The sequence below is a fragment of the Ochotona princeps genome, chromosome X, assembly GCF_030435755.1.
Source record: "Ochotona princeps isolate mOchPri1 chromosome X, mOchPri1.hap1, whole genome shotgun sequence".
Taxonomy (NCBI): domain Eukaryota; kingdom Metazoa; phylum Chordata; class Mammalia; order Lagomorpha; family Ochotonidae; genus Ochotona; species Ochotona princeps.
The window spans coordinates 42,414,321-42,558,499 of NC_080865.1; the positions used below are offsets into that span (position 1 = coordinate 42,414,321).

Sequence of the window (144,179 nt, forward strand, 5' to 3'; positions counted from 1 at the left end):
CCCTAGAATGCGTGAGGAAGATGTGAAGTATGGTCTATCAGGATCATAACTGGTAACTCATGGACAACAGACTCGAATCAGCATTAGACAATAGAAAAACCACAAAGGGGGAATCAAGAGCGATCCTGACAACCTCTTAACAGAAGGTCATACGCATGGAGCGGTGGGGGGGACCCAGAGTGGAGTGGGTGGACAGGAGGAGGCTTGTATCCCAACCCTGAAGACTCCCAGATCCTCACAAAGGACTATCAGTATGAGCACCAAGGACTACATCCCAACTGCCAAGGAGACCACGGGGAATTAGAGTGCCTTCGGAGGCCAAGAACTCTGAGGTCATCCACTCCCATCTGGATCTACCACATGGGATGGAAGAAGTCCAAATCCTTCCTTGTAGGATCCAAGGTCATTGGAACTACAGCGAGGAGCCCTGAGCGGTCTGCCGAAACAGAAGACCAGTACACTTCCTTCGGGACTAGGGAGGGGAGCTTTCTCTGGTCCTAGCTTGGTTTCAACTTTGGGTCTCCACCCTCTCTGGCAATGACCATCAGGATCGCTCCAGAAACCCCTCAAAACAAACAAACAAACAAACAAACAAACAAACAAACAAACAAAAAATCTAGAATAGATAGAGAGCAACAAGGAAAGCTTAGAACCAGACAGCAAACGGTCAGCGTGGATTCACTTATACCTTACTAGGTGGGACACAAAGATTAGTTATTCCTCACTAGGGTACTGAAGATTTCTCTGCACATCCCTCCTAAAACTGTTCTGCACTTCAACTGTTGACATATGTTTTGTTAGAGTTATAAGCCAGTCTAGACTACTCGAAAAACAGCCAGGTTCAGGAAAATCATGCTTCAACGCTATAAAATGCTAAATACTATGATGAAAATAGACACAAGACAGCTGAATAATAATCTATAACCTTTTTAAGGTATATAGAACCCAGTTGTATGTAAACTAAAGTTGAAATGTCAATGAAGAAGTCACAGGATGTAGTTAAGAACTTGCATTTTTTTTTTTTTGTTTTAACATATTGGTTACTCAATACTATGTCAATTAATTCCATAACATTATAAGTTGTTGCTGATGTTATATTGTGCCTTTTAATTGATCGGGATGATACTCTGCCGGCTCTACCTTCAGACCAGAGATGGTCTCCCCAAGAAGCCGTTGAACTTATCTGGACAATAAGATACTGGACTCTATGCTTGGTATATGCTTGCAATGGGGGAATCTCAACTGAACTTGAACTGTGGTAATGCAACAAAGTGGAGGAAGCCATCATGGGGGGGGTTGGGGAGGGGTTTGGGGAATCCCAGTACCTATAAAACTGTGTTACATAATGCAATGTAATTAATAAAAAAGATTTAATTTTATTGCAAAGTCAAATATACAGAGAGGAGGAGAGACAGAGAGGAAGATCTTCTGCCTGATGATTCACTCCTCAAGTGGCCACAACGGCTGGAGCTCAGCTGATCCAAAGCCAGGAGCCAGGAACCTCTTCCAGGTCTCCCACGCAGGTGCAGGGTCCCAAGGCTTTAGGCCGTCCTCGACTGCTTTCCCAGGCCACAAGCAGGGAGCTGGATGGGAAGTGGAGCCACTGGGACATAAACTGGCACCCATATGAGATCTCGGCGCATTCAAGGCTAGGACTTTAGCCGCTAGGCCACCATGCTGGGCCCTAACAAGGGGTTCTGATTACTTCAGAAATGAATCTCCATTGAATCCCACCTGCTGTCTGTGGCCTGCCACTGAGTTGGCTTTATAGGAAGCAGTTCCATGGCAAGGTGCCAGTGTCTTTGCACTGTTCAAATTATATTCGGAAGTGAAATAAATTAATTACAGACTTTGGCGGTGACTTAGTCCTGATTATAAATCTGTAGACATTACTAATATTTGAAACTAGGCTTACACCTAACATATTTCAAAGGTTTTTTTTTTTTTTTGCAATGTTAGACATGCCACTCTTTCGTAGCTTCAACAAAAAGCTTTCTCCCAACAGAAAAAAAATTCACATGATCTAATGAGTCATTTTCTTTTAAAATTTATTATTTTTATTGGAAAAGCAGATCAGATTCACCGAAAGAAGGAGAGATAGAAAGATCCATCCACTGGTTCACTCCCTAAATGACCACAATGGCTGGAGCTGAGACAATCTGAAGCTAGGAGCTTCTTTTGGGTCTTCCACATGGGTGCAGGGTCCTAAGGCTTTGGGCCATCTTCGACTGTTTTTCCAGGCTACAACCAAGCAGGTAGATTGGAAGTGGAGTAGTTAGGACATGAACCGATGCCCATATGGCATGCTGGCGCTTGCAAGGTGCAGATTTAGTCATTGAACCATTGCACCAGACCTTAATAGGCCATTTGGTGTCTCAAAGTTTTGTTCCTTTTTAGCGTAATGTTGTGGATGTGTGTTATGTTTGCTCTAAGAGGCTTGTATGAATGAAATAGTAGTTAATGTTAACTGTGGTAAAGCAATACAAAAAACAATATACATTGTATCTCTATATGTAAGTAAGTTTACAACAGGGAAGTGAGACTGCCTTCTATAGCTTTGCCATGGATTGTCACCCAAGGAACATGTTCATGTGCTAAAAATTTGGTCCTCAATGTAGCAATGTGACTTATGAGGTGGAAGGTGATTAGGTTGTTTGGAGCACTGTCTTCTAAAGGGATTAATGTAGTTCCTCAGGGACCTCAGTTCTTATGAACCCAAGGTGTTACAAAGCAAGGTCACCACAGGCACTGGCCTTCCTTCACACATGACCACTTCCTTTATTGTTTTACCATGTTATGATACTGCCAAGGGAATCCTAACCAAAGGGGCAACCAATGGGGCCACCTATCTTAAACTTTCAGCTTCCAAATCTGTGAGCTAAACAAATGGTTTTTCCTTATCAAATATTAGCCACAAGCATTTTTGTCACAGTAACACAATACAGTTTATGCAGGGACTCAGATAGATCACCTCTGAGGCAGGAACCATATTGTTGCATTTTATTCCATACGTTTGCTAGTAGAATTTATTTACCCTAACTGAATATCTGAATGGGCTATGTGGAGGTAAGGAATAGGACCTTTACCTATTCAGCATCCATGGGTAGCCTGAATAAAAGGAACTACAGGGCCTGGCGCCATGGCCTAGCAGCTAAAGTCCTCCCCTTGAACATGTTGGGATCTCATATGGGCGCCAGTTCTTTTTTTTTTTTTTTTGAAAAGATTTCTTTATTTTATTACAAAGTCAGATTTACAGAGAAGAGGAGAGACAGAGAGGAAGATCTTCCATCCGATGATTCACTCCCCAAGTGAGCACAACGGCCGGTGCTGTGCCGATCTGAAGCCGGGAACCAGGAACTTCTTCCAGGGCTCCCATGCAGGTGCAGGGTCCCAAAGCTTTGGGCCATCCTCGTCTGCTTTCCCAGGCCACAAGCAAAGGAGCTGGATGGGAAGTGGAGCTGCCAGGATTAGAACCGGCGCCCATATGGGATCCTGGCACGTTCAAGGCGAGGACTTTAGCTGCTAGGCCATTCCGCCGGGCCCTGGGTGCCAGTTCGAATCCTGGCATCTCCACTGCCCATCCGGCTCCCTGCTTGTGGCCTGGGAAGACAGTCGAGGACGGCCCAAAGCCTTGGGACCCTGCACCCATGTGGGAGACCTGGAGGAAGTTTCTGGCTCCTGGCTTCGGATTGGTGCAGCACCTCCCATTGTGGTCACTTGGGGAGTGAATCATCGGGCAGAAGACCCTCCTCTCTGTCTCTCCTCCTCTCTGTATATCTGACTTTGTAATAAAAATAAATAAATCTTTTTTAAAAAAGGAACTATAGAAGAATCAAATTTTGTCTAAGATTTACATGCGTGTCTGCTTTTAGACTGCAAGCAACTTGATAGCAAGTGGTGATATAATAATAATAATTGTTGTTATTATTACATATAATTTTAATAATACTATATTTATCATCTGTTGGTTGAAGATAATTTCTCAGTACTTGTTGATGGAATTGAATAGAATTAAAACTAAGTAGATCAGGAATGGTATGAAGGATTTCAAACCAAGCAGGGAAGAACAAGCAGTGTGGATTCCCACAGAGAGTCTGGGAACAGCATCCCTGAATGTATCCAAGACAGATGGGTTAGACTTCATGAGATTGGCAACGCCCCATTAGACAAAGACAACAAAACATTACAGAAATTTTGGAAACAAGTTATCTCCAATAATATCTCACCATGAACAGCGCCTGTTCCTTTTCTTTGTTCGCTTAGAAAGGTTGTCCAGCTGTCTATTACATTTCACTCATTCAATAAAGGTTTTTACTGAGCACATGCACCTTGCATGTTCCCACATGGTTATATTGGTTGCAATCATAATTTGCATACCACTTTGTAGCTTGCCTTTCCGCTTTCTACAGTGTAAGCCAGCATTTCCCTTAATGCTTTGCTGGGCACAAGCTGTAACGTTTACTGCAAAGTTTCGTGATCAAGAAGGTTTGGAAATGTCAATTTAGTACCTTGATTTCTTTTAAGATGTTTCGTTTGTCATGATACAATTCCGTAGCCTCATGGATATCCCCTTCTACCCTGCCCATTCACTGTCCCCCCACTCTTTCTCCATATATTATTACAATGGTACAGTTCTTCAGCAAGTCATAAGTCCATCATTCTGCTATTGAAGTGTATCATGACATTGTAGGCATTGATGTTAGAAAAGTCCAGTATCCTATTGTCAGGATAAGTTTAACAGTTTCATTTGGAGTGCATCTTTTATTCAGGAGTAGAGATGCATACTGCATTGTAGCTTTACTTTACAGTATACTTGCCTCGATTTTACAGTTCCTCTAAATAAATATCTGCATATACATTTATGTTTACCTGTATGTATCTATTGATCTTGGTTGCTTTATATCAGAGAGACATATGATATTTGTCCTTTTGGGATTGGTTTATTTCACCAAGCATAATGGTCTCTAGTTGGGACCATTTTGTTGCAAATGGTGTCATTTCATTCTTTTTAATGGCTGAGTAGTATTCCATAGAGTATATGTACCACATTTTCTTTAGTCATTCTTCTTTTAATGGGCATCTTGGTTGATTCCATGTTTTTGCTCTCATAGATTGTGCTACGATAAACATAGGATTACAGTTCACTTTTTCACATGCAGGTTTCATTTCCTTTGGATATATTCCCTGGAGTGGGATAGCTGGATCATCTGCTAGATTAATTTTCAATTGTCTTAGCACTCTCAATACAGAGTTCCATAGTGGAGCCTTTCACAACTCAGCTTCCTTTCTTGGCCAGTCTTTCTTTCTTTCTTTTTTTTTTAAAGATTTATTTATTTGTATTAGAAAGTCAGATATACAGAGAGGGGAGAGACAGAGATCAAGACCTTCTGTCTGTTGATTCACTCCCCAAGTGGCTGCAATGGCCAGAGATGAGCTGATCCGAAGCCAGGAGCCAGGAGCCTCTTCTGGGTCTCCAACGTGAATGCAGGTTCCCAAGGCCTTCGGTAGTCTTCGACTGTTTTCTCAGGCCACAACCTGGAAGCTGGATGGGAAGCAGGGCCACCAGGATTAGAACCCTTGCTTATATGGTATTCCAGTGCATGCAAGGTAAAGACTTTAGCTGCTAGGCTACCATGCCAGGCCCTCTTGGTCAGTCTTTCTCTACTTGATGTATAAATCATGGGCAGAACTAGGGCTCCTTCTGGGCTTTCTTCATTATTTTTTTTAAAGATTTATTCATTTTATTACAGCCAGATATACACAGAGGAGGAGAGACAGAGAGGAAGATCTTCCGTCTGATGATTCACTCCCCAAGTGACCACAACGGGCCAGTGCGCGCCGATCCGAAGCCGGGAACCTGGAGCCTCCTCCGGGTCTCCCACGCGGGTGCAGGGTCCCAAAGCTTTGGACCATCCTCGACTGCTTTCCCAGGCCACAAGCAGGGAGCTGGATGGGAAGTGGAGCTGCCGGGATTAGAACCGGCGCCCATATGGGATCCCGGGGCTTTCAAGGTGAGGACTTTAGCCGCTAGGCCATGCCGCCGGGCCCCTTCATTATTTTTTTAAAAGGTTATTCATTTCTTACTTCCTTTATGTATTAATTCAAAAGGCAAAATTACAGAGAAAGGAAGAGACAGACGGACAGACAAACACACACACACAGATATTTTATCCATTGGTCTATGTCCCAAATGCCTAAAAAACCATGATTGAGCCAGAGAGAAGCCAGGATCCTGGAACTCCCTCTGGGTCTGCCACGTGGTTAACAGAGACCCAAGAACTCAGGCAGTCTTCCCTGGATTTTCCAGGCACATTAGGTGGGAGTTGGATGAGAAGCAGAGCAGGTAGGACTTGAACTGGTGCTCTAAGGATGCCAGTGTTGCAACATAGCTCACTGTGTCAAAGTGTTAGCCCTTCTCTTCAATGTTTAATGCATTTCTCAGGGAAATTCACCTAGCCTCCAGGCTTTTAACCATCGGTAATTGGAGTGATACTTCGTGAAATGCTGAGGAAATTTCAAAAGGTTAATCAAGAGATGGGACTGAAAGATAAATTTGTTATGATGCAAAACATTTTTTGAAATTGTGCAGAGTTTTTGAAATTTTACAGATTTTTGGGATTTTGAAATCATGCACATCTTTTTGAAATTTTGCAGGTTTTTGAATTTTTGAAATCATGTATATCTTTCATGAAATTTTTGAAGACCCCTCAATATACATGAAGATCAAACTTTTTTTCACCAAGAATAGCGTCTTTTAATTTTATCTTCCATGAACTTGTGTTATACTAAGTGTGTTACTTTATCTCGCTTAATGAAAACCCCTCTAGAATCTTTGTCACTTCCATTTAAATATGGAGAAACTGAAGCTCAGAGAAGCAAATTATCTTGCCAAAAACCATACAGCTAGTGTCTCTGTTAATTTCATCTCATTTAAACTACAACCTGACAAACATACTTCTGATAGCACTTCCTGAAGTATTTTCTCCAAATCTAAAACATTATTAATGAGTTTTGAGACTATCAGACTATAAAGGTTTATTTTAAAACAATATTTACCTATTTGAAAGAGTTACAGAAAGGGAGACAGAGAAAGAAAGAGATCTTCCACCTGCAGGTTCTCTCCAAATGATCTCAATGGCCTGCGTTGGGTCAGATGGAAGCCAGGAGCCTATTATGCTATCCTGGTCTCTCACTTGGGTGGCAGAGGCCCAAGCAATTGGGCCATCTTCTTTCAATTTTTTTAAATTTATTTTTTATTGTTTTAATTTTAGTTTTGATATTGTTTACATAGTTGAGAGGGATACATGCCCATGTGGGCCTCTGATTAGGGTGGGGAGGGTCAGTTATGGAGGTGGGTGGGACACATGTTTCAGTCTTCTGCTTCCACAGCAGCAAAGGGGGAGAGGGCCACTCCTTGCTGTCAAACCACATCAGCACCCAGGGGTGGGGATGGTTTTTGATGACATTGGGCTGCATCCTCAGGTGCATTAGCAGAGAATTGGATGGAAAGAGGAATAGTCAGGACTGGAACCAGTGTTCATATCAGATGCTAGCATCATAGGCAGTGGCTCAACCCTGTACCATGACAGGTTTCTTCACTGCTAACCTTCTCAGAGCTTTCAGTATATATTCATTCACTTTGTGTTTCTTGGGTACGTTGGCATTTAGATGTTGGAGCTAAAACAATGAACCAGAGATACAGATTCCTACTCCCATAAAGTTTTATTTCGGTTAGAAGAGACAGAGGCAGGGCATATGTAAAGGCATCAAATCACCTCATATTTCAGCAAGTACTGCCCGGCAAGTATCCAGGCTAACTTTTGAGCTGAGAAATAAAGGATCCTGGAGGGAGAGTGTTCCAGATAGGGGGAAAGCACATGTAAAAACCCTAAGGAAGGGGAGAGGTTGTTGTTTTCAAGGAATATAAATAAGCTCAGTATGGAGTGATCAAGGTAAGGAATTTGGCTGTAGGCATACTGAGTGACATCTTAATTGCTGCACCAAACACTTGTTCTGTGATTTGGATTTTGAAAAGCTCTTCTGAGAGGTCCAACGTCGTGATGTAGCGGGTAAAGCCACTGACTGCAATGCCAGAATCCCATGTGGGTGCTGGTTGGTGTCACAGCTGCTCCACTTCTATTCCAGCTCCCTGCTAGTGGTTTAGGAGGACAGTGGAAGATGGCCCAAGTATTTAGTCCCTACACTTGCATGGGAGACCTGAAGGGGGTGCCTTGACTTTGGCTAAGGCCCAGTCCTGGAAGATCTCTTTTTGTCTCTTCCCACCTCTGTGTAGCTCTTTCAAATGCACAAATAAATACCTTTTCATGAAAGATTCATTCATTTATTTTTACTGGAAAGTCAGATTTACAGAGAGGAGAGACAGAGAGAAAGATCTTCCATCTATTGCTTCACTCCCCAAGTGACTGCATAGGCTGGAGCTGAGCCAATCCAGAGCCAGAAGCCAGGAGATTCTTCTGGGTCTCCCACACGGATGCAGGGTCCCAAGGCTTTGAGTTGTCCTTTACTGCTTTCCCAGGCCACAAGTAGGGAGCTGGAAGGGAAGTGGAGCGGCTGGCACATGGACCGGTGCCCATAAGGTATGCTGATGGCAGTTGCAAGGTGAGGATTTAGCTATTAGACTACCACACTGAGCCCATAAATTACCAAATCCTTTTAAAAACCTAAACTATTCTGGCTGCTCTGGACAGGAAGGACCTGGCATGCTGATCATGGATTGAAAAGAAGTGGAATACTTTTAGCTATATTTGCAATATTGAACCAACTGGTGAATTGAATGTGGTGGACAAGTGAAACAGAGGAATCAAGAATGATTTCTGGGGGGCCAGAATTATGGCATAGTCAATTAAGCTGCTACTTTTTTTTTTTAAAGTAAATGAATTTTTTTTTTTTAAAGATTTATTCATTTTATTACAGCCAGATATACACAGAGGAGGAGAGACAGAGAGGAAGATCTTCCGTCCGATGTTTCACTCCCCAAGTGAGCCGCAACGGGCCAATGCGCGCCGATCCGAAGCCGGGAACCTGGAACCTCTTCCGGGTCTCCCACGCGGGTGCAGTGTCCCAATGCATTGGGCCGTCCTCAACTGCTTTCCCAGGCCACAAGCAGGGAGCTGGATGGGAAGTGGAGCTGCCGGGATTAGAACCGGCGCCCATATGGGATCCCGGGGCTTTCAAGGCGAGGACTTTAGCCGCTAGGCCACGCCGCCGGGCCCTTAAGCTGCTACTTTGACTTGCAACACTGGCCTCCCAAATCAGAGTGCCAGTTCTGATTTAGCTTGGAATTCCCTGGGAATGTGCCTGGGAAAGCTATGGAAGATGGCCCCAATACTTGGGCCCCAACACCCATGTGGGAGATGTAGATGGAGTTCCAGACTCATCTTGGCCTGGGCCAGTCCTGGCCCTCTATGCATTTGGGATGTGCACCAGCAGATTAAAAACTCTCCCCTTCTCTTTCCTCCCCTCCCCTCCTCTCCTCTCCTGTCCTCTCCTTTCCTCTCCTCTCTTCTCGTCTCCTCTTCCCTCTTCTCCTCTCCCTCTGCTTTTTACTCTGACTTTCAGATAAGTAACTTTTTAAAGAATGACTTCTGGGTTTTGGGCTTTAGCACTGTCATGTGGGAGGTGATGCCATTTTTACTAGAATGGTGAAGATTTGTGAAAGGGATTGCCTAAGAGGGACAGATGAATCAGTGGCCATGCTTTATAAGCATTAAATCTGAGTTGCCCATTAAACTTCTCAGTAGTGAGGCCACTGAGACTGATCAGGGGCCCAAGGCAGTGGTGAGAGCTGGTGAGGCAGATTTGGGAGTCACTTCCAGATTCCTTTACATAGCCCTTTCTTTCCTTTGCGTAATTCTCCCAAAATAGATATCCAAGTAGGATTACTGAATAAAATGCTATGAGCACTTAAAATTTCCCAGTGCATAGTGCCAGATTTTATTTTCAATGGGTGGTATTTATTCAGGGTTCGCAGCCAGTAACCATGCATCAATTGGTACTATTTCCAGCCTAACATATTGTAATTCCTTTCACTTCTCCTTAATTTTGCTGTTATAGTTGGCAAAAAATGGCCATTCAGGTTTAAAATTTAGTATGTCTCTCTTCATTAGGAAGAATAGACATTTTCCCATCTGTTTGCTTCCTAATAGCATTCATTTCTGTCTGTTTTTGCCTTTGCTCATTTTTGTATTGTGCAAGAGAATTCTTGTGATGATTGTAAACACACTGGCTGGTGACTCTTGGCCCTATTCTGATGAGTCCAATAGAGCAGGGATGAATGCAGGTCTAGACTTGTTGATCACCACCTTTTTTTTTAATTGAAAGTTTCTTCTCAGAGCTTTTCTCCTGGATTGCCACCTGTTTCTGACTGATCCTTCTTTGACACCTGCAGTGACTCGTATTTATTGAGCCTTCCTGAAATTTTGCTATAACTGAAAATTGCATACTTGATGTATTAGTCAACATAGGAAAACTTCTCCTGTTTTTTTAAAGACTTATTTATTTTTATTGCAAAGTCAGATATACAGAGAGGAGGAGAAACAGAGAGGAAGATCTTCCGCCTGATGATTCACTCCCCAAGTGACCACAACGGCAGTTGCTGCACCAATCTGAAGCCAGGAGCCAAGCACCTCCTCCAGGTCTCCCACGTGGATGCAGGGTCCCAAGGCTTTGGGCCATCCTCGACTGCTTTCCCAGGCCACAAGCAGGGAGCTGAATGGGAAGCAGGGCTGCTGGGATTAGAACCGGTGACCATATGGGATCCCGATGCGTTCAAGGGGAGGACTTTAGCCACCAGGCCATGGTGCTGGGCCCAAACTTCTCCTTTTTTAAAGATTTATTTATTTTCATTTGAAAGGTGGATTTACAGCAAGAGGGAGAGGGAGACGGAGAGAGAGAGAAAGGGAGAGAGAGAGAAAGGGAGAGGGAGAGAGAGAGAAAGGGAGAGGGAGAGAGAGAGATCTTCATCTGCTGCTTCATTCCCCAAATGTCCACAACGGTCAGAGGTAGACAAATCCAAAGCCAGGAAGCAAGAGCCTCTTGTGGGTATTACACCTGGGTGCAGGCCATTAGCAGGATGCTGAATTGGAAGTGGAGTAGCTGGCATATGGGATGCCAGTACTGCAGGCAGCCAGGAGCCAGGAGCCAGGAGCTTCCTTTGAGTCTCCCACATGGGTTCAGGGGATCATGCACTTGTGCCATCCTTCAATGTTTTCTCAGTGAAACGGATGTCAGCATCACAGGGGTAGATTAACCTGTTACTCAGCTACACTGCGCCAGAAGCATCTACTATTAACTTTTTTTTAATAAAGATTTATTCATTTTATTACAGCCAGATATACACAGAGGAGGAGAGACAGAGAGGAAGATCTTCCGTCCGATGATTCACTCCCCAAGTGAGCCGCAACGGGCCAGTGCTGCACCGATCCGATGCCGGGAACCAGGAACCTCTTCCGGGTCTCCCATGCGGGTGCAGGGTCCCAATGCATTGGGCCGTCCTCGACTGCTTTCCCAGGCCACAAGCAGGGAGCTGGATGGGAAGTGGAGCTGCCGGGATTAGAACCGGCACCCATACGGGATCCCTGGGCATTCAAGGCGAGGACTTTAGCTGCTAGGCTGCGCCGCCGGGCCCCTACTATTAACTTTTATGATTATTTGTTTTTCTTTATAATTTTGTCATCTATATATGCATTCCTAAGTGGTCGCTTAGTAGCTTTGTTTTTGAACTTCATATAAATGGAATTGCACTAGGGCTGGTGTGGTGTTGTACCAGGCTAATCCTCTGCCTGTGGCGTTGGCATCCCATATGGGCACTGGTTCGAATTCCACTTGTTCAAGTATTTGGGCCCCTGCACTCATGTAGATGACTTGGAGAGAGTTACTGGCTCCTAGCATCAGACTGGACCAACTATTGCCTCCAAAGATGCACATTAGTATGAAGCTGGAATTGAAACTGGAGCCAGTACTCAAACTCAGGCACTCTAATTTGCAGGTGTCTCAGACCACCAAATGTCCACTTCTCCTTTCTACATCTGATAGATGGTTGTGGTTGGATTGTTGTGTACAATTCTGTTATGGGCTTTCTACTTATCTTTCAGGAAAGCTGTGTACATACTTCTCTAGGATGTATACCTTGAAGTGAAATTTTTGGGTCCTTGGGGATGTGTATCTTCAACTTCAATGCATAATGAAATATTATTTTCTCAAATGTCTCAGCCAATTTATAGCTCCACCAACATTTTATAGAAGTTTCTGTTCCAACACTAATTATTATCAGACTTTGAATAACTTACTGATCTGGTGGATGTGAAGCAATATACATGTGTGTGTATTTAGACGTATAACAAAGTGCACAAGTAGCAAGCTGATGAGTAAATACCCTTAAAAACCAGAAGCACAATTAAATTCTATTGTTGCAGAGTGACAGAGAGATCACACTGGACCCACGTGTAGGATGTTAGGAGGAGTCCTTTTTGCCCAAGCCTGGTGACAGCAGCTCCCGCTACACCTCAGGAGCGAAGCCACCCTATGTAGATTTTTAAGCTCTCATCCTCCAAACAGACTGAAAGTCGCGTAGGACAAAGTTTCCATGCATTGCTGGATTCTGCCGTTGTGGTACCTAGGCCCCCTGCTTCCACCATCAAGATGCCTAGGAGGCCTCGGAGGGCCTGGGGACTTAGGCTGGGGGCATGCAGAGCAGAATGGCCTGGGAACTCCCCCATGTGTTTGGGTCCCAGGCAAGCAGTTGGGGGTAGTTGTGCTAGGGCCCCAGGCTGACAAACTGGCGTGCTGTGCTAGTGGACTGGGTTTTGGGACTCGTTCACATGCTTGAATCCTGGCTGGGTGGAGCGGTAGCCTCCCAGGGCAGCATGTATGCCGGGGAACTGGCTCTGGGGTCCCAGATGGGCAGGCAGGGCTCCAGGCCATCACACTGCCCTAACCAGAAGAGTGGGCTTGGGAACCCGTGCTGTAGATTGATCAGGGAAGGGGGTATGGGGGCTTACCGGGCAGGTTTGTGCCAATGAGTTTTGGAAAAGGGACAGGTAACATTAGACTGTGCCATGACACTAACCAGCATGCGAGAGAATCAGGTCTGGGGGCAGATTCTGTGAGCGGATATGTGGGCGCAGCCCTGTGGAACTGCAGTATCTGCTGGTTTGTTCAAGACCTATGGTGGGAGACAGGCTGAACTAGGTATGACCATGCCCCCCCTCCACCACCAACACTCATGGGGACTGGGGTTGGGAACAGGTCAGGCTGGGCCAGGCTGCAGCATCCATAGGTGCACCCAAGAACTAGTGTGGGGCAGGCCAGGCTGCAACATCCACCAGCACACACAAAGGCTGAGACAGAGGGGGCAGACTATATCAGGTAAGAATCTAGTACCCACTGGCACACGTGGGATCTGGGTCCAGGAGTGGGCCTGGCATGGGAACTTGGGGAAATGCCCTGGTGGGCAGCAGCTCCCACTAGTGAGCACATGAGTCATTCTTGGGTATTGGTCAGGCCAGGCAAGACTGCTCCATTTGTCAGCAAGTCTGTTGGTTTTTTGGAGGGCAGTGCAGACTGGGCAGGGTGGGGCCAAACCTAAGCACATTGGCATGTGCAAGAGACAGGATGCAGTGTGGATCATGCTGGGCTAGGCTATCACACCACTGGTTTGCATGAAAGTTAGGGATGGGGGCAGACTGGGGCGGGATAGGCCGCAGCACCCACCAGTGAGAGCTGGTACTGGGGGTAGGCTGGGACAGAGCAGGCTGAAGCATCTGATGGCAAAGGCCAAGACAGGGGAGGGGCTATGCTGGGCTGGATCAGAACAACCACTGGCACACGCAAGATCGGTGGCTGGGAACAGGTCTGGTTAGTGAGCTAAGGGGATGGTCCAGCTGGGTTGTGGTTCCTATTGGTGAGTGCAAGAGCCAGAATGGGACAGCAAACTGGGCTGGACATGACTGTAGTATACCTCAACATGGGTGTGGACTGGGTCTGGGGTGTGCCAGACTGGGTTGGGCTCCAGCAGTTGCTGGCGGTTGCAAGAGCCAGAGTGGGTGTAGGTCAGACTGAGCTAGGTCTCAGCACTCACTGAATCACATGAGAGCTGGGTCTGGGTGTGGACCAGGTATGGCTGGGCTGTAGCACCCAACAGTAAGAGCCAGAATGGATGTGGCCTGTCAGGCAAGGCTGCTGTTGCTGCCAGGAAAGGAGGTGGACTATGTTAGACTGGGCCAAGGACCCAGCAATGTGTGTGAGATCTGCCACTGGGAAGAGACCTAATAGAGGAGGTTGGGGAACTCTGTCAGGATGCAGTCCCTGCAGGTGAGCATAAGAACCAAGGCTGGGAGCAGCCCAGACCAGGGCAAGTTAATGCTGGCATACATGTGGGTCAGGTCTGAGGGTGGGTCAGGGCCAGGCTGGGCCAGTTCATAACAGCCACTAGCACGTGTGAGAACTAGAATGTGGTGCAGGACAGCTGGGTTTGGCTGCAATACCAGCCAGTTCACATTAGGGCTGGGACTGGGGGCAGACCAGGTGGGTAGGTCCTGTAGCACCTGCTAGCATGAGCTGGAACTGGGGGCAGACCAGACCAGGCTTGGCTACAGCAGCCACTGACAAATGCTGAAATGGGGCAGGCCTTGCTGGACTTGCCCTAGAGGTAGGGCAAGCCTGGTAGGGGAGTAGTGAAGGGTCCCAGCTGCGCCACTGCTCCCACTGGTGAACATGAGAGCTGGGACTGGGGGCAGACCAGGTGGATAGGTCTACAACATCTGTTGTCCTGCATGTGAACTGGGTTTAGGGGGAGAGCTAGGCTGAGCTAACGGTACCCACTGGTGCATGCATAGGCTAGAGTGAAAGCAGGCTTGTTTGGCTTTTCTGCAACACCAACTAGCAGAAACTGGAATTGGGGCCAAAACCTGTCAAGCTAGACAGCAGAATCACTTGGAAAGATCTGTGGCTATGTGTGGGTTTAAGTAGGGGAATCGTGGGCATCTCTCTGATGGGCTTCCACCTGTGAGCATGAGAATAAGGGCTGGGGGTGGACTTGGCTGAACAGGCCATAGCACCTGCCAGCATTAAGTATGGGCTGGATAATGGGGTCTGTTGGGCTGAGCTAAGTTCCAAAACCCACTGATGTGTACAAAAGCTGCATGGGATGTGGGACAGACTGGAGTAGTCTGCTGCACATACTGGCATGCACGGGAGCCATGACTGGCATTTGGCCTGGTCGGGGCTATTGGGAATTGCCCCAACTGGGTTGTAGTTCCTGCTGGTGTACATGAGGGCCAAATGTGTGGTGAGCAGGGTTGGGCTGGGCTGCAGCATCCATCGGTTTGTGTAAGAGATGAGGCTGGAGACAGAACTGACCCAGGAACTGCAGCCACCAGTGTGTGTGTAGGCTGATGTGAGTGACATACAGAGCTACATCCTGCACTGGTGGTCATCACAGGAGTCAGGTCTGGGCTCACCTAAGACAAGGTTTCTCTGGGGAGTCCCTCAACTGGACCCCTAGACTCAGAACTCCAACCACGGGGAAAATTGCAGAATCTGTGGTCTGCACATGGAGTGCATGAATCAGAATTGGGCATCCTCAGTTGCTGAAGATGGTGTAGTAGACAGCATGCCAGATACACATGGGGGATATGGCAGTCCATTTGGGCCTGTAGAGGATGTCTAGTACCGTAGTAGAGGATGGAGGGCAGAACAAAATGGACAACTCTCCCAGCTATGTGTCGACAGCAAGTATTTGGGTGAATGGAGACACTAGGGTGGACTATGTCTTTATACATGTGATTTCATTTTACAAACTATATTACATGAGGTATCCATTGATGTAATTTTTCATTAACAAATATTGAATATATACACCTTCTCATTCTCCCTCTCTCTTCATTTCTTTGAAAGTAGATTTGGTTAAGCACTTTTTTTTTTGCCAGCTTATTGGATGCTTGAATTTTTTTTTGTTTTTTTCCCCTAAAGAACCCCCATATAAATGTTAGTGAAGTCGAACTGTGTAACTAAGTAATTGGATTAGAGGGTCAGGAAGATGTGATTTTGTTGGAAACTGAAGTGAAGATTTCAGTGGCACAGCAGTTTTGGGCATAACGAGATTCATTGGGGGAGACAAGAGTGAATGACGGCAACAGAAAAGGAGGCCATCAGAAGTGAGCAGGTCAAAGAAAAGAGAATTCAGGGGTGTGATCTAGATATTCCATGTAAATGCTTGGGAGACCGGATTTTTGGCAAGGCTAGGGGGCAGAGATAGACTGAATGAAGGGTGATGCCCGAGAGGTAGCGGCTTCATGGTGTGGAAGGCACACTGCGGAGAATGGAAGGAGTTCATTCCACCTCCAGATGCAGAAATATTTAGGGAGAGAAATTAGCTCAGACCTATTAAAAGTCTGAGAAGACGCCTGCGAGGGAAGTGGAAATCATAGGAGAGACAGCCAGGTCTCAGGAAGTTGTCAAGACAGCCCTTGGTTTTTTTTTTTTTTTTCCACATATTTATTTATAGTTAAATATTTATATATTTGTATTTGAAAGGCGGATTTTACAGAGAGAGGAGAGACAGAGAAGGTCTTTTATCTGCTGGTTCATTCCCTAAATGGCTGCCACAGTCAGAGCTGAGCTGATCTGAAGCTAGGAGCCAGAAGCTTCTTCCAGGTCTCCCATTCAATTACTTGAGCCATCCCTTGCTACTTTCCCAGAACATAAACAGATAGCTGGATTGGAGGTGGAGCGGCTGGAACACGAACGTGTTCATATGGGATGCCGGCACTGCAAGGTGGAGAAGTAGCCTGTTGCACTACTGTGCCAGCTTCATGGCCCTTGCTTCTTGTTTCCTTTTTAAAGATTTATTTTATTTTTTATTGGAAAGGCAAGAGAGAAGGAGAGTCAGAAAGATCTTCCATCTGCTGGTCCACTCTCCAAGCGGCTGCAATGGCCAGAGCTGAGCTGATCTGAAGCCAAGAGCCAGGAGCCAGGAGCTTCTTCTGGGCCTTGCATGTGGGTGCAGGGTCTCAAGGCTTAGGACCATCCTCTGCTGCTGTCCCAGGCCACAAGCAGGAAGTTGGGTGGGGAGTGGAGCAGCCAGGATATGAAGTGGTGCCCATACGGGATCCCAGTGCATGCAAGGGGGAGGATTTAGCCACTAGGCTATCGTGCTGGGTCCGGCCCTTGTTTGTTAATCCCTGGAATTGGGGCTCTGGTGGCACAGTTGGAAAGTAGGACAAGGGATGGAGCCATGGAAGTTTGGGCAACAGAGCGGAAGCTTAGGGGAGTGTGTATTGAATGTTGAGAAGAAAGGGGTGATCAGAGTAGTCATGGTGGCACCTCCTGAGAAATAGGAACATGCCCTGGTGCTTGCCCACTGGATGATAAGTTCCGCGAGGGCACCTGTAATGCCTGTGCCCCTCACCACTCTCCTCTCAGCACTTAGTGTTCCTCCCACTGTATTGGAGCTCATCATCTCTCTGCTGAATGGAAGAGTAAGTGCACATGATGCCTGGTCCATTGTAGGCATTTGATACATGCTATAGCCATTTGCATATGTGACAAGACATGTTCATGGAGATGGTTGAATAAGCACTAACGAGGCTGTGCATTACCAAAGTCCAATTAAAGTTACTAACTTGTGTCCCGAGATGGTGATTATAATTAAGAAAGTTATAAACCGGGCCTGGCGCAATAGCGTAATGGTTAATGTACTTGCCTTGAACGTGCCCCAGGATCCCATATGGGCACCGGTTCTAATCCCGGCAGCTCCACTTCCCATCCAGCTCCCTGCCTGTGTCCTGGGAAAGCAGTCGAGGATGGCCCAAAACCTTGGGACCCTGCACCCGTGCGGGAGACCTGGAGAAAGCTTCTGTCTCCTGGCTCCTGGCTTCGGATTGGCGCAGCTCCAGTTGTTGCGGCTGCTTGGGGAGTGAACCATCGGGCGGAAGATCTTCCTGTCTGTCTCTCTTCCTCTCTGTATATCTGACTTTGTAATAAATACATCTTAAAAAAAAGAAAGCTATAAGCCTAATCAAATGAAGCAAGCAGTGGGCAGGGCCTCTAAGAAAGGGAACAGGAAAATAATTTTTTTTTTAATTTTTAAAAGATTTATTTATTTTTGTCTGAGAGGTGGATTTACAGAGAGAGGAGAGACAGCGAAAGAAAGAGAGAGATATCTTCTATTCATTGGTCCACTCTTTCAGGCCTCCCATGGGATGCAGGGGCCCAAGGACCCGAGCCATCCCAGGCCACAGGCAGGGAACTTGATCAGAAGCAGAACAGCTGTGACCTGAATCAGTGCCCATATGGGGTGTTAGTGCTGTGAGTAGAGGATTAGGCCACTAAGCTACCACACTGGCCCCAAGAATTAAGTGTTTCGATTGAACTCTGTGGGAAACAGATAGCTGTGATGGACCCACACTTCACTTCAAGGGAAGGCTTGTTTTCCAGCAGCCGGAAGTGCTGTCAGCAAGGAGCCTTCTTCAACCACCAGATCCTGCAGGAAATACCTCAGCTGGAGAGAGACCTCACCCAAGGTCACACCCTCTGTGGCCTGCACGGAACAGTCGAGGGATTATTTGGATGCTACGGACTGCACAGAGTGGGCTGAAGCCTGCTGCAACTGCATGCGCTTTCATCTCCTGCCTGATCCTGTCTCGGCCCTTCCTGCTCGCAGCTGTTGCTCCCTAAGACATTTCATAGTAAATATTCCACACAGCAAACTCCATCTCAGAGTTTGCTTATCAGGGAGCTTAGCCTGCAAGGAAACCTGAACACAAAATTGACAAATGGCATCTTCACTGCTCTGTCAAGCCCCTACCCCAGTTGGTTCATTTATTGCAAAACAAATCTTGAAACTCAGGGACAGTGTTCTTTTTCATAACACTCATTTTCCACGGACTTTTTCAATACCCGTCTTATTCCTGGTCAGGCCCCCAAAGGCGTTTGTGCTTATATGTTTGGTACAACATGCTTACAGACTGAGCCCGGTGTCTGAAATTCGTCATTGTTACAGTGAAAATCAGAGGGTGAGGCTGAAAATGGTTTTAACAGAAAAATTTTATTTTCAGAAGACACAAACAGCTCTAGCTATATAAAGAATACAGTTCAATTGCTGGTAGCAAGCCAGTAAGGAATGCTTTCTTTTTTGTTGTTTAAAAAAAAAGAAAGAAAGAAAGAAAGAAAGAAAAGAAAGACAAGAAAAATCCTTTGAAATATCATCTCACAGAGGGCTCCCTTCCATTTGGTGTTGCAATCCTCAAATGAGCCAGACTGTGGTCTTTGCTAGTTGCTGCTTCTTCCTGAATGTTTTGCATCCAGAGGGACACATTCTCATCACTGGAGAGAACTGCCTTATCTCTGCATTCCAGCTTAGGGTTTTGATCTGTACATTCCTGTCTTATATTTCTTAAGTGCATTGCTGGCAAGCACGGAATGATAAGTGCTAACTTCACAGAAGTCCAACCCCTGCCTCTACTCAGAAGACTGGTTCATTCTCATGCCTCAGTTTGCTCCTGCTGCTTTAGGAGCTGTGGCACGCACAACCCTGGTTTCCCTGCTTCATTCTGGGAGTCCTAAACAGAAGGTGGAGAAACTGTTTCATAGATGCTTTTCAACAGGAGATATCCTTAAAATGGCATCTCTGACTTTTGAAAATTTTGATTTTAGGAAGTGGGGCCATAGATCCCTGGGCTCAAGTGACAGAAATCATGCTACGGATCCTAAGAAACAATTTGCTGTGCTACGTATAGCTACAGCTGGAGCGTTTCATGCAAAGGCAGAGTTCACAGAAAATGAAAGGTCTAGCTCTCTGTAGGCTGGTGTGTCCGGAATCATCACAGAGGAGGGTCTTCAAATGGCACCCGAGGGAGAAGCCAGGAGAAGCCAGTGGAAAGGAGGTCTCAAAAGACACAGAAGCGGAAAGTCCTTGGGAGCCCCTACCATTTCCTCCTCCTGGACCAGTCTGACCAGGTCTGGTCCTGACGCAGAGCAACATGATAGCACTGGATGGTGCGTGTGTGCAGGAGGGAGAGATCAGATTCACTTGTCACTGTGGCCCTTACAGTCCCAGGAGAGAAACTAGATTGACACACACAGGACACACACTTACTCATCTATGTGTATCCCCCATTGTTTGCAAGAGTGGATGCGAAAATGTGATCGTGAACTTTAGACTTCCAAGCAGCAAGATGAGTGGAGACAGGAGCACGGTGGTGAGAGATATGAAGCTTTAGAAAATCTTTTTAGAGGTTTGGAAGGCATGAGGAGCAGTGTGCTTGCTGGTTGTGGTGTTACATGGGACATCCCAAGGAGCCGCTGCAGGGGGTAGGGGCCCAGGAGGCAAGCAAAAGCTGTAGCTACAAAATATCTTTTGCACATTATTGGTTTGCTTGCTAGGACTGAGTGCTCTGTCTAGAACAGGTCCAGACCGCATTAACAAGTTATACACACATTCTAAAACCAGCTTTTGGAACCAAGAAAGCTGGTGAGTTCCCTCAGAAACCACAGGCCAGACAGGAATCTTAATAGCCTGGGCCATCACACTCGCCAAAAGTCACAATGACATAATGGGACAGTACAGGGTGACCCACGGTGGAGGATCCCAACCACAGTGTTGAAGAAGCAATGATGGGACAAAAGAATAAAACTCATAAAACCTTTCTTTCCTATCAGCTTGCTCCAAATCCTCAGAAAGCAGACATATTGTGTTATGAGAACATGTCCAGAAGGTTTGTACATTGAGGTAGTCAGGGGAGTGGGGGCAGGAGAGTGAGAGAAATACACAAAACACACCCTATTGAAGAGGAATGCTCGGCATATGCAGCTGGTCTCCACCTGACCTGTGCAGTCAGCCAGGCCTGACAATGCAGTTGACGGGAGGGCAGTGGGCCACCAAGCCAGTTATGACATGGGGCAGGACTCACAAATGCTTGTGCCAGCAGACACGGTAAATCAGGGAGCAGCAAAATATGGGAAATAGCTATTTACAGCCTGGGGGGGGAGGGGTTGCATGGCCGGTGAGCTAAGAATGAATTTTACATCTTCAAAGGGTTGTGAAACAAACGAATGAAGCAGCAAAGAGCAACAGCGAACAGAAGTATGTTCCAGAGACTGTATTTGGCCCACAATTCTAAAATAGTTACTTTCTGGCCCTTTGCAGAAAGGGTTTGTTAATCCCTGGTCTGGTTGATGGATGGGAAATCCCACTAAATCTCTAGTAAGAAGTCTCTGAGAATGTCTGAAAGGGAAAATAAGACACTCCAGGACAAACAAGGGAACAATGGAAATAATCAGAATATGATTTAGCATATCCAGCACAACCCTAAAGGTGCACTGCCTGCAACCCCACAGGATAGTGAGGTAGGCTAAACTAAGGAAGGAGACTCAGGGGTAGCCATACAGAAATGCACACTAAGAAGCATTAGGCAAAGTACATTCTAGAGAGCAAACTGTATACACAACTTAGTTCTGATGAGGGAATTGTGTTGTTTGATAAGATGGGGATGGAGGTTGAGCCCAGGGACCAACAGAATATCAAGCCAGGAAAAGTTCTAGCACACAACTGAATATCTCAAAAGCACTTAACAGTCTGAAAATTTCCCAGAAGAATTGAAAAGGGAATGTTAAAAGTAGAAAATAGAAAACATAATTTGGTTGGTCCTACTTTAAATGATAACCAAATTATAAACTTCACACACACAAAAGAAGTGGAGCTATTAAGAGATGATAAGAGGAATCCTAGTTTTTCGAAAGAAGTCACCAGAAGATTCTCTTACATAGCAAACTTGCCTTCTAAAAATGGAATTTGGCCACAAAATTAATCTGCATGCAACTTTTAAGGAAAAACATCCATTACATAAGTTAAGGCAAATACATTCAATGTGGAGGGAAACGAGTGCTTCTAAATTGAAAATCAGGCTTGTCTTTGGGCTCACGAATTAAATAATTCTTGAGCGTTTTTTTCCCCTTAAAGCATGTATTTTAGTTCGCTGAACTATCTGGGAATGTGTTGTAAGAGTAGAAACCAGCTGTGGGCTTCTGTAAATACAGGGTTTTCAACCAGCAAACACTGAGCCCAAAGGCAGGAGACCCCAAAGAACGGAGGGACCTGCCATTGCTGCACTATGTGATCTCACTGAAGTTATCTGCTCCCCTGGGCCCCAATTTCCTCATCTATGAGGTGAGGAAGGCTGGTCTCTCTCAGTGCTAACATTTTGTGACTCTAGATAAATATAGAAATAAGATAAATAGAACAATCTAGGAATAAAAAATATTCTCCAAAGTAACCTTTGGAGGCAGTAGAAAAATGTAGCAATGAAATATAATAAAAAGAATAAAATTTTAACTACTAAGCAGAGTAAATATATCTCATTTAAAAATTAATCAAACGATTTGTAATTTACAATCCATCAGGAGACTTCAGAACATACATATAGATATTTCTTCATCATCATACACACAGAGGAAGGAATGTGTTTGAGGTGACTGTACAATGAATACGATGCTATGTTGGCATGCAGAACATTTTATAAAATTGAACATTAAAAAAGCTTAAGACCACGTAAGGAATACATTTCTATAAAGCTTGACATTACAAAGGGGCTGAGGGAGGTTAACTGCTCATTTTGGTTCAGATTATGTTTGGGGGCGTTCATTTTTTAATCAAATTTCATTATTTATGTAAAATCTTAAAACAAAATATACTTTGTCTATACCTCCTAGAGAATAGGTATTTCAGAGTTGGCAATGCCAAGCAAACCTAATATCTTCATTTTTAAATTTGTGAGTTAAACATCTTTTTCCAAATATTCCAGTTGAATCAAACTAAAGATAAATAGTAGATTCAGACTGATAATTTTTAACACTGGTCAAGGTGACAGGAAGCATCTCCTGGCCAGGGACTGATCATGGTAATGACAACTGAAACAACTAGAAAAGTAAGGAGCAGTTGGACAATCGTGACTGAAGTGAGCCAGGGAGTGACATCACCGAAACACACACACATACACACACACTCCAAGGATGCTGCTGTTGCTGCTCTTGGGACCACACTTTGAAATCCACTGGTCTAGCGGGCATTACTGAACAAAAGTATACACCTATTTGACATAACCCATTATTCATGCAAATTTCTTTTTGCTAAACTTATTGAAACACCCTAAATATATGCCTATAATCATTTACTACTGCAGACCTCTATAAATCTATTTCATAGTATTCTAAAACTTTGCTTATTTCATATCATTGTTAAATCATTTATACTTTGTGCTGCCCTTTGACAAAGGCACTTCTTTGCACCTCTTTCTCCCTCATCCTTTCAAATGCCTAGTATTTTCATGACTCATAGCTGAAGTACATGCAAAGGCTTTGGAGGACTAGGGTACAGTGATATAGATAGGTTCTCAACCCAAGCTAAAGTGATGGCACAAAACAGAGATAAAGGAGGGGGGAAGCAGAGGCTCGAATTAGTGAAGTTGTACCATCAACACTGAACGACTTACGTGGACAGTTTCACCCTTCACAAACAGGACACATTTGCACAAACTCTTTAATCCTTATGTTTTTTTTCCCCAAATGGTGAGTAGCATTGTTTCATTTGTTTGAAACTGTTAATGTACAAATGATCTAGGCCTTCTCAGTGGCTTTTAGTTGCCATTTCTGAGAGTGCCTTGGTAGTAACCATTGAATAGCACTGAGTATCAGGACAACATAATCGACCATTAGTTAGTAGCAAAAATGATTCCAAGAGATTAAGCTATTTTCTGTATTCTGGAGTTGTCAGGGAATTTTAATCTTTCCATGGTGAAAGACACTTCTACAACTAGGTGATGCCTAACATTCTGCAAATAGAACTTCATTCCTTTGGCTTAAGGCTTTTTCCCTGTTAAAAATGTGAGTGATCCTCAAAAGAGGTAGCATTAAGCCTATAATCTCAAAGTAGGTGAATTTATCCCTTTCCTGAGAACATTTTTTTTAGATAGGAGGGCAACAGAGCAGGAGGCACTCGGAGAGTTGGTGCTGGGAAGTGAAATTTTGGAGGGATGCAAAGGAAAGAGGAGATAATGGATGGTAGTGACAGCCCTCCAGCTCGCTCAGTGTCACTGAAGGGCTGTCCTTGTGCACATCCCAACTGATAGGGGTTCTAACTTGCCACTTGGAGCATGTTAAATCAACTATGTTTCTGATAGCACTGAAGAGTACTTAATGCATAGGCATACAAAGATTTATAGTAATGGAAAAATAGATAGTACTAAAGCATTTGGTGCAACAGAGAGGAAGTTACCCTCTCAAATCAGAAGAGCCACACTCGTTCACAGGGAGAAGATAAACTGATTTAACTTTGTAGAGTGCAAACCATAGGGCCGGGACGAGGGTAAGGCACTTGCATGGCCCTGAGAACGGGCACTTCCTTGACTTTGGCACCTAAGTGCCTTGCTCACCTTGCCCTAGTCCTGGCCCTCGAAAATCATATTCAAGTGAAAGCTTGCCACTGTGTCACACACAGACCTGGCAATAATGGAAGGCTGGACCAATGAGGAACAGAGGAGTAGGCATGAACTCATATATTTCCTGACTGGTACAGATTTGAGGAGGGGGCAAGTGGTTGGGAAGATGCGTTCAGGCTGAAAGCACAGTAAGATCACATTGGATCTGCGTTGGTTAAAATGGATGTCAAATGATCAATGTGTATTGCTGAAGTTAATATGAACTATTTTGCTGCCTGATGTCTTGCCTCCTTTCTAGACAAGCTGTTGGCTTAGGGATACAGTTCATGAGAGCTGGGGCTGAAGGACAGATTGGGGCCCAGTGGGTGACCCAGGTAAATGAAGTAATGGAGGCAACAGAGGAAAGATATCAGCAACATTTGCTCTCTACCTTTCACATCTGAACCACATTTGAAACCAACATCCACCACACGCAAAGCATCCTTAGATACTTTCTTGACTCTTTCTCCTTCCTTGACTGAAATTAGCTTCACGGAGCGACCTGTTGCTTTGGGTTGGACTAGAGGGAAAAAGAGGGCTAGCAATGAGTTGAAATGGAAACTGACTCCTGGGGTCAACTTCATTTTACTCAGATCTCTTACGTATTCCATATTTAAAATTTTTCAATCATTATTTTGATTGTTTGTCTGGGACCGGGTACACCTGTTGTAGAATATTGAGTAAATGTCCAGTCTTGAACGTTATTTCTACTCATACAATTTTTGCCCCAAATCTTTTTCTTGTGCTAATAGGAACAGTACTGGGCATTTGAGGACCAAACTGATAATGATGATGCAGAAGTTGTTTTAATAGTTCCAGACCTATGGAGTATTGTTGAGGAAAGTGAAAAACAAGGTCACTGAAAAACATAAAGGTATCAGGATATTCAGCTTTAGAATCTTGGGAAAACCTCCAGAGGTAGCAAGGTGAGGGGAGAGGCAAAACCCATTAGAAGTAGCAAAACAAGAAGCTTCCAGAAAATTTAGCAGAAGTAATAAGTCCTGTACTGTGTGAATCTCGTACTCAATTTTAGAGTTCAGCTATTCAAAATGGTTCCCAAGGACCAAACTCTGGTAACTTTTCTCTTTTCCTAGGCAAAAGCACAAACACTCCTTTATTTCCCTTAGAGGAAAACGTTTACACCTTTTAGAATTCTGAGTTCAGGGCAGACAAGTGTGGCACTCCTATATAAATTAAGCCAAAAGGTAATTTGTTTTGCTTCAGGAAAATGTAAGTAGTTCCAATATTTTCAAAAGCAACTGGGCTTATTCTAGCTGTTTACTCTTTTAAGTGGCTTCTATCTAAACCAGAGGGAAGCACTGACTGCAAGGGAGTTGGTGAGTCTGGCCTGTACCCGGAAGTCTAGAATTCAGAACTGCACCAACCCAGGCCTTAGCCTCATGTTTATACATGAGAGGCTCAAGTCTTCTTAGTACTTAACATGATTTTTCTCCTCTCTGTCCAGGTGGAGTGTTGCTTGCTTCTCATTGGTGAGTAGTGTGATCTATCAAAATTGAGACCTACTTGTCTCTGGAACTCTTACTGCATCCTTCAGGAGGTTGATTAATCAATCAATATGTCAGCTATGGCATAAAGGAGGAAGGAGAGGAGGATCATTCATGGTGAAGCAGGTTCTTTTCTCTTTGCTTCTTAGGAAACAGTAGACAGTTAACTTCCTGTCATTGGTCTTCTTATCCCTAACCTCCTAGAAGTTGGGTATATGAAAATTAAAGGAATCACTCCTCTTGTTCTGACTAGAAAAACTGAGTTGACGAGAATATTCGGTGCCCATTAGCTTGGGAGAGGGAGGGTGATTGTTCTGGAGTACTTTCAGCATCCCGTTTACCCAAGTTCTTACTCTCCCCCAGCATGCTAACTGAAAACTGGTCAAAATACAGAACCAAATGGGCAAAAAATAGCCCTTTTTCATGTCATGGGCCATAGTAACTTGCAAGGCTGTGTTTTAGATTTGGATAGACTAAAAAAAGTCTGTATGTTCTTGGTTTTTCAAACAGAATCAGATTTCCTTCAAATAAAACCAAATCAGCCACCAACTATGAGCTGAACAGGCTGGTGGGGGGGCAAGATTTTTTTTTTCTTTTTCTCCTCTGAACCTTTGATGATGTTGTTCTTCAGCTAATTACCTTCTGTAATGAATATTATATGCAAACGAAATGAGAGTTCTTAGAATGCAGCACGAGCTGGGCACAGATCCTGTGATTCTTGACAGACACTTGAAGGATCACAAGACGAATGTATGAGTTACCTTGGCTAGATCTGAATGGATGAATGGTTGCCTGGTTTGTTGGCTGAGCTTGGTTCATCCATGCAATTAGTCTCCTTTTTAGCTGAAAGGGGGTGTGTGTGTCGTTTTTGTGTTTATTACAACTCATCACCCTGATCTCCGTGTAGACAATCAAACTGCAAAAGGCATGATGTTTCAGGACAGTCACATTCATATCTTGCTCCACAAAGGCCAACCAATAAACCCCATGCCAAAACAAGTGCACACCTGCCCATTGCTCATTGGGGAAAGTAAAACTGTGGTTAAGGAGACATTAGTCTCTCTGTATCTCTACACTAGGCCATCAAGACTTCCCCTGGAAAGTGAATAATCAGCAATGGTGGCACCTTCTGCTTCCTGGGTGTAAGCAGCCCCCAATCTTCTCATCCAGGAGTCAGAACTGGAGCAGCTGGGTCATTGTTTGGAAAGGCGGCACATATGCCCTCTCAAAGAACATTTTTTTGAAGTTAATGCACACCGTTAGAAGGGAAAAGATGAAGCTTCGTATTCATTCAGTCATGGCAAGATTGTAAGTATGAAAATGCAGTGTCTGCAGGCGATTCAGATGCATGCTGAGGTCAGCTCTAGATGCAATGGCCTCTCTCCTGCTGTCCAGGGTGTGAGCTAATGTAAAAGAAATGTAGGCTCCTTTGCTATGTCCATGGTTCTTTTTCAAAACCCTTTCGCTTTCCCATCTCTACTCAAGTTTAGTAAGGAAACCCTGCTTGTCGACCCCAGGGTCTAGGTGCTAGGGTTGTCAGTGGTTTCATAGTCTTTTGAAAATTGTGCAATAATTCTCCGAGCCAGTGGGTTGGTGGTCTTCAGCAGTTCAGCTGCTGAAGGGCGAGACCGTGGGGTTGCCTTACTTCCCTTCTTCTGGAGCAGAGCCTTGAAATCATCGTTTCTGCCAGCATCTAGGCTGGCACTGTTGCTTGGGCCCACGACGGCAGCAGGCTCGCTGGTAGGAGACTCAGCTGTGTTCTTTACTGGTGAGTGGGGGCTAGGTCTATTGCTGGCAAAGGCCTCACCTGGCTCCTTCCAGCCGAGCAGCTTTCTTTTGGACCTAAATAAGAGAAAGTTCACTTGGAGCAAATTCACGCAGTGAACATGAACCAACATTTCACAGAATGTGAACTGAGATCCTGCAGGCAGCAGCCTTGCAAGCAGTCCTAGGGAGTGGCTTTATCTCTCAGCTCTAAATCTTGAGAGCCTGTTGTTGGGACCTCCGCCCCCACAATTTTTTTAATGCCCACCCTTGGCTGAAATCCCTTTGACCTATTCCTGCAGGTTTAGTTCTGCCCAGGTTCTGGGGCCAAGGACCAATTTAAGGAGTCAGGCTAGTGACTCTGAATTAGGACAGCCTAGGGGCTGATTCTTTCCTGAACTGGGGCTCCAGCTCCAATTACTAGGCTCTTTCCAGTCTTTTTTTTTTTTTTTTTTTTTTTTTTTTTGTGGTCACTAAGTCTCTGCCTTGTGTCTTGGTCCAATAACTGGCTTCCCAACTGATCTCCTTTTGCCTAAGTTCTAGCTTTGCTACACTGCCTGGTACCCCACGTCACCTCTTGATGGGATTTTTTTGCAGAAGGAATTCTGTGAAGGGTTAAATGTCTGACTGTAGACAGAGCTGTGAGAACAGATGGAGCCACAATAGGCCAAGCGGTTGCTAGGAGACGAGGGGCCTCTCACTTGGCATTTGGTCCTCCCCTCCCCTCCTCCACTTCATCCAGAGATGTCAGTGAATTTGAGATGTGAGCCTGCAGACTGTGCTCACATATGCAGATAGCTGAACTTAGTCTCCAGTTGCAATTTTAAAGACTGCTTAGAGATAGCAATATTTCTTTCAATAGAAAAAAGGAAGGCAATCGCATATAGATTCGAATAAGGAAATTGTTCCAGACCTGTGTATCACAGTAAATAAATCTTCAGTTGTGCGTGAAGTCACAAACACATCATCATCATCCTCTGCAATCCATTCGGCTGTTTTATCACTGATCAAACTTTTTTCTTCGATACTCGGTTCTTCAGATCGCCCTAGGCAAAAAGAACCAAAAGGAATGATCTTGATAGCAATGGATGGGACAAAGCATATTCCCACATGTTATTTCACTTGGTGTTCAAGGTGATTTTGGAAGGACGGCAGGATGGAGATGTGTAGCATCTCCATTTTGCAGAGGAGCAACACAAAGTTCAGAGTCCAGTGGCTTCCCAGGGTGGAGGGGGTGGCGAAGTTCATTCTGGGTTCCCGTTCTCTCATATCCCTGTGATGACAACAGGTGGCCAAGCAATTTTCATATTTTAAATATGTCATTTGAAAAAAATAAAAACAGGGGCAGACATGTGGTGTAGTGGTTGAAATGCTGCATCCACATTGGAATGGATAGGTTTGGTCCTAGCTCTATTTCCAATTATAGCTTCCTGCTAATGCATGCCCTGGGAGGCAGCAGGTGATGGCTCAAGTGCTTGGGTCCCTGCCACCCACTTGGGAGATCCAGATTGAATTTCAGGCACCTGGCTTCAAGCCTGGCCCAGCAGTGACTGCTGTGGGTATTTGGGGAGCAAACTGGAGGACAGAAGATCTTCCTTTCTGTCTCTCCCTGTCCGTCTCTCTCCCTACCTTTCAAAGAAAAAGAAACATAAATATAAATTTTTAAAAATCAAGCAGCTGGGAGAGAGAGAGAGAGAGAGAGAGAGAGAGAGAGAGAGAGAGAGAGAGAAAAGCAAAGCTCACTCCAGCATGGGAGGATGGGACCTGCCTGAGTCTCGGAGCAGCCTGGTGGAGTCTGAGGGAGCCAATTCCAAAGTCACCTGTGGCTGTGACTAACTTGCTTGCCTTGGTTCACTTATGTGGAAAGTGTAAATTAGCTTAAAGAAGGTCAAGAGGCTTTGAGACTTGGCGTTAAGGGGTCACAAAAGGATAAGAAGCATGGATGAATCATGAAAGGCACTAACCTAAATGAACTAAAGCAGTCAGGAAAAGAGAAATATTGTGTAAGTCCACTCATGTGAAGTTCACAGAGCAGTTACATTATAGAAAGAGACAGTAGAGGGCCCGGCATGGTGGCCTAGCGGCTAAAGTACTCACATTGAACGCCCCGGGATCCCATATGGGCTCCAGTTCTAAATCCCGGCAGCTCCACTTCCCATCCAGCTCCCTGCTTGTGGCCTGGGAAAGCAGTCGAGGACGGTCCAAAGACTTGGGACCCTGCACCCGCGTGGGAGACCCGGAAGAGGTTCCTGGTTCCCGGCTTTGGATCGGCACAGCACCGGCCATTGCAGCTCACTTGGGGAGTGAAACATCGGACAGAAGATCTTCCTCTCTGTCTCTCCTCTCTGTATATCTGACTTTGTAACAAAGTAAATAAATCTTTTTTAAAAAAGAAAGAGACAGTAGAACATTGGTTACAAGGGGATGGAGAGGAGAAATGGTAGGTATAGCTTCATTTTTTTCAAGGTACAAGGAGTTCTAGAGATGGGCTGATCAACAATGTGAATGTATTTTTTTGTAAGAAAAAGGGTTTATTTAGAAAAATTTACTTATTTGTTTTCAGTTTTGTTTGAAATTCGATGGGAAAGAGAGCCAGTGAGCCAGTGAGAAAGATCTTCATCTGCTATTTCAATGCCCAAGCATCCCCAATAACCAGAGCTGGGCCAGGTTGAAGCTAGAAGCTAGGAACTCAGTCTGGGTATCCTACATGAGTGTTGGTGACCTAAGCACCTGAGTCATCACCCGTTTCCTCCCAGGAGTATGCACAACCAGGAAACTGGAATAGGCAGCAGGGCCGGGCGTGGAACCCAGGTACTGTGGCATGGTATGTGGGAGTCATCAGCTACGACTTCTCTGCTTGCCTAAGTCCTGTCTCCAGTGTAAGTCAGCTTAACACTAATTACCTGCACACTTAAAAAATGGTGAAAATGGTAACTGTTTCATCATGTGTATTTCACCACAATTAAACAAGATGAGGGAAAACCAGATAAGAAATACCAAGTAGCTTAGACTTAGGGTCCCAGAGAGAGCTGAGAAAATGGGTTCCCTTTCTTTTGGAAGACATGAAGAAAAGCTACTGCTGGTAGCACATTTCATTGCTTCAGAAGTCCACAGGCCTGCCACGATACTTGAACTCAGTTTGAGAAGGTACTGAGTCTTGTGTGCGATACTAGATTCAGTGAGACTAGTGAAAACTATTGTACTATGAAATGGAGGAGCAGATCATAGGCCGAGGGATGCATGACTAGCTAGGTAGATGGGGTCTTCAGGTTCTAAGGTGCTAGGATCCCAATCAATTTCACCATTTGAGCACTAGGAGTTCAATGGTAGACTGAGTCTTAGAACTCTCTCCCACCTCAGTTCCCTGTTGTAAGGGCAGCAGTATTTTCCATGTAGAGTAACACAATCCTCAAGAGGTGGTCTCTACTGATTTGGTCATCTGGGATCAGGACAAGCATTCTGGGGACTCAACTTTTGTCCCTGGCGTTGTATTCTCACCTTTTCACAAGGGAATGTGATTGAAAGAAAAACCAGTGGGCAGTTTACTAACCCAGAGGGCTTGCCTCCTTTTCGCTGTCAGCTTGTGGCGTTGAAGCCATCCTTTTGCCAGGTGATCGCAGCTCGTCGCTGATGGGGGGACACTTGGCATCTTCCTCCAGCGTGATGATGGGGCTCAGGGGTAGCCTCGTGTCTGCCAGGTAGGTGTCCATTTGTGTTATCTGCGAGGTGAGAGGCAGGTACAGCACACTGGGCTTTTTTGGTACGGGAGGTGGGATCTTGCCTTTCTTTTTCTCAGCTTCTTCCTGGCTCTGGAGGCTAATTCTTTCAGGCAGGGCTCTCCTCTTGGAGCTCTCATCCTCCAGACTTCCCCGGGGACATTGCTGCATTCCTGAGAACAAAGCACCAGAGGAACTGGTGAAAGGTGTAAAGACAAGAGATGAGGGTGCTGCGGACTCCCCTGGGCTTCTGGCATCAGGCAAACTGCAGGCCTTTGGCTTACGCATCACCGTGTGGCTATCCTGGGGGTGTGGCCTGACATGTGGAGCTGAGCTCTTGGAGGTCATAGCCAGGGAGGGTAAAGTCAGTGGGTACTCCTCGGGGACAGATGGTGGCTTGTGCACCAAGCTTGGAAGCCTTCGGGCCAGCGGAGGCTTTTCAGCCACAGGAGGTTTCACCTTTTTCTCTGGCAAACTGAAGAGTTCTTCCGCTCCAGGTTCCTCGGCATAGTCAGGGCTCTCAATGTCATCTTCCGGCTCAGACTTGCTGACTGACCTCAGGCGAACAGAACGCAGGTCAGACTGAGTAACCATGGGCATGATTGGCTGGTTGGGACTGGTCTTCTGGGCCAATTTTGCCCCAAAATTTGTGTCTGAGTGATGCCGGCTCACCTTGGTTTTGCTTCTGAGGGAAATACTCATCCCAGACAGATCTATATTGGTAGAAGAAGCCAAAGGTAGGTCAAATGACAGCTGTGACTTGGAAAGTTTCTCCATGGGTGATGTCGGGGGTAGTGATGATTTCCTCTCAGGTACCACTGGACGTACCCGGACACTGCTGCTTGCAGTAGGTAAGTGGCCCAGCATTAAGGACATGGAGACCGTGGGTGTTGGTGTCTCTGACTGGCTGGAGTATCCACTGGAGGGTGACATCAGTCCAGTGGGCCTTCCTGGAGAGGACACCTCCCTTGCCTCCACCTCAATGGAGAGTTGGGAAGGTGTGGTGGCTCTGGAGGTAGAAGGGGAAGCCAGAGATTCTGAGCTGCCCTGAACTTGGGTGCACTCAATGACGGTGGTGCCAGTGGCAGTGCTGGAGCTGGACAAGGATTGGTACGTGTCACCAGACTTCCAGTCGGTAAGATACCAGTGGTGGGAGAATTGTGTACCTTCTGGATCTTTGAGGGTTGGCACAGCTGGTTGGCCCTGAGCATCTGGGTGGGACGAGGGATGTCCTTGATCCAAGGAGAGGCACAGGCTCCTGGGCCTGTTGTCCTTAGGTAGCACTGACCCTCCTTCTGACAAGAGGACTGGCTCATCTTTGAGCAGCGATACACTGCGTGTTGGTGGGCAAGGCTTCTTTTTGGCCTTCTTGAGTGAGATACTCTTAGATCTGTGCCTTCTGTGCTGAGTTTCCTGTTCAGTGCTAAGGGAAGCAATGTTGTCAGCACTGGTACTGCCCTCTGGGCTTGTACTGGCATAAGGCAGGGCACAGGCCTCATGGGCCTTCTGCTCCTCGGCACAGTCGACATCTGTGGTGCCTGAATCTGTGGGCACAGACAGTGACCGCTCCCGAAACCTGCTGGCCCCCCCAGAGCTGGTCTCCAGCCTTGAAGTACCACGGGTCAGAAGGCCCATCTTGGAAGGCCTTTCTGGGACTGGTCTTTGTTGAGTAGGGTGCTCAGAGTAGCCAGCTGACCTGCTGCATCCTGTGGGGTTATCACGAGCAACAAAGAGGGTAGCAGCCTCCTTAGGAACCAGAGGTGGGAGTGTGTTCAGAGAGACCCACAGCTTCCCCGAGGAAGGAGTTTTCCCATTTTCATCGACTTGATTGCTCTCGGTGGTAGCACTTGGTGTCATGTAGGTCAAGGCCTCTCCCTTCCAGGAAGTGGAGAATGTTGGCTCTGCTGGTCCATTGCAAGAACCTGGGACACTGTATACCACTCCCATGCTCTCCATGCCAGGAGGGCTAGGGCCACTACGTGCCTGGGAAGGCTCTTCTGGCTCACTTGAAGGTGTTCTCAGTACTCGTGAGGTGAGATTTGGGAACCGAGTTTCCTGACCAACTGCAACTCTTCCATGAAAACCTTCTGGAAGTGAGTGACTGAGCCTTATATCTGAGGGGGTGGAGTGGGCCACACTGTCTGCTGGGCTGTTGCTGTGACCTGGAGGAAGTAAACAAATAACATTAGTGGTACAGCAAGGGATTTGTTGCCAGCTATTGGAGACAGAAGTATCAGCTTTTTGTCATGAAGCATTTGCCAACAGCTTGGTCAGAATTCTGTGGTTCTTCCTTTTCATAGATGAGGATGTTGGGGAAGTTGGGTCTCTGCCCATCACCACACAATGAGTCATACAATGCCCTTGAATTGTCTAGATGGCTGCCAAAGGCTTTCTAGTTTTGATTATTTCTTCGAGAGCTGAAATGTCACTTGGGACTACCTCGGGTTTCTCTTAGAGTTTCACCCCGGGCTTAGGAAACATCATAGACCTCAGCATCCATCAATCTTGAGATGAGAGTAGAGGCTTCCAGACTAAGGACAGGACTGTGTGGCTTTCGGCTCCAGCAATGATGCTGGAGTATGCCAGCACTGGGAAGCTAAGAGTTTGCATTTTTGGCAGCTGATCCACATTTTTAGCTGTACAATGAGAGGCTTAGATAACTTATGTATGTGAGGAAACTGTCTAGATGTTCAAAACCCTCAAAGACTGTCACATACACAAGCCATTATTGCTGTTATACCATTACTACTACTTGCCATGGCCATTCTTTCTAGCAGCCACTATTTGAGCTCTGACTGTGTGCCTGGCACAGGGCTGGTGAACTGCATCTCATAACTCAAATCCTCACAATGACCCTACAGGGTCCTTAGCATTATCCTCAACTCACAAATGAAGAAGCTGAGGCTCAAGCAGCTTATATAACTTGACCAAAATGCCCTGGGTTGTAAGTGGAGAGGTCAAGACTCACACCCACCTGTTTCCGGTCTGCTTTTTGAATGACATTCACTTAATGATAGAAATGGTTCTGATAAGATGAGAGTTGTAGCTATGACTTCTCCACATCCTCCCTTTTCTCGGTGAGAGGCCGTCAAAAACTTCATGGAGAAGGCAATTAAAAAATACGTTTATTTTGGTGCCAAAAATTTCTGAAATCATGCATAGAAGTTTTTTTTTTTTTTTTTGAAGAGTTCATAAAAATGCCTACCGTGAAAAGCTGTATAGGGATGTCAACATTTTTTTTGCACCAAAATAACTATCTTATAATTCAGTTTTCTACAAATTGTCAAAGGTCCCCTTGTATTTGCCTAAATTTGGCATACAGGGTTATATTATGTTTATAATGGGAAACAAACATGTAACGAGTTTTTTAGTCTGAAAGACCTCTTTATATTCAGTTGCCTCCCTTTAGTAGAGGCCCCTGGCTGTCCTTAATTGCCACAGGGGCTCTTTCAGGAGGGCCAAAGCCTTCCCTCCCCAGAGTCACTTCTGTTCCCATCACCACAATCCCACCTGGGTGGCAGGCCTGGTGGGCATGGGCAAGGGGAAGGGTCTGGAGGATCAGCTCTGGTGGGGTCACCTTGGTCTCGCTGGGAAAAGTTAGAGACTCCAATAATGGTCCGCCTCCGCCTCAGGGTGGACTTGGGGTTGATGGCTGTCTCTGTGTTAAACAACGAGTGTCGCAAACTTGCGTGTTTATCAAACTGCTGCCCTGTAGCCAAAATAAAGACACTTGGGTGATCGTGGTCTCTGTTGAAAGCACAGCGGAAATTGGCCCGAGGTAGAAAGGAAAGATGATGGCAGTAGCGATGAGCATGAACAGCACCCAGGCAGGCGTCACTGCTTTCCCGCCCCTCCCAAGTTAGCCCTGAGCACACAGGCCACAACTTAGGTCACCTCTGAGTCTTAAGTGGCCTAGGGGTAGCGGGTTTCAACTGGCAACACACTGAAATAGATGGGATAACTTCTGAAACTCTAATCGCAGGACCTTGCCCATTACATTTAAATCCCTGGGAATAGGACTCAGGTAGTAGCAGTTTGTAAGAAGTTCTTTCTCTAAGCTACAGCCAGGAGCAAATCATTCGTGCAGGATGATGGGCTGATACTAGATGTTGCTGGACTGTGCTCTTTGCCTAGAAAAAGTCTCCCCCCACCCCCCCGGCCAGTGGAGGCCAGTGTCTCTCAAAAGGCAGCAGGCTGGCCCCGCTCCCCCCAGTCTAGGACGCAGCCTGATATTCTGCTCCACAGCCATCTGGTCATATTTGATCGTAGTTGGCACTTGCATGGGGACTGAACTCTAGTTTCCTTAAAGCATTGGGTTAGTCTTTGACTCCTGGCAAGTTGCTGGGGCACAGCTGTGGGGCCAGATATGGAGTTCGTCTCACTGTTTCTTATTCAGCAGTTGGCTGACCAGATCGTCCCCTGCCAGCCACACAGATGCACAATCCTCCCACCCGCACCCCACAAAGTGTCTCCACGGGCTGGACTCAAGAATAACCTCACTGACAGTAGGATGGATGTTTTGAAATGGCACCCAACATCACTGCGTGAGTCTCTCCTCCTCTGCCCTTATATGAGATACATTTCCCTAGGCTGTGGACTCTGTTTCCTGCCTCTGATTTCCCTGGATAGTGGTGGTGCCAGTGGATTACCGCATATCCAGGGAGTGACGGCCCTTTGTCGTGAGAGCTGTCCTCACTGTCTTTATCAACGTCTCCAAATGTAACGTGGGATGATGCTGGCTCCCAAGATCCCTTGGGTCCCTTTGGGTTACTAAGGTCTTGATTCTATCAGGTCCCTGGCCCCATCTCCTGAAATGACCGTCCCTCTTTGTTCTCTTACAGCTGATGGAATGGAGGGGGGCACAGGTTAATAACAGGTATGCTATGGAGTGCCGCTTGCCCTACAGTTACAGTCAGCTGAGCATCATTTCCTCACTCTCAAGGTTGCACTGCATTCTTCTTCTTTTTTTTACCTTTAAAAAATGAAATTTGTTTTAGTTGCTTTCTAACTACCTCCTTTCTTGAAACACTTCTCCAACAAACTGACTTCCGAAACAAACTGACTAGCAGACCTGGTATCTAGCAAAAGTGCCACATGCCTTTGGTCTCTGTCTGGTTGTGACTGACACTCTGCTTTGACCTCCAGCTCTCTGCACCTCACTCTGCCCCCTCCTATCCGTATTCTCAAACCTAGCTTTTGGGCACAAGAAGTTGTCTCTTCAAGTGAAACAGAAGTCACAAACTATCTTGCTATATAGGCTCCAAAGAGTCACAAGTTCCTAATGTTCTTAAGCCTTTCGTGAAGAAAATGTTACTTGCTTTCCGATGGTCCCAGGGTGGCAGTGCCCGTAGGGAGTGAAGAAAGAACAGAAAGAGCCCGCCTCTTCTGCATGCCACCATTCCCTGGCAAGAGCCATGACCATGACAATGCAAGGTGAGCCAGTAGCAGAGAGTGGCCCCCCTCCCCCAGCACCTGGTGCTTTCTGAGAGGGTGGTCTACAGTGGCATGGAGGGAAGCAAACAGATGGTGCTGAGCAAACTCTACCAGAGATGTTGATGGGCACAAGATCTGAGTGCGTGGAGCAGGGCTGAGGCCACCACTTCTCCTCTAGGATGGGTAGAGGGAAGGGGCCATTCCAGGCAGTTTGCTTGTCGGTTGTGGTAGACAGGCTCAGGGAGGCCTCGGGAGCCCTCACACCCTGGGTGGTAGTCTCATCCTCACTCAGCTGCCGTTTTGTAGGCTGTTGGGAAAGAAGGTGATGGGCAGGGTGTGCTCCCAACTGGTAATGAACTTGTGCCCACAGGATGGCTGTTTAGGCGGCTTGCTCAGAGGCTTCATCTGGGAGGCAGGCAAGCGTGGACAGTCCATCCAGCCAGGCACCTGCTGTGCAGGGCCCAACCTGATGGGGCCTCTGGGTGGCTCTGCTGGTGAGCAGAGGCAAACAGCAGCTTCCGGCAGGTTGTTTATACACAGCTCGAAGTCCGCTGTCAGTGGGTGCACACTGGCTCTCCCAGGTGGGGAAAGAGGCAACTCACCATCAATACAAACTGCAGACGCCTGGCAGCCTGGGAGCTTGGGCTGGGGGTGGGCTCAGGGACCTCATCAGAAGAGCGGAAAGTCTGCCCCAGAAGTCTGGCCTCTGAGTACTGTTGCTCATATTCTTCTGAAAGATAGCACAGTGGAGACACACTCTAGGGGGCCACGGCCACATGCTGGGCACAGGGAAGACCCATGAGCCAGGGCTCCTGCAGGCTGCCAGGCCTGACTCACATTGTTTCTTTAGACTACTTCCTCATGTCTGAGCAACTGCGCTTAGAAATGGGAAAAGCCCCTGCTTGCCAGGCTCGTGAGACCCGAGGAGGACAGAAAGTCAATGAATGCGAGCTGTGTGCGTTTGGGTAGCAAGCCCTTATGCTCAATGGCCTCCACCTTAAGCGTTCAACTCAGAGGCTCAAATGGCTATCTTGTACGGCAGGGTCCTCTCTGAGGCTCTGCAGCTTTGCAGGGCCTCAGCCACCCTACCAAGCAAATGACGTATGGGAAACAAGAAGAGATTTGCACCAGGAAGTCCAGTCCAGAATTTTGCCTTGACTGTCAAGAACTCTTACTTGAGCTTTTGTGAGCCTTGTCTCCTGCACCTTAGTCCCACTGTGCCTGGGAATCAGGTCCAGGAGGGCTAAGGTGAAGAGAGGGGAGGAAAGGAGTTAGCAGCATAGAAGAAGAGATGGAAGGTCAGGGCATGTTCAGGGAATAAGGATGCAAAAGATTTGAATGGGTTGGACTGAAGTGCTATATTAGACGCATAAAGGAAGAAAGCAAGAGTAAAGAACAGACTCTATGTACGTTTGCACAAAGACTTTAGTCTCATGGAAGCAGGCTTGCTCTGGCTGTTTTCCGGTTGTGCTCATTCTGTGCTCAGAGTCCTCGGCAGCCCTTCCAGGTGCTTCTTCAGCCTCAGTGCACACACCTTCAAGGGAGGCAAGATCTCTGCCTCCTGAGGCAGTCCATGCCTTCCGGGGAAAATCAGGGCTCTCAGGCCTGCCAGCAAAGTTCTGCCTTATTTGGAGGCGAAACCTACCCACGTCTAAGTTTTCACCCATAGCTCCTAATTGTGCAATTCTGCCCCAGGTAGCCACGCAGAGCACACTGGCTTTTTTTTTTTTTTTTCATGGAGGCGCTTCTGTTATTTGAACACAAGACTAATGGTGTCCCTTAGTATCTTCTTTAGGGTCACCAATGGCCTTGGCTGAGAGGTGGGAGTCCTCGCCTGTGATTCAGTTGGGTGGCAGATCATTAGTTTCCTATTCTCTCTGGGTGTCAAGACCTCTTTTACATTTATAATCCACTGAATACCTTGGGGAGTGATCCAGTCCCTTGCCAGGTGCTTCTGGATCCCCAAGGGTAGCAAGAGATGCAAGTCTTCACATTGAGAAGCTCAGCTTGGGTAGGTGAGCAAAAAAAGAAAAGGAAAAAAAAAAAAGACAAACCTAGCACTATGTACTTGGTGGGCCATTAGCTCCCTAAGAGGGCATGCGGGCGAGGCTATTGCAGGAGCAGAGGGTGTGAAGCCAGCGCGGGAGGCCCAAGAGATGCCCTCTTTGTCTGCCGGTGCTAGGATTCCAAAGGCAAGGCTGGAGGGAACGTGCATCCACTTTGTGGGGGTTTCCCATTAGGCTCTTTTTCTGTGACTCGCTTTACCCATTGCACTGCCCTGCCTCGGCCTGCTCTTTCTGTCCCTCCACCCCATGGATCATGGAACAGGACAGCCGGGGAGTGGGGTGGAGGTGGGTGGCAGGGGAGAAGAGCCCTGAGAACAGAGGCTTTTAGAATCGTTAGTCTGGAAGGTGAAGCAAGCTGGAAAATGTGTGCTTTTGTTTTTCCACAGGCTTTGAACCGTTGCCTCTTTTTCTCCTGCTGGTCCCTGTCCTCTTTCTTCGGTGCCGCCCTCCTGCCAGCTGCGCATCTCGCCTCTGCGCTCCGGCCGCAGCCCCCCTCCCTCGCAGTACCTTGCAACAGGCTCTGAAGATTGAGCTGCGCCTCTCGAAGCAGCTCCTCTACGCTCGGGGGCCTGCCCGAGGAGAGGAACACGTTCACTGGCTGTCGCCATGACGACCTCGAGTGGGCAGTCGCTGTCGCATTTTCCCGACCCGAGTTAGCTGCAGCTAAGGAAGGAGAGAGTCAGTGAGAGGCGCAGGCGAGGCGGGGGGGCGGGGGGGGAGAGCGAGGCGCCGCGGCCAGTAGGCGCCCGCCGTCCCCGAAGTCCCGCCCCTGCGAGGAAGGGGGGTGGGGGGACGCGGCGGCGGCGAGGCTGCGCTTAAAAGGCCGAGACACGCCGTCCGCAGGATTTTTTTTTTTTTCCCCTGGACAGATCGTGCCGCAGTCTGCTCGCTTCTCGCTCCAGCCGCTTCCACCCAGCCGCCCGGCAGCCTGAGCGTCGCTTTCGTCCCGTGCCCTGCGCCTTCCAGCCCCGCGTCACCGCCTGCCCTTCTCCGGTGCCCGCGACGAGGTAACACGCCCCGGGCCCAGCCGCCGCGCCCTCCGCCCCGAGCGCCCGCTTTCCGTGCTCGCCCCGGTGGGTGTGGCCCGGTCTCTCCCGCGTCCCCAGTCGCCTCACGTCGGGCCGCTCCCGCACCCCGCCGCCACCCTCCCTGTCCCACCCCCCCCGCCCGGAGACCCAAGGCCTCCGAGCTAATCAGGAATGTCCGAGGCGCCTGGCAATCTCAACAGCCTCCGCATGGCGAATGTAGCCCTGAGGGAAGAATTAAATGCCCTCCGCGGGGAGAACGCCAATTTGGGCCTTCAGCTCGGCAGAGCCCTGGCCGAGGTTAATTCCTTGCGGGGCAACGTCTCGAGCTTCATCCGCTGGCCGGGGCCCTCGGTGCCTGTCCTTTCCGAGGAGAACTTTGAGTTCCCGCTCGGTGAGATCGACGCCGCCCCCGAGGGGGAGCTGCCCTTCTTGTGCTGGCCACCCGCACGCCCTGAGTCCGAGTTTGTCTCGGATGATCTTCTGATTAACGTGATCCAGGATTGCAGTACCTTGGACGGGCCCACGGATCCCCCGATGCTGCCCATGGCGCCCCCGCCGCCCCCTCCCGCGTCAAAGGAGCCGCCCCCGCAGTCCTCTCAGCCACACCAGGAGCGGCCTGAGGTGGAGCCCTTCTCTGGAGACCCCATCTACCTGGCTGAATTCCTGATGCAGCTAGAGACCTTTATAGCTAACCATGAGGAACATTTTCCCCGGGACGCAGAGCGCGTGGCTTTTCTGATCACCTATTTCACGGGCCAAGCCAAAGACTGGGCCACCTCAGTCACCCAGGAAGGAAGCTCTCTGCGTACCAACTATCAGCGCTTCCTGGATGAAACCCGTAAGGAATTTTGTGGCCCTATCCCGGTCCGTTTGGCTAAAAAGGCCATCCGTAGGCTTAAGCAGGGAGATGGCCCCCTCCGCAGCTATGCGGATAATTTTCGGTTCCTGGCCCAGTTCTTGTCCTGGGATGACTGTCGCCTTCAAACCCAGTTCCTCCGGGGCCTGCCGGAGTCGTACCGAAAAGAGCTCTTATGGTCAACTGAAATGGCTGACCTGGAGGAACTGATCCTTGAATGTGCAGAGATAGAAAGAAAACTGCGGACCCTCAAGCCAATCCCGCTCACTGGGCATCGCCTGGGCTATGGCTCTTTGTCTTCTAACACTAATGAGGCTGAAAGTGAGAGTGAAGAGCACCACAATGGGGGTGAAGATGAAGCCACCCGCAGGCGCAGGCTTTACCAAAAAATCCGCCAGAGGCGCTTGAGATCTATGACACAAGAGATGAGGGAGAGGTTAGAGGCGGAGATGAGGAAGAAGGAGGAAGAGATGAGCAGAACGGTGGTGCTGGAGGATGAGGATGAGGATCAGGAGGTCGAGGTGGTGGAGTTAGATGAGGAAGAGCTGCAAAAGATAGAGGAGATGAAGAAGAATGACGATGCCCAGGAGGAAACAGAGGTGGAGCAGGAGCCAGAGGACACACCTGAGGAGGTGGAGGAGGAGTCCCAGGATGAAGACCTGGAGGAGCTGATGGAGATGGAGCCTGTCCTTGTGACCACTTCAACCCAGACCCCCAACGCTGTAGTTAACTTCCATGCTGAAAACTTCCTGGGGGCATCGCCTCCCATCATACAGCCTGGCAGACGGAGGAGCCAGAATCGAGCCCCACTTCTGGAAGGCCTTCCAGGCACCAATTCGCCATTCTACAGCTCACCGCCACTGATTCGCCGAGCCGGTCGCTTGGGGCAACGTCAGACGCGAAGACGACCCCCAGTGCTGTTCCGTCTCACTCCAAGACAGGGGGGCCACCGAGCTTCTCGGGGCCGAATTCGCGTGTGAGTGCTGGGGCGAGACGACCATCCACAACACACCCTTCTACTACACCCTCCTCCCTCCACCCTTGCTATTTGCTGCCACACCTGCCCCATCTGCTGACCAGTCCTTAAGGGAAATCCAGACCTGCAGAACCCAAAGATGAACTGTAGAACTCTGGACTACAGTGCCACCATGATCAGAGAGCCTCGTGTGCCCAGCCAGGGCCACCTGGGCAGGGAGGGCCAGCAATGGCTCTCTTCTTGTCCCATGGCTCAGTCCCACCTCCAGCTGGAGAGCAGGTTTCTGGGCCTCTTCTTGTAACTGAACTGGTCACCTCCTGAATTTCCCCTCTAGTTATTCCTCATCCTCGCCTCTCTGCAGTTAATCACCCTGTGTTTTACGATTTTGTCTTCTTCCTGGCTCACCAAGACTTTACCCGGTGCCTCACTGATCTGCCCCAGGGATTGAAAGGACAGGCTATACTGAACTCCAAAGCCACCGAGGTCAATGAGCAGACGGTGAGCAGACGCCATTATTTGTTCCACGCCACGCCTCCAGCAGAAGGACCCCACGTCTAGCCTACTGAAAGTGTGCCAAGCCACATGTCAAATGGACAACCTGAGACTTGTCAGGTTGTCACTTGCAAGCCGCTGTCACTTCGGCATTTGAGTTTACCTTCCCTCAGACTGCCATATCAGGAGCAAGTTGCCAGATCTGGGGCCTTCTCCTCTTACCACACTGCCCGTGAACAGAGCCCCACATGGCAGGCTCCACCTGTTTCCTTGGTGTTGCCCCAAAGGCAGGCAGTCAGGAGAGTTGGAGAGGGGGAGGAGGAGGAGGAGACTTTGTATCCTTGGGGCTAAGTGGCCTTTCCTTCCGGGACAGCTAGAGAAGGGGCCCCTGGCCTGCTCCTTATCTCCCTTCAACTTCAAGGACTCTAGTTCTGTGAGGAGAGAGGAAGGTTGGCTTCAGGGACGGCACCCATCGTACCCGCAGCCTTCATGTCTCTCACAGGGCAGTCAGTCCCTGGCCTGCTGCTGCGCCTCAGAGGGTGACTGCCTCCTGTGCACCCACTGCCGGGGTCCTTGGGTGCAAACCCAGGTCTCCCAATAAAGAGACCCGTTGCTTGCCTGGGGTCCAGAGAACACTGTTTCTGCACTGAAAACGAACATATTGACTATGTCAGCTGTGGCCACAAAAGGCCAGCCAATGTCACTGCTGGCCTGAGCTGCCTCTGGACACTGTTGTTCCTGCATTGGTGCCTGGCAGCTAGGCACGCACCACCAGGGTGTCTGTGGCCAGGGGGCAGAAAACAGTATGTTTAGCCTCTGTTCCTCACGGGAGTCTGACAGGCAACCTCAGCCCAGCCTTGGGACTTGGGGCCTGGAGGCCAGAGGAAGAGGAGCTGGAAGAAGAGGATTCACAGAGACCCAGTCCTCAGGCTGGTTTCTGGTGAGGTTCATCAGTGGAAGGTAAGATGCCCTCTTGTTTCTCAGTTTTGTTCGTTGGGCTGGGGAATTACTGGAGTTGGGTTCCTATAACCTGTTGCTACCTTTGCAGATGATCCCTCCACGAGATATGTAGCACATAGTCATTCTTTCCAAAAAAAAAAAAATTGGAAAATAGAGAAACCGAGAACAACAACAAACCCCAAACATTCTGAAGGCAAGCATGATTAACACTTTGCTATCTTTCTTTCTAGTGTGTTCTCGTCGTGTCTTTTCAAAGAGGAGATCATCCCTGCTAGCTCTTGATCAGCAGGATTTAAAATGGCTGCCACCTATGCAGTCATGCATGCCGAACAATTTATTTCAGCATTCTGCTCATTTGCTAGACATTTCAATGTCCGATTCTTTCCCATCCCCAGCAGGGCTAAAGGCAACAAGCCTGTAAAGACCATTTTTTTTTGTCTGTTTTTCAGCTTATTTCCTCAGAATAAGAGTTCCAGAAGGGGAACTGCTGTTCTTCGAGGCTGTGGAGCCTGGTTGCTGATGGTCAACACGCTGTCCCTGTTTCGCCTGTCTCCGTGGAGAACTACAAAGGGCAGGTGCCTCGCTCCCCATTTCCAGAGACGCATCAGCACAAACCCTGCCTGTTCCCGTGGTGCTTCTCACCCTGGACACTTGTGGCCTCAGCTGGAGAAAGAGCCGACCTGCAGTGAGCCGATTTGCAGCCCTCTGGGGGCAGGGGGCACTTGCGCTTCCCTTTGACCCTTCCCCCTTCCCCCCCTTTCCCTAATCTTCAATATTTGTTGTGTTGTAACAGCCACAGGAGCTGTAAAGAAGAACTATGGGTTCTGGGAGCTTTCCTGGGTTGAAAGAAAGGTGGGGGTGGGGTGGGAAATGCATGCAAGGGGATGAAGGCAGCCCAAGGACTCCCAGAGGCCCGGGAGGAAACTGGTTTGAAGTAATGTGTTATTGTGTTATTGTTACATTGCTGTGTTGTGAAGATAAGAAACTGCTCTGTATGCTTAAGCTTTCTCTCCTCAATAAAGATACAAAGGGTGTGTAAAGACTGTGTCTCTTTGTGTTCTTGAGCGAGTGTACGTAGGTGTCTAGTAGGCATCAGGTACCAGGTATTCCTGGGTACTTGCCTGAGTCAACTCTGGCCTGAAGTTCTGAAATTCTTAGATTGGGAAAATAAAGCCCAGAGAAGTCAATGGAACCTGCCTATAGTCCTGTGTACTTGTGGATTGCAGATATTGTGGGGATGGGAGTGGAATCCCTGTCTGTCTTGAAGAACAGCATTGGTTATGTGTACACACACACACACACCCCCACACACTCTGGAGTACAGGGAGGGAAAAAGGGGCATTCCACTTTAGGACACTAGATGGCGCTCTGAGACACCAGTCAGCTCACTGGTGAGGCTTTTGAAACAAATTCCCAAGCGCCTTTCTAGCAACATCTTACCCCTCCACTGCAATGTGCAGGGTCACACTCCACTTCATTCTAGGGTCTGCCGAGGTTGACTGGCAAAGAACTGGCCCTACTCCCCCAGAGAAAACAGGTAGGAAGCCTCGCTGCTGTTAGTCAAGAGTGTTGTGCCAGGCACTTTTATCCTGATAACAATCCTGGGGCGGGGCGGAGGGGAGGTGGCTCAGCACAAGGCAGGGCCAGGCACGGTTCCTACCTCAAGGTGAGCCCACTGAGGCTTACAAGAGAAGTCACTGGGCCAAGGCTGATGAGCACTGAGAGGCTCCTGTACAAGCTGTTAGATTTAGGACCACTGTCCCCATTGTCTTATATGACCAAGCTGAGCCCTTAGGTCTGCCCTTTGCAAGGGGGCCTCTGGAGAGACAAACAGTGGTTCTTGGGGCACGTTTACCTTGCCCCTCTGAGAGGAAGGAAGGCAGGAAAAGAGGGTGTTTCTGATTTCATGCCAGTTGCGTTCACCAACATAACTGCATTGCATGGCCACAACAATTCAGTGGGGCAGGTAATCTTTTTACAGTTCAGAGACTAGGTTCCATGGGGACTCCAGAACCTATGCTCTCTCTATTCTACTCTCTGTGCTATCTCCCAGGAAACCTCCCTGACAAACTTGAGCCTAGCCTCACTGGACTCTGGCTCTTTGGCAAAGTAACCAAGTATGCCTCAGGTGCTCTGTCTCTGGAAGCTCCAAGGGAACCAGGCAGAAGGCAGCTCTGCCCTGGCAGGAAAGGGCCTGCTTGGTAAGGCAATGCCTACTCAGCAATGGCAATGTCAAGTGTGTGGTTGGCTGAATATGCGTCTTCTGTGGATGAGCAAGGTTCTGTGATGTGGGCTGCATCAGCGAGCCCTGTGGCCCCTGCTGTGTTTCAAGGGACTGGACAAGGTCTCTACCATCGTCGGGATTTAAGCGTGGCATTGCAGATAGGAGTGGGTGAACCCAGATTGGGTAATGGCCAGTTGGAGCAGGTGAGTGGAAGTAAGAAAAACAGGATTAGCCTTGGCAACCCCCCCAGCTGAAAGTGCTATGTGGATAAAGAGCTCTGGACTCTAAGTCAACTCCTTCACTGACTCTGTCTGGGATCTTGCACAAGTCCCATCCCATCTGAGGCCACAATTTTCCTGTCTAGCTGCTATTAAGGTCCAGAGTGCAGGACATGGCTTGCTATACAATAGGATCTCCATCTGGTTCATAAATGAAGAAGTGAATCAATGGGCCAATGCATAGACCTAGAGGCAGCCTGCCGGGCGTCTACAGATGGCATGAAGCAGGTAGGCCTAAAAGATCCCTTCCAAAATGGAATCGAAAGCCACAATGAAGTCCCTAACCTGGAAGAATGTACTAATGTGACCTTTACTAGGGCTACATGTAAAATCTTGCATCAGGTTCAGAAAACAAACTGCAGAATCCTTCATGGGACAGATGGAGGTTAGAAGAAGCCCTTACAAATAAAAATCTGAGTGTGTAGGTCCGGCGTGGTAGCCTAGTGGCTAAAGTCCTCACCTTGCATGCGCCAGGATCCCATATGGGCGCTGGTTCATCTCCCAGCTGTTCCACTTGCCTTCCCGTTCCCTGCTTGTGGCCTGGGAAAGCAGTCAGAGAGGATGGCCCAAAGCCTTGGAACCCTGCACCTGCGTGGGAGACCCAGAAGAGGCTCCTGGCTTCAGATCAGCTCAGCTCCGGACGTTGCGGCCACTTGGGGAGTGAAAAAGTGGATAGAAGATCTTTTTCTCTGTTTCTCCTCCTCTCTGTAAATCTGCCTTTCCAATATAAATAAAAAAATTTTTAAAGCTGAACATGTGCGTTGATGGAGGTTCATATGGCCCAGCAGACTGGCAGAGCTGTTGGAGGTGGTAATGCCTTCCTGGGCACTCCCCATCTGGGGTTCTGGTTGCCTCAGGGGAGGGGACCAGGCTCTGCCTCACAGAGGCCCTTTTACGTGTCATGGTCAAGGAAACACCAGACTAACAGGAAGAAAGAAGGGGGTACTAAGGAAAGCAGAGGGGAAGATGTTTCTTCCTGGGAAGCAGGCTCAACCATTTCCCCATTCATTTTCTGTGAGAGGAAACTGCTGTCTGAGAGGCTGGGCAACTGGCTCACTTCTGAAGTTTGATGGTGACACCCTGAACCTATGCTCGAAACTTCTGCACTCACACACATGCTGATGGAAACAGAATTTCAATTACGAACAAATGCACAAACCCCCACAAAAACAAAAACAAAAAACCAGAGCAAAACAAAACAACCAACAAACAAAAAAGCCCAAACAAACCTTTCTAGGCAATTCTAACACCCAGTCCATCCCATGGCCGAACGGAGCACTGGGGACTAACTACCCCAGATGACATTTCACAGGGTGTTTGATTCTGAACCTTCCTGTAGTGGTCCCAACAGGAGGCAGCCCAGCTGACCTGTGGGCCTGATTTTGGACAGCCTCACTATCTGATTGCACACTATCTCTACTGTGTCATCTCCTTCCTTCAGTTACAGCGCAGACTAAGTGGTTAGGGCATACACGAGCAAGGAAGGGTCCACTGGCACAGAACACAGGCTTGTGCGAGCTAGCCCTTACCCTTCGGGGTAGCCTCGGCTAGCCTGTGACACCCTCTCCAGAGAGAAGCACCTCAGGGTGGGTGCAGAAGGATGGGTTCTGAGGAGCAGACATTTGGTTCAGCAATTAAGATGCTGCTCTGTCTCGTTTTTAGATGATGCCCTACCTCAGATCAGAGTGCCTGAATTCAATCCCGGGTTCTGCTTCTGAGTTGACCTTGCTGCTTCTGCACAATCTGGGAGGCAGCAGTTTGATGATCTAGATACTTGAGTCCATCACTCACGGTGGGGGACCTGGTTGAATTCTAGGCTTCTAGCTTTAGCCTGGCCTGGTTCTGGTAATTGCAGCATTTGGGAAGCCAATCAGAGGATGGAAGATCTTTCCGCTAATAATAATAATAATAATAATAATAATAATAATAATAATAAAGTCCAGTTTTGATAAAGTAGGTCCATCGAGAACCACAAAACTACAAAATTCATTACTGCAGCTGGCTCATGGTGGGAGTCGAAGTTGGTAAGGAATAATAAGGCCAGAGACTACCCAAAATATGGTAGGGGGAGGAGAGCTTCACCTCCGAGTAGCACTTCCTGCCTCCAGCCACACTAGGGAAAGCTCAGCAGGCCACCCCTCCCCAGGGATTCCACAAGAGCCAGAAACACAAAGCCCAGGGCTCTCAGTTGCCCTGGTAACAGGGGGGACCTACTTGGAAGAAAACAGTTTCTTAAAGGCTTAAGAGGGTGGATATTTCCTTTGACAGAAAGCAGGCCCAGACCTGCTCCCCCATCCCTTCTCCCCTTCTGGCCTGCCACAGGGTGGGGAGAGCTATGGCATGAGGGGTGGATGGGGTATGCGTGTTGGAAAGCAGAACCTTGGCTTTTTAATTCTATTCTTGCTGCGAAAGAGGTTAAAAATGGAAGGTAAATTGGTGGTGCTCTGCTGTATGGGACTTCAACACCACCAGACCTGAGCAGGGCAAGTATTCCTGGCAAGCCCTCAGGTTTTTTCATCACTTAGCACACAGAGATGGGGCCTGGTGAGGCAAGGAGCAGGTCACACAGTAACTAGAAGTTCCAGGCTGCCCTCCTGCAAGTTGAGTCCCTCCTCACTTCTCCTTCGCTTAGGTGACCCTACCAGCCTCTGGTTTCTTTTTTTCTTTTCTTTTTTTTTTTTTTTTTTTTTTTTTTTTTTTTTTTTTTTTTACAAAATCAACCGCTTTATTAATGTAATGCTAAACAGATAATTTACCCTTGGTTAGATAGACAGATTAAGCTTTAGTTTTATACATATGTGGTCTGGAATGAACATACTCAACATTTCCTTTTCTGCCATTACATTCATCTCTCTTCTCATTTACATCAGCCTCTGGTTTCTAAACCTTCTAATCAATCCACTAGCGCCTGCACGTGTGGAGGGTGCAGAGTGGAAATATCCTGGTCCTTTGAACTCACAGATCTAGTCTTGTTTGCTCCAATTCAAAAGCCTTTCAGGGACTCTCCTTCCTCATCGGGAGACCCTGGCCCTAACTTTGCCTTTCTTTACACCTTGGTTATAAACTACCTGTGCCATCTCATTTGCCCTCGCCACACTCCTTCTCTGTTCCATTTAGTCCAAACTCCAGACAGCCTGAGTTATTTCCATCTTATCCTTACCATAGCATGTTCTTCCATGTTCTTGACCTTTGCACATCCCATTCCCTCTGTCTTAAAAAAATCAGAAACCTGGCTCCAGTCCCACTGGCGGTCTCCTCAGCTCGAAGGCCGTTTTCTCCACAAATCGCCTCCACTCCCAAACCAGCCTGCCTTTTTGATTTCCCACTTAGAAATATCTGTGAACTTTTCGAACACCTCCTCACAGTCATTGATTTTAGAAAAAGATTTTTGCACTAAAGCAAACCATATTGAAATAGTTTTTAAAAAAATATCTGCATAATACATTGCATCACAAGATGTAGGTAGAAAAAAGTCTACAGAACAGGAATTCTAAAGTTGTGATAAGCATGGAAGGCTTTTTTTTTTTTGTTTTTGAGACACCACAACTATAATGTGAGATGAAAATATTCGTAATTTCTGTTTTTCTGTTGATGATAAAGACACAGACACTGCTATTATGATTATGGTTTGTTGGCCACATTCCTAAATTAAGGAACTGATGCATTTGTTTGTAGCTAGTGCGGAAAAGATCAAATAAATTTCCCATTCAAGTTCATACCCTGCCCTCCCTTCACCCCTTGCCCCATTCTCTCCATATACCTCTTGGAGGTCCATGGAGCTCAAATGCAGAAGCTCTGCCTTAGACTCTCAGAGGCATGACAATGGTTACCCTGTCAGCTACAGGAATAAGCTGGAGGCTGGCAGAAAGACAAGTGTGTGGTTTCTCTTTCAAGCGTTGTTTACAGAAATCATGAAGTCTGGCAGCTCCCTCTTCCTCTTGGTCCTGAGCAGGCCAGGGTGGGGCCGAGGCTGTCACACTGGGTTTTAGTTGGAAGCTCAGCACATATGCATCCTCAGAGTTGATCTGCTGCTACTTCTTTACCAGGATAATGTTGGAAGGTTTTGCTTCATTTTAAAATTGGGATCTGCTTGTACATACAGATTTCTCATTAGTCTGGAAGCAATCTTTAAGTGACATGTTATTGGCTCCAAGACATTTTCTGAAGTAATGGCTATTTCTTTTGCCCTAGCGTTACAGCTAGGATTACAGCTTGCGGAGAGAAGGGCTAGATTACCAACTGAGCCAAGCACTACAGAACACTGGTCAGAATTGGCACTTGCCCAAAAGCTCAAAATTTTTTTTTTCCTGACTTCCTGACTTAACCACCTGTCAGCCTGATCCCTGCCAAGCAGGGCAGCATAATCCTGGGAGCTGTGACCCAGGAGACATATGGTAGTAACAGTGGTAGGCCTCTGCTTTTCTAACTTGTCTCTGTTCCCATTCTAGCCACAACGTGAGCAATGCTCACGAAGGCCCCACCTACCCACAATGCCTTGCTTAGAAGGTTTTGGCTGGCTGAGGACTTCTGCCTTCTCTTCTCCTCCAAGCTCTCTCTCCTGTGTGTTCGGAAATGAGTAACACTTCTGCTAATGGCCGTGCACGAGGAAGCCTGCAGCTTACTCTCCACAGTGAGAGGGTCCGGCTACGATAGCTTTATGCAATATAGCTGTTGGTCAATAATGAGGACGGTTCAGAATGAACCCATCTTAGTTAGCTAGGGGAAAAGAAGAACAGTGTGTTTGAGGGTTTCTGGTTGAGAGCTCCACATGCTGTGGAGAAGATATTTTTTCTTGACTACAGAAGACGTAGTATGTGTGTTATTAGCAGGTCAAGGCAAACATAGGCGGAAGGCGACAACGACCAAGTAGGAATTCGAAAAAACCTTGAGGAGCTAGAATAACAGAGAAGAAAGGAGAGAAGATCCCCCAATTCCTAAAATCTAAAGTGAAAGAGGGGACATTATAATAGACCTCATAGAAACAGAAGATTATAGAACAATACTATAAATAATTGTATGACAATAGACAACATATAAAATGCATAAATTCCTAGAGAGACATTAGCTACTGACAATTATTGCGGAAGAAATAGAGACTCCAAATAGACCTGTAACAATTGACAAAATTGAATTGGGGCCAAAACTACCTACAATGAAAAACCCAGGCACAGATGGCTTCATTGGAAAATTTTATCAAAATCTTAAAAACTTAAAGAATTAATGTTGAGTCTTTACGAACACTTTCAAAATGTAGAAGAGGAGGTAATGATTTTCAACTCATTCTGTGAGGCCAGTATTACCCTGATACCAAAACTGACAAAAACATCACAGGAAAAGTAGACAATATTTTTGCGAATATTAGTGCCAAAGTCCTAAACAAAAATCTTCGCAAACTGAATCCAGCAATATATCAAAAGGATCGTACTCTATGAGTAAGAGGGATTTATCCCAGATATGCAGGGATTTCTCAACATCTGAAATCAATTAATGTAATATGCCATATTACATATCAATAGTATGAATGAAAACCAAAAGTGAAATTATTTCAATAGGCACAAAAAGTTTGATAAAACATAACATCTTTTCATAATAAAAAATAATACCCCCCCCAGAAATCAAAGGGAATTTCCTCAACTTAGAAACAACATGTATGTAATTCCCACAATAGCATCAAACTTATTGAAGAAACACTGGATTTTTGCCACTAGGATCAGAACAAGAGAAATGTGTCTACTCTTATCATCTATAATCAGCACTGTACTGCAGCTTCCAGTCAGAGCAATAGTAAAAGAAAATAATATCAGAAAACACAATCAGAAAAGAAATAAGCATACAGATTGGACAGAAAGAGAGAAACTATGAGGGCATTTCAAAGTTTGTGAGGAGTTAGTCTTGTGGTACACTGGGTTAAGCTGCTGCGTGGGGTGCTGATGTCACATACCAGAATATCGGTTCAAGTTGCAGATATTCTGCTTCCATTTCAGTTTCCTGCTAACGTGCCTGGGAAGGCAGCAGAAGCCAGCCCAAGTGCCTGGGCGACTCACATGGGAAACTTGGATGGAACTCCAGCCCCCTGGCTTTGGCCTGGCCCAGCTCTGGTTGTTGTGACCATTTGGGAACTGAACCGATGGATGGGAGATCTTGCTATTTCTCTCTCTGTCTCTTTTGCTCTCTGTGTCACTCTTCATTCAGACAAATACATCTTTAAAAAACTTTTAGGCAAAAATGAAATTACAAGGTAAACTTATTTTGGTGCAAAAATTTTGAAATCCGCTTAATAGTTTTTCATAATGGGCATGTTTGACAAATCTTTGAAGTACTTTAATCTATCTGCAGAGAGGCTTTTGTACACAGAAAATCCTAAGGAATGCATTAAAATTGATTAGAACTAATAAACATAGCCAAACAAGGTTACAGGCTAGTAAGTCAATATGAAATTATATTTTTATATACTTGCAATGGTCAATCTGAAATGAATTTATAAAAATAATTCCATTTGTGATATCACTAGAGGAATAATTTAGCAAAGGTACTGCAAAACTTGTACACTGAAAACTATAAAATGTGACGAAAAATCAAAGAAGACAAATGAAAGAAATTTCTCTCATGTTCATAGATAAAAATATATCAGTAAGACGGTGGGGCTGGCATGGCTCAGTGGCTTAAGCTGCAGTCAGTTTGAGTTCTAGCTGCTCTGCTACTGATGTAGCTCCTTGCTAATATGCCAACCCACAGAGGAGCCCTGGATGGAGCTCCAGGCTGCTGGCTTTGGCTTGGTCCAGCCACGGCCATTGCTGGCATTTGGGGAGTAAACCAGTGAGTGAAAGATCTCTGTGTGTTTCTCAGCCAGTCACTCTGCTTCTCAAATAAACAAATATTTGGAAATTGACAATCTGATCCTAAAAATCCACATGAAAATTCAGCGGGCCCAGAATAAGTAAAACAATCATGAAAAGGTTGAAGGACTCACTTCCCCAAATCAGAAACTGTACAAAGTTACACTAATAAAAATAGTTTGTTGCTGAAATAAGGTAGACATAATAGTTGGATGGAGCAGAATTGAGAGTTCAGCAGTAAACTCATGCATCTATGAGTGACAGTTTTTAAAATTTTTCATTTGATTTGAATGGCAAAGAGAGAAAAAGAGAGAGAGAGAGAGAAGGTGGGAGGAAGGGAGGCAAGAGAGAGTTGGGTGGGAGAGCTGGAGAGACCTTACACATGCTGGTTCATTCCCCAGATGCCTGTAATACCCAAGGTTGGGCCTAGCAGACGCCAAGAGTAAGGAACCCAATCTGGGTTCCTATGTGGGTGCCATGGCTCCAAGAACTCGAGTTATTTCCTGCTGCCTCATTGGCAAGAAGCTGGAATAGGAAGTGGAGCTGGGATCTAAACTTAGACACTCTGCTATGTAATGTCAATATCCCAACTGAGGTTTCTTACCTGCTGTGCCAAACAACCACCCCTGGCAAGGGTGCCAATTCCATTTAGTAGGGAAGGAAGAGTCCTTTCAGCAAGTGGTATAGGGATAAGTAGCTATTTAACAACATGCCAGAGGATGAAATTGGAATTCATTCTCACACATATGCAAAAGTAAACAAAAAATAATTCTAATATATAATGGTTAAATCTATGCATTAGAAGAAAACATAGGTAAAAATTTTCATTAGGCAATAGTTTCTTAGCTATGGTACTAATTGCCACAGGGAAAAAAACAGACAAATTGGACTTCATCAAAATAAAAAAAAAATTGTATTACAAATAATGCCATCTGGAAATCGAAAACAGACTAGAGAATGCAAGAAAATATTTGCAATCATGTATCTGGTAAGACACTTGTATCTAGAATACATTAAACATCTCATACAAATCAATAATAGAAAGACACCACAAGTATATTGGCAAAGGACCTGGACAGACAGTTTCTTCAAAGACAAATAAACAAATGGCCAATGAGTACATGAAGAGATGCTCTGTATCATTAGTTGTTTCACATCATATCCTTTTTGATGGTTATAATAAAGTCAGAGAATTTTTGGTGAGAATGTGGATAAACTGGCACTCATATATTGCTGTTGGAAATGTTTCATGGTGCAGTCATTTTGGAAAACAGTCTGGCTGTGCTTCAAAATCCAAAACACAGACTATCATGTGATATAGCACTTGTACTCCTAACACACACAAGCTAATTGAAAACCTATGTTCACACAAAAATCTCTACAAGGAATGTACATAGCTGCACTGCTCATCATGGCTAAAACTTGGAAGCAACACAGTGTCTACCAACTGGTGAATGCAGAAATGAATTAATAAGGCCTAGTCATGTAATGGACTATTATACAGCTATAAAAAGGAGTAAAAATGCTATAGGATGAATGGGCCTTGATAATAACATACTACATTAAAACAGGCTAGTTGTCGCAAAAGGCTGCCTACTATATATCCCGTGTATATGCCATGTGCATAACAAGAAATTGACAGAGACGTAAAGTAGATTAGTATTTGCCTAGGGATGAGTTTGAGGGGAAATTGGGGAACAAATGATATTTGGCACAGAGCTATTCTCAATGATGGTAAGGGGCCCGGAGCAATAGTCTAGTGACTAAATCCTTGCAAGCTGGGGATCCCATATGGGCATCAGTTTGTGTCCCGGATGCTCCACTCCAGCTCCCTGCTTGTGGCCTGGCTGAGCAGTTGAGCATGGTCCAAAGCCTTGGGACCCTGCACCCACATGGGAGACCTGGAGGAGGTTCCTGGCTCCTGGCTTTGGATTGGTTCGGCTCTGGCCATTGCAGTCATTTGGGGAGTGAACCAGTGGATGGAAGATCTTTCTCTTTGTCTCTCCTTTTCTGTACATCTGACTTTCCAGTAAAATAAATATAAAGCTTTTTAAAAAAGATGGTCAATGTTGTATAATCAATTATTGTGATGGTTGCAGAACTCTGAATATTCTAAAACCTACTGGATTGTACACTTTAAATGGGTCAAGTTTATGGTATATGCATGCTTTATGTCTCAATTAAGCTGTTACTCCCAAAGAAGAACCTTAGTAACATAGAACTATATCACAGTATTTCACTCAAGCATCAAAACAAAGGCCACAATGTGATTTGACAACTATGAGACAAACCACAGCAACTCCACTGCCTCAGAGTAGATCCAAAGTGATCAGGAATCAGGCAGAAATGTTACCATTGAAAGTAAAATGGGTTAAGGGATACAAATGGATACTGTAGAGACAAACACCACACAGTGTCTTCAGCAAACTCCTACTGGAGTGTCTTGGTTCTAAGCAGCGGATATTAAAAGTGAGACGGAGAGAAGCACACAGATAGGAATTGCAAGTTCACCACACACTCACCTGAATCATGTGACCTGGACTTTAACTTGAAATAAGCTCTTCTGCCCCTATGTCAGGATATCACAACTATATGTCAGTGGTAAGATGGATATATAGGGCATGCTGGCTAACTGTGCTTACACCTTTACACTTACGAAGCTCTTGGAGTTCCTTCCAAATAGTTCATATTTTCCTACAGCAATCAGCAAGCTTGCACAGCTTCCAAGGCCACCCTAATTCTTGAATGGACTTCTTTCCCCTTGTGGATCATGAGCCATCGTCCATTGCCCAATCCCATCTCTTAGCCGTTCTCTCTGGAGCCAGAGACCCTACCTGCTGTTAGTAATCTTCCTAAGCTGGACCAGACTTTTGATCACACCTCTTTGCTTCTAACCAAAGTTAGAGACTGAGGTTGATTCTGCTCTGACTGAGGTGAATTGATGAGCCCAGAAATATCTTTTTATCCTTCGATGGGGATGGGGATTCATGTGGCAGGTCCATATCATGAATCCTCAATGGTAAACATTACTTCAACTCTGCCCATTGCTCATCCCTGATCCAACATGTTTCTTTTGTGTAATCCATCTGATTTAATATCTGCATGCCAAAGATGGAGCGCATGTAACGGCATTTTGACAGTTTGTGATTAGAAGCAAAATTGCCTATAATTTTACCTTATCCATTTGCCTGCATATTTTTTCATAAGTAAAATCTCAGTAAAGGTACATTTTTACACTTTTACAAAGTTATCAAATCACAAGAATTTTATGATTCAGTTAGAATCACTTTCGTGTTGAGTAAACAGAAGTCCTAGGCTCTATTATTTCCAACAGTAACAGCTGTGGAAAAGGTTTATAGAAAAGGTCTTTAAAAAGCTCATGAACAAAAGTTATGAATTAATTTCAAGCTTTTTTGCACCCAAACAGATTTATTCTTTAATCATTCCATTTGTCCACAAACTTTTTGAAGTTACCTCATATAAAGAACTACTATTATGTTCCTAGAAAGTTGACAGACTGATCTCCGTGACAGCCCTGTGAAGCAGGTACCATCAATTCCCTAGGGTTACAGAAGAAGAAGCTAAGATACTGGGGGAGGTTACATTGCTTCCCAAGGTCATACAGCCAGCAACCCAGGCTGCTTGGCACCAGAATTTGTGCTCATAACTCCTCCAATGGGTCTCAAAATTTAACATACATTGGAATTCCCAGGAGGTCCTGTTAAAGCATAGATTGTTGATGCTGAAGTTGCGGCACAACCAGTTAAGCTGCTTCCTGTGATGCTGGCAACCCATAGCCGTGCTGGTTGGAGTCCCAGCTGCTCCACTTTTAATCTAACTCCTTGCTAATGGGTCTGGGAAGACAGCAGAAGATAGTACGAATGCTTGAGCTCTGCCACTCATATAGGAGAGCTGGATGAAGTTCCTGGCTCCTGCCCCGGCTGTGGTGACCATTTGAGGAGTGAACTAGTGGATAGAGAATCTCTCTCTGTCTCTCCCTCTTCCTATCATTCTGTCTTTTCAATAAATAAGTATATCTTTGAAAATAAGCATGGATTGCTGGGCTGTCCCTCAGAGGTTGGAACTGAGGAGGTCTGTGGCAGGGTCCAGATACTTCGTTTCTAAGAAGTTCCCAAGGGAGGCTGATGCTGCTGGTGCAAGGATTGCATTTCACAAACCACTGCTGTATTACAGCTGCTGCCAGAGAGTGACTTGCTGATTTGAGATGCCTGCAGCCCCACAGTGGTCCTAACAGTGGCCTGGAAGGGGCTATTACTTGTCCGGTCCCTTCTCTTCTGCCTCCTAACTGAACGTACACTGCTGTACATCACCAGGGGGTTGCCTTATCTGTGGCAGCCTCGGACTCAATTAGCTAAATGCATTAAAAGGACTGATGAATCAGTCACTGGCTGTCAGGCTGCCCTAGCCACTGCTGAATTAATGCCTGGACTGTCACTGGCCTGGTGCCTTCCATCAATTGATCTCACAGGTTAATAAGATTAACTTGGCTGGACTGCCTGTAGCTTCACATCTTCCCTCCCCATCCCCCCAATTTGGGGGAGGTTCAGGTCTGGCCTTGGTGGAGGGAAAACCAGCCCCCTTTAAAGAGAGCAACTTTCTGGGAAAGGCAGGGCCCTGTGCTGCATCAACTACACTAAAGCTGGCTTTGTGAGTTGCAGCATTAAAAGAAGCAAATGAGCTTAAAACTAATTGTTAGACGTGGCTGATTGTCAATAAGGAGTCACAGGTTTGTCCATTTGATCAGGAAACAATTTTTTCTTTTCAGGATTTATTCATTTTTATTGAAAAGGAAGATTTTAGAGAGGAAAGACAGAAAGATCCTCCATCCACTGGTTCACTCTCCAAGTGTTTGTAATGGCTGGAGCTCAGCTGATCCAAAGCCAGGAGCCAGGAACCTCCTCCAGGTCTCCCATGTGGGTGCAGGGTCCCAAGTCTTTGGGTCATCCTATACTGCTTTCCCAGGCCACAAGCTGGATGGGAAGTGGAGCAGCTGGGACAAGAACTGGTGTCCACATGGAACACTGGTGCTTGAAGGAGGAGAACTAGCCCGTTGAGCCACTGTTTGAGGCCCCAACAAATTTTGAGTATTGGTGGGCAGCTGTGCCACCAGAGAAAAGGGGTGGGACCTGGAGTTGAACAGATTTGGCTTTGGGAGCCTGCATCATCATGAACTAGCTGTGTGTCATTTCTGAATCCAGGTTTCTTTACTGACAAAATGAGCTAACAGTACTTCTCTGCATTCCAGAGCAACCAGAAACAAAGCAAAAACACCGGATGCAGGCAAGCATGAAATGAGGGGCTGACCCATCAATGACCCTCAGAGGTCAAATCAGGAGTGGAGGTCAGAGCTCTGAGTGGTGCATGCAGTGAGGCCTCAGAGTTCGAAAGGGAGTTTTCCTCTTCCCCAGTGCCTCTGATATCTGCCAGTGCTCTTGCTCTTCACAGAGCCAGTCCTGTTATAAGGGAAATTGTGATGCACAGCCCAGATGACACCTCAACGATACATTGCTGGCAGAGCTGCCAAGAGGTGAACTGTTGTCAGCCCTCGGGGATTGCCTTGTCCAATGTCCCAACTCCTTCCCAGGGTAGCTGTGTCGCTCCATCTGAGGGCAACACAAAGCAGCTATCTTAGTTCCATAGCTTCTCCCTCAGACAGAATCAGGTCCTTGTCGGGGCTGTGCTGTACCTCACATTATCCCTGTAGCACAACCTTGCTTCCAACCTCCATTTCCCATAGCTGGGGGAACCCTGAGAGTCTCTGGAACGAACTGCCTGCACTCTATAATCTCCCTGTCAGGGCCAGCTTCCTTGGCTGCTATACCCTCGGAAAAGAATTTGATTTGCAATTTTCACCTTAAAAAATCATGGGTGAGTGTTACCTGCATACCATATCATAGTGCCTGGATAACAGTCCTGGTTCTTCTTCTGATTTTAGCTTCCTGCTAATGCTCATCTTGGGAGGTAGCAGGTGATGGCTCAACTATTGTCCCTTTTACCCATGTGGGAGGCCAAGATGGAGTTTCTATCTCCGGCCTGATGCGGACTCTGCTATTGAAGGCATTTGGGGAGTAAACTCTCTCCCTCTTTCTCTCTCTCAGTAACTTGTAAAAGAAATATTTATTTGTTTTATTCCAAAGTCAGAGTTACAGAGAGAGAGAGATTGAAAGAGAGAGACAGAGAGAGAGATATATCTCCCATCTGCTGGCTCACTCCCTAAATGGCTGTAACAGCAAGAGTGGAGCTGCTCTGATAATAGGATCTGGAAATTTTTTCTGGGTCTCCCATGAGGGAGCACTTGGGCCATCCTCCACTGTCTTCCCAGGGGCATTAGCAGGGTGCTGGATTTAAAGTGGAGCAGCCAGGGCTCGAACCAGTGCCCACATGGGATGCGGGTGCTGCTGGCAGAGGATTAGCCACTGGCCTCACGATAAATTAACAGTTTAAAAAATTACATTTTTTCTATTGTGATTTTTTTTTTTTACAGAAACAGAAGATAGTCATTGCAGTTAAAAATCAAGCAAAAAGAAGAAAGCAGCATTCATCATCCTACACATTGGAGACAGCCACTGTTAATGACACCTTGGGTATATCTTTCCAGAAGCTTTCCTATGCCAGACAAAGACGGGATAATACTGTCAACACTGTGGTTGGTTTAGAGTCTCACTATCACAATCACACCCTTTCTGCCAGCCACGTTCAGCTGCCCTGTGAGAATGGGGAAGTGAAGACTCCGAGGCCCATGAAGACCCTAGTGCATCCTGCACACAATGGAGACATGAAAACCAAGATTCAGAATGAGGAAGGGCCCCTTTTCAGGTGCCATACTGAGTGAGCATGACAGGGACACCTCCCCACCCATCCCAAGGCCATCCAGACCACTTTCTGACCTGACTCCAGCCTGTCTTTGCAGCCAGGTTCAACCAGGAAGGGAAAGCAAGTAGGATTTGCATAGAAGGAATAGAGAATGAGGACAGAGTGACAGTGTTTGTGCCAAGGTCTCGGCCACTGTTCATGGTGCAGACTCCAGCCCTCTGTCAGAAGGTCTGGGTTCTGCTCTGCTCTGGGTCCTTGGTGAAGTCAAGCGCCCTTGACCACTGGTGCCAGCCCTCCTTTTGCTCAGTATGCTGCAGCTGTCTCTCTGATCTGTCCCCCATATAGCAACCAGAGGACTCGGTCTCAAAAGTCTCTTATGGATGAAGCAATGGGTTCTTTTAGATAATGACACCAGAAGCACAGCAATGAAAGAAAAAGAAAACAAACTGGACTTGAAAAGTTACAAACTTTTATCTGACAGCAAGGAGTGATGCGTTTTCTCCCCTCACCCAACCAGACGTGGGGGGCAAGACAGACACATTTACCTCATCTACTAGCCTCCCACCCTGACCCTCTTCATTCTAAAATCGGAGGCCCAGATGGGTTTGCAAAATCTTACCTTTGTAATAAATATTAAAATACAATTTAAAACTCGATAACAAAAAGACAATCCAATCCAAAACTGGGCAGAGCAATCTGAATCTATATAAATGTACTTCAAAACATCATGGGAAAAAAAAAAAAAGGACATGAAGGGTAGGTTAATTTTGGTGTAAAAAAAAGTTTGAAATCTATGCATCATTTTTGCCATGATATGCATTTTCCACATTTTTGCGGATCCCTTGTATTTATAGGTGCTCTTCTGGGGAAGAATGTACAAAGCTACAACCACTACAGAAAGCAGGTTGGCAGTAGACTTAGAGTCGCCACATGACCCAGCAGTCCTACCCCAGGTAAGCACCCTGGAGATGAAAACACACGTCCCCACAAACACTCATACACAAATGTTTATAGCAGCATTATGTATAACTTTCCAAAGTGGATACTACACAAATGTTCACCAATGGATGCGTACATAAGCAAAATACAGTAGATCCAAACAATGGACATTTGGGCAATAAAAAGGAGTGCAATTCTGATACATGGCTGCCACATGGATGAGCCTTGAAATTGCTATGCTAAGTGAAAGACGCATGTTGTACTTTTACATGACATGTGCAGAATTGGCACAGCCATAGAGACAGAAGGTAGATTAACAGTTACTAGCAGCTGGGGGTAGGTGGGGTTGGTGGAGGTGGGAAATGATTGCTAATGGATAAAGCCTTTCCTTTTTTAAGATAAGGAAAATGTTCTGGATTCAGTTGTGATTATTGCACATATCTGGGAAGAACTGGATTGTATGTTTTAAATAAGTGAATTGCGTGCTGTTAGTGCATTACGGCACAGTGGGTTAAGCTGCTGCCTCCAAGGCTGCTATTCTGTATGCACACCAGTTCAACTACAGCTGCTCCATTTCTGCCCCTTGCTTAATGTACCAGAGAAAGCAGTGGAAGATGGCTCTGGATGGAGTTTCTGGCTCCTGCCTTTGGCCTGGCCATTGCAGCCATCTAGGGAGTGAGCCAGTGGATGCGCGTCCCCTGCCTGTTTCTCTGCCTCTCTCTAACTCTGCTTTTCAAGTAAAACGAATCAATATTTTTTTCTTTTAAAAAAGTAAAAAGTAAATCACATCCAGTTGCTCCTTTGCACAAAATCTTTCCCTTGATTCTCATCATGGTGGAATAAAAAGCAAAGTCTTTATCATGATGAATAAAGGCACGCACGGCCCTCATCTTGCCTCATTGCCCACTAATCCCTTGCTTATTCTTTCCCCATCACCAGGCCGTTTGTGCTGCTCCTCAAACAAGCCAGGCCCACTCTCACTTCTGGACATTTGTCTTCTGGCTGTTCTCTCAGCAGTTCTTCTCCTAGATTGCCACAAAACTTCCCTCCTTCGTTTGGATCTCCACTCAGAGATCACCTCCTCACACAGACCTTCTCTGACCTTGCCACAGTGTCCTGACCCTAGCCACCTTAGGCACAGCACTCACCTTGCTTTTCTTCATACAGCTGACCATGCTTGGACGCTTTACTTGTGAGCTGAGTTCCTTGTTTACTGTGTGCTCACCCCACACTGGATTGTCACGTCTCTGAGGCTAAGGACCTTGTCTGTCTGGGGCAACAGCAGCAGTGCCTGGCACAGAGCAGGTGATCTATGAATGCATGTTGAATGATGGATGACTCTGACTTCAGCCACCTCTAGTTATCCACTGTGGATTCTGAGGGGGACTGGGGGTGGACATGAAAATGCTCCTTGTAGCCCCTCCCTGCTGTTGAAATGCCCTCATGGAACTGCTGCTGCTCTGCCATCCTCATTTAACTTATCATGAAATTTACTATCTGTTCTTAGCTGTTACCTGACCCTAGACCCGGCAACTGGCTGCAGCCCTGGCCAGGTGGTGGGCTGGTGGTACCCTGCTGACTTTCATCTTTCCTGCTGGTTAAGAACTTCTTGAGCAGGGCCACAGGCATCATTTCTGGAACCCCACAGCCTTGTTTGGGGAGGTGCCCAGGGAGTGACTGCCAATAGGCTTATATGCACAATACCATTTCCAAGATCAGACGAGATTGGGCGCGTTCAGGGTGGTATGGCCGTAGTACAATACCATTACCAATAGAAGCCTCTCTGTCTTCCCAAATGGGACCCTGGGGTAGGTGTGCACTTGTGGGTGGCCAGGACTTCTCAACCCAGTCTGCACAGCCACTGTGGGAGAGGGTGTTACAAATGTTGACACCTAGACTCCACTCCCAGGGACTTAGATTTACTCTGTTTGGAGTGGGGCTCCAATGCAGGTTGTTTTAAAAAGCTCCCTAGACAATTTTTAAAAAACCATTTATTGAGTCCCTGGTAAATGTCAGGCATCAGACAAACTTGGTTCATATACTTTACCTAATTCTTCTACCAAATATTCCTTTTAAAGATGAGGCAGAAACTCTGTAAATTGCCCAGGCTACACAGGGAATAAGTAAGCAGCAGATCTATATGTAAATTCAGGCCTCTCTAATGGCTAATTTCCAAGCCATCCTGCAAAAAACAGGTTTTGATTTCCCAGTCGCATCTTCTCAGGTGTTCCAAGTAGGCCTAGGGTTCGACAACACTGCTCAGTGCTTATGAAGCGGCTGACAGAGCCCGCAGGCAGGCTGTAAGCAGGGAGAGATGAAAAGCTCTGTAGTTATCCACCCCAGCTCTGTGGCCTTCCTAGCTGTGTGATCGTGGGCATGTCACTACCCTTGTGAGAGCCTCCGCTTTGCATAAAGTGGAAAAAGTAACATTTATCTCATAGTGAGAATTAAATGATGTGGTCAGGAGTGTTCAATGCATGACATTTTACTCCTCCAGTGACACCTGCACACGTGTGTGTGTGTGTGTGTGTGTGTGTGTGTGTGTGTGTGTGTGTGAGAGAGAGAGAGAGAGAGAGAGAGAGAGAGAGAGAGAGAGAGAGAAAGGGGATCCTGAAGGGACCCTCTTTGTGTTCAGTGGTGAATACTGGCTGAAGTTTTCCAGGGTGAGGCTGCTGAGGTCCCAGGTGGGTAATCCTCCAGACAGGTTCTGTAGGCTTTGTCTTGGGTGGGTATGAAGGCTCTGTCTCAGTCAGTGCCCTGTTTAGCAGGCAGGCTGCAGTCCATACAGCAGCTGTGTAACCCCAATCAAACTGGCATAAACAGGAGGGCACTCGCATCACCCCAGCCACTGATTTGGGGCTACAGAGAGAAGTGGACAAAAGCTTCCACATGATTTGTTTCATACTAACTGGTCATTTCAGAAGAAGCAACTGACCTTCCTATGTGTTAAGAAACATGTTGGACGTTGGTATGTACTAGTTTACAGGGATGGGGTCTGCTCTTCCCAATGAGCCCAAGACACTACGCAGGAGCCTCAGAAATCTGCACCTGCCAACCTGCCAGGGCAGTTCTCAGAGCTACAGGTAGGATGCAGGGCATGGCACTTAGGCTTGGCCTCCTGACTTACTTCCTCTTCCTGCAAACCAGCTTCCTAACATTTTGTGTTTCAGGAGTTTCTGCCCCATTCTTCTGTCTTGAACCTCTCAACCACTCTGCTCTTCATTCCAAAGGTCAGTGTCTTCATGTCTGAGAAGCACCTCACAATATCTGAAAGGAAGGGGGAACCTGGAAAGGAAGGGGAGGGCCCCTGCGGAGAGGTGGGTCTCCCCCTGCTCACAGTCAGTGGACATATCTACCTGCCCACATCCGGTACTTTTTGAAGGCAAACAGCCAGGATAACGTATCTGGATTCTATTCAGGGCTTGGCACATAACAGGTATTCACTAAAGGATTTCTGAATGAATGAAAGAAGGAACGAGTGAATGTGTGAGAGTCTGGTTCTATGTTGTGGCTTCATAAGCCCAAAATGGAGCCTCTGCTTTCAATTCCAGTTCTGTACTTGACTCTGTGACCTTGGATGAGTCACTTCACTGAGCTTAGGCCCAGTTTTTATATTTGCAAAATTGAGATACTAAAAATGCCCCGTGGAGTCATTATGAAGACTAAAGAGGAGTTTGTGGGGGGCTGGCATTGTGGTGCAATGACTGAAACTGACACATTCAATGCTGGCAGCCTGCGCTGAAGGATTGGTTCAAGTTCTGATTGCTGTGCTTCCCATTCAGCTCCCTGCTAATACCTCTTAGAGGCAGAAAAAGATGGCCCAAGTGCCTGGGCCCTGCTACCCAAGTCAGAAACCTAATGGAGCTCTTGGCTCCTGGCTTCTACTTGACCCAGCATTGCCTATCATAAGCATTTGGGAAGTGAACCAGCAGATGGGAAAACCTCTCTCTCTCTCTCTCTCTCTCTCTCTCTCTCTCTCTCTCTCTGTGTGTGTGTGTGTGTCCCACTCTGTTACTCTGCCTTTCAAATATATATATATATATATATATATATATATATATATATATATATAGGAGTGTGCGAAGTTCTTAGCTTTCTGTGTGGCTCACAGCAAAGACCCAATAAAGATCAGGTACAAGGATTTTATTTAACCCTCTCTATTTCCCCTAACACCAGGAAGTTGGGACACTCCTCTAGCAACTGACCGGAGGGTCTACTTGCATGTCTAGATTTGGCCAGACCTCTGGTCTGGACATCTTTCTTGGTTCACTTCCTTTCCCACCCAATCTTTTGTGTCCTTCTTGCATCACTACAGGTAGGGTCCCCAAGAGCAGCCCCCAACCACCCTGCAGCCCACTCACATGATCACTGTTACCCTCTTCTGTGCAGAGCCCTGGGCTGAGGAGATGTGTTCACAATTTTTGCCATTCTTTCGAAAACTCTTTCCCAAAATATTGCACATAACCTCCCTGGATAAGTAACTTTCCTAATTCCAGTTGCCATAGCAATGAGACTTAATGAAGGAGTAAATTTTTTTCCTTAAAATAATTCGACCCGTTTCCATATCAACGGGGGTTTATTTTGGTTTTACATGCAATGAGGGTTTGGTAGCCAGAACCTGGCAGCACCTCCTGCACCTTGGGAGGAACCCAAGTTTTCGGGGGGAAGTGGGGGCAAGAAGAGATTTCTAAAGAAGAGACTGAGGTGGCCACATGAGCTGAGGTAGGCAGCCCACCAGTGATGAGAGTCAAAAACAGAAAATAGGCACATCTGTGTTGCTTCCTTGGAGTTTTCAGGATGTGAGGGCAGAAGCAACTGGGAAGACACAGCCTGTGAGGGTCCTATCCCAAGTCTAGGGTCTGTATAAACAGACTGCCTGCTGCTGGGCCTTCCTCATGGCATCACAGGATAGGAGCGGGTCCACGGGTTGGGCTTCTTGGTTAGACAGCTTGCAGTTGGGGGTAATAAGAGGGGACAGGGTGGCACAATGTGTACAGTAAAGGGTTCCAGTGCCTCAGTGGCTTGGATGTGACTAGATTCCCTTACGAATTCACTCACTTGGTAAAACCTACGGAGCAACTGCTAGGTGTCTGGCTCTGTTCAGGGGCCCAGAGATGCTGTGAAGACATAAGCATCAAGTGTCCCTGCCCTTAGGGAGCCTCCAGGCTGTGGCTGAGGAAGTCACTTCCAGAGGCTGCCCTCTAGGTCAGAGCTGCTCAAATGTTCTGTGTACCCAACTCATTGCTTCTGCTGGGAATCTTATTATATAAGATGTATACTCAAGATTCTGTAGATGGAGAGGGATGTGTGTGTATTTGCTGAGCTACTGCCTTCCTAACACACTCCCAGGTGATGCTGCTGCTGCTCCTGGGCCACACACTTCAGCTTGAATAGCAAGGAACTAGGCAAATTCTAAGTTGTTGGAGAAAACACATTTGGCCCTTGTGTTTCTGGCATCCTCCAGGGATGTCTTCTAGGTTTTTGTCTGCATCACCCATTGGAATGGGATGAGTTTTGCACTGAGCAGGGAAATTTTCTGAGCTACTTCTCTAAACTTGTGTGTGGCGGGGATGGGAGGTGGGAGAAGGTCTTCAATCTGCAAGAATGAAAAGGTGATAGAGCCACTGGATGGTTCACAACCCAGGTTGAGAGACTGGCAGAGTTGCTTCAATTCCTTCTCAGGGAAGTCCAGCACTTGAAACACTACACGGAAGGACAGAGCCCCTGACCTCGGCAGGAAAGGTGCTGCCTGAAGGCACCGGAGCTGTGTGTTCTAGGATAGCTGGCATAAATCAGGACTCAAATCCCAGCTCTGTGTCTTCCTAAGCCCCTGACACCTCCACTCTGCATCTATGACACCTCCACTGCTGCATCTATGACAAGGGGTGGGGGGGTGGGCACAGAGTAACCCAGAGTGACGTCTTACAGATGACATGAACTATTATTTGGAAAGCGCCTGACAAACAGCAGGTGCCAAAATAATTAGTTCAACCATTCAATACTTATTGAAGTCTTTCTTTGTACCGAGCACATTGGCGCTGAGGGATACAATGACGGACAGAACAGACACAGACCCTGCTGTCAAGGAGTTCACATTGAACTGGGGAAGATTTGGATGATAAGGAGTCAGCCATGCTCATGTGTGTGTGTGTGTGTGTGTGTGTGTGTGTGAGAGAGAGAGAGAGAGAGAGAGAGCGCTGACTGATTTCCTTTAACATTCACACTGCCAGTGACCTGTGTTGCATGTTTTCCTCCTCTCTGCCTGGTTTGTATTCCCCCCAGTTCTCAGAATCTGAAAGCCCATCCAAGTGTCAAGGTTCCATGTGTGGATGTTAGCCTGTGGGAGCAGTGTGTGGGCCACACACCCTTCTTGCAGCCTGCTGCAGTTGGCTCTCGCTCATCCGCACAAGGCCTGGGTGCTTAGTGATCCCTCTGCTGGCCTGTAAGGCTCTGCAGCAGACTACATGGGATCAAAGCTTTCTCTGTGTAACCCTGGGAAACTCATGCCACTTCTTTGAGCCTCAGTTCCTCACCTGTAAGAATAGCATCTACTTCCTAGGGTTGTAATGATTCAGTGAGGGAATCTGGGGGAAGCATTTTAGTTCTTTCTCTGGCACCTAGCAAGTGTTGCACACAGCCCTAAGCACAGGTGGCAGGTGGGTTGTGCTTGGCTTTGAGATCAGGGTGAATTAGTGGATAGTCAAGTGCTGCAAACATCACAGCACCCTGACTACAGGGCAGCCCCTCATGTGCCAGAGAACATTAGTGGGCTGTGCTGTGCAGTTTTTACCCTCCCACCTGGAGGGACTCATTGAGACCTGTCAATCTACCTCTTGGGTCCCCCTCAAATTGGTTCCTTCCTCCACTCATTGGCACCTCCCCAAATCAAAGCTCTGCTGTATCTCATCGAAACAATGGCTCTTCTTGTCTCATATCTGGCTCCCTTGCAATTCTGCCACCATGGGGCTATCAGAGTTACACTCTACACACAAACTGGAACAGTTTGTCCCTCTGCGTCAAAACCTCCAGCAGCCTAACCTTCCTTTTGGCCTTCCCCCAACCCCTTCACTTCACACATGCCACTTCCTTCAGAAACTCCGTTCTCCGGCCACTCATTCTTCTCCCCACACCTGACTCCTCAATCTTTGCCACTAGTACCAATCTGCCTGTTCTCCTAAATCTCTCTATCAAAGTTTCCCAATTTTGCTCAACCGTGTTTGTCATGCTCAGCCCCTGTAGCACCCTGACTTCTACTTGCTCATGCACTTGGGTTCCTTCGTGTCACACTAGAGAGTAAGCTCTGTGAGGGCAGGCAGGAAAGCCCTGTGAGCAGAGTGAGGCTGTCATCCATGATCACAGCTTCAGCATCTAAGTGGGGCTTGGGGCTCCTGAAAACCACCGTGATAGGGCCCAATCAAATGAGGCTCAAAAGAGAAGTCAAGAATAGGGCCTGAGGTGAAATCCATGCCCATCCACAAGGTGGCAGCACTCTTCATTTTTAGCTGATGTCTCCACCAGGGTTAATTTCATCTATTGTCATAATAAAGTTTAAAAACTAATAATAAAAAAGTACACTGGCATTTAACTTAATTATTATTATTATTATTTGATTTTATTATCATTATTAGTAAAAAAAAAAAACAGCAGCAACAGCAAATTGACCTGAAGGTCACACTTACTATTTTGACTTACTGTGTCAATCTAGAATTTGCTTTTTAGTGGGTGGAATCAATGCATACACTTTTTTTTTCTGGATTCAAGTTTCTTACAGCTACTCTCAATTTCAAAGGCTGGGGGATAGGTTGTGCCTTCACAGTTAAATTTTTAGTTGTTTGGGTTTCTTGGTGTAAGGACATGAAAGGTCAAAGTCAAAAGTTGAACTTGAAAACTTCTCTTTCAAAAGGAACCCCAGCCTCATCTTCCTTGGCATCTCTAACCAAGTCAGGTTTTCCCGGCAGCCCATAGGCCTTCTGAGGAAGGCTCTAACCGCAGTGTGGTGAAATTCTCACTTTGAGATGTGGGTCACCCCAAAAGGAAGGGAGGGACATGAAAGCCACAGAATTGGCTTCTGGGTGGTTGGTAACTTAGCTTGGTAACCTCTTATAAACAAACACTGCAGAGGCAACAATGGCTCAGTTCCCTCCAATGTCCCCCACCCCCTCCCATCTAGCTTACATCACAGGGAGAGGCTGAAGGAGATACTGAGAACTCTTAATTATAGATACTCAGGACTTGAGTTCCTTTTAAGCCTCTTTTTTTTATCCTTGGGACTCCTATAAGCAGCGATTGGATGCAGTGTGGGACTTTCCCAGAGACATGCAGGGTGAGGGGCATCCGTCTCATTCCTCACAGAGCTGGCACATCAGATTCTTGAGCTGCCCAATCCTTCCGTTCAAGACCAAGGCACTCATTTCCCCAGCTGCCAGGGGTGCTTGCTGAAAGCTCACACTTGACTCATTCTCCAACATAACACCCCCTCCTTGGGGGACAGCCCACATCCAACATCCAGCTTATGTACTGGGGAAGGGGGTAGGCAAGAAAGACCTACCTACCTGTCTGGCATCAGCTGGGCCCATCATAAGGGCCATCTTTATTCCAGATCCTTCCCCCCATGGCACTGGCAGAGGTCTCCAGTTGACTGCATCACAGCTCAGCTTGTGCCTGTGACCAATCCTGTTTCCCTTTTCATCTCATAGGAATTGCTTTGCAAGGCACCCCTCAACACACCTGCTGCATGCAAGTATGCGCATCTGAGTGTGTTTCTTAGGAGAAACCAGCCTGCGATAGTCCCTGCTTTGGCCTCTTCACTCCATGTTCTCTCTCCCTTGGGCACTGTCATTGTTTTGAATACTTCTGTGCTCATCACAAAGGATTCCCCCCAAAGTTCTCTTCCTGCTGTGATCATGCTCCCTGTCCGCCCACTGACATTTCTTACAGCCCAGTGAAAATCTTCACTTGGATAGCCACCCTTTTTTTCCCCCCTAGTATCAAATTTAGCATTTTAAAAGACAGAACCTTCATCGTTATCCTAATTCCCTCTTCCTCTTGACTACTCTATTCCTATTAATGCTGCTACTGCTTTCGCACTCCCGGCCTGGACACCTCATCATTCTGCTGCGTAGCCTTCTGCAGACTAAACTTAAGTTTCCTTTTGGTGCCTACAGAGCACAAGTCCATCTTCCCTATCCTTGTGAATACAAGACCTTCTCTGTTGGTCCCACTCAGCATGATTTCCTGTCAAACTTCTAATCACGGATTTAATATTTTTGTGGCTCAGACTCTATAGAGAGTCAGATGAAACCTGATGGCCCTCTCTCATAATGTTTTTATAAGTAGAAAATAAAAGTATAAAAGATTACAAAGGGAGTTAATCACATTTAAAGTTTGGGGATACGCATTTTAAAATTTACCATATAGTAATATATATTTCATTACTAACACATTCAGAGGAAGGATCTATGGCAGGTTCAGTGATTACTGTGATTTTGAAATAGATGTGAGTGGAACAGTATATCCAGATATTGGGAGTAACAGTAATCAGACATGAGCGTATTTTGGGGTCCTATCAGAGACAAGGCAACAGCTACTGCAGATGCTACTGCAGTGTGCTACTTGTGTTAATAATGCAGCCAATTCTAAGTTCCAATTAGAAGTCTGTGACAATAAGGTTGTCATTTTTTTTCCCATTCCAGATACATGGACTCCGGTCACATACCTCTGTTTAGTGGAGAGTCTACTGTAGGCCCAATTGGATATGCACACTTTTCAAAACAAGTGTCATGCATGCCACATCTCATCCTGGTAAAGGCTTGATAACTGGTACTATGAAACTGGGCTAAGCTGGATCATTTGCCATGTGGATCCCTCTACCACAAGTGGGTCAAAGTTTGGGCCCCAGAGTAATGTGGCTCACAGTCTGCTAAGAGCCGAGCCCACTTGCACAGTTCCCTGAAAGTATCTTCCCTGGTTTTTGTCCTCTCTGCTCTCGGGCCTTGTCTGAGTGAACAAGATTCCCTGGGAATCAGGCTCATTAGGGAAGCTCCTGGCCAGGAGGCGAGAGATTGAGCATTTGGACAAAGAAGTCACGACAAAGATGACACTTGGAGCTCTAGAGAGGCCGCTGCCACTCTGGGGCCTTTTCTTGAGCCTTGGCAGCTGGATACTAGTTGTCAAACATTCAGCACTGTGTGGGACAGTCCTTACTATCACTGTCCATGCTAAGACGTCAACCATGCTTTCGGTGGTCCTGGCTGGCCTGGGATACCAGTAGCTGAGGTAGGATCTGTCAACGGGCATTTCTCTGGATTCTACCAGTCCTCCCAGGCCTGAATCTGCTGTGACCTTTACAGCTAGCCCTGTGGCTGAAGAGCTTGCAGCAGTGAGAAGGGGCCTCCCTGCACCTGGTGGCTCCTGCAGCTATCAGTTCCAAATCTAAGCTGTCAGGTGTGGGCCTTGGCTAGGAGATACCTGGGCCTGACAGTTACCACTAAGGTAAGAGAAGTGAGCAGGCAAATGCTTTCAGTTTCCCGCAGATGCTTCGTGGCTGGGAAACCTTAGTGACAATGCCCTGGGAAAAGGGAGGCCCATCTTGGACAGCCTCCATCCTGTTGCTAGGGCTAGGGCTTGTTCATTCTCCTCTGGAGAAGAATTGGCTAGTTCTCCCTGTGTTTTCTGTGGGTGAACTATTTCTAGGGAGGTGCTGTCACAAGTCATCCTGCTGCTCACTGCCTTAGCTTTCCATGAGCCAATCTAAGGCTCCTAAAAATACCTGGTCCCCATTTTGCAGGCCCCAATGCACTAGGAAACGCCTGCAGCCCACAGTTTGTGAAGTGACTTCTTTTGTTACTTTGACTTGCATTCTGATAAACAGGATTAGTCATGTATTGTAAAAACAATATTCTATGACGTTGAAATTATATCCCTTAACAATAATGAATACTTACATAAGGTCTACTTATAGTGCTTTATACATTAAAAAGCACATTATATATTAGGTTGAACCATATAAAATTGCTGATATTCAACCGCTTTGGGCAATTTCACAGGGTTCAATCTAATTCATTTCCACATCTATCGTCACACTCCTGGATAGATTTTTTTTTTCTTGCTTCATTTTGCAGAGTAATAGATCTTGCAGAAGTGAAATGCTTTTTGACTTAGGTCTTTGCGGCTTGAGCTAAATCTATCTGACGCCAACCCCATGTTCTTAATTTCGAAGTTCCATTGATTCAGTTCAGAAGACTAAAAGCAATCATGTAAGGAGTGCAAGCCCGTGCGACTATCCTTCTAGATCATTGTTAGGAATCCCCTAACAGGTTTTACTCCTCACCTTCTCCTAGTTAGTGGAGGAAATCAGTGGGCATATAGGTGACTGCTGTAGAAGGCTGCAAAGTGATGACGTGATGGGTTTTAGTTGGAGGGGTGTGGAAGCAGGAGATACAGCAAGCATGTTAACTCATCTGTGCTTTCATGCATCCACTCAAGGGTGCTCTGCTAGGTGTCATCCATGCCTGTACCAGGCTCTATACTATGTGCCGAGCTACCAACACTCAGGGAAGAAGAGTCCTCAGTGGGCTTGTGATCAGTTGAGGAAGGGGGCTGCAGCAGTGGAATCCAAGATGAGGTCATTACAAGCAGGTGAAACTGCTCTGTCTCGCTAGGCCAGACACGATTTACTGGGAGACTACAGCTTGTGGCACCAGGCACAAGAACCCAGGTTTGGAGGAGTCTGATGCCCCTTAGAGTTTCTAGTCTGCAAGGCTTGGGGAAGCACCAGCAGGAATGCAAAAGGAATGCTTGTGCTCCACCCTTAGGCCGGGGAGACGGCGGAGGTGGGGCTCCTGCAAAACAGCTCCCTCCCAGGCAGCCAAAGGAAGAAATTCCTTTCTCCAACCCCAAAGCTGCTTTGAATGCTTGGCTTAGCCTGGCCTTGGCTGTGGACTTGGTTTCCGGCTGGGGGAAGGCTGGTTTAGACACCAGTCTGTAAGTGGGCACAGGCCAACGCCTCTGCCCAGGGGCGTTGTGTGGTCCTGCAGGGCATAATCACATTTCTCAGCTTCCTGCCAATGCCCGGGCTGACCCCTTGAGCCTGCTGTGGAGTCCAGAAGCTTTCCAAACCTGCCCTGGCCTTCCCAATCCTCAAGACTCTATAGCTACCTGCTTGTTCCTGTCCTACCAGCGCCTATACAGATCCCGAACCCCCAAGCTCCAACCCCCCTCCCCCAAAGTGAATCCAATTTCAGCATGCTCACCGTTCCAGGCTCTAGGCTGTGCTGCCATGGCTGTCACCACTGCCACCCAGGGAATGCAGCAGCTGTGGGGCCACCCAGTTAAGATCTCACAGTTGAGTGAGTCACATTGTGGGTTCCTCCTGCCACACCCTCCCCGACCCCAGCACCAAAGCTTTCCTCAGAGTCACATTACCACACACTCTGCTTTTGAAAAAAGGAAATTGAAAAAAGGTACTGGATCTTGAGTGCAATGAGCAACACGAGGAAAAGCTGTAACAGAAGCAATTGTCAAGGCAGAGAAAGGGGAAGCTGCGATTGGCCTCAGATTATCACCTCCGGAGCACCCTAGCCCTTGCCTCATCACTGTGGCCTGCAGAGTTAGGGTCTGTACAGAGCAGGGCAATCTTTTGTACTAAGCGTCTGTTCTGTTCTGCCCCCAACCAGCACGGGTGAGTTTATGAGAAGCTCCAGGAGTTGGTGAAGCTGAGGTTTTTGTCCTCAGCATTTGACCTTCTAATCCATTACAACCATGGAGACATTGTCTAAGTGAAATTTCCAACTGCTCTGCTTGACCTCCACTGTCTAAATGGTGTCCACCAGTCACAAGTGGTTCTCAAGTACATGACTGGTAGCTACTGTTTGGACAGTAGGGAACCTAGTCTGAACTGAAAGTGTACACTTAACATGAATTAAAAGCGGCTGGCATGGGCTAAAGTCATGAGCAGCGGTGCTGTTTCTCATATGGGTACCAATTCTTGGCTGCTCCACCCCTGATTCAGCTCCCTACTAATGCACCTGGAAAAGCAGCTGAGGATGGCACAAGTGCTTCACACACTGGGAAATCCACATTGGGAAATCCAGAAGAAGCTCCTGGATTCTGGCTTCAGCCTGACTCCGCCCTGGTCTTTGTGGCCAATTGGGCAGTGACGCAGCAGATGAGAGATTCTCTAACGTTGACTTTCAGATAAATAAAATCTTTAAAATCAAAGAATCAAGGAATGTAAAATATCTCTGATTTTTATTTTGTGGAGATGCCAGTTTATTACCTTCTTAAAAAGAACTGGGTTATTTCTTCTTTTAAAATTAAGTATTTGAGAAGATTGGCTTTGATTTTCTAAGCATTAATAATTTTTCTTTTGTAAAATGTAATTATTCTTCTTGATTGAATTTGAACTGTAATACTGCATCAAGGTGGAGGAATCCACCAGGGGGGAGGGGAGGGGCGTGGGGAGGGGTGGGGGGATTCCCAGAGCCTATGAAACTGTCACATAATGCAAAATAATTAATAAATAAAAAAAATAAAGATACAATGATGTATTAAGGCTAAAAAATGTAATTATTCTTGCTTATGTAAAAGGAACAAATGTCATGTATTTCACATGTACGATTTTAACAGCATAATGATGCTTTCTACCTAACCCTCCCTCTCTTGCTCCTACACTCCCTCCACTACCCTTTTGTATTTTTGTTTCAATTTTACAATGACATATTATCAATTTACTTTATAATCAGAAGCTTAACTCTCCACTAAGAATTCAGTAAGTGGTACTTTTTTCCTTAAAGACATTATCCAAAGTTTAAAAATTTGTTCCTCAAAAACACTTTTAAAAATTATTTGTTTTGGGGCCTGGCGTGATGGCCTAGTGGCTAAAGTCATTGCCTTGAAAGCCCCGGGATCCCATATGGGCACCGGTTCTAATCCTGGCAGCTCCACATCCCATCCAGCTCCCTGCTTGTGGCCTGGGAAATTAGTCGAGGACAGCCCAAAGTCTTGGGACTCTGCAACCGCATGGGAGACCTGGGGGAAGCTCCTGGCTCCTGGCTTCTGATCGGCACAGCACCGGCTGTTGTAGCCGCTTGGGGAGTGAACCATCAGACGGAAGATCTTCCTCTGTCTCTCCTCCTCTCTGTATATCTGACTTTGCAATAAAATAAATCTTTAAAAATATAAAAAATATTGTTTTTTATTGAAAAGGCAGATCAGATTTATGGAGAGAAGGAGATAGAGAAAGAAAGATCTTCTACCTGCTGGTTTACTACCCAAATAGCTGCAACGGCTAGAGCTGAGCCAATCTGAAGCCAGAAGACAGGAGCTTCTTTTGGGTCTCCCATGCCGTTGCAGGGACCCAAGGCTTTGGGCCATTCTCCACTGCTCTGCTTTCCCAGGCCACAAGCAGGAAGCTGGATGGAAATGTAGCAGTTGGGACACAAATCAGTCCCCATATGGGATGCTGTGCTTGGAGGTGAAGGATTAGCTATTTGAGCCATTGCACCGGCCCCAATAAGTACTAATCTCTAATATGGATTACATATTGAGATCCTATTCATGATATATTAGATTAAATATAGTATTCATTTTTATTAAATTTATTCATTAATTACATTGTGTTGTAATTACACAGAATCTGGGATTCTCCCCCCACCCTCTCCCCATGGTGGGTTCCTCCACCTTGTTGCATAACCATAGTTCATATAGTATTCATTTTTAAAAGACTCATTTACGTATTTGGGAAAGAGCCCTGGTTGCTTCCCAAAGTGCCTGCATCAGCCATGGCTAGGCCAGACCAAAGCCAGACGTAGGGAACTCCATCTGGGTCTCCCACATGGATGGCAGGAACCCAAGTACTTGGGAAGTTGTCTGATGTGCCCCCTCCCCCTCTCCATATGCATTAGCAGAAGCTGGATCAAAAGAACGGAGTGGCTGGAACTTGAATCACGCCCTCCAATATGGGATGCAGACAACAGGCAGCTTAACTGCAGCACCAGAATGCCTACCCTGTTGTTATGATTAATTTCATCTTCTGTGCTAGAACACACAAGTAATTGCTGGTATTGATGGCCTTGGGGGAGTGTGAGGAGAGCTTCGAGAGGAATGGGGGAAAGGGAGAAATATTTGAACCTGTACTTATTACTGGAAACCCATACTACCTTTTTTTTCTTTGAAGTTTTAACAACACATATGTCATTTTACAAAAATAAAATGACTAAATGTCATTATTTCGTATATTTAAACATAATTCTACTATAATGTTCATCAAACTTAAAATACAAAATAAACACAATAAATTGGGTAGTATCATTCATTTGGTTGCTTTATTTCTATTTTGCAAATATCCCCTTAATTCCTCTTTCCTGTTCCTTCTTTTTTTTTGCCCTCTTATTTCCTCAGCTTCTCTTTCCTCCAATTTTTTCAAAACCCACAAGAATCTGGGACTAAGAAGCCATTCCACTTCTGTCGGCTTCTTGCTTGGCTTGAGCTGAAAGCTTTGGTAGTTCCTGCTGTCTCTGAAGGCTCAAGAAGAGCGCCATATTGGATAATGCTCAATTCCAGACACCACTGTCAAAGATGGCTAGCTCAGTTGTAGCACCTGTGGAGACAGCGCTGCCGTTTCTCCCATATTCACATTAAGATAGAACTGTTTAAAGAGAAAAATAACTTCAGAAAATGTGTGTGTGTGTGTGTGTGTGTGTGTGTGTGCGCGCGCGCGTGCGCGCGTATGCGTGCATGCGATTTCTTTCTTTCCTGGTTTAAGGATGAGTGGAGGCAGGGTATATGCAGGAGGCTTGGTCCAAATTTGGGAAACCAATTTAATTGCCATCTGCAGTTAAAAAAAAAAAAAAAACCACTAAGAGGATGAAGTGTTTTTGAAAAAAGAACTACAGAGGTTGGAGAAAGGGAAAAAGCTCTCTAGCTTCTGGGAAACAGGTATAATAAGAGATTTGTTTGCTCCAGGACAGATGGGAACCTCAGTCCTTAGGTTTAATTGAAAGAGGGAAAAAACAAGAGGTCTCAGCTGATTGTCAAGCAGATAATAGATCCTGAAGGGTGGGCCTGCACAGACTGAGAAATGAAAAGCCCCATCATGTGTGTAGGGAACAAGTGGTGTGGGAAACTAGCAAATTGCCTTTTATGCCCATTCTTAATGCAAATGGAATAATCTGTTTCAAATAAAGACAGGCCTTGAATGTCTATTAGGATTTTTTTCTTTATCATGGGAACACCTGCCCCCTCCTCCCTCCAAAAAAATAGTCAAGCACTTGGCAGTGCAGTAAGTGGAAAAAAACACTGGACTGAGAGTCAGGGGACCCCTCTGATCCTAAGTTTGCAAAAATACGCAAGAAATGATTTGTGTGAGATTCCCTTGGAAACTGTAATGCATGGTCAAATGGGGTTAAGCGTGATTAACTGTAATGAAACTCAAGTTTGTCTTTGTTCCTTCCTGTCTTCTCCCTTTCCAGGTCCTCATCTCTTACAGCTGTTTGGCACAACACTACTGGGCTGAAGGTTTGAAAGGAATCCAGTTCAAAGAACATTTACTGGTCCCTAAGGAGAACACCTAGACTGAAGAGTGTTTTCAGCATTCTAAATGGACAGAAAGCACATTATTTTTAAGACAACATTCCATTCAAAATTTAGAAGCCACCAATTTCCCTTGAAGGGGAAATCTGCATTCAACATAAAGCTAGGATGCCATATATTTGGCTTTATCATTTTATACGAAAGCCAATTTCCAAATGTAAATCTTTATTTAAGATAGAAATTTAGCCAATGACATTGCATTATTCTCCAGAAGGGAGACAGAAGAAATGTAACCCCCATGCGAAACTGTTCAGTATTCCTGGGACTGTCTTTGGGGCTGCAGTGGCTCAAATTTTAAGCCTCTGAACTGCCTAGGAACTGATCATTGTTTCCCATCACCACTGCTACCACTCTAATCCGGGCTGCTGCTGCTGCTAGAAGCTTCCTGAGTGAACCTTCAGCCCCCTCTCCTGCCTGCTCCAAAGTCACAGCCAGCAGCCAGCACTTTAAAAGAGCAGCCTCCCCACATCTCTCCTCTGCCTGGGCTGTGGATGAGTGATTCTTTGGCAAATGTCCGCCTACAGGGTTTTCATGGCTCAAAAACCCCATGCTAGCAGGAACTGTGATCTGTTTTGCTCACCTCTGTGTCCCCAGGCCTGGCCTCAGGCCAAGCATATGGTAGACATTTATTTGTTGAATGAAGGATTGCATTTTAAGAGCTAACATTTGTACAGTGCTTTAAAGATAGCAAACACGACCATGCATATTCTTGTCTTCATTTTGCAGATGAGGAAATTGATGCTGTGAGCATTGTCCAAGTTGTGGACACAGTTAATGCAGCGTATATTGAAATGCAAGCCTGTGGGAGGCAAAACCCGGTATCTTTTTTGGCTTCATCCCTCTGGAGAGTGTGGGGAGATGAGGAGTTCAGAATCACTTTGATGTTGTTTGGCTGTATAACAGGCCCTTTCTCTCTGGCCTTCGGGGTCCAGGGGCAGGCCCAGTGGGTATTCCCTGCCTACCAGCAAGGGTGGACTGCATTCTAAATCTGGCTTTCCTGGATGACTTAGAAAGCTACTCTAACTACAGTGACCTTATTTTCAGAATCTCAAAGCAGAATTCTTGGTCTGACAAACAGAATAGAACACTCAAAACTGGGACTCTCCTGTCAAATCCAGGACACAGATCTGCTGCACCTGTACTACTTGGCAGCTACAGCATGGACACTTCTCAGTGAATTCTGCCCTAACCACTTCAGTTCATCACATCTCACGAAGATTCCTAAAAATCAAAATAGAGTGGTTTTCTGGGTTTCATACCCATCCCTCCCCCAACTCCATTTACACATTTTATGTGTCTAATTACTTCCCTTATCACTCTTTTCTTTTCTGTTAACTTTTTCCTGATCTGCCAGAAACAGCTTCTAGGTCCTGCTTGCTGCTGGATGCTATAAAGCAAGCGAGAGAAATTGTAAGCAAAAGTTCTTGGAGACCATGGCAACAGAGCCATGGCAAGGGTGGGGGAGCTGGGCACTGAGACAGTCCTTCCCACCCTTCCTGGTTTCTATTTTAGACCATGTGGTGCTGGTAAGGCCCGATAGTTCCATTGTGTCATTTAATCAGCTAATAGTGTTTGCAAGAAGTATCACATGGCACATTTTTTATTCCAGAAAGAACTTTGCAATGTTGTTGCTTCAATGCAGTCCATGTTGCAATGGTAAGGGTTCATGATAAAGGTTGTTGTCACAGGTGCTCTTCACATTCAGTTCAAGGATACCTATAGCTTCCCAATGGGCAGCCAGGCTTTAGCATTAAGATGTTAATAGCAAAAACTGGGTATTTATCCTCTTGGGTCTGAAAGCCAAGAATCCTCATGTTATCCTAGTGATCCATCCCAAGGATTTATACTGGTATTTGGGAGCAAAGAGGCTCTTGATGAATGAGGGAGGCTGTGTGGTGTCTTTCAATAGAGCCATCTCTTTCTTTGATGTACTCAGTGGCACTGAACACAAGGGTGGGCTCTATAGGGGCTGGGAACCTGTTTAAACCTCACGTTCCCCATTTTCAAATAAGGGAGCACCAGTAATTTCTACCCTGATTTTCTTTACTTTTTACTTTTAAAAGATGATGTACTATTTAAAGTCTATGGAACATACTAGGATAAAGCACATGTCTCTGTTTTTGCCCCAGAAGCTTTTCTCAAAGAACTAAAATGTAGGTTCAGTTGAAGCCTCCTGGGAACCTACCCAAAGGCATTCTCCTTCCCCACAAGGACGGTAGCTTTCTCAGTTGGATGTCACTTATCTACATGAATGTTTTAAGATATGTATATATTTGCTTATAAATAAAAGACTACACAGGATTGGTTTGTTTGTTCTTAAACTATACAAGGGCACCTCAAAAAGCTTGAGGAGGTGAAATTAAAAATATATGGTTATTTTGGTGTAAAAATGTTTTAAAATTCATTTATATGAAGAGACTTCAGAAAGTTCATAAAAATGATTATTAGGAAAAAGCTATGCCTAGATTTAAAAAGATTTTTGTACCTAAAAGACTCATTTATTGGCGCCATCATTGTGGTGCAGTGGGTTAACCTATTGCTTGTGAAATGAGCATCCCATGTGGGAGTGCTGGTTTGAGTCCTGACTTTTCTGCTTTCACCTGGTTAAAGCACCTGGGAAAGAAGTGAAAGATGCCCTGATTTTCTGGGCTCCTGTCATGCACATGGGACACGCACATGGAGTTCCAGGTTCTTGGTTTTGGCTTAGTCCAGCCCCAGCTGCTGGAGCCATTTGGAGAGTGAAACAGTGGGCTGAAGATCTTTAATGCTTTCAAATAAATAAAAATGAATCTTAAAATAAATTTATTTATTAATTCCACTTCTCATGAATGTTTTAAAGTGTCCTCCGGTAACTCCTATTCGACATCCTCTGTTTTTGGTTTTCTTTATTAGATTTGTGGGAAATAGTCACATATTTATGGTACAGGTATCTCTGGTTCAGATTTTTTCATGCTGAGAAATATTCTATTGTTCGAATCAACAGTGATTTTATTTATCTGTTCTGTTGTTTCCCAATATTTTCTGTTCTTAAAAACAATGCTGTTACAAACACTCCAGGTATGTATGTGCCATTGCTCACCTGTATGAGAGTTTTCTAGGGTATATACTTTGGAATGCAACAGCTGAGGGTGGGAGTATAAATTTTTGAGCCTTTTTTGGGGATAATATATTCTGGTCCTTATGCAAAGTTAACCACTCACACACTAATTGATTCAGACACTGTACTTTTATAAAGCTGTACTAGAGGAATATTCATACAGTTGCACATAGGTAATATGTGTAAGAATGTTCACTGCCACACTGTTAGTAGTAGGGTGAAATTAAAAACATCCTCAATGTCCATCAGTGGAGGGAGGCTGGGGTGGATGAGAAATCTGTGGGCCATCCACTGTATAGAAGACTGTGGACTCTGGGAGAAAGCAGTGTTAAACAGGCCCTTTCTTACCCAACTCTCTCACTTCTGGACCTAAGAAATAATGCTGTTCACAACATAAAGTCAGGTAAGTCTGGAAGAGACTTGCGTATTAAATGAAGATACCCTGAGTACAGCCACAGGGGAATCCTGCCAGAGTCTCACATCTGCATGGCAGGTTCCTTGCTTGGCAATCAGTTCCAAGAAAAATGAGGAAACAGTCCAGAGCATAGATTAGAACTCAAGTTGTATAATTATCAGACTAAGACAGAATTTGCAAGTGCTGAAAAGGGACATTAACAAATTGATGAAAAAATGGTTTTCCTTGTCTAAAAGCTAACCAACCAGCAGAATAAAATATCTTTTTTTTCTACAAACATCAATAAATGGAGATGTTTCTGGTGTCTGGCTGTTGATTTGGGAAATCCAAGCTCATGTCTAGGAATACAAGCATACTTGTATTTATAAGTTTCATGGATTCAAGCCAGAATGTTAGCTTTAAAAATGATTTTATCAATCACGGTATATATTACCTCTTGATTCTCTTTATGCATTAGGCAATGTGGTGAATGCTTTTCATTTACTTTGTAGGCTAGGTTTTGCAGTAACACTGTTGGTAAGGTCAAGAAACTTGTCCAAGGACAAACAGTGATAGCTAGGATCTGAATTCAGATCTGCCTGGTGACAAAACTCATTCTCCTCAATATAGTACCCCCATATATAGGAGTATATCAGGAACCCAGCCAATTAATTTGCTGAATTTGACCTTGAGCCCAATGTATCAATCAGGAATCTTACGGCATTCTGTATATCTATCCTCATCCATAGTTAGTCAATAGAAGTGATTGCTCACTGTGCACATCATACTCATTCAGTAAATGTTTTATTTTGTGGCTACTCTGAGCCAGGCACTGTCCTTTAGGCCACGAATGAATGGAACATAGGGAGCATGTAGCTGAATAGCTCAGGCTAATAAGAGATGTTTCAGACTGCACAGTAACAGTCCCTCTTTCAGGGGAATGCAGACATAACACACACAGAGCACTTCAAAAAGTTCATAGAAAATAGAATTATATGACACATTTATCTTGCTTCAAAACTTTTTTTGAAACCCATGTATAATTTTTCATTGTATGTATTTTTTTCATTAAGCTTTTTGAAGATCTCTTGCATGCCTGGATTTCGAACGTTTTCTTTTTTGCATCAAAATAAACTTATTTTTCAATTCCAATATTCCACACATTTTTAAAGTATATGCAGCAAAGAACATGAGGTGTCCCAGGAGTCAGGAGACATCCAGGGAGGCAATAGTAAGCAGCAGTCACAAGCAGCAGGGAAATCCAGGGCATGGATAGCAAAAGGGAGGCTGTGACAAGAAGCCAAGTGGTGCAAGCCCAGGACTCCTGAGGGAGGCAATAGTTGAGAAGAGTAGTGCTATCCAAAGAGCTTCTCCTCCTTCACTCATGCATAAATCCTTACATTTAGGATCCACCAGCCAAAGAAAATGAAGCACACCCTCTTCCTCATACTCTGTATAAGTACCACGCGCTAACCGATTGCGCCACTGGAGCTCCTTCCTCATACTCTGAAAAAAGTCATCTAATCTACACCCCCGCCCAGACATCTAAAGCACACGGAACTATGGACCATAAGTTATGGGTTCGCACTTCGGAATCTGAGTCTTGAATTTTGCATTTGGTCTTCTTGCTGCATGTATGTGAATGTGAGGACAATAAATGAAAACACCAGGGGTCTTTAAAAAGTTTGTGGAAAGTGAGTATCATGAAAAAAACTGTACATGATCCATTTTGTTTTAAATACAAATGAACGCATTCTGTTGTTCTATTTTTTCCCTTGAACTTTTTGAGCTATCCTCGTAGATTTTGTGAGAGATTTCCCTCTGCCAGCCAAATGTCAACCAACTTCCTGGTCCTGGTTTGTGATGTGTACAAGGAGATCCAGAAATGTTACTACAGACAGCAGCAAAAGGATGGCAAGGAACAGAACAATCTCTTTTGGATGCCAAGGACCAGCACCGCGGGTGTGAGTGGATCATGAATATTCCTGGGTGCCACTTGATTCTTAAGGTCTTGGGGACATAATGTTTCTAAGCTACATCTAACATCAAGCTGTTATAAAAGCTTCACAAAATAACCCATGGGGTACACAGGCAATCTTTGCCTTCCCTGACTGCACTCCCACCTCCACCACTGCAGGTTTTTGTTCTGTTCTCCAAGTACAGATTTAAAAGGTTTATTACATGCTGTGATGGGCAGAGAGGATACAGAGAAATAGGCACATTCATACAAAGCTTGTGTGTGTGTGGGGGGGTGGGGGTGTCAAGTAGAACAGTTTTTTTGGAGAGCAATTTGGCATTATCTGTCAAAAATATATGACAAATTGGATTATATTAAACCAGAAATCTAGGCAGAGCAGAAGAAATAATCAGTGGTGTGAAGAAACAGTTTTCAGAAATGCGGAAAATATTCACCAACTTTATATCGACTGATGTCCAGAATACATGAAGGTCATCAAAAAGTTCAAGGAAAACTTTCATAATGAAAAAAAAACCTATTAAAACAATTAATAAATGAATGAATTTCAATAGTTTTGCACGAAAATAAAATTACATTTTAATTTCATTTTCCATGAAGCTTTTGAAGTATTTTCAGGCAAGGAACTCAAACAAATCAACAGCAAAATAGCTCCTATAGAATGCAATTAAACATAGGCAAAAGAATAGGATAGACATCAAAAGAGACAGAAACAGCCTAAAGGTATATGAAAATATGCTTAACATCATCAATCATCAGGGAAATGCAGATCAAAACCACAATGAGTTATCACTCCAGTTAGAACGGCTGTTATTAAGAAGACAAAAGCTACAGAAGAAGTGTTGACAAACATGGAGAATGGGAAATCACTATGCATTATTGTGAGACTCTGAATTTGTACAACTCCCGTGGAAGATAGTATGAAAGCGCCACAAAAATGTAAATATAAAACTGGCATATAATTCAACAATTCCATTATAGGGTATAGATCTAAAAGGAAATCTGTATGCCAGGAAGACATCTGCACGCTCATATTTATTGTAGCAGTATTCACAATAATCAAGATATGGAATCTACCTAAGTGTCCATCTACAGATGAATGCTTAAAGCAAGTGGACATAAACGGGATAGAATAATGTGTAGCCATTAAAAGGGATGGAATCCTGCCATTTACAGCAACGCGATGGAATGGAAGGATATTATGTTAATGAAATAAGCCAGGCACTGAAAGACAGATACCACTTATATGAACCATATGAAATTTGAAATTGCTGAAGTCACAGAAGAGTGTAGAACAGTGAGTATCAGAGGCTGGTGAATGGAGAGGAAGTTGGAGTAGAGAAATATTGGCCAACGGGCATAAAGACATAGACAGGATGGGTGTATGGCACAGCAGTTAAGACACCACTTGGGGATGCCCACAATTCCATACTGGGGTGCCTGGGTTTGATTCCTGGCTCCACTCCTGATTCCAGCCTCCTACTTATGTACATCCTGGGAGGCAGACTGTTGTGGCTCAAGTACTTGGGTCCTTGCCATCGAGATGTGGATTCAGTTCCAGGCTTCTGGCTTTGGCCAAGTTCTGGCTGCTGCAAATATTTGGGGAGAGAACCAGCATATGGGAAATCTCTCTGCCTCTGGGTCTTTAAAGAAAGAAGATATAGGAGAAAATTGAACATCTGCAGATTTTTGTGTGTGTGGCAGTTCCTGGAACCAATCCCCCATGGCTATTGAGGAATCACTGGATTTTACTGACCCATCTGTCATTCTTTCCAAAAGATTTAATTAATTAATAATTAATGTTATTCGAAAGGCAGATTTACAGAGAGAAGGAGAGACACAGAGAGCAAGAACTTCCAGCCTCTGATTCATTCCCTAAATGGCTGCCTGGCCAGAGTTGCACTGGTCTAAAGCGAAGAGCCAGGAGCTTCTTCTGGGTCTCTCACGCAGGTTGAGTCCCAAGGACTTGGACCATTTTCCACTGCTTTCCCAGGTCATTAGCAGCGAGCTGGATCAGAAGTGGAGCAGTCAGGACACAGTTGTGCCCACATAGAATGCTGGCACAACCCGTCTTAAGCAGGCCCTCTGAATCCTGCTTATTAAAAAGTGAGTGCCAATAGGTACTCATTGGGAACTTGCAAAAACCATCTTGTGACCTTATTGGATCAATTTATATTGTTATTTAACTTTTATGGACCAATTTAACTAAAATACAGATATTGCTTTCCTGTTTACAAAGCAGTTACATACTATTGATTCCTATGACCTATGGTATCATCACTATTATTCTCATTTCACTGATGAGTAAGGACGCCTCTTGTTTCAGGTTACACTCATCTAGAACACCTGATTCTGTTTTCTTAGCTAGAATATAAGTCTCTGGAAGACAGGAAGTACTTTCAATGTTTCTGCGCACATTAAGAGTTGTAAAGGGAAAGGGAAAGTCCTCACCACTTTGACAGGAAGCTTGTGAAAAAGACAGGACAGTCAAAGTTTAGAGCGTGAAGTCTATCAGCTGTTTCGGTTGGGGATGTGTACTGAGAGGGAAAAAGGCTGTTTTAACCGAGGGACCACGCTGCCCAGGTTGTTCACATCCTGGCTCTAGGCTGCTGAGAGCATTCAGAGAGTGAACGAGCACATAGGAGCTCTTTCTCTCTGTTTCTCAAATAAACAAATAAATAAATTTTTTTTGGTGGAACTTAAATGGTGAGATTTTTTAAATATATATATATATTTATTAATTAATTACATTGCATTATGTGACACAGTTTCATAGGCTCTGGGATTCCCCCAACCCCTCCCCGTACCCTCCCCCCTCCCCATGGTGGATTTCTCCACCTTGTTGCTGTATTACATTTTAAGTTCAGTCAAGATTCTTTCATTGCAAGCGTATACCAAGCTTAGAGTCCACTATCTTAAATAAGATTTCTGTAAAGAAAATTTTATAGATAATAAACAAAATTTGTGACAATGGTGTAGGGAGTACTGAAATTTGGGAAATTCTGCCATAGCCCAGTCAGGCTGAAATGAGCGAGGGGAATTTAAAGTGAGAATATTGGCTTGAGTGAAGGCAGAGAGGAGGCGGGAGGCACAGCCAGGAGCCGAGCTAAATGGGGAGGAGGGTATTTCAGAACTTCTTTCCAAATCTCTAGCCAGCCTAGACTCCAGTGTGTTTGGTAAACCAGTCTGAGAAGTGTGGGCTGGAGCAGGAATCATTTCAGTTCTTGTGCGTGGGAGGAAACAACAAAAGTATTTTGGAAAGGTCAGTCTGGTGGTAATACGCAGAGCAGACCAGATAAGTGGCCCCAGCAGATTTCACCAAGATGCTAATAATGCCTGTGACTCAGGCCTCCATGCTAGCGTTAAGGCGCTGGCACGGAGACCTCTGTGGGAGCTGTGCTTTTTCATGCATTATTTAAGATGTTAAGCAAAATTATTTAAAGTTTGACAACAAGGCCAGAAAGATCACTGATTACCCTTTGAAGAACATTTGAGAGCGTCTTCCATGCAGCTGTTTGACTTACTGTTTACTATTGATTCAGGCCCAGCCTTGGTAAAGGTAAAGGTTGACTTGTAGAAGATTGATACGTTGCGTATGATATTTGTCTGGCAGAAATGAAATAAAATTTTGTCTAGTAGGAAAGATAGCTCCAAAGAGTATACAAGACTATTTCAAAAAGTCCATAGAAGATGAAGTTAAATGGTGCTTAAATTTTGAGGCAAAACAACTGAGATCCAATATAGCTTTTTCTTAATAACATGCATTATTCATGAATTTTTAATGAAAAACTATGCCTGGAGTTTAGTATTTTTGAAAAAAAAAGCTTTTAATTTTATTTTCCTACAAACTTTTTTTTTTAAAAAAATTTATTTATTTTTATTGGAATGTCAGATTTACAGAATGAAGGAGAGACAGAGAAAAAGATCTTCCATCCACTGATCTACTCCCCAAGTGGGCGCAATGGCTGGATCTGAGCTGACCTGAAGCCCAGGATCCAGGAGCTTCTTCCTGGTCTCCCATATGGGTGTAGGGTCCTAAGGACTTGAGTCATCCTCAATTGCTCAGCCAGGCCACAAGCAGGAAGCTGGATGGGAAGTGGAGCTGCCAGGACATGAACTGGTGCCCATATGAGATCCTGGGTAAGGACTTTAGCCACTAGGCTACTGTGCCTGGCTCTTCTTACAAACATTTTAAATGCCCTTGTATTACTCTACAACTAACCAGTATTTAAAAAATAGGTATTTTCTCTTTTGTTAATCAATTGTAATAGTATATATTTGCTTCTTTAAAAAATATTTACTTATGTGAAAGGCAGAGTTCCAGCGAAAAGGAAGGAGACAGGGAAGGAAGGAAGAGTCAGAGGGCCCAGAGCGAAGGCTCAGTTGGCTTAATCCTCCCCTTACAAGTGCTGGGATCCTTTCTCTCTGTCTCTCTTTCTCTCCATTAATCTGCCTTTCCAATAAAAATAACATAAATCTTAAAGAGAAAGAGAAAGCAGTAATACTGGGAAAGCAGTAGAGGATGACCCAAAGCCTTGGGACTCTGCATCCGCCTGGGAGACCTGGAAGAAGCTCCTGGCTTCCGGTTTCAGATTGGCTCAGCTCTGGCCATTAATGCCACTGGGGAGTGAGCCAGCATATGGAAGATATTTAGCTGTAAATTTGCCTTTCCAATAAAAAAAATAAGAAAATTTTTTATAAAGAAATAACTTTCCATTCCTCTCTCCTTCTAACCTCTGGTAACCTTGAATCTATTTTACACTCCTATAAATTAACCTATTCTGGATATTTTATGTGAATGTGAACATAGAATATTTGTTCGTTTGTGTCTGGTTTCTTTTAGTTAACACATGTCTTCAAGTCTCATTCATATTGCAGCATGTGTCAAATAAAATGCATTGTGTATATATACCACATTTTACTTATCTATTCATATGTTAATGGATTGTTTCTACCTTTCAGTTATTGTGAATAAATGCTTGTGTGAATATTCATGCACATATATTATTCAAGTCCCTGCTTTTCATTATTTTGAGTGTGTATCTAGAGGTGGAATTTTTAGGTTCTATAATTCTATGTTTAACTTTCAGTTTTTTTTTTTTTTCATTAGAGAGATGGGTGAGAGAAGGCACATGCATTAGTGAGTAAGACCCCATTCACTAGTTCATTTCTCAAATACTTGCAGCACTTAGGGGCTTTGCTAGCACAATGGCCAGGAGCTGGTTGCTCAATTCAGGCCTCCCACGAGAGTGACAGGAACTCAAATACTTGAGCATCACTGCTGCCTCCAAGGCTCGGTAATTGGAAAGCTGGAGTCAGGAATTGAACACACGTATTTTGATGTGGATCAATGCACATCTTAACCTACTGGGCCACATGCCCTCCCCTCTGCTGTCTTTTTAAAAACTCACCTTTGGTATAATGTCGATTCCTTTATCAATTACTTAAATCTTTGATGCGTGATCACTACATATTTGAATGACAGTTATGTTTTCAGCTCTTTGAAAATCACATGTTGATAAAGGTATTTATTTAATTTGTTAATTTTTAAATTATAAGAGCAGATCCTGAGTGGTCCTTCATTAACTTGTTGCATCTTCCCCATAAGGGAGGAAAGGAAATGAGTAGAAATGAGGACCTCCTTACATAACCAATGAGGCCAACATGGTATTTTGGTAGTTTCAAAGAGAAAGGAAATTTTAATTAGAGTCCTGTGATAATGATGGGAAATGAAGACAAGGCCACAGTGCATCTTTGTTTTGCTGGGTACATATGGAGATTTTTCTCCTTTGGAACTGTGGGATCTCTACTGTGTGATTGCTGCTACAAGGAGAACTCTAGAGAAAAGCTTTTGCTTTTTGGGTAAACTCTGGCATCACACAGACCATAATAAAAGGCACTGGAAGAGATGCTAAAATTCTTTATGTTCATTTTCAAAATTTGCCTTCATTGGTATTTGATAGGAACGGAGCCCCTGAGTAGTGTTTTAGGCAGGGAATGGGATCAAGGAACTTGACCTGGAGTTTGAGGAAGAACAAGATGGGGGAGGGCTCAGTCTAGGGGTAAGAGGGGAGGGAACAGGAGAGGCTGCTAAGCCGAAACCCAGCAAAAAGGGTTTTAGGCTGTCTCTAAGTGGCCTTTTCTTTAGATCATACCACCCCACCACCAAAACAAAACAAAATGGAACAAAACAAACAATAAAGAAACACCTCTCCCCAAGAGTAATAATCACACATAAATCAGAGAAATTACACTTTAAAATAGGAAAGTTTTGGGTGGGCACTTGGTGCTACAGTTAAAACTCCACTTGGTACACCTGCATCCCATATCAGAATGTCTGGGTTTGAGTCCCAGCCCATCTTGATTCCAGCTTCCTGCTAATGCACACTCTGAGAGGCAGCAGATGGAGGCCAAGTGCTCGGGGCCCTGGCTTCAACTTGGAAAGCTCAGATTGCCATCAGTCTGGCTTAGACCCACCTGTTGAGTACATTTAGGGAGTGAATGAATGCATGGAAGAGGTACCTTCTCTACTGCTCAAATAAATGAAAATAAATATTTTTAAAAAACAAAATAACTTTAAAAAAATTGGGCTAAAAAAGTGCACTTTGAAAACGTGTACTCCTTCACAGCTCAGAAGCAACTAACTGGATTTTCATCATAAGTTTCTCACTTTTGAGACATGATATGAAAGAACAGATGACTGCATTGGAAGAATTTCACAGGTGGTTAAGAACGTGTAGGAGAAAGGAAACCAGAATTTTTAAAAAAAAGAATGTTAGTGTCATAAATATGATCTGAATATAGCTACTTCTGGAAGCACATCAGGCAGCTGAAGAAAATAAAGGTGAAGACCTCCTTCCTTCTGATACCTTTATTTTGCTATTTCACAGGGCTATGTCAAGACGAAACAGGTGTAATATGCAAGTTTTAAACTGCAAAGGGCTGCACAGGTCTTTGAGAGGGGCTGGCTGGTGTTGGAGAAAAGGCATGGGTTATGAAAGCAGACTCTTCCAGGGGTCATCCTGGCTTGGGGGTGCTGATTTGCAATGAGGCCTTCAGTCAATTCTTGGGTCTCACTTTTGTCGCGCCTGAGAGGGTTGTTGGGAGGGTCAAATGATAAGGCTCCTAAGAAAGGCAGGAACAAAATGCTGAGGAAGTATGGTCCTCGGTATGCATTTCAGGTGTAGTACTTAGCACGTTATGCTGGAATAGTTTCTACATTTCTGTTGCCTCAATTACAGCAGAAGTTCCCTCTGACTGGTTGGTCTGTGTAGCCTCCCTGCCTGTGAGTACAAGTGATTGGAACATCACAACCACTCATTCATTCTTTTAGCAAGCGTTTGTTAGATTTTTCCAGCCATCAGTTCTTGATCACTTATTTCTGCCCCTTTCCCCAGTACTGAAGTCCCAGGCCCCTGTGCGAGACATGAAGAGGTGCCACTCAGATGTCCCTTTGGAATACAAAGCCTTCTTCATTCTCTCAGCCTGCTTTGCCCAAGGCTACACTTCCTCCCTGGGAACAGCTTGCATCCAAGACCTGGTCCACTTACTCTAACTCAGAACAGTTTTGAAGGACAGAAGTTACTCCAGAGCTCACCCAGGGGTCAGGGGAGGCTGTCATTAGGACAGCTTCGCAGCCTAGTTTCTCTCTTGAACCAGTATCCCACCTTTCCCTTAAACTCCAGATGTCGATACCAAGAAATTCTAGAAAATTTCCCACATGCGACCTACAATGCTCCCTGCCACATGGTAGTCCCCACACTAGGTTTGTGGCTCTGGCTCAGCATCTGGGAATCCTCTATTCCAAATGCTCCCAGGACCTACAATATTCCCTAGGGCCCAGTCCACTGTTCATAGACCTCACTCAGTCACATTCCTTTCTCTCCCTGTTCTCTCCCTCCCTTATAATACACATTCAAACCCCAAAGGATGGAAGACATGGGTTTATGAACAAATAATTACAGCATTGTGAAGGATGCTTTGATATAGACTTGAATTCAATGCTAAGTTAATCTCAACATGGGGATTTGATGGAGGGCTTCCTAGAGGAGACAGTATTTAAACTGAGAGTCTTGAACTATGAGCTGAGTTTGATGGGTGCACGGGGATGTGGAACAGACGTTGCAGACAGAGGGTGCAGCATACTGAAAGGGACAGAAGAGTATAGGGTGAGGCCAGTAGATGGCAATGAAGTCTGGGACAATAGTAGGGGCAGATCCTGCAGCGCTTCTGTGCTACAGTGAGGAACTTGATGGTCAGGAAATATCAGCTGAATCGATGCCACATTCCACTGTTGGCCAAGCCTCAGCCATTTGGATAGCACCTCGATAAGCTTTGCTGTCTCTAGGCACCAGTGGTTCTATTTACGATTCACTTATTCTTTTGCTCTAAACAACTTTTTTTTTTTTGCTTCAATAAGCTTACATTAAAAGAAACTATGGTAGCCCAAAACCTAAACAAAAGGAATATAGCTTGCCATAATTAGAAAGTAACTGTAAAAAGCACAATGGAAACAGAGCAGAATAATTATTAAATTCCATGTAGATATTGCTGCCTGTCAATGTCTTTGAGCCTGGGGCCTGCTCTGCTCTTAGGAAAGAAGATTAGCAAGCACTATAGAGGCTGAAGAATAGCACCATAGTGAGACTTTTCTCCTTGATGTCACCAGAAAGCTGGAAACAGAAGGAAAAGAGAATTATTTTCTCACCATACAATTCGATGTTCTTTAAAGCAGTACCATGTACCGTTAAATCACCTTGGCGCCCCCCCTACCTATTACTCCGCTGACTGTGAAAACAGTTGGTAAACAATAAAGACTCCTATCCAGGCGGTTGTTACTGCCACTCTGGAACAATCGCATGACTAACTGAAAGTTTCCAAACCTGTGCCTATGGCAATCTTCACCCCAGCACTGTTGGGGAGAGAGCATTGGGTGAGGTGGAGAAGGCAGGACCCGGAGGCTCCTAGCTCTTAGACCTGGAAGGGCCCTAGCAGAGTTTCCTATCTGCCCACTAGCAGCTGGGGAAACAGCCCATAGGAGGGATGTAATTTGCCCAAGGCTGCAGATGGAGCTCGTGTTAGTACTCTAGGGGGCAGACATGAGTAAAAACAGTAGAGCTTGCTGTGTTAGGCCACTGGTCCCAGTGGCTGTCACTGGTATCTGCAAGGTAGAACAGAATATTGGAGAAGCCAGTCTATGAGGCCCTACATCAGACACTGCTGGGCTGGGCTCCAAAGTGAGAGCAGAGGTTGTGGTGGGTCTGAGACCCGGTGGAGACAGTGCAAGAGACCGACAAGGGCTTAGTGTTTTGCAAAAGAAACCCAAGGACGTTAGGGAGGTCAACACATCAGAATTGCCACAAGGGGTGGCAGTCATTGAGCCAGGGACATCCAGGGACTGAGCAAATCCAGGAGGGTGTCGTGTTTGCCAGGCTTAGATTCAGTGTCACTGTCTACCTAGGTGTGATTTGGGATGAGTTCCTTCACTCTTCAGAGCCCTAACCTCCTCACTGGTTTACATTGTGGGCAAGGTCAGTCGAATCTACCTCAAAGGATGGTTGTGTGGCTCACATGCGGTGATACATGCCAATCTTTCAACACGGACTGGCCTCCATTCTTCATATCCCTTCTCCTCCTTCTTTGAGGCACGCTAGACTCCTGACAACACAATTTCTTGTCTCCTTGCTCCCTCTCCTCACCCAGGCTGGAGGCCACCCTGCCAAGTCTGCCTTGCCCCATGCCGGTGTTTATTGCATCAGGTTCAGGAGGAGTATTTACACAAAAAGAAGGCCGAGAGGCTCACTTGAGAGGGTGGGATGGACATCTCCAGAGAGAGACAGAGAGGAGGCTGTAGGCCAGGGACAGAGGCCTGATGAAGCAAGTTGTGCTCTCTCTTCAGAAGGAGAAGCGCCTGTGACTGCCGTGGCTGTGAGTGGCTGGGCTCAGGTGGCAGAGAACAAAGGCAAGCCTGTGGTCTCCCATGGTGTTGGGAAGCAGTGCCTAAAGCCAGTTCCTCCAGCCAAAGCTACAAGACGGAAGGTTAAATATAGCCCTTTCCAGTTGTCTAGGACATAGATATATGAAATGTCAGAGCTGTGTGAGAGTGAGAAATGATCTTATCTTTGCTCCGTCTTAAGAGAATAGAAGGGAGTGGAATAAAGAGGAGAAATAAATCCGGACATTCACCAGCGGGCAGTTGGAACACGCTGGAGGATTATGAACGTTGGGCGCTGCTATTTAGAGGCGTGCTTGGGTCTCTGGGTGGACAGGACAGAGAATGAAAGCCAGGCTCCACTAGGAGGGAGGTGGCCAAGGGTGATCCCATCAGGTGGTGGAGGTGGGAAGACAGGTTGGGGTGGGGCTGGGTCTCCATGCCAGGCACAGTGGTCCCTCCTTCCCCCCAACCCAGCTGCATCTGGGAAGAAGGTAACCTGCCCCGCTGCCACCTTCATGCCCCTATCTATCTTCTAATAGGCTTGTCTGTGACTTTGAAAAAAAGTGACCTGTCGGAAGGCACCCGGCCCTTAACTTCTCTTCAAGACAGCCTGTGGCATCCGTGGAGAATCTGACAGACTCTCCTGGTGTGCAGGTCCCACCTGAGATCCCTCTCAGACCCCATGTACTCCCTTCACCCTGTGATAATCCCTTAAAGACCTGAAGGACCATAGACCACTTCCCTGCAACTCTTCTCCATGCCGCATAGCAAGTGACTCACAGGACTTTGTGTTTTGTCTTACCACTCTGTTTTCTGACTTGTTTAAGACATAACTATTCTATTGCCAGAAGGGGGCCAGCTGGAACCCCAGAGAAAGAGCATGGGTCCGTGGCCTGCCCTGCCACATGCCTCTGCAACCATAGCAGTAGCTTCCCAGACACTTTCAACTCACATTCCCCACCTCGTTTTATTCTCTCCACAGAAGCCCGAGAGGCACAGGACTCAGAAATAGACTCTGCCTTACTATGAGAATCATAGGTCTGGCTTGACCCATGAACTCTGTGTAGAGATGACCCGGGGTAAGCATCTCTTTCCAGCCCCTCCTTACCCCCTTGGATATATCGCAAAAGTGATTTTGGCATTTTTTGCAGGAATCCAGATGGTACACAAAGCCCCAAGATAGCCTGAGATGGGATCCAAAGAGCAAATCCTCAGAATTCATGTTAAGTCCACTTATAGGAAGCAAGACACGCAGCATTTTTACATGCACACATGCACACACATATGTGTGTACACCCCCGCTCTCCCAACACACACCCAGACTTCCTTAGTCACTTTTATTTATTGCGGAATATCAGGGTTCGGATGTGATCACATCCACCCTCTCATCCTCCTGACTGAATCCCCTTTTCCGGCATCGTTGCCAAGTGGCCATGTTGCCCCCTGGAATACATCTAGTCCTAAGGGACCCACTCCCTTTCAAGTCAGCCCAGGCTGTCACAGCATTGCTCCCAAGGCAGAAAGCTCCTCCTCCAGCCCCTGTCCCTTCCCTTGTCCCCTCTACTGAGCAAGCAACCTTCGTTTTGCAGCCACTCACCTCCCCGGCTCCAGAAGACGGCGACAGCCTCGGCTCTCTCCATTCTAGCGATGTGGATAACCAAGAAACCACCTCCAGCAACTCCTCATGCAAGACAGAATTGTGTGGTGAGCCCACACAGCGGACAGGGAGCTGATGGGCTCCACGCTGTTCTGCTCCCTGTCCCCAGGCTCCTCAGTGGGTGCCTAGGGACTCTTCCTACACCTCGTTTCCCAGAACCCTGTATAGGTCAATCAGGCTCATCAATTGCATGCTCTTTTGCCTGGTGAAGTTGTTTCTGGGCAGCCCAGCCCAGGGAAACCAACTCGGGATTTCAAAAGCAAGCTTCCTCTCTCTTTTTTCCCACCCCTGCCCTCTACCCACAGCCACTCTGGTACTGCCGTCGGCACAGTTGCAGTGGCCCAGCAAGGGAGCTCTGAGTCGGGCTTGTCTTTCTCTGAGTAAGGTTCTCAGCCCGAGTCAGAGCTGCACGAAGGGTTGACCTCCTGCTCAGCTGCTGTCCTGCGGTGAAGGGAAATGAACAGGAACTGGCTGTCTGAGTCAGCGCCCCTGGTCTATTGTCACTGTGCAGGCCCCTTCCTTCCCAGAGGAGAGACGTGCATAGAGATAGGCCTTTGTTTTTTAATAAGGCTCTCTTGTGCAAACACGCACTTTCTCCCTTGGCCTGAAATGAGTTTGTGAACTATGAATGCAATTTCTCAACTGTTAGGTAAGGGTCTACTTTATAGAATGCAGAGGTTCAGGACACACAGGAGCTAATGATGGCCAGTCCCATTCAACAAGGAGGACACTGAGGCTCAGAAAGCAGAGAAAGGACTTTCTCAAGACCCAACCTGTAGAGACTAACAGAACTTGAAATCCAACCTTGCTCTCCACAGTGTCAGCAGGACCCTGCCTCATGCCTTTCCCATCCTCACCCCAGCTAGATGCTGGCAGAATCTCTGCTCCATCTTTAAAGAATAGAAGGGAGTGGAATAAAGAGGAGAAATAAACACAGAAACCACATCTTGTTTAACTTTTTGTATGTTTGAAAGGACAAAGTTCCAGGAAAGTTGGGTGTGCTGGAAGCTGGCTACAAAAGAACCCCTTTGTTATGTGGTACTGAATGGCTATGTTGATGAAATGATCATGGGCTATGGACTGAGCCCACATCCCAGTAACGGGCTTTTGAAATGGGGTACTACTGATTCTTGTCCCCAAAGTGAAAAGACACCTAGTGTGATTGGTGTTCTCCAATTTGTCTTTGCCTGAGTCAAAAAATAGGGAAGCAGCTTGAGGGAGTTGGAGGGCTCCCGTGGGAGTAACCACCTGCGTTGATAAGACTCTCCACTCCGTGGATAGGACCCCTGGGTGTTTGGAAGATATTGCCTTCAGAGTTCGTTTGTATGGAATGGTACAAAAGCTATCAAAAAAGACAAGAGTGGGGCGGGGGTGGAAATGGGAAGAGTCTCCAGACAAGGAGAACACACTGTGTCCCTAAGGCTGGGTGAGGGTTATTTTCTAGGAGCAATGAGTTGTTAGCAGCAGGAACTGCCTTCAAGAATCAAAGCAGGCTGGGGCCCACACAATGAATGTTCGCTTTAGCAGCACTGAGGGGGTGACGTTGACAAGGATGCCTTCACAGAGGCCAGACCACAGCAGGTGAAGAAAGGGAATGGGAGCGGAATGGAGACACCTCTCAGGAAGTCTCGCTGCGGTTAGAGAGGAAAGAGATAGAGGCATAGGTGGAGGGAAAGCAGAGCTATGGACAGGAGTGAGATGTTTGTCAGGATGGGAGAGATGAGTGTGGTTTTATGTTGAGGAACTGTGAAAATTGCCATTCTGCCCCACCCTCTTTTTAAAGTTTTATTTTTGTTTGAAAGGCGGTGGAGAGAGAAAGCTGGGCCAAAACCAGGAGCCAGGAGCTTCCATCAGGTCTCTCATGTGGATGCAAAGGGCCCACACACTCGGGGCCACCTAGGGAGCTGGATCAGAACTGGAGCAGCTGAGACCTGGGTGGCAGCTTTTTCTGCTACAGTACAGTGCTGCTCCCCTGCCTCACTCTCTGTACTGCCTGAAAGGAAACTCCATCTTCTTTTTTTTTTAAAAAAGATTTATTTATTTTATTACAAAGTCAGATATACAGAGAGGAGGAGAGACAGAGAGGAAGATCTTCCGTCCGATGATTCACTCCCCAAGTGAGCCGCAACGGACCGATGCTGTGCCGATCCGAAGCCGGGAACCTGGAACCTCTTCCAGGTCTCCCACGTGGGTGCAGGATCCCAAAGCTTTGGGTCATCCTCGACTGCTTTCCCAGGCCACAAGCAGGGAGCTGGATGGGAAGTGGAGCTGCCGGGATTAGAACCGGCACCCATATGGGATCCCGGGGCGTTCAAGGCGAGGACTTAAGCCACTAGGCCACGCCGCCGGGCCCGAAACTCCATCTTGGAGCAGTTGGACCAGAACTCCTGAAGGATGGGATACCAGGTATTGGTATTATTCTCTCTGTATCTTCCTCTTGCTCTCTATCACTCAGCCTTCCAAGTAAATAAATACATAATGTATATAGAGAAAACCCCAAAACAACATAAGAGATTTGGGAGCCCTATTGCCTGGGTACAAATTCTAGCCTCACCACTTACTGCTTGAGAGTCCTTAGGAAAGTTACTGAACCTAGCTGAGTCTCAACTTCTGATATACCAATCAGCTGAAATCTACAATTTCTGATCTTCTGGGAAAACACTTTCTTTTTATTGAAGGCTTATTTTTATTTGTTTGAAATGCAAAGGGACAGAGAGGCAGAAGTTTATTTCTCATTAGTTCACTCCACAAATGGCCACAACAGCTGGGGCCGGTAGAGGCTGCAGCCAGGAACCTGGAGCTCCATGAGGGTCTCCTACATGAGTATTAGGGGACAAGTTCTGGGCCATCTGCTGCTGCTTTCTCAGGTGCGTTAGCAGTGAGTTGGATTGTAAATGGAGCAGCTAGGGCTTCCAACTAAGCGCATACAGGATGCTTGTGTCACAGAACGCAGCTTAACTCGCTCTATCATGATACTGTCCCATTCAAAATTTTTTTTTAAACTTTTAAGCTTTATTTATTTGAGAATGGGGGACATGGGGAAGAAAGCGAGAGAGAGAGCAAGAGAGAAATATCTCCCATCCTATCCACAAATGCCCGTAACAGGCAGCAGTATCTACTGCTCTCCAGGGTATGAAAACTGAATGGGAAGTGGAGCCAGGACACAAACGAGGCACATCAATACCAGATGTAGGCATTCCAAGTAGTGTCTTAACCACAGCACCCAAAAGCTGCTCATGCTCTAATCTGTATATTTCCTTAATGAGATAAGAAAAGTACCTTTAGGGCCCGGCAGCGTGGCCTAGCGGCTAAAGTCCTCGCCTTGAAAGCCCCGGGATCCCATATGGGCGCCGGTTCTAATCCCGGCAGCTCCACTTCCCATCCAGCTCCCTGCTTGTGGCCTGGGAAAGCAGTTGAGGACAGCCCAATGCATTGGGACCCTGCACCCGCGTGGGAGACCTGGAAGAGGTTCCAGGTTCCCAGCTTCGGATCGGCACAGCATCGGTCCGTTGCGGCTCACTTGGGGAGTGAATCATCGGACGGAAGATCTTCCTCTCTGTCTCTTCTCCTCTGTGTATATCTGGCTGTAATAAAATGAATAAATCTTTAAAAAAAAAGAAAAGTACCTTTACCATGAAGTTTTGTGAACTGAAGGGGTTTAACATCTGCAAGGTGCTTGGACTACTGTCTGGCTCAACAGAAGCTCTTTGGAGCTGATCTGTTTTATGGTGTCCCTCCTACCGTCTCTCTGACTTACACACTTGACTTGCTACTTCTCCGACACTGTGGACCTGTGGGCTTAGGAGGCCCTCCAGTCTCAGGTGTCTTACCTTTGGCCTGGGCTCATCTCTGGCCTTAGTTTGCCTTTCCGTGCTCCAGCCACAGGTCAGCCTGGGTCCCTCTGGGCTGCAGCTCACTGCTGCTGCTGTGATAGTATGTTTCCCTGACTTCATGTTTGGGTGGGTGGAACCATGATGGGGTGGGAGTGGGGGAGCTACTTTCGTCCTCAGAACCAGCCATGTGATCTTTGGTCTGTGGGTTATGGTGCTCAGATATGTGGTCACGAAGAGACCTCAACTTTTCCAGTTTTACTTTTACCTTGAGCAGATAACTCCCATCCCCAACCCCAGGCCCTGGGGTGTCCAAGGAAGAGGTAGAGATTGGTGATAGAAACTTAGTTGGAAACAGATGTTTTGGAATACAGCCATGGTGTAGGGATCAGGTATGCGAGAAACTGGCAGGAGAGGGGGCAAAAGCAGCAGTTATGAGCCATGCAGTGGGCATACTGCAAGGAGCTAAAGCCTATGAAATCAGAAGTCCCTGAAGCTGGATCTCAGAAGCAGGCGCTATGTTCCAGGCTGCTAGTGGGGCAAGACATTTTTCAAGGGGCAGGGTGCTAGAGACAGTGTGTGTCTTTTATCTCTTGCATGGCACAGGAAGGGAGCATGGCCCTTCTTCTCCAAGACAGTTTTAAAATTCTGAAGAGGGCCTGGCACAGTTGCCTAGTGGTTAAAGTCCTCACCTTGAATGCGCTGGGATCCAGTATAGGCAGCCGGTTCTCACCCCGGCAGCCCCACTTCCCATCCAGCTCCCTGCTTGTGGCCTGGGAAAGCAGTTGAGGATGGCCCAAAGCCTTGGGATCCTGCACCCATGTAGGAGACCTGGAGGAGGTTCCAGGTTCCCGGCTTCGGATTGGCTCAGCTCTGGCTGCTACAGTCACTTGGGGAATGAATCATCAGGCGGAAGATCTTCTCTGTCTCTCCTCCTCTCTCTATATATCTGACTTTGCAATAAAAATAAATAAATCTTTAAAAAAAAAAAAGATCTGAAAGATCCAAAGAGCACCACTCCCAGCCAAGGCCAAACATATGCATTCCACAGAAGAAATTCCCAGAGGTCACTTGGTGTCATCCTCTCTGATGCCAGAAACAGGACTCAGAGAACACACCCCACCTGAATAACATGGGGTCACTGGAAGCCTCATCCTGTTTCTGCGACCTCACAGGCCTCCCTCTGTGTTCTGGCAGAATTTGACAAGGAGATAGACTTTTGAAATAGAAAATCTGCTGCTAAGAGAAATGAAGGTTTTCATCAAAAGCTATTTGCTTCATGGGGATGCAGTTGGCACTTAGGGGGCCATGCTAGCCTAGATTGCTCAGAAGTACTGCCTCGGGATGATGAGGACCCTTCCGGCAAGGGGTAGAATCACCAACCAGGGATACTATTTCTTGTCTCAATCATTGTTTTTGCATCTTCTCAGTGTCAGAACCTTGTCTGTTTTCCCCTGGCATGATAATGGTTGTATGGCCATAGTCGTGTGGCTCAGGGTGTCTCTAACCATGGCATCGGAAAATTTCTGAGGTCACAAGGACAATTCTTTGGGAGTGGCACTGGCAGTGCTTGGCAGAAGCAGCTGGACTATTGCTCACATGCAACTTTGTACCTAGATGACCTTCAGAATGTCAGTTTCCTCTTGTGGGTATGTAAGATGAACAGTTTGATGAAAAAGGTAATGGAAAATATATATTGTGAAAAAATTATGCCTGTATTTCAAAAAGTTTTTTTTTTCATCAAAATGAACATTTGATGGCCATGTAAGTGAGTTATGATTCATACAGCCAAAAAACTTCACTTTTGGTTCAGGGGATGCAGACAGTTCCTCACTCCCACCAAATGTTCTGTTGCCATAAACATTTTGAAATACCTACACACACGGGCCAGCGGCGTGGCCTAGTGGCTAAAGTCCTCGCCTTCAACGTGCCAGGATCCCATATGGGCGCCGGTTCTAATCCCGGCAGCTCCACTTCCCATCTAGCTCCCTGCTTGTGGCCTGGGAAAGCAGCTGAGGATGGCCCAAGGCCTTGGGATCCTGCACCCACGTGGGAGACCTGGAAGAGGTTCCAGGTTCCTGGCTTCGGATCGGCACAGCACCGGGCGTTGCTGTCACTTGGGGAGTGAATCATCGGACGGAAGATCTTCCTCTCTGTCTCTTCTCCTCTCTGTATATCTGACTTTGTGATAAAAACAAACAAATAAATCTTTAAAAAAAAGAAACACACACACACACACACACACAGGCACGCGCGCGTGCTATCTTCCAAAGACTTTCTCCATCTCTCTCACAGATCGTGGAGAATCACTGAATCAGGTAATCTCCAGAGGCACTTTTCCTCTGAGGGTTCTAAACAATAACAACAACACATTACCACATAGCAGGGGTTGTACCACCTCATTTTAACCTCACAAGTACCCTATGTGGTAGGCACTATCACTCTGACCTGACCAAAGTAATGGAGGTCCTGAGAGCCTGGGTTATCTGAGGCATACTGCTTGTTAACTGGCCCCGTGGAACTGTGGAAGAGTTCACCATATTCTTTATCCATTCTTCTAGCTTCCCTTCATGGGCTTTAAGAATTTTAGAGGAGGACAAAAGCTACAATATTTTCCTGATTACTCTTCCTCCAAGGCAAAAGCTGGAAAGCTTCTCTTACTCAATGAAATTTCAATTGCACTGAGTGTTCAGAGAACACAAATTGGTTATCACCCAAAGCCACAGGCCAGACAGGCCTTGTTGTCAACTGAAGTGAGATGGTGGAGAATAGCACCTGTATTAGTCTATTTTTACGTAGCTCCGACACAACACTTTGGACTGAGTAATGTCCAGGTGCTGTGGTGCAGGGGGTTAGGCTGCTGCTTGCGGTGCCCACACCCCATATCAGAGTCTAATCCAAGTTCTGGCTGCTCTGATTTCAACTTAGCTTCCTGCTGACACACCTTGAGAGGGAGCTTATGATGGTTCAAGTACTTGCACACTGGCCACCCACATGAGATAGTTTGGGCTTCTGTCTTCAACCTAGTCCAACCTTGCTTCTTGTAGGCAGCTTGGAAAGTGAACCAGCATATGGAATGCTTTATCTTTTTGTCTTTTTACTCTTTCAGATAAACAAAGGAATGAATGAAATGAATATTTCTCTTTTAAAAAAGAGTTTTCTTTAGCTAAATTTTGGAAGCTGAAATTTCATGATCAGGTGACCCCATGTGTTTGGCTTCTGGTGAGGGCCCCCTTTGCTATATATCACAGTGTAGCCGATGCATCACGATGCGAGTGCATGGGTAAGAGGGAGAGATCGCATGACGATACAGGAAGCTAGAGGGATCAGGGGACCAGGTTTGCTTTTTACAACAACTCATCTCCTGAAGCTAACTGAAGTCTATGTTAATCCCTTCTGGGGTTTCACCCCCAAGCACCTGACTGTGTTTCACTAGGTCCCTCTGAAAGTTTCCGCCACCTTTCCACATTGTCACACCTAGGCTTACATTTCCAGCACTTGAACCTTAGGGGGACACACTTAAACCACATTCAGATTACAGTAGTGACCAACACTGTTGTTTCAATGTAGTTGGAACACTTTATACCATGATAAAGCGCTGCACTGCATATTATTTTGCACCTCAAAAGACTCATTAAAACATCCTGGGTCATTTGTTTCTAGGCACCACCACAAAAGGAGAAGTTCATGTTAACTCCACATTGCAGATAAAGAAACTGAGGATATAAGGAGTGAAATAGCTTAATCTAGGGACCTGAAATAAAGGCCTGAGCTGAAGTTCAAATTTGGGCTTCCCACACTATGTCTATTCTTGTGGCTGCCTCTTTTCAGACAGAAAGCAACTTAATTTGGTATTGGTGTCTTCCAAATGTTTGTTGGCCCAGGGCAATGAGGATTTGGACTCTCAGCTTGACAAAAAAAAAAAAAAATGATTTGCTAGTGTAAGTGTTCTATATGCTAATGGCTTTTATTATCCTTTGCACAAACAACTTTATAACAACACTAATTGAAATCTAAGGAAAAGAAAAAATCAGCAAGCCTGCCACCCACAATCAACCAAATTTTGGTTTCTTCACAATGTTCTGCCTGTTCTTGACCATATGCAGACACACTTTTTATAGGACTGGAAAGCTCAGCACAGATATAGTTTTGCATTGTGTCTTTTTTGTATATTAGAGCTATTGTCTATGTTGCTCAATAGTCTTTGCAATCAGCTCTTTTGTGGGTCCATCATATTTCAATGAGGTTGGATATACTGTATTTACTTACTTAGCTATTCCTCTGTAATTTGACATTAGGGTAGCAATTGTACTTTTGTTTATAAACACCTGATTCCAAAAGATACTTCCTTCTAGTTCTGGCCCAGAAACTGTGGGAGCACAAGGGGATTTTTAAAAGTACTTGGAAAAATTGAAGTAAATAAAAAGTTGATCATGGTAGGCATTTAGCCTAGCAGTTAAAACATTTCTCAGGACACCCACATCTCTTATCGGAGTAATGGGTTTGAATTCAGGTCTGCTCTCCAATTCCATCTTCATTCTAAGTGGACTAAGTGTGGCATCAAGCAACGGTTTATGTACTTAGACTCTTGGTAATCCGCATTAGAGACCTGGATTGAGGTCTATACTCTTGGTTTTCGAAGGGACAGACCCCAGCTGTTTGAGACATTTGGGTGAATGAGCCAGCAGATGGGAACTCTTTCTCTCTAGTGTTCTTTCTCTGTAATCTAGCTGTAGCTCTTCAAGAGGGTAGAACCTCTTAAATAAATAAAAAAATTTTTTAAAAAACTGAGTTTATTTTCATGCAAAATAATTTGAGTTCCACTCATAGGTTTTTGATGATATTCTTTTCCATAAAGTTTTTGAAGACCCTTGCATGTGATTTCTTTTTTTGTGTGTCAAAATATATTTAAATTTCACTTTTCTAAGAATTGTAAAAGTTAACTTATTCATTTGAAAAACTGAGAGAGAGAGACAGAGAGAGAGAGAGAGAGAGAGAGAGAGAGATGTCTTGCATCTGCTGCTTCACTACCCAAATGGTTCTAGTGGCCAGGGCTGGGCCAGGCCAAAGTCAGAAGGCTGGAACTCTGTCTGGATCTCCCACATAGGGGCAGGGGCTCAAGGATTTGGACCATTTTCTGCCACTTCCTAGGCACACTAGTAGGGCGATAGATGGAGGTGAAGCAGCTAGAACTCAAACCGATACCCACATGGGATGCCACTGCTGCAGACCATGGCTTAACCCACTGTGCCACAATACTGGACCTTCCATGAACATTTTGAAGTACCCTTGTACCATGACTGGTTCCAGTCCCCTGGACCTGGACTCTGCCATTCTCTCAGTTGTCGGAGGCAAGGAATATCAGAACATATTTTATTCAGTGGCCTGGAATTTTTACTTCTTTCATGCCTTCCAGTGGGTTCATTAAGTCCGATTACAAAATATGTTTTTGGAAGATATCATCTAAAGGACAGGGGTCAACTGACTCCATTATGAATCTCTACCACATTAGCCTCCATCATACTGAAATTCAAGCACGCTGAGAATTAAAAAAGCTTGTGAGGATGAAAAGGCTAGGTCAGTTATAAAAATGCTTTGCAAATGCAGAGATATAATTTTCTTCTTCCTGTTTACCTACAGAGGAAAGAATAGTGGATTCATTCACATCTTGCAACACAGGTCACCTTGCTCACAGCATGGGTGTGGCTGCTTGCGGGGAGTGTGATGCTGGAAGTCGGCAGCACACCATTTCTCTATGATCTAGAGTGTTTCAATATCTGGTTTAGGCTCGGATTCATGAACCTTCTCCTTTCTCCCTCACTCAGGAACTTCCCAGCTTGAGCTTTTGGACCCAACACAAAGCCTTCAATGAGTTCAATAATTCCAACAATACAAAATGTGCCATCAAACACACATATGGTGGGACTGCTACCAGGCTGGGCATTGCAGTCTTTGTTGCTATAGAGATTTGCCAGCCGTACCAGAACAGAGGCACAGAGCCCTCTTTCCACCACACCCGGTCTCCAGGGTTACTCACTTCTGCCACAGATGCTGAGAAGCACATGGCATGGTGCAATAGGCACAGGCTTGAGAGACAGACTTGGGCTCAAATACTGGTTCCATATATTTCTTGTTTCTTGACTAGCAGGCAGCTCTTCCTCTGGGACTCATTTTCTTAGTCTGTAAAATGGTATCAATAACCCCTGCCTGGTCATTGTTCCAAGAGTTAAGTGCTGGCATAGAAGCTGTTGTTGTGGCAAAGCAGGTTAAGCTGCTGCTTGTTACTTATATTGGAGTCTTGACTCATGTCCTAGTGGCTCAACGTCCAAACCAGTTCCCCATTGATACAACTGAGAAGGCAGTGGAAGATGATTCGAGCACTTGGCCCCCTTCCACCCATATGAAATACCCGAATGGATCTCCTGACTTCAGCATGACCCAGACCTGGCTATTAAGGCCTCTTAAGGAGTGAGTCAGAACATAAAATATTCTCTCTCTCTTTCTCCTGTATTTTCAAATAAATAAATAAATAAATATAACAAATAAAAAAGAAAAGTGTTGGCATATAATAGATGCATGATGGGTATTGGTTTCCTTTCCATTCTCTGTGGGGTGCTAGTTCAAATGTTCACATGTGGAACAACATATGCATGTATGGCATAGTTATGCAAGTCTCTCACCCTGCCACATGCGGACTCACAGGATGACAAGGCTGTACTCAGGAGGTATGAGTGGCTAAGAGAGCTGGTGAGAAATCAATTCCAACTCATGAGTATGACACACTTGTGTGTTTCTTAAAATTTTGTTTTTATTTATTCAAAAGAGTAACACAGGCAAGACGGAGATCTTCCAAGCACTGATTCACTCTTCAAATCCCCACAACAGCCAGGTCTGGTCCAGGCTGAAGTCAGGAGTTTAGAAACTCCATTCTAGTCTCCCACATGGGTGGCACTTGGGCTATCTTCTGCTGCTTTCCCATGTGCATTTAGCAGGGAGATGGATTGGAAGTGGAGAAACTGGAGCTCAAACCCAGTGCTCTGATACGGCATGCTGGAATTGCAGACTTAATATGCTGTGGAACTATGCTGGCCCCTAACCTTTCAGTCTTGAAGCAACTTATGCTCTAAGGTTTGGTGGGGACTTCCACACAATGCAATTGACAAACTCCTCCCTCAGTTGTCCTTACTGCATTGTGTGCTAGACTTAGCTCAACCCCGCTGCTCCACATCAGCTCTAAACATGCCAGGCTTGCTTCTGGGTACAGTTTTGGGCCAAAGGCCACTAGCGTTTCCCCCAGCAGCAATCATAATTATTTTTCCTCATTTGTGAAGCAATCATAATTCTCTAGCAGCTTTCTCACACCTCATCTTTCTAACCACCCTGGAAATGTGTTAAGGATACTTTCAGAATTTTAGTTTAAGTAGCAGAGCTGAATTAACTACCCAATATCATGCTGCCAGTTCATGATCAATAACAATCAACCCAAAACTCTGAGTCTTGGTTGATGGCTCTTCCCTGTTGTTTGGTAAAGAAATTATAGCCTATGAAAAGCTCCTGTTTTATAGTGGAGATATATATTCAATAACAAGTACAAAAATGACAATACTGGCAATAATAGAACTATGCAGAATGTACCAAATTAGCAAATTAGTACAGAGCAGTGTGTAATGATCTTGGTAATGAATTTTGTATGGAGAGAAGAAGTCAGGAAAGGTCTCAAAAAGAGGCGAAACCACATAGACTGAGTACTGAGAGTACTGAGAGATGTAGAGTACTGAGGGACGAATAAGAGTTTGGCAGAAGATGGAGGGTGAATGGGGTGTTTCAGGGAAAGGAAAACTCACAAGAAAACATGGAAATGTTGAATTTGTAAAATCCGCAAGTCATTTAAGTTGGTTGAATTGATCAAGTTTAAAGTAGGAAATATTAATAGGTAAGGCTGAAGAAGTGGATAAGGCTAAATCATGGAAGATCTTGAAGTTGTGCTAAAGAACATATACTTTCCCCTAGAAACTGGTGCTTCCCAAACCTTAAGCCAGCAGCATCTCAACTTTTTAAGTATATCACTTGTAGTATCGTTTAATTAATCATTTTATTCAGAAAGATTCACTTTGAACACATTTAACCTTGTCATAGCTAAAAATATATGACAAACCATGGGTTTGCTATGCACATTTTTCCAATACATATTAGAACATACACAGAACTCTTAAAACTAAAACGGTTTTTCTTTCTTTTTTTTTTTTTTTTTGTGCCACTTGCAATAATCCCTTGGGTCACTGAGGATATACCCAGTACTGGGGGGTATGGCACAATTTTGCTGTCCCAACTCCAAATAAGCAAGGCATGGGTTAGCTGCAAGAACGTGCAAGGGTGTATCACTGTGGTGGTTGTCTTACACATGCTAGGGAAGGGTCAAAAGTGGAGGCACACCTGGATCTAGTGAGAGTGACCAATGCTATGGATTTGGACATTGGTAATGGGTTCAGAGGAAGCACCAACAAATTAATGGTTGTTGAAAGCGTGAATGGATGGATTTTTTTATTATTTATTATTTTTAATTCATTAATTACATTGTAGAATGGATGGATTTTAAGTGTAGGGTGAGGGAAAATGAGAAGAGAAAGATGATTTCCCACCCTCCAGATTTCCAGTTTGGATTACTGGAAAGACAGTGATGTCACCAAGAGAAAATGGAGGAAACTAGAAAAGGAAGCAAGCAGACAAAGGGTGGCACAAGATCACTCAGCTGAGTGTAAGGTTCTTGTGGGACACTGCAGTGGACACGGAGCTGTTGGATGTGTGAGTCAGAGTAGCAGATAGAGATTTGGATGTCAAGCATATGGAGGCTGTCTCTGGTCCTTGTCCTTGACTGCTAAAGGAGAGGGTGCACAGTGAGAGGAGATGCCTGCTTAAGACAGTGCTCTTATAAAAGAATATTTAGATTTAAGATTGGATAAAGGAAAAGATGCCTTTCCTCTGTGAGACCTTTCCTCAAGGACAGTCCTACCTCCTATGGTTGGCGGTCTCAACCTTTTTTTCTGAGAGCTTGAGCTGTTTCTCAGGCTTGCTCCTCCTTGACCAGCCCGTAGAGCAACCTAGAGGTGGCAGGCTAATCACTGTCTTTCTCTAGTTTAGCCCAGCAAATGTGCATATTCCATGGGGGCTTTTGGGACCTCCTAGCAATGGTGAGTGAGCAGGCAGGTGCAGGAAGAAGATTCAGGCCAGAAATTGTGAGTGGAAGATGGAGGGAAGTGGGAGGGAGAGGAGGTCATGAGGCCTCATGCCAGAGGATGCTCCCGATTGTTACTACTTCCAGTATGACCCACAATTGGAGCTGACATTGAAGATGTGAAACAACTTCTAAGGAACCAAATGACAGCCAGTAGCTGTCATAAGCTGTAGCACCAGCAATGATGCAAAACGTTATCATCAGTTTCCTGGACTGGGCTGTACAGAGCATCTCCATGTAACACCCGTGGGTTCAGCCTCCAGCTCTGTGGCCAAGAGGCAGGGTGCTTTGAGGTGCTGGTTGAGCCAAGAATCACCCAGTAAGTGGTTTTACAAAACGGTGTCTCCAAAGATTACAGATATTTTAATACAAGAATCTGTCTTTAGCTCAGTCTACCACAGGAGCCCAAATTCAGCCTCAATGTTGGAAACCAAACAAAGCTCTATCCCAATTGGCATGTTCTAGTGTCAATTACTCTTTCTTCTAGCACGCCACAAGTCACTTTCCCGTAGCTTCCCTCTTAATCACACATCGTGAAACTCCCCATTCTTGGGCCACCCTCAACAGCACGACCAACTGAGTTCCTGGGGAGAGGCAGGGACAATCCTCTGAACCTGACCACAGCACACTTTCTGCAAGATACCAATCCATTTATTGCTTTCTTGTAGTAAACATGAGTGAAACTTGGCAAAACTTTCCCCTCCTCTCACTGGTCTGAATGGTGGCTAAGAGCCTCCTGATTAGGCACAGAGGGAACTACAAGCTTCTCTGTGTGAAGAGGGGCACTGAGAAGGGAGGAGAGTGGGGATTATTAATATAGAGGAAATCGGGAATGGAGAGAAACTAGTCCTGGCCCTAGAGCTTGAGGCTTGATCAGAGGCAGTGGTGGAAGGTGCTTCCCAGTAGCCAAGGGGCAGGAGGGAGGATAAAGAGTTGGGAAGTGAGTGGGACAAGAGAAATTGCTTCCACGTTGCTCTGGCACCTGCTTGGGAAGGCAAGCTAGGAAAAGTTGTCTCCAGACCCTGACTTTCATACTATAAGCAACCAGGAAGAAGTTGGAGGAAACTATGCCGCCACTCTTGAGTCTCTGTCTAGGGAGGGACAAAGGGAAAAACAGGGTGCACCCGAGGGAAGGAGGGCAGCAGACTCAACATGGGCAAATGTACTTTTTGCCCATGCAGTGAGGAGAGCTCTCTGCCTGGGCTGGGGCAGGGAAGTGGGGGGCAGGGCATTACACAGCAAGAAGCAGATTTGTATGGATCATTCCGTGCATGCAGTAGATGGAGTAGAGCCAGGAGAGATGTAGGTGTACATGTGCGGGGTGGGATGGGGCCTGGGGGGGTAGGGAGATGAAGGATTGAATAACAAAGGAGACTCCTAAAGGCTAAAGCCATGCATGACTCCAAGACTCTGCTTACTGGATCTAGAGAGAAAGCACAGTCCTAGCAATAAACTTCAGTTACCAGCACGTTGGTTACTCACTTCCCTAACACTCCAGCCACCCTCCAGAGGCTATGCGGGGTTGCTGCCGAAGGGACCAGCCCCTGCTAGCTCAGGAAGCTCTGACTTATGCAATTCAGGCTGGCACCGGAACAGGGGAGCTGGGAGTTCACCCACGTCTCCTTCAGCCTTTCTCCCCGCCCCCTGCCAGCTCTTGCAAGTTATGCCAAGGGTCAGGGGCCCTGTGTAGCAGCAGCTGGGGAGGCCCTAGCTGGAGGAGCCCCAGAAAAAGGAGGGAAGGCAAGAGAGTACCTGTTGCTGAATGCATCCTGCTTTGGCTCTTACTCCTCGGTTGCTTGTGGTGAGAGTTGCCCATCATTCTGTTCTGGACTGGCAGCCACCGCAGCTGCTGCCGCCGCCTCCTCCTCCTCCTCCACTCTTTCCTCCTCCTCCTCCACCTCCTCCTCCTCCGCCTGTGCTCCTCCCCAGGTGCTTACATCACCTCAGCTTTGCTTCTCTCACACATGGCTCTTCCAAACCCTTCTTGTGTCCCTGGCATACAATTGTCCAGATCTGACCCTTCTCTCACTTGGACTAGAGCCTGCTAGGAGCTTCTCGCAGTCTCTCTCTCTCTCTCTCTCTCTCTCTCTCTCTCTCTCTCTCCTCTCTCCTCTCTCCTCTCTCCTCTCTCCCTCCTCCCCCTCCCTTTCTGCCTTTCTCTCTCCCCCACCCTTCCCCCCTTCTCCTTGCTCAGTGCTCCACTCAGGTTGAGCAGCTCAGGTTCCAAGAAGAACCTAGCAAGCTCTGAGTGTAGCCCCCATCTCATCTGCCTCTGCAGTCGGGGCTAGCGCGGGTGCCCTCAGGGGACCCGACTCGCCCGCCCTCATCGGCCCTGGCTGCCTCTGCTCTCAGCGCTGTCATTGCTGCTGCCTCTTGCTCTTGCTTGCTCGCTCTCTCGCTTGCTCTGCAGAAGCTTGCTGGAGCGAGGGGCCAATAACGGAGCCTAATCCGGGAGTGTGACAGGGACCAGTGAAGGAATGTGCTACCCAGGAATTCTAAGTGACACAGCTCCCTGATCCACTGGGGGATGGATCCAGTTCTGTAAGTGACAGCTGCCAATGGGCTCTGAGCTTCAGTCCTGACAGAAACCGACGACAATTTGGGCAGAGCAGGAGGCTGCCTGGCTGCATGCAGGCTTGGAGCTAACACAGCCAGATTTCTCTGGAATGTCCATTGCAGCCAGTAGGCGTACCTGCTTCCCTGTCAGACACACCTGAATCCTTACTCCACTCTCCCCTCCCTTGTCTGCTTTGCCTTCCCAGGGGAGGGCAGAGCTGGAAGCCCAGAGATTCTGACTGGATCTGGGACCCTCAGCAACCAATGAGAGAGCTCCTTCCTTGAGTCCCACAGTAAATCCATGCGCCACACTCTCTCACACATACATACATATACCACACAGCTGCTGGCTGTGAGTGCTGCAGCCCTGTGGGATAAGTGACACAGGGCAGGTGGTGCTGGCTCAGCAGCCCGTTTCAGCCCCAGCAGCTTGGCAGTGAAGCAGGGCTGTGGCTCCTGGAATCAGCTCTTCCAGGGCTAAACAGCCTTGAGTGACTTCACTTATGTAGGCAGGTTCTATTGCTTAGGGCTGATATTACCAGACTTATGCTCCCGGGGACTGGGGATCTGTATGTCATTGCCACAGCCATAGAGAACTGTAAGTGTGGCTCTGCCTAGAGCTTCAGTTTGGGAGACTTGGGTGGGGGGGACTGTATCATCCAGGAAACAGTACTCTATGATTTTCAGGCAAGAGGTCAAAAGTGAAGTCTATTAGCCCGTACATCCAGCCACTCATCCTTGGCATTCTTGCAACAGTTCTTAGGAGACCTGCTCTGGCCAGGTTCTACACTCTTGTTGAGGACTTTGTAGGAGAGGTCACTGACACATTGACCCATCACAAGAACACAAAGAAGGATCAGTAGTGTTGTAGGAATATTCAAGAAAAACTTCCACCTGGGATGGAAGGGTTGGGATATCTTCTGAAGACTGGGTCATGAATGGTGAAGAAGAGTTGAATAGACATAGAAAGGACAAGGTCACATTATTAATTCTTTGGGATCTCACTCTTAGGAACCTCTCCTGTTGGGCCCTGGATTCCAAGAGTCTCTTCAATTTTCTTTAGTAGTTCCACAGACATCCATCCAGCTGTTTGTTTCAGGGTCCCCCAAATGCGTGAAGAAGACAGATAATTACACAGAATAATCACAGGACAGTGTGACCCAGGCTTGGGTTTTGCAGCTCCCTGTGGAATGTGGCAGGAGGGCTCTAAGCAGAACCACCTGAGGTCAGAAAGGAGTAGTTGGGAAATGAAGGTCTTAGAGCAAGTATGAAGCATTCGGAAAAGATAGATAAAAATTGTGACTACTTATGAAGGTGGTAAAAATCTTTAAGGTGATATGTTTGAACAAACTTTGAGTAGCATTTAGTCCTTGCACTTGAAAGAGATTCTAGGCATAAGTCTTGGTAGATTTGAGATTATAAACACAGGCTGAAAAAGGCATACAGTGGCTGGAAGATAGAACCATGAAATGTTCAGATGATTCTAAAATATATGGGATATCCTGAAAGTCAAAACACAATTTATTTCAATTGGGTTGTACATTTAGAAACCAGGTGAGAAAGCTTGAATAGAAACAGGCATGTCTTGGAATTGGTTGAAGACTTAGGGATAGACAAGTCAATCAACCACCTCAGCTATATGTTGGCAGCAAAATACTGGGCAAATGAAGACTCTGTCAATCAGTGGATTCTTCAACGACCTCACCGAGCTGGGAGTGGCGAAAATGGCAGCGATTCATAACTGGTTAACTATTAAAACCACTTGAGCAAGGATCTCAGGGCATGCCCCACATCAGGGACCTGGGGTGGGTGGGAAACTGGGTGGGGCTTATCCCTCAATACCCCCCCTTTACCTCAGATACAAGAAGGAAACAATATGGACATAATAGTCTTACCCACTTCCCTATCGTCCCTGAACCTTTTTACCGTAATGAACTATGTAAAGATTGTCAACAATATAGATGACAGATGACAGATGTCTCTGTGTCTCTCACTCTTTTCTTGTATATCTGCCTTTCAAATGAAATGGAAAAACAAAACCTTAATTTTTCTGCTACAGTAGTCCCCACACATTCCTAGTCTTGCTTTGCACAGTTTCAGTTACCTGTGGTCAACCAAGTTCCGAAAATATTAAGTGGAAAATTCCAGAAATAAGTAATTCATTCTAAATTGTGTGCTGTTCTCAGTAATGTGATGAAATCTCATGTCATCCAGTTATGTTCTTCTGAATACATGAATCACACCATCCATCCAGCATAACCATGCTATACACATATGCTACCTACTAATTTGCCCCCTAACCATCGTGGTTACCAGATATATTTTTAGAATGTCACAGGGCTTGTGTTCAAGTCACTCTTATTTTTCCCAGTAACAGCCCCAAAGTGCAAGACTAGTGACACTGACAAGTTAGGTATGTCAAAAGCAGTTGTAAAGAGCTTCCTTTAAATGAAAATGCGAAAGCTCTCAACTTCAGTAAGGAAAGAAAAAAATTGTGTGAGTGCTAAGATCTATAGCAAGAGCAGACCTTCTACTCATGAAATTGTGAAGAAGGAAAAAGAAACTGTGCAAAATGCATTAAGTTTGTGAGAAGAAGACATGAATAGAAAAAGTGTTCCAATTGACAGCAATGTAGTAAACTAGGAAGCATTTGATCTATGTGAAAATTCCAGCTGCGGATTCCCTAAAATGAATGACACCTAGCCAGACACAGCAAAGCAAGTGAAAGATGGTTACACAGATTCAGGAATAGGTTTGGCCTAAAAGCCAGACATTACTGGCCAGATTGTATCAACCAATGAAGAAGCTGCTGCCACATTCCAGTGGAGTAGAAGAAACTGGTTAAGGAGAAAAGATACCATCCAGAGCAATGAAGCCGATCTCAAATTCTGAATTCAAACATGTGCAAATGAGGCACTGGGGCTTTAAACACAAACAGTAGCTTCCAGTTATATTCTTCCTAGAGTTCTTGGCGAAAAAAATTAAAAAAAAATCATTTACTGAAGACTCTCAATCATCAACACCTGCTCCTGACATCCAGGTGCCGGCATAATAGCTCAATGATGCAGGATCACCTGAAGTGGATGATCCTTCATCAAATATATTATCAGGTCAATAGTAGCCTAATGCCATATCCTAGGGCCTGTGCAACTCATTTCACTCTGTCTCATTATGTAGGCATTCATATGTGTTCCCATCATGACTACAAAATTAAAGGTGAGACTATTGTTGAGGGACTAAACTACTGTTACAATATAGGGGAAAGCAGTGGGGGTGGGTGGGTGGGGGGTGGAAGGGGCAATCTCTGAGCCTAAGGAACTGTATCATGAAAAAAAAAGGAATTAAAATAAAAAAAAAACTCGTGCACAAATTAAAGATGAGTACAGGTGTTTTGAGAGAGAGACTTTCATATAACCTTTTATTACAGTATGTTGGTATAATTATTCTAATTTAATATTATTGCTAGTCTCTTACTGTGACTAATGTATCAGTTAAACTTTATCATAGATATTTACAGGAAAAAGCACAGGATATGTGAAAGTACTTCAGAATCCAGTTCATGGAAAATGAAATTAAAAGATAATCTATTTTGGTGCAAAAATTTTGAAGCTCATGCATAGTTTTTTCACTATCGAAGTTGTCCATGAACTTTAAAAAAAAAAGGTTTATTTTTATTTAAAAGGCAGATTTACAGAGAAAGAGAGAAATATCTTCCACTCGCTGGTTCACTTTCCAAATGGCTATAATGACTAGAGCTGAGCTGAGCTGAAGCCAGGAGCTAGGAGTTTCTTCTGGGTCTCCCACGTGGGTGCAGGGGCCCAAGGCCTTGAGCAATTCTCTGCTGCTTTCCCAGTACATAAAGCAGGGAGCTGGATGTTAAGTGGAGTAGCCAGGACCAACACGGATGCCCATATGGGATGCCAGCACTAGTATGCAGAGGATTATCCTGTTGAACCACCATGCTGGCCTCAATGAATTTTTGAATATCCTTCATATGCATGTATTTCAAAATGTTTTCATATCAAAGTAAGTTTATCTTCTTCTATTTTTAATTTTTTATTATTACTATCATTTTGTGACACAGTTCCATAGGCTTTGGGATTTCCCTTATCCCATCCCTAAACTACCTCCTGACCAACCATTGAGCTCCCCTGTATTATTACTATAGTATAGTTCTTCATACACAGTCATATGTCCATCACTGCGGGCATGGACAATGGCAGAGTCCAGCATCCTATTGTCAACATATAGTAAACAGTTTCATTGTAAGTCCATCTTTAGTCTGGAAGTAGAGATGTACATTGCATTGTATCCTCACATCTGGATATCATAGTCTCCATTACACAGTTACTATGCATCCCCTTAAATGAAAAGCCACAATATAAAATCAACAACAGGAAGAAAAATAGAAATTTACAATGTCATGAAGTTAAATAATATGCTACTAAATGACTAACATATCGCTGAAAAAATGAAAAGGAAAATCAAAAACCTTCTTGAAGAAAATGATGCTACTGTATGATCTGTGAGAAAAGAATTTAATGAGGAAGAAAGCATTCCTTTAGATGAAACTAAATAAAAAAACCTTTAAAATCCATGAGATAATAGTTTCCGCTTATCTTTTTTGGTGAGATATGTCTTCTGTAGGCAACAAATAGATGGGTTTTGTTTTTTAATTCAGTCTACTAATCTATGACGTTTGATTGATGAGTTTAAACCATTTACATTCAGGGTTAATACAAATGGGTGGTACTTTGGTCCTGTCATTTTAGCAATGGGTTGTTTATTGATTTAGGCTTCTGTTATTTTACTGGGATGTTATACACATTTGCCTTTGGTTTTGGGCGCTATTCCTTTTCTCTGTCAAGAGAACGTCTTGAAGTATCCTTTGTAGCGCAGGTTTGGAAGAGGCATATTCTTCTAACTTTACTGTGGAAAAATTTTATTTCATTTTCAAAGACAAAGGAAAGCTTTGCTGGGTAAGTTATCCTAGGCCGACAATTTTTTGCTTTTAGAATCTGGAATATGTCACTCCATTCTCTTCTTGCCTGTAGAGTCTCCAGTGAGAGATCTCCTGTGAGTTTAATTGGCATTCCTTTATATGTCAATTGATTTTTTACGTGCACATTTAAGGATCTTTTCCTTATATTCGATTGAAGAGAGCTTGATTATCATGTGTCATGCTGAAGATCACTTTTGGTCAACGCTGTTGGGAGTTCTGTGCCCCTCCTGCATGTTGTTTCCCTATTCTTTGTCTAGATTGGGGAAAATTTCCCTTATTATTTCATTAAATACATTTGCAAACTCAGCTTCTCTTTCTGCACCTTCGGGGACTCCCATAACTCTTATATTAGGCCTTTTAATAGTGCCTTTCAGTTCTTGAATCTTTTTTTTTTTTGCCTGATCCAACTCTACTTCAAGCTTTCTGTTTGTTTCCCCCTGGTGACACGAAATATCTTCTAATTTTGGGAGTCTTTCTTTTGCTTCCTTCATTCTATTTTGGAGACTCTCCACTGTACTTTTAATTTACTTTACTGTATTCTTCATTTCTGATAGATCAGCTTTCATTTGATTCATTTCCAGTGTGACATATTCCTTAAAAATCTTGAATGTCTGCTTTATGTGCTTCTCGTTGTTGATAAGAAGCTTTATAACAAGTGTTTTGAATTCTGTATCCCCCATTTTCTCGATGTCTTCCTCAGTTAACTCTGAGGTTGGCAAAGGCTCTTGCTCTTTTGCAAGGCAGTCTTCAGGAATATTCATTGTGCCTCTGTCTCTTCTTTTGCTTTAGGTCATTGTACTTCTGGTAATGAGATTGTTCTCCTTGGGGCACGTTTCTAAGCTGTGTCACCCACAGATCGACAATTCAATTTTACTTATTGTGGATGGCACACAACTCTTTGTCTTCAGTCACTTTTCCCACTCCCTCCAGTGAGTTCCAGGTCCAGGTTCTTGTGTTAGACTTCACCATGGTCTCTATAGTCCCAGCTCCTGGCTCACTACTCTCCACCTCCTGTGATACCTTGCTGATACTGCACCGTTATCTGTACAACCTTTTTCCATTTCCTGTTAGAGCAGTTCCCAGGATTAGGGAGACACTGGGTGTCCTATAAAATTAGACTGTTGTTGGTACTGATCTTGTTGAAACCTGTAGGCTGTGAGGTCCACATGGGCCTATTTTGACTCACACGATGCTAAAATTGGTGTAATTTTCTCTATGGGACAGTGCAATGCACTGAGCTCAGTGAGTTCTTGCCAAGCTCAGTGCATGCGCAACTCATTGTTGTTCCTGAAGTCTTAAAGTTTTCCACACTGTACAAAATGGTGCCTGATGTGCTACTACTAGAGTTGTTGATCTGCTGGCCATCAGGTCTGCAGACTACTTGGACCTATCTTGGGTGGAACCTGTAGGATGCCATGTTGTTGCAGTCCACTGAAACTGAAATGCATTGACTTTCAGCTCAGGGCATGCACAGTACTGTCTATGGGCTTTGCCTCCCTATACAAAATGGCCCTCAATTCATCTCTAGAGTGCAGACTGGGATGTATAATCCACCCTGTTCTCACACCGCCCATCTGTGACCTGCCGCTCTGTCTCTGCTCCTGGTCAAATCAAACAGACCAGCAGGATGGGCAGTTCTTTGGGTTTATCTCTTGAGCCCCCCTTCTCATCTTGTTGCTGATGCAGTTTAGATCACCACTCTCTCTGAATGCTGCTGGAGTATTAGTCACTGCAACACCACACCTTTGTGTGTGCTGCTTTCCTGTGTCTGTCGATCTCCAGGTGCCCCTTGCTGTCATTCTGTCCTCTCTTGTTTCCTGCAATGTGCCCTCTCTGCTTCACACTGGCTAATGTTTATCCGTCTGTTTAAACGTGTCCTTATCCTATTCTGCCACCTTGATTCTACTAATGAGTCATTTTGTAGTCTTGCAGTACGCTACTTGTTTTCAGAATTGCTGATTGCATCAAAGAATCATTTCACTGGTAAGTAAAGCCATCTTGATTCTCCAGTAAGCTTATATTCTAATATCACTTTTCATGAACTTTTTGAAGCATTGTAGTATAGGATCTGGTACTATCCACAGTTCCAGGCATGCACTGGGTATCTTGAAAGGTAGCCCCCTGAATAAGGGGAACTACCATATCGCAAGACCTGCATGATATATCACTGAAAGGAATGAGATGGTTCCGGAACATGGTAGGTGTTTGCTGAAATGTGCTTACCGTGCCTCCTCATTGCTTTTTCTTACCGCTTCCAAAAGTTACAATCTATTCCTTAAGTTTCAGTTGAAACCCCACCAGTCCCTGAAAGCCCTTTTGGACTCTACTTTCATTCTGCAGGGATAACTCCCTCAGCCTGGCTGCCTGAGTCACACAGATGCCCCGGAACTGTTAGAATGCTTGCCTGTATTCATAAACCTTTGCTGTTCCTATAGCTTGTGATTTCTGTGGTTTCTTTGAGGTCTGGATTAGAGTTCAGGTGTTTGAGGCTATGCATTGTAGAGGGCCTGGTGCAGAGGATGACTCGATTAATGTTTGACAATGGATGGGCATGGACAGAGTTCATGAGAAAGTTTTCTTCCTCTTCTGCTTTTCCTTTGGCTCCTAATAACCCCATCTGAGAGTGCCACAGATTATATCAATATACCCCCACCAACTCAAGAATCCTTTCTACTCATCAGGGTGAACACCAAGGTCATGAAGGCCACTGATATAAGATCGCTGCCTGTGGAAAGGTGCTGGGAAGATCAGCTGCCCTGTTTTGTTGAGCACTGAGCTCAGAGATGGGGATGCAGTGGCTTTGTGAGGGGTCTGGACCCTGTGGTGTCTTCATATAGAGTTTGGAGAGGAAGTAGTTTCTTTCTGGCATGAATGCAAGCTGGGACTGACTGGGTGCCTTGTACACAGAACAGGGACTACTCAGAGGGCCCAGTGCAATTGCTCAATGGCTGAATCCTTGCTTTGCATGTGCTGGGATCCCATATAGGTACTGGTTCATGTCCCGGCTGCCCCACTTCCCATCCAGCTCCCCGCTTGTGGCATGGAAAGGCAGTAGAGTATGGCTCAAAAGCTTTGGTACCGTTCACCTGCATGGGAGACCTGGAAGAGGCTCCAGGCTCCTGGCTTTGGATCGGCACAGCACCGGCCATTGCACTCACTTGGGGAGTGAATCATCAGATGGAAGATCTTCCTCTCTCTCTTTCCTCCTCCTCTCTATATATCTGGAATCCAATAAAACGAATCTTTTAAAAAAAATACATCCTGTGAGTGTAACATAATCAGTATTGAAAACCTCACACTATTCAGAGCGTTCTTCTATTTCCTCTTAACCACACTGTGTAGAAGGCATTGTGCCAGAGTGTATACACTGCTGAAGGACGGAGTTCATGTGGTTGTTTGCCCTGGTGAACCAAGTGTCCTAGGTCTTGAGTGAAACAAGGGAATTATCAAGCTTGATATAATGGCTTAGTGGCTAAAGTCCTTGCCTCACACATGCTGAGATCCCATATGGGTGCCAGTTTGTGTCTTGGCTGCTGTACTTCCCATCCAGCTCCCTGCTTGTGGCCTGGGAAAGCAGTCAAAGACGGCACAAAGCCTTGGGACCCTGTACCACGTGGGAAATCCAGAAGAAGCTCCAGACTCCTGGTTTCGGATTGGCTCAGCTCTGGGCATTGTGGAGTGAACCAGTGGATGGAAGTTCTTTCTCTTTGTCTCTCCTTCTCTCCATTAACCTGATCTGCTTTTCCAATTAAAATAAGCAAATCCTAAAAAAGAGAAACAACTCAGACCAATACCCCCAAATGAAAGATTATAGAGGTCACTGTTACAACCTAATTCCTGCTGTCCTCTAGGTGGGGAAATAAGGAACAGAAAAATAGGGCTGGCAAACCCATTTCTAGATTGTCCCATTAGAGCCCAACACCCAGGGAAAAAACCAGCCTTTTATTTGGGTTATGTCTTAAATTGCACAAATGCCCTGCCAGGCTCCTATCGCTCTGGCCTCCATTTGAAGATGAGGAAACATAGGTTAGGTAAATGGAAAGGGCTAGTAAGTGGCCTGGTCAAGACTTGAGCCCAAGTTAGGTTGACTTGAAAGGAAGTTTCTTGTTGGCTGCTTCTTCCATGACCTTCAAACACACTGGTGTGAATTTAGGTACAAGTTCCACAAGCACCAGTGAACTCTTTTTATTTTTATTTTATTTGAAAAAAATTTTTCTAAATACAGTTCCGAAGGCTGAGGGATTTCCCTCTCCACATTCCCCATCCTTCCACTTATTTCATCTTTATGATTACATTAGTGTAGTCCTTCAGCAAGTCACAAGTCCATCATTCTGCTATCCAAGTGCACCCTGACATTGTAGGTTGAGACTCTGGTAGAAATTTCAGCATCCTATACTCAAGATACATCCAACAGTTTCATCGAGAATTCATTCCCTACTTGGGCTCTTCTTTTTATTTTCCTTTTAAGGTTTATTTATATTGGAAAGGCAGATGTACAAACAGAAGGAGAGACAGAAAGATCTTTCACTCCTCAAATGGCTACAATAGCTGGAGTTGAGCCAATATGAAGCCAGGGGCCAGGAGCTTCTTCTGGGTCTTCCACACAGAATCAGGGTCTCAAGGCTTTGGGTCATCCTCCTATGCCTTCCTGGGCCACAAGCAGGGAGGTGGATGGGAAGTGGAGCAACTGGGACTAGAACCAGTGTTCATATGGGGGGGGGTGCCAGCACTTGCAGGTAGAGGATTAGCCAATTGAGCCATTGCTCTGGCCCCAAACAGCAGCGAATGCTAATACATAGCTCTAACTTTAATAGACCATAACCTGCACCCCAGAAAAGCAAACTCACTCACCCTATGTCCTGGAGCTCTTCCCTCCAGTAGCCTTGTGAGGAAAACATGCATCATTCAATCCAATTTGCAGATGTCAGATTGTTTTTCTTAACTAACTCAGTTTTGCCTTGAGTATTTAAGAAGGTACACATTTCATGCACTCATTTTCCTCTAACTATTATTGAAATCTAATATACATGAAAATAAAAGTAGTACTACGAAACTTCAAAACGATCCTCTATGTGTTTCTAAAACTCTCTTCATACCTTAGATAATACAAGCAAAATGGATAGCACATTTTGGATTACACTGCACTGTGGGAATTAGCATGGGGCAGGGCACTTTGTGCTTCAGTTACTTCCCTCCTGTCGGTGATGTAGAATTATCTCCCATCCCTCGTGAAGTCTTTCCTGTTTTTTCAGTCCATGTGCCTGGAATGTGTTTCCCTCCAACCTGATCTGTCTGTGAGAAACTACTTCATCTCTCACAACTCAGCTCAAATGTGTCCTCCATCAAGGTTTGTCTGAGACCTTGAAGCATAACCTAACTCATCCCTACACAGTCATATATTCTCCATAGAATTCAAGTTCATTGCATCCACCTCCTGATCCTGCTTGCAGCCTTTTCTTTATTTCTTAAAAAATAAAAGATTTATTTATTTATTTATTCTAATCTGAAAGGCAGATTTGACAGAGACAGCAGGAGAGATTGAGAGATCTTCCATCTGCTGCCTTAGTCTCCACATGGCTTCAACAGCTGGAGCTGAGACCATCTCAAGCCAGGAGCCAGGAGCTTGTTCTGCATTTTCCATGTGGGTGCAGGTCCCAAGGTCTTGAACCATTCTCCACTGCTTTCCTAGGCCATAAACAGGGATTGGAGGTGGTATATCCGGAGCACAAACCAGTCCTCATATGGGATCGTGGTGCCACAGGGTGGATTATTGGCCTGCTCACCACTGGACCAGCCCTTTGAAGCCTTTTCTGATGTCCCAAATATAAACTCTTCCTGCCGTGTGCCAATTTCCAAAGTGTAACATTCCGCTACATGTGTTATGTACTTTGCTTGTGTTATGTGAGGAGACAGTACAGAGAGTTTTAAAAAAATGAATAGCTGTTTAACTGAAGCAGTTAACAATATGACAATAGATTTTTCTTCCTTTGTCTATACCTACAATCTCATGATACAATTAACTAACAGCTTGTTAAATTTGTAGCTGTTGTTAAAGGACTATACTACTGTAACAATACGGGGGAAATGGGAAGGGAGGGGAAAATGGGAAGGGAGGTGTCCCTGGACCTACAAAGACCGCGCCATGAAAAATAACAAAAATAATTAAAAATAAAAATATAAATAACTAAATGAATCATCTTCTTAAAGTTAGTCATGTATTTATTCTAATGCATATTAGACTCTAACAGTAGCTGGAAGACAAAATGAGTCCAGGTAAAATGTAATTTCTTAAATATTCAAGGTTAGACTGGGTTGGTTTAAAGATTTATTTATGATTTCATTTGAAAGGCAGAGTGATAGATAGATAGATTAGATAGATAGATAAATACCTCTTCTATCCACTAATTTATTCTCCAAATGGCCACAGCAAAAGGCGTTGAGTTGAATCCAAGAGCTAGGACTCCTTCTTGGTTTCCCATGAGTAGCAGGGACAGAAACACTTGGGACATTTTTGCTGCCTTTCTGGGGACTGGATTGGAAGTGGAGCAGCCAGGGTTTAAACCAGCACTCCTATGTGGGATGCAAGCATCACAAGGTGTGACTTAACCCATTGTACTACAATGGTCCCAAGTGAGCTGGTTTAAAGAAAAGTAATTTTGTGTGTGTAAATTGGATTGAACCACATATATCCTCCTCACAGGGCTGCCAGAAGAAAGATATGCAATGATGACTAAAATTGCTTTGAGGTTTTGTAGTCTTGGTCATAGTCAGCTTGCTGGCCTGAGTAAAGGGTATATGATAGGATGTATATAATCTGTGGTCATTCATTAATGTGGGCACTTTTGATGTGTTTTAATTGCCTCTAAATGTTTATTTATTTATTTATTTTTTACAAAAAGTGCCTGACATGCAATAGGCCTAGCTCAAGGGAAGTTAAACACTTTGTATTTTGAACCAAAGTGATTAGAACAGCAAATATGTTATTAATATCCAAGGAACAGGGGTGGGGTGGGGGCAGATATATAGAATGTGAATTTCGGGGAGGCAGGAGATTGTAAAACCGTCACCTGGAACATGTTGTTTGTTTGTTTGTTTATTTATTTATTTTGCTTCTGTACCAGTAAAAAGCCAGAGCACCTCTTGAGAACTGGTGTTAGAAGTAGCAGGCCAAGATCAAGTGGGTGGAACAGGCCAAGGTCCATATCATACACAAGCAAGCATCCTAATGGTTAAGCAAAGAGGCAAGCACTGAGGAAGCAGTACTGGCTGGGTTTTTCATGACTTTGGGCTGGTTTTGCCCTCTCTGATCCCCACTTAGCTTCCATATGGGTAGTGAAGCCTATGGACCCATTTGCTTCAGGAGAGTCGTTAGTACAGACACTTGGAGGGAGTTGTCCCATGCTTTGATATTAGTCAGCAAGTCCATCCTCAAAAGAACTGAAAACTCATTCTGTTCACAGGCTTACTGTTACAGAAACCTCAGCTGTTGTCTTCAGGGATTCCCAGGACTCAATAGTTCCCATATACTTGCCCCAAGTGAGTTTGCTAGAGACTTGCAAAGAAAACCTATACCAGGGATGGGAGTGCACATGATCTGTGAAGTATGCAGGGGGCAGGCAAAGGATGTGGTGGAGCCCTGGAGCCTGCACATGGCCCACCTCCTCATGCTGTCTCCAAGGCACTGCTCTTCAGTCTACAACCTACCAACAATTCACCAGCTTGCTTCCCATCAGTTGTGATCCCCAAATATTTCTGAGCTTGTATTGCAATATGAATACATGCATATTTATGAATACACTAGGTATACGTAGGGCTCTGTTGATCGATTTTCTAAATTATAAAACATAGGCAGATGTGGAAATAAAGATGTGATAAAGATAAGTGTTAGTAGAAACTTTATTCTTTTTTCTATACTTGATAGATGATAGATCCATTTTGGGAGCCATTTAGTAAATTACCCTTTGCCTTTCAGCCAGATGCTGGAAAGGGTAAAAGAAAGGGGGCATTTTAAAAAGTTTGTGAAAAAAATGTGATTCAAAGTTGAGTTTATTTGGGTGTAAAATTTTTTGAAATCTATGCATAGCATTTTCATAATGCATGTTTTGCGTGAATTTTTTGAAGACCCCCATATATGCTATATTATCTTTCAGGCCTTATTTTTAAAAAAATTATTTTATTTTCATTGGAAAGTCAAATAAACAGAGAGGGGTGAGAAAAAGAGGAAGATCTTCCATCTGATGATTCACTCCCAAAGTGGCTGCAATGGCCAGTATTGCGCCAATCCAAAGCCAGGAGCCAAGAGCCTCTTCTGGGTCTCCCAAGTGGGTGCAGGGTTCCAAGGATTTGGGCCATCTTTGACTGCTTTTCCAGGCCACAAGCAAAGAGCTGGATGGGAAGCGGGGCCACCAGGGTTAAAATTGGTGCCCATATGAGATCCCAGCATGTGCAAGGTGAAGACTTTAGCTGCTAGGCTACTGCTCTGGGCTCTCAGGTCTTATTCATGGCATGAGAAGGACCGTGATGTCTTTGAGATATGGAAAGGAGACCAGCATGCCTTGGGTGGAGGAGATGTGGCTGGGCAAGTGGTAGATTTTATCTGAGATGGACTGGGAAATTGTAGAGTTTTAAGCAAGACAGTGACAGCAGAAGGCTCCCATGTTTGAGAGATCACCATATCTGCTATGTAGACAATGGGCTGGAGGGGATTCCAGTAGAAATGAGGAAGTCAGGAAGCTATTGTGCAGGTCCAGACATAAGATGATGGATCCTCGGGGCCCGGCGGTGTGGCCTAGCGGCTAAAGTCCTCGCCTTGAACACGCCGGGATCCCATATGGGTGCCAGTTCTAATCCCAGCAGCTCCACTTCCCATCCAGCTCCCTGCCTGTGGCCCAATGCTTTGGGACCCTGCACCTGTGGCCTGGAAAAGCAGTAGAGTATGGCTCAAAAGCTTTGGTACCCTTCACCTGCATGGGAGACCTGGAAGAGGTTCCTGGTTCCTGGCTTCGGATCGAACAGCACCGGCCACTGCACTCACTTGGGGAGTGAATCATTGGACGGAAGATCTTCCTCTCTCTCTTCCTCTCTGTATATCTGACTTTGTAATAAAAATAAATAAATCTTTAAAAAAAAGATGATGAATCTGGATAAAGACAATGGAAGCAGAGAGAAGCAGCCGGGCGTAGATATAGCTATATCTCATGGCAATCCATCTCATGATCCCTTTTGCACACTTGAGACAATCAAGGCCAGAAGGAGTTAAATCACTCGCCCAAGATCACACACACTTCATCAGTAATGATGAATCATCCAGGTCTGCCTAGCTTAGTTCCCAGACTCCTCAGAATTCGAATTCACTTTCCTGTTCCAGGAAATCCCTCACTAGGACACTGCAGGGTCCCCCTGTTTCTAACCTGAAAAACACTTGGGGGTTCCACAAAAAGAAAAAGAAATTGAGGAATCTTTGACCCAGCAAGAGTCCAAGGTTATGCAAGTGGTGGAAACAGTCCACTCCTTTATTTTCATAAACATGCTGAGTTCACCAGAGCTCTGAGCAAGGGAAAGTCCATTCTTTCCTTTTTGAGGGGGGCGTGGATGGGAGGAGACTGGTGATGGTGCATCTGGAAATAGAAAAATAAAAAAGCTGCCAACTTGTGCCTTCAAGGAAAGCCCAGGAGTGCAGGCCAAGACAGGGGAGGAGACTTGGCAAATCCCTCCTCACAACCCCCGGAATTATTCATGTGAAAAAGAAGGCGGAATTGTCCCTGCCAAAGACACGAAGTCCTTCACAGAGCACTTCGGTTAGCAAAGCTTAGCATCCCTGTCACTATGCAAAGTGTGCTGCCATGTTGCCATGGCAACAAGCAGCTGGGCCCCTGAATCAGCTCAAGGCCTGCCTTGGCAGGGAGGCCCTAGTCTGTGGGGGCATCTCCCAGAGGCTGGGAGTGGGAGGAACTGCTTTTGTGTCTTGTTGACAAGCAGCCCTGAGCTCCCTACCATGTCATCAGGTTCCAAAGTCTGTGTCTCCAGGAAATATTACCTGTTGTTAAATATTACTAATGTTCATAAAACATGGCACCACATGACCTGTGACCCCTTTCCCAGCTCTTCCCTAGTAGAATTTCTCCTCCTTCAGTTTTTGAGTGGATTATGAGTGAATAACGAGAAAAAAATTGGAAACATCCAATTGCTGTAAAACAAGACTTCCTTCTGTTACAAGTATAGCAAGAAACCAAAGCCCAAAGAGGGAAAATGGCTTGCTGAAGGTTGCACGGACTCAAGTTGTGCCAGAATCAAGGCATAGTTCCCTCTGACTCCTGAAGCAGTGTGTTTCACCAAACCCGCACTTCTTTCCTTGGGTGCTGAAGAGGGAGACCAGAGAATCAACAGAGCTCTTCTGAGCACCTAAAACTGCCCACTTCTTATGTATTCCTCATGGTTCGTCTGCACCACAAACCTGTAAGGGAGATGACACCATGCAATAGGAAAATGAAGCTCAGAGAGCTTCAGAAATTGGTTCAAGGTCACACAGTAAGGAGGTACTAGCATTGGACTTCAAAGAGTGATCTTTGTGGTTCAACCTGTGGTCTCATGCTTTCAATATCCAAAGTACTTGTTTCCCCTTTGGCTGAAGTAGAAGAATCACCTCAAGTGATTCTAGATGCTGTCCTTACTCTGTCACTCATGGCAAAAAAACTGTTCTGTAACAGATCGGCACTCTGCTCCTCACTAAAGGCTGGAAAACACTGTTACAAGCCTGGACCTCAGTTTCTTCACTGTGAAACAAGGGAAAGAGCTGGTTTTGAGCTGCTGGAGGGAAGGAGTGACAATGCATAGAGAGAAGGTGAAGCAGTGGTAGTTCGTGCTAAAATTCTTCCCTTTAGGCATCAATTCTAATTCTGCAGTCTTGACGGCTGCAGATTCCCATAGAAAATGCAGTTCAGTTTCATTTTCCATTATTTACTGCTGCTTAACAGCACCTGGAGTGATGCCTTCTATCAGAGGAAGAGGAGGATATCAAGCAAAGGCAATATACCAAACCAGTTCTTATTTTTTTTTAAAGATTTATTTATTTTTATTACAAAGTCAGACATACGGAGAGGAGGAGAGACAGAGAGGAAGATCTTCCATCCAATGATTCACTCCCCAAGTGGCTGCAATGGCTGGTGCTGTGCTGATCCCAAGCCGGGAACCTGGAACCTCTTCCGGGTCTCCCACGCGGGTGCAGGGTCCCAAGTCTTTGGACCATCCTCGACTGCTTTCCCAGGCCACAAGCAGGGAGCTGGATGGGAAGTGGAGCTGCCGGGATTAGAACTGGCGCCCGTGTGGGATCCTGGCGTGTTCAAGGCGAGGACTTTAGCCGCTAGGCCACGCCGCTGGGCCCCCAAACCAGTTTATATATATATAATATTATATATATTATATATATAATATTATATATATAATATATTATATATTATATTATATATTATATTATATATTATATATATTATATATTATATATATTATATATATAATTATACTATTTATGTATCTGAGGTGAAGGGGGATATTGAGGGAGAAGCCCCACCCAGTTTCCCACCCGCCCAAAGTCCCGGATGTGGGGCATGCTCTGAGATACTTGCTCAAGTGGTTTTAATAGTTCTCTAGTTATGGATCGCTGCCAGTCTCACCACTCCCAGCTCGATGAGGTCATTGAAGAATCCACTGATTGTCACAGTCCATCATAGAGTCTTCATTTGCCCAGTATTTCGCTGCCCAACATTTAGCTGAGGTGGTTGATTGATTTGTTCTGTCCTCTGTCCTCTCCTGGCTAGGGTTCTGAGTCCAGCAGTCCGATTGGGGAGATCACCAAAGAAACTTTGAGGTACTCCCAGATCAGATTCCCACATGTTCTTAAAGGAGGAAGCGGGTCAGGGGCAGGTTAAGCTACCACTTGGACACATGCATGTTCTATCAGAGTGCCTCGGATTGAGTTCTGACTCTGCCCCCAACTCCAGCTTCTTGATTACACATAAGCTTCCTGGGAGCTAACAGGTGACAGCTTAAGTATTAGGGTTCCTGCCACTCACATGGGAGATCCAGATTGTGTTTCCTGCCTGGACCAGCCCTGTCTGTTTTGGGTATCTGGGAAGTGAACCAGTGGATGGAAGATCACGCTCTGACTGTCTCTCTGTCACTCCACCATACAAACAAACTCATTTTTTAAAAGGAGGAAACAATGTTTGCCAGCAAAATTAAGGTTGGAAAGAGGATATTCTAGGCAAAGAGGATGTTTTGAGCAAGAATATAAATGCTTCAAGTTCTCTTGTGCTTGGGAAGAAAAAGGAATGATCTGGTAAGATGAGGCAGTTGGGTCTAGATCACAGAGGCCTTATTGTTATGAGAAATGGTGTGGATTTTATCTAGAATGAAATGGGGAAACTGAGGTAAGGGAGTGACCTGAAGAGTCACACAGTAGCTGCAATGTGAATGCTGATTGGAGAGGGACTAGGAGAGCAGTTAGAAAGGCCAGGGGTCTGCGGGGATGTGATCAGGGCCTGCCCCCGAGTACGGTGGTGGGACTGGAGGGGGACAACAGGCAGTGATGATGTGCAGCTGCAACAGGTGGGGCCTCTCTGTGAGTTAGAGAGCCCAGGCAGATGAAAGCTGTGGTGAAAGATAGCAGAAAGCTGGGCTTGGAGCACTGTTTGTGTCTGGGAAGTGATGGAGAGACATAAGGGTACCTCGAAAAATTCCTGGAAAATTGAATTGAAAGATAAATGTAAGTCAGTGTAAAAAAAATCTGGAAGTCCACACATGTGGAGATCTCAAGCAGTTAAATGTTTTATACCTTTGTCAAACCAGTGGTTACGAATGCTGTAGTACTATAGTTGTAAGGATCTGTGATTGAAATGTACTGTTTGTAGGTGAAATAATCATTTCTCTATTCAATTATTGTTTATAAGCATTGTATTTCCATATAAACTAAGCAAGGCCTTTTTGCTTTTTCCTTATTAAACTTTTTATTTGGTGAAGTATTAAGCCTTTTACTGTAGCTTAAATCTAAAATGTTATTGTAAAAGTTAAAGAAAGAGAGAGAGGAGAGAGGATGGAAGGGAGGGGAAAAGGCAGGGAGGAGGAGAATGTCATTGTGTTTATAGAACTGTATCTACAAATCAGATTGAAATCTGTTAAACGTCAGTGAAAAAATTCAAAAGTTCCTGGAACTGCATTTATGAACCAAAAAGCTCCTAATGGATTTTTAAAAATAAACTTATCTTTGAATCCTATCTTTCTGAAGTGCCCTTGCAAGCAAATTGAAGCTCAGGGAGGTTGGTAGTCGTGATATGAAAAGTCACCACGAGCCAGGGTTGCAGTGGGGGTAGGGGTAGGGGTGGGGGTAGGGGCAGGTGGGGGAAGGGGAGGAGGGTTGCCTCAAGCAAAAGAGCAGGAGAGTTGGTCCACGTTGAGTGGCGAGAATGAGAAGAATGGGGAGCATCAACTTTGAAGCTTTGGGTCAGGACATTTTGTGATGCCTTGCATCCTTGCTCATGCAGCAGTCCGAAATGCACATGCACACCAAGGGTATCCCGCAACAAGAGGAACAGAGACAGCGCATCTGTCGGGCATAGACAGGACGTTAGCAAGCCAGGCCAGGGAGCAATCCTGGCATCCCTGACATGAGAATTGTTTTTTTTTTTTTTTTTTTTTTTTTGGAAGAGGGTATTAGCAATTTCAACCGGTCATGAAAAATCAAGGGACAGAAAAAGCCTTTTAAGTCTTGGTTAGTTGCCAAACCCTTGTTAGCAGAAACAAGTTTCTTTTCGTTTTTTTTTTTTCTTTTTCAATTCTGATTTTCACTTGAAAGTTCAAATTTTATCTTTGCTAACAAATACTGTCAGCTGTTTCCCTTGAAACGACAGGCTCATTTCGTGCATTTTGGAAAAAAAAATACGGAATACTGCCAAAATACCTAAGTCTAACTAACAGTGATTTTTCTGTTGGTTGGTCTTCAAAATGAAAGTTACATTTCATGAAAAAAAGGAGCCTGTCGGGCTCGTACCTCATGCCACTGCGTAGTGCTTTTCTGCAGATGATCACTGCACTCAGCATGTTTGTTACACTGGATATTAAATAGACGTGAACCCAAGGGTAGAGATTTAACAAAATTAATTTTTGCTGCTTTTTCAGTTACTCTTGGGACTAGTGTTACGGTGTATCAGGTAAAGCCACTGAATGTAGCGTCAGCCTTCTATATGGGCTGCAGTTTGAATCACGGTTGCTCCACTTTTTTTTCCTCTCATACATTTTTTAAAGATTTATTTATTTTTTATTGAAAGCCAGATATACAGAGAGGAGGAGAGACAGAGAGGAAGATCCTCCATCTGCTGATTCACTCCCTAAGTGACCGCAATGGTCGAACCTTAGCCGATCCAAAGCCAGGAGCCAGGAGCTTCATCCGGGTCTCCCACGTGGATGCAGGATCCCAAGGCTTTGGGCCATCCTTGACTGCTTTCCCAGGCCACAAGCAGGGAGCTGGATGGGAAGTGGGGGCCACCGGGATTAGAATCGGAGCCCATATGGGATCTTGGTGTGTGCAAGGTGAGGATTTTAGCCACTAGGCACCGCTCTGGCCCACACACTTTTTTTTTTTTTTTTAGTTTTAGGTGGTGTTTACATAGCTGATCAGGGTGGAAAGGATCTAGGGCTAGGGAGAAGTTGATGTGATCTTTGTTTCCAAACTTTATACTTCTTCTTCCCATTTCCGGGGGGAGGAGGGAAATAAGGGGAGAAGCCATAGCCAGCCTCCTAACCATCCCAGTACCTGAGGATGGGGAACGGCCAGCTGATATCAACCCAGGGTCCCAATGTGGTGCATGCTCCGAGGGTTCTGCCAAGGTGGATGCGATAGTTCTGAAATGCTGTCAATTTTGCCGATCTATGGATGAGGAATCCCTTCCAATGTCCACTGCCTGACACAGTCGACCTCAGAGTCTCCCTTTGCCCGGAATTTGCTGTCATCATTTGGTTGGGGTAGTTGTCCATATGTTCTGTTCTCTGCTATGGAATCAGATGTCCTCTGCAGGCCCCAATGCGCTGCTATATCCTATTTGTGCACCATAGTCTGACATCCAGCACTCCATCTTTTACACTGTGGAGGACCAGTTTTCATAGATGGGCCTATGGCCCCAGGCTGGACGACCCAAGCCCTGCTGGACCAACCACCCTTAGGGCTCATGGACCCAGCACCCACCATGCAGGTGGTTCCATGGGCATCCTGCCCCTGAGGCTCCTGAAGGTCCGGGGATCTGGCACTCACTGCACAAGGACTCTGGACCCCACCCAACCACCACAACTGGGGCTCATGGATCCAGCACGTACCTTGGAGGCAGGTCCAAGGACCCAGGCCGAGTGATTTGGGCCCCACTGGACTCCTCCATCCCCAGGGCACACGGACCCGGCACCCACTCCCAGACTGACATGGCTCATTTCACCTCGGCATCCGCCAGCAGGCGCTTCAGCTTGATTTGGTCCAACCCGCAGAGTTCCTGCTTATGCTGACTGGTGCTGTAGCCTAGCCTTGCCCAGTTAGCCCTCTTCCGGGCTCCAGTGTGAACTGGCTGGTGATGCGGCCTCATCCAACCCTTCCTGCACCCCAACCTGGTTCTTGGATCTGCCAGTGGATGTTATGTACTGACCCAACCTGCCCACCCCTAGACCTGATCCACATGTATGTAGGCAGATAATGTAACCTGGCCTGGCTTGGGCTGCTCCTTTCCTTGGTTCTTGCATTTACCTGCAGGGACTGCAATCTGACAAAGGTGTTCCCTAAGCTCCTCTATCTGGTCTCCTCCCAGTGGCAGATTTTGCACATACCAGTGGGTTCTTAGCCCAGGTTGACTTTGTCCACCTCTTGTCCTGGCAGGAATGGTGTCCTTACCCAATCGTCCCATACCCTTTCTGATTCTTACTGTTGAGTGTTGCAGCCCAGTCACACCCGGTCCATGCCCAGACACAGCTCTCACATGGTTCAGCAGGAGCCGAGACCTAGCCCAGCCTGTTCTACACCCATCCACCCTGACTCTCATGAGTACCAGTGGGTGCTGGAGTCTAGCCCAGTCAGGCACTCCCCAGATCCAGTCCACACCTGTGCTGAGGGACACTACAGCCATGTCCAGCCCAGCCTACTGCTCTGATTCTGGCTCTTGTGCTCACCAGTGAGAGTTCCAGCCCAGCCGGGTATACCCTTAACTCCCCAACCAGGCCTATTCCCAGACATAGATCTTAGTGCGTGCCCACAGAGACTGCTGTTCCACATCAGTAAACCCACATACTCCCCCACACAATCTACCCCCAGATCCGATTTGCTCATGCATTTGATGGCTTCATAGCTCAACCTCACAGTACATGTTCCCTGTTCCAGTGCTCACTGGTGGGTTCCATGACCTAACCCTTTAAGTACAGTGCCCTTGTCCATGGAAGTCCCTCAGAATTCATTCTTCACCTGGACATGAACCCTCAGGTCCCTGCTTGCCTCCACCTGTGCCACCCCCAGACTCCCTGAAACCTCACACTCCAAGTTCCCAGGGCACACAGCTGGGCAGCCCAAAGGCTTTGCCCGGAGCCATTGGCACCCAAGCCATCTGGTCCGAGCTCCCCCGGCCACAGCCATGCAGCCAGAGTTGCAAAACTCTTGAGCCTCCAGGCCAGACTTGTTTGAGATCCAACCACTGCATGGTGGTGGTGAGCGGGGCTTCTCCACTTTCAATCCAGTTCCCTGATACTGGGCCTGGGAAAGCAGCAGAGGATGGCTTAAGTCCTTGAACCCTGTACCCACGTGAGAGACTCAAAGAAGCTCCTGGCTCCTGGCTTTGTCCTGGCCATTATAGCCATTTTGGGAATGAACCAGCAGATGGAAGTGAGCACTATTTCTCTCTCTCTCTCTGCCTCTTCCTCTGTAGCTCTGCATTTCAAATGAATGAATGAATGAATGAACAAATAAAAATATATAAATCTTTAAAGAAAAGCACTCTTATGTAACATGAATGACTTTTCTTCCTTTCCTGAGAATGTGTGGTGCTGAAAAATGCGACTACTAGTACAAGTTGGTGCTGCTGTCTTGATTCACGCTTAAGTGGTAGCAGTCCTGCTACTGGTGCAATGATCAACCCAATTAAAAGGGAAAATAACATCTTTGCATTACCAGGAAAGAGCCATGTTGAACTTGAGCACCCTGTAACTCTTGGGGTCTGTAATCCATGCTTTGAGAACTGAGTATTTCTTGCCCAAGTCCAAGAGACATGTTCAGGAAGGTTCACCGCAGTGTTATTTGTACCCATAGAGTGTTGGCGCAATCAAGATGTCCAATTTTTAATAAACAGAGAAGTAAAATATGGCAGATGCCAGACAGAAATGATAAATAAGATGTCCTCACGGCAGCGTAATGTGACCTCAGAATGACGCTGAATGGTAGAAAGGAACAGAATATGCTCTACGGATCAATGTGCTTTCAATCATCTAACAGTATAGAACTATAAAAAATATTACACATTTTTCAAAGATGTCTATATTTCTAAGAACATGAAACCCTTTAAGAGGGGTAATGGTAGTGCACATTGGAAAATAGAGGGAAAGAGAAGAGTAAACTTAAAGGACTTCGTGTAAATAGAGAATTGTACCTAGAGCAGTATATTTAACTGTGCCTATGAGCGCAAAGCAGGCTCAAGAGGGGGCAGAAAATAATTTACCCTTTTAGGAGGTCTGATAGTGAAAATAGGGGTGGTTGCGAAGGAGAGGTATAGAGGAAGAAGTGCTCAGGAGTATCGGATTTTGCCTACTATGCATCCATCCAAAGTGTTCTAACCTGGATTTCCAATGGTCTTCCAGTTTCTGAAATTCCGAGCTGAAGACCCAGAAAAGCAGGGGATGGCACTGAAGGGATTTCCCATTTGCTGCATCCCATTTTCTGTGAGAGGTGGAAGATGAGATCATCATCTAGAAGTGGGAGGTGAAGCAGCCACCACAGGGAATAGAGAGAGGGGAAAGCAGGTTCAGGTAGCACTGACGGCCTGGCTGGAGATCATGGGAAATTTGAGACGGATGGGGAAGAAACTGAAGAAATGAATTCCCAGTCTGATTTTTAACTTATTCTGTAAGTCTGTTAGTCAAGAAGTATCTATTTTCAATTACATAACAAAATACTACAAGTGTCATAAGGGGAAAAATCAAGCATGGTTTCCATACTAAGGAACCTGCTAATTGTACATAAATATGTGTGTGTGTCCATGTGCGTGCACATAGGCGTTATATAAACACAACAATACAAATATGGTTAAACCACAATAACTGTGATGAAGGAAGGGTACAAGGTGCTAAGACAATACATTGGTGAAATTGGTGAAGCTTAATGTAGTCTAGAAGGCCAGTTGATGAATTGCAATTTCTATCCTTGCTTTCAAAGGCTGGACAGTGCTCTACTACAAGGACATTCTATAATTCACTGAGCCAATCTCTTATGATAATGTAGGTAGAACTTTCTTATTTTCTGTTCTTATTATGAAATATTTAACATATAACCCATGTTTAGTTGTTATATCTGTATATGCACATTTGGGCAAAAAATCATTTCAGCCTTTCCTTCATATGTGTTTCTACAAAACAGAAATTCCAGGTCAAAAGTATATAAAGGCACTTCAAAAAGTTCATGGAGAAATGACATTGAAAGATAAGTTTACTTGGGTCCAAAATTTTTTGAAATGCATGCTTAGTTTTTTTTAAACACACATTTGCAGGAACTTTATGTATACCTTGTATGTGGAGTTTAAAAAAAATTGCACTAATAGATTTATGTTTTAATTCCATTTTTCCACAAACTTGTTATGTATCCTCACACACGGTTTTTATTAAAGGTTTTTTTTTTTTTTAATTGGAAAGTCAGATTTAAAGAGAGGAGAGACAGAAGATCTTCTGTCTGGTGATTCACTCCCTCAAGTGTTTGCAATGGCTGGAGCTGAGCCTATCCGAAACCATGAACCAGGAGCCTCTTCCAGGTCTCCCAAGTGGGTGCAGGATTCCAAGGCTTTGGGCCATCCTTAACTACTTTCCCATGCCACAAGCAGGGAGCTGGATGGGAAGGGGGTGGCCGGGACACGAACTGGTGCCCATACAGGATCCTGGAGAGGACTTATAGCCACTAGCCTACCATGCCAGGCTCCGTCACATACATTTTTAAGACCTTTGAACATAATAACAATGTTGAGGGAGTGAGCATTTAACCTAGAGGTTAAGATGCCCACACTCCCCATTGGAATACTTCGTTTCAATTCCCAGCATTAGCTCCTGACTCTACCTTGCTGTGAATGCAAATCCTGGGAGGCAGTGGTGATGGTTAAACTGATCAAGCTTCTGTCACTATGTGGGACTGTTGGATTGAGCTCCTGGTTGGTTCCCTGCCACAACCGGGCATAGCCCTATCTATGGTGGGCACTTTCAGAGTAGGCCATCAGACGGGAGTACACACAGTTTGTTTGTGGGGGGTTTGTCTCAAATATATAAATAACAATTAAAAGAAAACCTCCATCATCTCACAAAAAGAAAAGTTATGCTGATTTACATGGGAAAAGTATGTTTGAAAAACAAGAGGGGTTATTGTGATCAGATCCAAACAGTAAAAATTCTATGAAGACTTTTTAAAAATTTCTACATTTCTTTTTTTTTTTATTCTGACCATTCGAGTATAGGGAGGATTCAAAAAGTCAGTGGAAAAATGAGATGAAAAGACATTGTGCACTTTCAATGAAGTTTTAAAATATTCCTCCTATCTGTTACTCATGTAAGATGATTTTTGAAAATTTAACACATACACACAGATTTCAGAGAGAAGAATTTAGAGAAAAGTGTTTTCTTGACTCTAGTCCTGTTTCTTTGGGCATACTGTGAGATATTCTATGCATAAACAACTCATGCAGTGGCAGCAACACGGTATGCACATGCTTCTTCAAATTACATTTTTCATTTAAAGATTTATTTTATTTTTTAAAAAGTTTTTATTTTTTATTTGAAAGTCAGATTACAGAGACAAATAGAGACAAAGATCTTTCATACACTGGTTCACTCTCCAAGTGTCCGCAATGGCTGCAGCTGAGCCGATTGAATGCCAGGAGCCAGGAGCCTCTTCTGGGTCTCCCAAACGGGTGCAAGGTCCCAAGGCTTTGGGCCATCCTATGCTGCTTTCCCAGATCACAAGCAGAAAGCTGGACGGGAAATGGAGCAGGTGGGATACGAACCAGCCACCTATATGGAATCCTGGCGCATGCAAGGTGAGGACTCTAGCCACTAGGCTGCCGTGCTGGGCCCTTAAAGACTTATTTGTTTTTATTTGAAAGGCAGAGCCACAGAGGAAGGAAAGCCACAGGGAAAAAGATCTTCCATCCGCTGGTTCACTACCCAGATGGTTGCAATGGCCAGAGCTGACCTGGTTTGAAGCCAGGAACCAGGAGCCTCTTTCAGGTCTCCCACATGGGTGCGGGGTCCCAAGGTCTTGAGCCATCCTCCATTGTTTTCCCAGTACATAAGCAGGGAGCTGGATCAGAGGTATAACAACCAGGACGTGAACTGGCTCCCATGTGAGATGCTGGCGCTTGAAGTTAGAGAATGAGCCTGTTGAACGATGATGCCAGCCCTATATTTTTCATTTAATGCAAGAGCCAACTCATTCTTTAAGGCCTCGTAGTACTCCATGATCATTTATGCTATTGGCACTCTTTTACCATTACTCCGCAGAAATGGATATTATTTATTTAACAACAACAACAAGCACAGCAACAAAGGTGGTCTGAAGTTCGACAATGAGACAATGAGAGGTCTTCAACAAGTTCAATGAAGATAGGTATTTAATGCAGAGGTTAACTTGTTTTTTGGAGATGCTTAAATCCTTATATTGGAGTGTCTGTGTTCAAAACCTGGATTCTTTTCCCAATCTAACTGCCTGCAAATGCACACCTTAGGAGGCAGCATAGGCATTTGGGGTCCTGTCCCCGCCACCAGATGAAGTTCCTGGCTCCTGGTTTTAGCCTGGCCCAGCCCTGGGTGCTGCAGGTATTTGGGGAGTGAATCTACAAATGGAGGATGTTTTTCTAATGATGGCCTTTTAAATTCAAGGAAAATAAATTTTTAAAAAATGTTCAAAAGTCAATGGAAAATGAATATCTTGAAAAACTATACAGATTTTAAAAACGGGTTTTGCATCAAGATAAACATATCTTTTTTTAAAGATTTATTTATTTTTATTACAAAGTCGGATATACAGAGGAGGAGAGAGAGAGAGGAAGATCTTCCATCCGATGATTCACTCCCCAAGTGAGCCGCAACGGGCAGGTGCTGAGCCGATCCGAAGCCGGGAACCAGGAACCTCTTCCCGGTCTCCTGCGTGAGTGCAGGGTCCCAAGGCTTTGGGCCGTCCTCGCCTGCTTTCCCAGGCCACAAACAGGGAGCTGAATGGGAAGTGGAGCTGCCAGGATTAGAACTGGCGTCCATATGGGATCCTGACGCGTTCAAGGCGAGGGCTTTAGTCACTACGCTATTGCACCGAGCCCAAAAAATCAGATTTTTAATCTCAAAGTTTGGAACATTTCTATTGGGCAGTTGATTTGCTTTTGTATGTGAATCGTATACTGGTCATGGCTCCCAATTTTGTTATCTGCCATGAAAGGTTAAAGCTAAATTTTGGACCCTCATTTATCAAGCATGGACTTCCTGTCAGTCACTTTTTGGTTATACTTCTTTGCTAGTTATCATTGTTTTCCCTTTGTCTCCTCTCTCTTCCTCACATATAATTTACTGGTTTTTTTCCCAGTACTGGATGTATCTTCATAAGCCACCTTGAGTCTTCTCAGGAATAAATCAAGGCTTAAGATACATTTTTTTTTCCGGAAATTGAGCCAAATGCTTAAATCTCTCTTTAATGGCATACTCCAGAGGCATAGTCAAGATACAAACAGAAAGAAACCTCCAAAAAAACAACAAAAACCTAATTAGAGGTCAATCGATTTCTGGGTTATATGCGTCAAAGCTGAGGTCTTCGGCTTTCCAACACGCAAAAACGATTTAGTGCTTGTGTTCCCATGGCAACTGCATTGGCTTCATGGCAAAGATGCAGCCAGCCCAGCCTGGCAGTTGCTGCGGGAACTTGGGCTGCTGGCCATGTGACTTCACTCAACTCTGAGCGTTCAGATACTCAGGACTTTCCATGAACTGATATCCCTGGATTTGGAATTAACTGAAAATGTAGTTGCAGAGAAGAGGTGAAACGTGCACACTGCAAATGAGCTGACATCTGGATAGCCTCCAAATACTAGAAATTAGTTAGCACTTTTCTTCCCCACACCCTCCATGTCTGTGTCTGCTAAAAGTGGGTTAGGAGGTAGAAGTTAGGACATCAGCGGAAGGAATTCATTCCAAGCTGGTACAGCGGGTGAAGCTGTGGCCTGCTCTGGAATTCCATATGGATGTCTGTTAGAGTCCTAGCTGTTCTACTTTCCATCCAGCTCCCTGTTAATGCACCTGAGAAAGCAGCAAAATGGCCCAAATGCTCGGGTCTCTGCTGTCTATGTGGGAGACCCAGATGAAGCTCCTGGCTCCTTGCTTGGAACTGGCCCCGACCCGGCTGTTGTGGCATTTGGGGAGTGAATCAGTGGATGGACTATCTCTGTCTCCCGCCCCCTCTGCCTTTCAAATAAATAAAGAAAATGTGTTAACCCCGGGTGAGTGGTGGGACTGTACTGAGGCTAGGAAAGGGCAGCCCAAAAGAGCTAGTGTGGGGCAAGGTCAATGAATGTCTCCCTCATCCTGGGAGAATGTAGATGTGTATCAGTCTGATCCAGGAAGGGGCAAGACTTTGTAAGCATAAAAAGCTCACAAGAAAATGCCAACATACTTGGTGGCATCATTAAGAAAAAGTGTTAGCACATCCCAAAGGACAATAAACACAAAATCAGAGACAAAACAGCAAAGTGGAAAAGCAAACTATACTTGCAGCACAGTACAGAAAAGGTTAATATCTTTACTACATAAAGAGCTTTAAGTAATGAATTCTTTGTTAGTAAATGAAACACACACACACACACATTTTGCTTTTCTAGTGGAAATACCCAATTCTCAGAAAAGAAAGGAGAGCCAGAAGAACATGTCATTCTCCAAAAGGGAAATTATTAAGAATCGCAGAATGTGGATCAGCTCAAACAACCACCAAAGTGGCCCAAAGAAGCTATTGTTTGATTGCACGCGGGAGATGGGAATTGGGGAGAGACTTCTAAATCTTACTGTATCAGCCTAAAACCAAACACTGGGGCTCTGCTCCCCATACAGCTTAAAGGGGAGTATGGCATTGCACATGCTGCAGGGTCTCCTTGGGGAGAAGACTATGGAGTATGCCCACAAGCTAAAGCTCAGCCAGACCCAGCAGGCAGGTGACCAGTAAGGCCTTGCAGAGGCATCTGTGAGGTTCTCCTTATGGTATCCTAGTAGCCCAAGCAAGGAATTACCCACCCTCTAAGAAATCTCTGCCAGAGCCTGTTGTGTCTGTCTGTCCTTAGCTCAGGTTCTGGGAATGTGATGCAGGCTTATTCTGTGTTGCTTTAAGTAGATGGACTATTGACTAATATTAACAAATATCACTTGAGACCCATGTAAGTGCTGGCAATGAGAAGGGAGTGGGGATATGGGCTCCCAAATGAGGAGCTCATTCGTAAAATCCACCAGTCTATGGGGGAGATAACATAGAACTTGGGAAATAAGCAGGTTTGAGGATGGGCTTTGAAGATTGCGTAGGGTTTTAGCTGGCAGACATTTAGTCAGGGAGGTATAAGAGTTGAAAATGAAGGTAGAGATGTTTGTTTGGTAAGATGATCCTAGGTCTTTTTTGGCTCTTGCGGCTGATGATTTTGAACTTCAGCTTCATCCTCGGTATTACCATGGCTGTGAAATAATGAATTGATCTGCTGGTTAATTTTTTCCTGACATACAGGAAAATTAATATATAAGCATTCAAATAAAGATAAGGGCTTATATATACTCTTTTTTTGGCAGATATTTATTTGAAAGGCAAAGTTACAGGGAGACACATTCTCTCTCTCTCTCTCTCTCTCTCTCTCTCACACACACACACACACACACACACACACACACACACACACACACAGAGAATCTTTTATCTGCTGGTTGCTGGTTTATTCCCCAGATGACAGAAATGGTTGGAGTTGACCTGATCTAAAACCAAGAGTCAGGAGCTTCTTCTGGTTTTTCATCCACATACAGGGACCCAATGACTTGGGGGAATCTTCCACTGCTTTCCTAAGCTCATTGCAGGGCGTTGAATTGGGAGTAGAACAGTTGGGACTCAAACTGGTGCCTATATGGGATGCTAGCAATGCAGGAAGCAGTTTTACCTACTACCTCACTGTACTGTCCCCTTTTGTACTCACGAAGACATTTTAATTAGTACAGCAGAGATTCTGTACTTTGGGAAACTGAGCCAAAGGTAATAAGGAGCCCATGAGGGCTCTGACTCCAGATGCAGAAGTTGAGAGCGGAGAGGAGAGAGGCAGGCAAATCGGTTAGGAAACCATCACAAGAATTTCATGGGAAGGGATGGGGCTGGAAACTCAGAAGAAATGGCTCAGATGCCTGGGATGTGTTAAGAGAAGGATCAGAGTGGATGTGAAAGTAGGTTCTGATTCCCAGACTGTTGCATTCAAATCTTAATGAGAGAGAAGCAACATTCAGTTCTTCCCATTATATTTTCAACATGGAGGGGGTATTGTTTTCCAATTCCCTTCTTCAATGTGGAATAGATTTAAACAAGTTTCCAGTAGGACTGGACAGTGTCAGGGAACTTTCCCACACAGGGATGTCATCAACCTCTCTCATATAATAGACAACTTTCAAGTAAAATACAAGACCAATAGGTATATAGGTAAGCAAGCATGTACATATAGTCATTTAAAGGAACTGTATAATAGAGACTGTCATATTGAGATATGAAGATACTATGCAGTATGCATCTCTACTTCAAAATCTAAGATGAATTCCCAATGAAACTGTTAAATATATCTTGACAATAGGATGCTGGACTCTTTGCCATTGTCCATACTCACAATGTCAGGATACACTTAAATAGCAGAATAATGGACTTACGACTGTTTATGAGGGACTATACTATTGTATTAATATGGGGAAAATCAGTGGGGGGAGGAGTGAGTGGAAGTCCCAGAGCCTTTGGAACTGTATCATAAAATAAATAAATTATTTAAAAATACCTATTGCCTTTTGCAAATGCAAACAGAATCTCACCCCACACAGGGCTCATGTAGCAGGTGCTATTAAGAGAGAAGTCCTCTTTTTCTGTTAGCAGCCTAGCTAGGGAAAGTCTGTGTAGTGAAGTATGCAATATGTTCCCATTTATTGCCTGACCAGCATAGAAAAAAAAAAGCCCAGAGAGAGGGTGGCTGGAGACACTCCTAACCTACTCTTTCCACCTGTAACCTGGAGGGAGACTTTCCCTCTTTCCAAACCTCTTTCCCTCTTTTCCATTTGAAAACCACCAAAAGTCAGGTAGGTCATGTGAGAGTATCCCTCACATAGGAATGGGGAGGGACCTGTGGGGAGCTGGAGTTGGAGGGGAAGAGGCAGAGAGGAGTAGCAGGAACTGAGATCCCTATCCCATCTTCTTCACTCCAAACCTGCCTCTTTCAATTGAGGGTCCTTGCCTTGTTCCAGAAATCATGCAGCCTCCCAGGGTAGTTCACTTGCAGGTCATGAGGGCCTCCTGCCACTTCTGTGACCTATCTGAGTTGCTTCTCTCAACTCAGCAAGACTTTCAGGTCCTGACCTGCCCTGCAAGCAAGGTTGTCCTCATTCTCCTCGGTGCCAAATCCTGGGAACAGCAACTGGGAATTAAACACCTGGTTAGTCACCTGTGAGCCTCAGAGGATGGAAGCAGGCAACTCTTTCTGAAGTAGCTAACTGTGCAGTGTGGTCCCTCATCCCTGCCTCACCTGGCTCAGCCAGCAGTCAGCACCTGGCATAAAGTAGACAGGTAATCCATATTTATTATTTCAATGAAGGAGTTCTGAGCAACAAGGGAAAACAAGATCCACGTTGGCCAAATTTGCTTTCCAGCTGGAAGAGTCAAGAGGCTTTATGCCTGATTTTTGTAATCCACCAAGACAAATACTATAATAAAGGGGTAAGTCCCATATAAAGGATAGTAGGGCCCCAGGGAGAGGGAAATTTTGCCTGGAGGCATCTGGCGAGACCTCCAGAGAAAATGCTGAGGAAAATTTTGAGAAATACATGAAATCTTCCTGGGTGGAAGTGAATGTTTTTATAAGGGTAGGGACCATTGTGTGCAGACAATGGGTTGGGATGCATGGACAGAGGTCTGCAAGCAGAAGATTTTGCAGAGACCAAAGTGTCTCTCTGAGGGTGTGCTGGGGGCAGACAGTAAGAGATGACTGACGGTGTACAGGTTGCCTAGACCCATCCTATGGAGAGCCTTAAATTCTAGATAGCTAAACAGAAACGCACATGCCAGTATTTATCTGGGCTGGGTAGAGGGCTGGTCAGGTCGAGTTGGGCTTCAAAATGCATCAATAATTTCCAGAGTTTAATGAGAGGTAGGACAGACTGAACAAGACTGCGGTAACTCACTCACATGCATGGAAAGCAGGGACGGGTGTAGATCGGGCGGAGGTTGTGCGAAGTCGTCCCAACCGGGCTACAGCTCACATTGATTTGTGTGGGGACTGAGTGTGAAGTCGGTAGGATCGAGCCAGAACACAATACCCGTTGGTCCAGGTGGATGACAGAGCTGGAAACAGAACTGACCCATCAGAGTCTAGTCACCTTAAGCAGGGCTATGACATTAACAACACGCCAGAGAAACATATCGGGGGAAGACTCAGTCGGGGAGGCGAGGGCCAAACCCTATGGAAATTCTAGCCCCACAGGTCACTTCTAGAGATGGAATGGTGATGGACTAAGTTAGGTGTGACTGGGAAGCATGCCTTTGACCACAGATTGGAGAACCGATGGCAATCTGGACTAGTGGGGGCAGCGGTGCTCGAGTGTGCATCCTGACGGGGTGGGCCGGACTACAACGTTCACCAGCTCAAGCAAGGTAAAGGGGAGGGCCGGATTGCACCGGCACTGGCCCAAAGCGCAGTGGCATGTAGGAGAACGGGATCCAGGAGGGGCTCAAAGGGGAGAAACGTGAAGTTCTCCAGGCGAATTATATCTCCCACTGGTGAACTGGGGGTCGGAAAGGCTGGGCAAAGCTGCATCAACAGCTCGTCAATGTATTAAAACGGCAATGGAATGGGCGCGCCAGCAATACAGAGCACACCTTAGCCCACAATTAAGATTGGTAACCAGGGTGGAGCACAGGACATGCCAAGCTAAGTTCTTATACCAACTGGTCTGCGTGAGCCACGGACGCTGATCCACAGTGTCTAAGGCTAAGGTTGTGACAGGTAAAGGGCTAGGCCAAGCTGAGTCAGAGCAACCACAGGCAGGTAGATCACTGGCTGGGAACAGGCAGCGGTTGAGGGGCTAAGGGAACACTGTAGCTGGGTGGAGGTTCCCACCAAGGGGCACATGAGCTGGAAAGGGGCTGCGTCTAGTCAGGATACATTTGTCTCCCTTGGCACAAGTGTGGACTGGGACAAGACGCACAGGGCCAGGACAGACTGCAACACTTTCTGATATGTTTTGATGTTTTTATGTCAGTCTGGTTGCTTCCAAATAATCTCTTTTCACTAGTAGAATTCATCACGAGCTCATGAAGTAGACGATGGCATCATTTTTCCCAAAAGACTTCTGTGTTTCCTTTTAGTTAAGCATGTGTTGGTTACTCAGAGGCGCATTATTTTATCAGGGTGCTATGATCTGTTGTTGGTGTTGTTGTTGTTGTTGTGATTGATGTGGCTGTTATGAAATGATGTCAATCCAGAAAACAGTAATATTATTTCAACCCCAAACAGCCTGTATCTCACGCAATAAGACATTGCGAAGTAACCAATGAACCAACAATCGATGTGAGTCAGATTGCTTATGATCTACATCAAGAATTGTAAAACCTAATAAACTTGTAAGGCGCTATGATACTTGGAAATGGGGAGGGAGAGCAGAGAAATCTTATATCACCCTAGTAGGTGTGAGGAAGACGGGAAGTATAACCTATCAGGATCATAACTGGTAAGTCAGAGACAGCACACTTGAGTCAGCATTAGACAATAGCAAAACTACAAAGACATGTGGGGGGAATCAGGAGCAATCCTAACAACCTCTTAACAGGAGGTCATACGCATAGAGCAGGGGGGGACCCCAGAGTGGAGCAGGGGGACAGGAGGAGGCTTGTATCCCAACCCTGAAGACTCCCAGAGCCTCACCAAGGACTATCAGTACGAGCACCAAGGACTACATCCCTACTGCCAAGGAGACCACGGGGGAAATGGAGTGCCTTCAGAGGCCAAGAACTCTGAGGTCAACCATCCCCATTTGGACCTACAATGTGGGATGGAAGAAGCCCAATTCGTGCCTTGCAGGATCCAGGGTCATCAGAACGACAACCAGGATCCCTGAGCAGTCCGCAGAAACAGAAGAACAGTAAACTTCTTTCGGAACTAGGGAGAGGAGCTTTCTCTGGCCCTTGCCTGCTTCCAACTTTGGGTCCCCACCCTCTTTCGTAAGGACCATCAGGATCGCTCCAGAAATCCCTCATAACAAACAAACAAATGAACAAACAAACTAGAATAGATAGACAGAGAACAACTAGGAATGCTTAGAAACAGACAGGAAGCGGCCAGCCGGGATGCACTTATAACTCACTGGGTGGGACACAAAGATCAGTTACTCCTCTCTGGGGTGTTGAAGATTTCTCTGCACACCCCTCCCAAAAACGTTCACCTAAACTGTTGACATATGTCCTGTTAAAGTGATAGAGTTAGACTACCCAAAAAACAACCAGGTTCAGCAAAATCATGCTTCAATGCTATAAAATGCTAAATACTAACATTAAAATAGACAAGAGACAGCTGAATAGCAATCTATAGCCATTTTAAGGTATATAGAACATGGTTGAATATAAACCAAAATTGAAATGTCTATGAAGAAGTCACAGGTTGTGGTTGAGAACCTGCATTTCCCTAGTAACATATTGGTTAATCAATACCATGTCAATTAATGCCATAATGTCATAAATGGTTATAAATATTATGTTGGTTTTTTTTTAACCTGATTGGGATGATACTCTGCTGGTTCTACCTTCAGACCAGAGACGGTCTCACCAAGAAGCCATTGAACTTACCAGGACAATAAGATGCTGGACTTTATGATTGGTCAAAACCTCCAATGAAAGAATGTCAACTGAATTTGAACTATGGAAATGCAACAAGGTGGAGCAATCCACCGTGTGTGTGGGGGAGGGTTTGGGGAGGGGCGGGGGGAATCCCAGTGCATAAAAAAATGTGTCACATAATG

General features: G+C 45.5%; 2 protein-coding genes across 5 annotated transcripts; one reads left to right on the forward strand and one right to left on the reverse strand.

The window, feature by feature from the left end:
• Positions 1-21,509: 21,509 nt before the first annotated feature.
• On the reverse strand, positions 21,510-94,471 carry NHSL2 (NHS like 2). Of its 4 annotated transcripts, none has more exons than XM_058658778.1 (8): positions 93,986-94,471; positions 39,483-39,638; positions 37,512-37,639; positions 37,021-37,216; positions 35,054-35,185; positions 31,311-33,638; positions 28,674-28,806; positions 21,510-27,838 (listed from the first exon to the last, which is right to left on the reverse strand). In XM_058658778.1, the coding sequence occupies exons 1-8, from the start codon at positions 94,026-94,028 to the stop codon at positions 27,517-27,519; spliced, it is 3,438 nt and encodes a 1,145-aa protein (XP_058514761.1). In that variant the 5' UTR covers positions 94,029-94,471; the 3' UTR covers positions 21,510-27,516. The 4 variants fall into 4 exon arrangements, with proteins under 4 accessions (XP_058514761.1, XP_058514762.1, XP_058514763.1 ...); XM_058658779.1 differs by lacking the exon at positions 93,986-94,471 and adding an exon at positions 72,650-72,839; XM_058658780.1 differs by lacking the exons at positions 35,054-35,185; positions 37,021-37,216; positions 37,512-37,639.
• On the forward strand, positions 39,976-42,325 carry RTL5 (retrotransposon Gag like 5). The gene has a single exon (XM_004592757.2). It carries the CDS (start codon positions 40,175-40,177, stop codon positions 41,837-41,839), a length of 1,665 nt encoding a protein of 554 aa, XP_004592814.1. The 5' UTR covers positions 39,976-40,174; the 3' UTR covers positions 41,840-42,325.
• Positions 94,472-144,179: the final 49,708 nt, after the last annotated feature.

Bases quoted from the DNA above. Each gene is read 5' to 3' on its own strand.
- NHSL2 (XM_058658778.1), bottom strand. From the start codon at position 94,028: ATGGAGAGAGCCGAGGCTGTCGCCGTCTTCTGGAGCCGGGGAG. The intron at 28,807-31,310 runs GTTAGTAAACTG...CTTTTTGCCTAG, and splicing joins AAAGGAGGCAAGCCCTCTGG to GGCGATCTGAAGAACCGAGT. The intron at 27,839-28,673 runs GTCTGGAACAAT...TCTCTTATTTAG, and splicing joins TTATTTACTGTGATACACAG to GTCCAAAAGAAAGCTGCTCG.
- RTL5 (XM_004592757.2), top strand. From the start codon at position 40,175: ATGTCCGAGGCGCCTGGCAATCTCAACAGCCTCCGCATGGCGAATGTA.